This window comes from Bos indicus, chromosome 3, assembly GCF_029378745.1.
Source record: "Bos indicus isolate NIAB-ARS_2022 breed Sahiwal x Tharparkar chromosome 3, NIAB-ARS_B.indTharparkar_mat_pri_1.0, whole genome shotgun sequence".
NCBI lineage: Eukaryota > Metazoa > Chordata > Mammalia > Artiodactyla > Bovidae > Bos > Bos indicus.
The window spans coordinates 1,166,405-1,288,300 of NC_091762.1; the positions used below are offsets into that span (position 1 = coordinate 1,166,405).

The 121,896-nt window shown below is 45.0% G+C and overlaps 2 protein-coding genes across 12 annotated transcripts; both read left to right on the forward strand.

Annotated features, from left to right (window-relative positions):
* The first annotated feature begins 3,608 nt into the window (after positions 1–3,608).
* Positions 3,609–15,075, forward strand: CREG1 (cellular repressor of E1A stimulated genes 1). 3 transcript variants are annotated; one of them, XM_019986420.2, is made up of 4 exons: positions 3,617–4,026; positions 7,096–7,215; positions 10,470–10,654; positions 13,770–15,075. In XM_019986420.2, the coding sequence occupies exons 1-4, from the start codon at positions 3,670–3,672 to the stop codon at positions 13,771–13,773; spliced, it is 666 nt and encodes a 221-aa protein (XP_019841979.2). In that variant the 5' UTR covers positions 3,617–3,669; the 3' UTR covers positions 13,774–15,075. The 3 variants fall into 3 exon arrangements, with proteins under 3 accessions (XP_019841983.2, XP_070638463.1, XP_019841979.2); XM_019986424.2 differs by lacking the exon at positions 10,470–10,654 and having other exon boundaries at positions 3,609–4,026; XM_070782362.1 differs by lacking the exon at positions 13,770–15,075 and having other exon boundaries at positions 3,613–4,026; positions 10,470–10,658.
* Positions 15,076–37,598: 22,523 nt separating this feature from the next.
* CD247 (CD247 molecule) lies at positions 37,599–121,508 on the forward strand. 9 transcript variants are annotated; one of them, XM_019986434.2, is made up of 8 exons: positions 37,599–37,834; positions 114,723–114,826; positions 115,994–116,050; positions 116,616–116,696; positions 117,241–117,276; positions 118,013–118,069; positions 119,609–119,650; positions 120,346–121,508. In XM_019986434.2, exons 1-8 carry the CDS (start codon positions 37,777–37,779, stop codon positions 120,409–120,411), a joined length of 501 nt encoding a protein of 166 aa, XP_019841993.1. In that variant the 5' UTR covers positions 37,599–37,776; the 3' UTR covers positions 120,412–121,508. The 9 variants fall into 9 exon arrangements, 7 of the variants coding, with proteins under 7 accessions (XP_019841993.1, XP_070638537.1, XP_070638516.1 ...); XR_011564799.1 differs by lacking the exon at positions 37,599–37,834 and adding an exon at positions 95,745–106,982 and having other exon boundaries at positions 117,244–117,289; XR_011564798.1 differs by lacking the exon at positions 37,599–37,834 and adding an exon at positions 95,747–106,982 and having other exon boundaries at positions 117,241–117,289.
* Positions 121,509–121,896: the final 388 nt, after the last annotated feature.

Genomic DNA, 121,896 nt, shown 5'->3' on the forward strand with positions numbered 1-121,896 from the left:
GCTGACTCGTTGGAAAAGACCCTGATGCTGGGAAAGATTGAAGGCAGGAGGTGAAGGGGATGACAGAGGATGAGATGGCTGGATGGTATCACCGACTCGATGGACATGAGTTTGAGCAAGCTCCAGGAGTTGGTGATGAACAGGGAAGCCTGGTGTTTTGCAGTCCATGGGGTCGCAAAGAGTCAGACATGACTGAGCGACTGAACTGCACTGATGTCATCCCAAACTAAAAAGAAAGGGGTAGGAGTCTGGGACTTCAAAGGAAAATAATACAATTCACAGGAAAAGGAAAAAAAAAATCAAACATTTGGTAAACAAATGTTTTCTGGGCCATAAACAACAGGACACAGACAGGAATTTAACAAACAGACTTTGTTGGATTCTGTGAAAGGAAAGTAAAAATGGAGTCGGTATTGCCAAGAGAGCGCTCTAAAATGGAACCAGGAAGGTATTAAGGAAGTGTGACTTATGCACACTTATGTAACTTATGTCTCAGCCTGTTTCAGCCAGGAAGGACTCTGACCTTTTGACCTGATGAAGTCATCCAAACACCTGCCAGAAACTCAAGATACTAATTGGACCCTTCCCCTAAAATAACTTGTGACAGTATCTGTTTGTTGCACATTTACCCTAAAATGACTGATTCCTTAGGGACAAATATTTTCTGACTCTAAAGTCATCATAATTCTCACTAGGCCACTATGAGGTTGTTACCTCATAGCCTTTTTTTGGCTTTAACAATCCCTGACTCTTTTCCTTAGAACACTCTTTCAGGGTAACCTAAATCTGTGTCTCCTGAATTGCAATTCTTAAAACTCCAAATAAAGTCTTTCCTTATTTGCAGCTTCCTGTATTACTTTCTGGCTGACAGCACTTCTCTGTCTACAACAACTGGTTCACCATACACTACAATTATCTATGTTGATAGCTCCTTCCTGGAACAAGTCTTCTAATTCTTGTAGGCAGTGAGGGGGAAGCTCAAAGTTTCTTCCTGAGTCTTTTGGGGCTTGACTGTTTCCAGCTCAAAATAATTCATAAGATTAGTCCATATACTTATGGATTCTTATGGATATGCTTATTCTCTGCAGCTGTCACCACTGCAGAGAATAGAATAATAGGACAGAAATAAGACATCCTCCAGAATATTCAGAGAGCTCTTAACCAATTTTCTCTCAAAAAAGGATAACAGCTTCATCTTCTCAACAAAGGCTCTAATTACTAATTATGTTTATCACTGCAAATCAGTCTTGGCATTGTAATTCCTTTGAATTATCTCACGTTGTTCTATAGATATGAAGTTAAAAGGCATTAAAAAAAATCTTAGATCGAATGATGTAATCATATCAGAGCTTCTTGAATGGACCAAAGAAGTACCAACATTGTTTATTAGGGGAAAAAATGCCTCATGAATAAAATGATATTCTTCAAAAAAAAAGAAAAAAAATTCACATGCCAAAGTGGCACATTTTGGGGTGACTTGTTCTGAACTACTACACTATAGAAATAAACAGGGTTGTCCAGTAGAGAGTAACCCAGGGAAGCATCTTAGGAAGAGTGGTCAAGGAGACACATTTAAGAAGTGACATTTGAATGGAGATCTAGATGTGAGTAGGTAGCAATTCTGGTGACCCAGGGAGGAGAATTTTGAGCAGAGCAGCCAGTGCAGAGACAGACACAGAGGGGAGGTGTTTCAGACTAGAGGGTTTCTTGACCATATTATCATGCTCAGGTGCATGAAACCAAGTTCTAGGTATCTGTTTTGTAATGGGGGCAGTAATAGGGTTTACTGTTATTCCATCTACAACAATAATGGTATAGCAATAAACAAAAAAAAAACTTGTGACCTTCTTGCAAAAAAATTATTCATATTCTGAAAGTTACAAAAGGCCTCTGTTTCACATGTTAGCAGAAAAACAGAATTTAGAGCCAGAAGATGTATCAGATATCATCTAATCCAACTCTTCCTTTTAGAAATGAAAACAGGTCCAAAAAGATAAAAGTTTCAGGGTCACATGACTTGACAGCAGCAGAGCTGAGATTAGAACTCCAAATTTGAGACCCACGTGTTTTCCTTAAGAGTAACAGATGAAATATTTGTAATTGGAAGGCACTCAATCGACTTGCATTAAATATTTGTCTTGAAAACGATAAACCTGATCTTCCTCCTCTTAAATTCCTCCCATTTCGTTTTCTATTTAGCTTGAAGTTCTCCCAAATTCGGCTATTAAAAAACTTGACTAAACTGTTCACCCCTTGATTTGAACGTGCAAGCAGACTGTGAAACACCTTTTGGCCACCAGAGGGAACTGAAGGCTGCTGCTCGGAGTAAATCTCGTTTCTGCACCCAAGTTCTGAGTAGCCTAAAATCTCTGCGGCTGAATATGGGGAGGCAGAGTTGGAAGCAGGAAGCGGACGCAGGGCTTTGGCTCACATACCTGTAGCTCCCACCTGCTCACTTGACCAGCCCAGGGCAGCTGAGGGAAGTTACCTTACCTTTGTTGAACATCTCAGCCTCAGAGACCAGATTTACAAGGCTTACGGAGTTGACAGGGCCAGGCTTACTAGTGACAAACGCCTGCAGCAGCACTACCACGCAGCATATATAACAACGATGAAAATTTGGGTTTGAGGCCACGCCAAGGAGATGTGGACTCACTCCGGGGATATGTGACTTTAGTTTACAATTATAAAGAACGCAGATCAGGTGTTATGAGGTTACTTATTAATTCCCAAGAGTATCAGAAAGAGGAATCACTCTAGAATAGACTGTAGGAGGAGAAAAAGGAAATGCCACTTACATGGGAGGAGGGCCAGCAAGGGGAAGACATTTATGAAACCACTGCCCCCGAGCCTGATGAGTTAGGTCCACAGCTGGCTCCTATGCTAAGTTGCTTCAGTTGTGTCCGACTCTTTGCGACCCTGTGGGCGGTAGCTCACCAGGCTCCTCTGTCCATGGGATTCACCAGGCGCGAATACTGGAGTAGGTTGCCATTTCCTTCTCCAGGGTATCCTTCCAACCAGGGAGGAACCAGCGTCTCTTATGTTTCATGCATTGGCAGGTGTGTCTTTACCACTAGCGCCGTCTGGGAAGCCATAACTGGCTTCGATGAATTCAAATAAGTGCATGGAACCCTGACAATACCAAAGTGTCTCTATCTGAGAGTCTCCAACGCCAGGATTAGTTTACAAAAACAGTCTAAATTGGGGGCTTCTGTTCTTCTCTCTGGGACCTTTTGCTGCCCTTCAGAGCCTACAGAGAAGTAAACGGAAAGGAGGAGCGTAAGTAGGAAGCGCAGCAATCCCTCTCCGATATCAGGTAGTCATAACCAAAGGTATTAAAAGAAGGCGTACATATGAAAAGGCTGGTCCTTTCCTAGTAGTATGACTTAGGCAAGTTGCTTAATTTCTCTCAGTCTCCGTTTTATCAGGCATCGAAGAAACCCCTATTCAGGACCATTTCCCAATCCTCACGGCGGCGGGGGCGGAGTGACAGGGAAGTGGATAACCCGTCAGTTCCAGCAAGCGGAGGAGCCCGCCGAGGGACACGCCCCCTCCGCCCTCCACCCGCGGGCTCCGATTGGTCCCCTTCGAAGGGGGCGGGGCCCGACTCTGGGCTATGCTTGGGTCGGGCAGGCAGCCGCGCTCCCAACTCTCGTTGGGGTCAGCGTCATGGCGGGTTGTGCCTGCGGATTCGTGCGCGCAGTGCTCGCCTTTCTGCTGGCGCCCGCGCTGGTGACTCTACTGGTGGCACCGGCGCGAGGCCGGGGCGGCCGGGGCCACGGGGACTGGGACGCCGCCGAGCTGCTGCTGCCGCCGCTGCCGCCCCGGGAGAATGCGGCGCTCGTGGCTCGCTTCGTGACGAACCTCTGTGACTGGGGCGCACTGGCCACCATCTCAACGCAGGAGGGGGTGCGCGGCCGGCCCTTTGCCGACGTCTTATCGCTCAGCGATGGGCCCCCGGGCAAGGGCAGCGGCGTGCCCTACTTCTACCTGAGCCCGCTGCAGCAGTCGGTGGGCGACCTGCAGGTGAGCCGGAGGGGCAGTGTGGCTTCGCGGGGCTGGAGCGCGAGCCTTTCGACTACCGCTTAAATTCTGCCTGGAAAGGAGAGCCGGCCTCGTAGAGATGAGTTTGAACTCAGCCCAAACCTCTGGATCTTCTCTCCTGCGCTGGCTAGGCGTGCATTGCAGCTTTCCAATTGTTGGGCAACTACATACCAAGAATTGCCCACACGTCCTTGTCACCGTGCCACGCACTTGGGGTGTATTCTTTACCAGCACCTGGAGGACTTCTCACCTGAGTCGTCTTGGGGCACGGTGTCTCATTAACTGGGTTTTTATTATTAAAAGTTCTAGGCCTCAGGTGCACATCAGCCTCCCACGTAGGGAGCAGACCGGACTGGAGAACTAGGTCCTCACCCTTTGTCCACCTTTTGGGGCAGAGCCAAGTTAACACGTCTCCGGTGGATTTCCTCACCCTTTGTCCACCTTTTGGGGCAGAGCCAAGTTAACACGTCTCCGGTGGATTTCTGATGCGTCGAGTGGTATCACAACCTGGAAACTAGAGCTATGCTGAGTCCAGGGATGGAGCAAGATTTGGGGAAAGTTCCTTTTGACAAAAGATACCTAGATTTGAGGTTAACATTGTTTATGGGTGGTATTGAAAGAAACCTGTATTTGATGAGGCACTTGTGTGCCAGGATGACCTTTCCCTTCATCTTCCACTCATTCTGTCTTTTAATCACTCTTTGAGGTGGCTGTTACCACCCTGGTTCTGCAGATAAAGAATTTGCCCTAAGCCCAGTGGCCACACTGGAATTTCATGCCAGATTTGTTGCCTTCAAAACTCAAGTCATGAACTGGTGGTCCATGAGCTGAGTATGTCCCACAGATGGGTTTTCTTTGGCTCACGCAGAGTTCTGTTTTGTTTTTAATAAATTTGTATTAGTTACCAACATTCAAAAATGGAGCTTGCAGTTAGAAGCCTAAATTCCTAACTTGTTGAAAAATGGGAAGATCTATGACACTGGGAGCCTGCATACTCTGAGCTAACCCTCCTTTAGTTAGGGTATATACATCCCTGTTCCTCCATTTTCTTATTCCCAGTCACCCACTCCACTCCCTTAGACATTTGCTCAGAGCAAGTTCATTTCAGTTTCATCAGTGATGGTCCATCTTGGCTTCAAATACAGTCACCTGGAAAGACTTTAAAAGTGCAATTCCAAAGCATTTTACTAAAAACATTTTATTATAAAACAACCCCCCAAATCCCTCCTGATGCTTCTAATGTTGGGATACACTATTATATTTAAACTTTTGCTGATATTATCTTCCTCATTTCAGGAAATGAGTAAACTCACACTCAGGTGCAGAGACTCAATTGTGACTAGTCAGCTAATGGCTGTCAGGTGGAACTCAAGTCTAGTCTTTGACATCTCTAGAAAATGACAGTGATGAGGCACTTACCCAGGATTTCAGATCTGTGATGGCAGTGAAAAGGCATGGCCACCTCAGCATCAGTCTGACTCTGATTCTGTCGATTAACCAGTCAAAGTTGGTTTCTGCTTTCCATTTTTTCTCCTCCTCCTAACCCATCTTCTTCTGACTATTTCTATCCACCCTACCCACCCGAATAACATGAACAAAATACCACTCAGCATTGCCCTCTGCCCAGAAACCTCTAACAACATCTGGCAACTTAGACCTGCATAAGATTAACCTGGGTGTTTGTTAAAAATGCAAATACCTGGGATGGGAATGGAACCAAGAAATCCGCATTTTAACACGCTCTCCAGAAAGGTGGTTCTTGGAAAGCCCTGACAGATGCCAGCCTATAAAATACAGTTTTGACTCCTTGGCTTGGAATTGAGGCCCTTACTACCCACAGCCCTCTACCTCTCACTACTGTGTCCCTAACCCCTTCCCCTCAGAAAGCTTGCTTTCATGCAAATTGGGTTTTCACTACTCACAGTCTTGTTGTATACTTTCCCCATTCTGTGTTTTTGCAGTTGCAATGCCCTTTGCCTTTAATACATGTTTTCACTTTTGTGCTGATTTTGACTATCTTACAAGGCTCCCTGGAGTTTCCATATCACTCCAGGTTGCTGATATCTCCTTACACTGAACTTCAAATATGCTTACCTGTATCATTTGCTTGGCAGTGAGTTATGTGCTGCCTTTTGACCTCTTCTATGTCTTTGTTTTGCATTTTTAAACTTTGTTTATGTTTGACTTTTCAACCAGATTATAAACTCACAGAGAAGGGAAAGACCTTGTCTGAGTCTCCCTGTTCCCTATTTTTGGTCTCCCTAGAGCCTTGCCTAATAGGTTTTGCTGACAGCAGATTTTTGGCCTAATAATTCCAAAGAGATCTCTTTATTGCTCACTGTTTTGATGGGTCACTCTGAGATGGCAAAATCCCCCACACAAGACATTTGAGGTTTAAAACACTAAATGTAGCATGTGAATTTTGCTGTAATCTGTCAACAAGCCTTTTATGAAGCTGATTTCTGAATAAGAAAGAATTAGGAATTTTGCTTATATCACATTTTTAATTTACGAATTCTCTTACTGGTAGAACAGGAGTGAACAACTCCTCCAATTTTGAAATCACATGACAGTTTCTGCTAGCATAAGATAACCAAGAAGCATGATTCAGCAACTTTCTTGCTTAAATTGTTCAGTTAGCTAGTTGAACCACTGTGGTATTTTTATGCATTAGTTTCACATTAGTCTAATCCTTTACCTCTTTCAGTGAAGGTTGGAGATCAGCCTTGTATTTGGGTGGTAATGTAGTTATAATTCCTCTGGTAAGTATGGGACAAATTAGGAGTCTAAGAAAAAGAAAAGTGTTTAACATAATTCTTACCGAGTTAGTTACTTAAAATATGAAACAACGTCCAACACACTTTTTTGGAGAGAGGATAAAGATCAATCTCTATCCAAGTAGTATTTTCCCAAGTGGAAGGTGGTATTTTCCAATTCATTGTTTCATGAAAGAATGGTCAAGTTCTGGGGACAATGTGTATGCAACTTGTGAAATTTATTACCTCTCAGAGACAATATTTCACATGAGAGGTCTTCATTTTCTCTCTACAGGAGAATCCATATGCTACATTGACCATGTCTTTGGCAGAGACTAATTTCTGCAGGAAATATGGATTTGATCCCCAGAGTCCCCTCTGTGCTCACATAATACTATCAGGAACTGTTATCAAGGTAAATATCATGTAAGAACAGATACTGGTTTTGGAAGATCATTATGTTATTAACAGTGAAGGAAGACATATTTTGAGAATAAAATAAAATTTGTGATTGAGGTACAGAGTTAGAATATATTCTAATATGTAAAGTAATTTCATAAAAACTAAAGGTTTTAATTGGTTACTTTCATGTAGGTGTTCAATAAGATATTGAACTATTCAATTGAGCAGATAGATGTTCAATAAGAAAAAGGAACTATTTTTAAAAGCTGAGCAGATGTAACAGCTATTAGGCTCCTATATAAGGAACATCTGCTCAAAGTTCATACTCCTGACCATGTTGTACACTGTACAGTATTTCCCATGTTTGGATTCCTTGTCTCCATATTTAACAGTGGCTTAGAGCAGAAAGCAGATTAAGTATATTAAAAGGGGAGTATGCACAAATCAGTACACACAAATCCCTTCATTCCTATACACTAAAAATGAAAAATCAGAAAGAGAAATTAAGGAATCAATCCCATTCACCATTGCAACAATACAGAATAAAATACCTAGAAATAAACCTACTTGAGAGAAAAGAACCATATACAGAAAACTATAAGACATTGATGAAAGAAATCAAAGATGACATAAACAGATAGAGAGATATGTCAAGTTCTTGGATCAAAAGAATCAATATTGTGAAAATGACTAAGCAATCTATAGATTTAGTGTAATCCCAATCAAATTACCAGTGGCATTTTTCATAGAACTAGAATAAAAAAATTTCACAATTTGTATGGAAATGCAAAAGACCATAAATAGCCAAAGCAACCTTGAGAAATAAAAATAGAGCTGGAGGAATCAATCGTCTTGATTTCAGACTATACTGCAAATCTACAGTCATCAAGACAGTATGGTACTGCCACAAAAACAGAAATATAGACCAATGGAACAAGATAGCCCAGAGATAAGCCTACACGTCTATGGGCACCTTATCTTTGGCAAAGGAGGCAGAATTATACGATGGAAAAAAGATAGTCTTCTCAAGAAGTGGTGCTGGAAAAACTGGACAGCTACATGAAAAAGAATGAAATTAGAACACTTCCTAACACCATACTCAAAGATAAACTCAAAATGGATTAAAGATGACCAGAAACTATAAAACTCTTAGAGGAAGACATAGGCAGAACATTCTTTGATATAAATCACAGTAAGATCTTCTATGATTATCTCCTAGAATAATGGAAATAGCAAAAATGGACAAATGAAATCTAATTAAACTTAAAAGCTTTTGCATAGCAAAAGAAACCATAAACAAGATGAAAAGACAACCATCAGAATGGGAGAAAACAATTGCAAATGAAGCAACTGACAAAGGATTACTCTCCAGAATACACAAGCAGTTCATGCAGCTCAACAACAGAAAAACAAAAACCCAATAAAACAATGGGCAGAAGACCTAAACAGACATTTCTCCAAAGAAGACATCCAGATGGCTAATAAACACAGGAAAACATGCTCAACGTTGCTTATTATTAGAGAAATGCAAGTCAAAATTAAATGAGGTATGACCTCACACCAATTAGAATGACCACCATCAAAAAATCTACAAACAATAAATGCTAAAGAGGATGTGGAAAAAAGGGAACCCTCTTGCATTGTTGGTGGGAATGTAGATTGACAACAGCCACTGTGGAGAACAGTATGGTGATTTCTTTAAAAACTAGGAATAAAACTACCGTATGACCTAACAATCCCACTACTGGGCATATACCCTAAGAAAACCATAATTGGAAAAGACACGTACCCCAGTGTTCATTGTAGCACTATTTACAATAGCCAGGACATGGAAGCAACCTAGATGTCCACTGATAGATGAAAGGATAAAGAAGATGTACGTATATACAATGGAGTATTAGTCATAAAAAGGAATGAGTTTGAGTCAGTTCTAGTGAGGTATATGAACCTAGAGCCTGTTATACAAAATGAAGTAAGTCAGAGGAAAATGTTGTACATTAATGCATATATATGGAATCTAGAAAAATGGTACTGGTGAACCTATTTGCAGGGCAGCAAAAGAGACTCAGACATAGAGCACAGGCTTATGGACGCAGAGGGGGAAGTAGAGGGTGGGATAAATTGAGAGAGTAGCATCGGCATATATATGACCATGTGTAAAACAGAGAGCCAATAGGAACTCGCTGTATAGCACAGGGAGCTCAGCCTGATGCTCTGTGACACCTGGAGGGGTGGGGTGGAGGTTCATGAGGGAGGGGACATACGTGTACCTATGGCTGATTCATGTTCATGTATGGCAGAAAGCAACACAACACTGTAAAGCAACTAATCCTCTAATTAAAAATAAATTTTAAAAATCGAAGACGACAGTATCTATATTAAAAACTAGAAGTAAATTTAGATAGTGGGGGGTGAGTGCTAGAGAGAAGAGGTTAAATAAAACAGTGGGAAGGGCAAAGGGCAAGGTGTCATGAGGACTGATCTGATTGCTAAGCCAGTAGGCAGACGTCTTGACCTTGTCAGTCATGAATACCTCAGATGGGTTTTAATCATGGTCTCAAAATTCTGTGTGGCTGCATTTCTGGAGCTGAGTGTTCTTCAGTGGTCAGAGAGAGGAGGAGGGCAGCAGATGCACTTGAGTTCCACTGTGCTTCTTCTAAAGACTTCCATCCTTTATGTGCGCCCGTCTACGTGTTTAACATACGCCTGCTGTGGGATGAAAGTGCTAATGTCACACAGCATAAGCACCAGCAGTATTTTATTATAGTACTTTGTGCCAACTACTCTGATAGCTCAAAATTGCTATTTCACAGTGAAAACTGGTACTCATGATGTTCTCCCACTTCATTATAGTACATGTTATCACCAACATTTGAAATCTCCATTGTTCTCTGCATTTCTTCAAGCTTCTTTTACTGCTTAAGGTCAAACTTTGTAGTAGATGTTAAAAGTGCTCAGCACAAAGGGAAAAAAAGGCGAGAAAAAATGACTACTATGTGTAGTGATGAACGTTTTAACTAAACTTGTGATTATTTTGCAGGGTATGCATATATCAAATCTTTATATGGTATACACCTAAAACTAATACAGAGTTATAAGTCAATTATTGATCAATAATTAATTTTAGAAATAAAAATTTTAAAAATCAGGATTTATAACTAAATAAACTCTTTAGGGTTTGTGGAATGCTAGAATCACACATTCTTAACAGCCAAGAAAACAAAATGTTATTGCTATGAGTAGGTTTATTTTATATATGTCTTTTAGGTGAGTGAAACAGAAATGGATGTTGCAAAGAATTCGTTATTCATTCGACACCCTGAGATGAAAACCTGGCCATCCAGCCATAATTGGTTCTTCGCTAAGTTGAATATAACCAATATCTGGGTCCTGGACTACTTTGGTGGACCGAAAATAGTGACACCTGCAGAATATTATAACGCCACATCTCAGTAAGCATTTACACACCTTCCATCTTTCTAATATTGCAGCCCTTATCAGTGGTCCTCAATCTTCTAAAGCAAAGGGGTCTTAACCATTTCCTGTACCATGGATCATTTTGGCAAGCTGGTAAGGCCTACGACTCCCCTAGGAATAGTATTTTTAATACGTAAAGTACATAAGATTACAAAAGAAACCAACTATATGGAAATACATTTATAAAAATATTTTATAAAATGTGGGGTATATAAAATATAGGATATATAGTAATATGTTGGCTTTTTAATGAATACATTAAATAGTAAGTTCCAGTAGAGAGTCCATAACCTTTCTGTACTTTCAGAGTAGTAAGAACTGAATATTTTAAGACATCAGCAGCAACAGTGCCGTGATATGAAAGTATCTGTAATTTCTATATTTCTGTTAGTGGCCATCACAGGTACACTGTCACCACTTAGTTTATTGCCTACATTCATCATTAAAGAGAATAATACGTTTCAGTTAGAACTTAATGAGAATGAAAACCTCTTTCCATCCCAGTTTTTCCCCATCACAGACACCCTGAACTCTATCTACAAGCTAGGACATCAGGTGGAGACTATATATTTTTTTTTTTGCCTGCGCCCCATGGCTTGCAGTATCTTAGTTCCCTTATCAGGGTTTGAACCTGGGCCACAACAGAGAAAGAGCTGAGTCCTAACCACTGGGAAACCAAGAATTCCCAAGACCCTATCTTAGGTCTGTGCTTGTGGAGCCTAGTTCTGACCCATGATGGCATTTTCTCATGAGAGTCAGACCCGGGTAATTTACCCAACATGAAGGATTCACATGCAGTCTGAGCATGTGACCCAGATCCTCAGGCCCTGGTCCTGTTGTGCCTGTGGGAGTGTGTGGTATATCCTGCCAGGAAATGGACATTTGGAGGGAAGGAGCAATCAGAGAGAATGAAAGAGAAGAACATAACCTGAAGATGGGAAAGGGTGGGAAAGAAGGGTGTGATCAAGTTTTTTGAAATTAGGTTAGGGTTCAAATGAAGGAATAGAAGGGACTGGTACTTTTCCCAGGCAGCACGGGTCACGCTGGCCTGTCGGGCAGCCTCAAGGCCTCGCGGATGGTGATGACAGTAACAGCAGCAATAACAGCGGTAGCAGTGGCGTCTGGTGGGCATTGTTGGCTGGTGCTAACTGGCGGCTTCCCGTGTCTGAACTCACTCAACTCTCACCGCAGTCCTTTGAGTTAGGTAGTCATTTTTTCTTTTCTTTTCTTTTTTTTTCTGGATGAAGAGCTGATGCACAGAAAAGTCAGAAACTTGCTTAAAGTTTTAGGAGGCAATAGTTCTGGGATTCAAAGCCCAGCATTCTAGCTCCAGAACCTTCACCTTGTTTCTAAAGGAGGTTTTGCTGCCCCCCTGGTCACATCGCGGGCAGCTGGCCAGGCTCCAATTCCAGTGTAATTTAAACACTTTCTGCTTGTGACAGACTGGCTGCTATTTGTGGAGGTGAGCGTGTCCATGCTAAGCTAGACTTTGTAGTTTGCAGCTCAGGTTTGGGCTTAAATTCTCAGCATTCATTTATTCTGCCTTATTATATTGTATAACAGATCTGTTGGTGAACCATTGCCTTTCCATCGTGACTGTAAATCTCTTCACAGCAAAACTCAAGTTTTAGTTTTGGTTTTTCATTCCAAACAGAACCTAGTGCATGGCACAGAGTAGGTGTGTAATAAACACTGGCTACTTGTCAGGCTGATCTTTTGAGACAGATTCTTGACTGTTGTTTGAATAAAGAATCTAACAACAACAAAAACGAATCAAACAGTCATGGCATTTATTCTGCTGTTGTGCCTGCAGGAGAAGAGGTCCAGGCCAGTGATTGTGCTCTGGACCTGAAAGCCATCTTTTCAGGAAGGAGGACAGAGGCAGCAATTATAACATTATGGCTGGGCAACAAATTATCAAGGAGGATGGTCAGTAAGATGACAGGCCCACTCTTCAAGGTTAAAGTTCATTTTTATAGGACATAAAAGTCTCTGAAGTACAGTTATCTTTGTCTAAATTACATGCCTGAGGGCAATGTTTGCTTTAATAACAAAGTAAAATTGGAAAAGAAAACCCATAAGTCTGCACATTGAATAAGTCAATGAAAAAGATAAATTTGAGGTTTCTACTTTATTAACATGGATGAGTGGGCCTTTTCTGCAGCTTGGAGATAAGAGGGAGCATTTTTCCCTGTCCTTGTGAGAGGAGGGCAGAAGAGTAGCCCAGGGTGTGACCCCTCCTGAGACAGGATGCGAGAATCCTAGGAATGGGCACTGCCTTGAATGTGACCTGGAACAGATGCTTCTGACTTCCACCCATTTCAGAGTCCCGGACTGGGTCCCCCACGTTTCCACCCACCAGGTCTGCCAGCAGGACTGTTTAGTAGCCCAAGAGAGTGTACAATAGTCCTTGTCTTGCTAGACTTGTATTGAATGGAAGGTGGTAATGTTTACCAGAAGTATTTGTAGATGTGGTTGGGTAAGCAATTCTCATAAGTATCAGCAATTGCCTCCTCTCAGTTAAGGCTGAGCAGCAGGCCTCTGGGGAAAGACGGAGGTAATGAGAGGTCAATGGATTGCAAACGTGCCCGCCCTTACCTGGAGATGGATTTCCTGATGGAAATCCGTGGTCAGGGCTACAACGGGAAAATGGATCACGGTCACCTCCCTGGCTGAGTGCTGGAAAACTGCTGCTCTTTTGCTCTAATGTTTGGGACCCCCTTCTGTCTCATCTGTCTTTTAACTCTTCCGATAATCTTGAATGAGATGGTCACAGTAGCCACAGCTGCTGATCAGCGTTTTGTCCTGGCAGTGCTTGCTAAAGTGCGTCAGCATCATACTTGGAGAGGTGGGATGAGAGCTGAGATGAAGACCCTAGGCCTGACCCTAAACCAGGACTCATTTTAGTAGTGAATTTTTTGCATTTTAGGAATCTCAGATTTTTCTTTACTACACTAAGTGGCCTAAATTAACTTGAGATCTTAAAAACTTTTAGATCAGAAGTGTTTCTAGCCCTTCCCAAGAATGAGTTAACTTCTGATTTGTCAGTTTAATGAAATAATTTTTCTTCCTCTCTCTTCCCCTCTCTAGGTGAAGCAGCATATGGCGAATTTAACCTCATGTGTGAAATTTCTGAGGAAGTTTCACGTAGATCTGAAGCACTTATTGTTTTTCTATGGAAAGTTTGCCAGAAGATTAGCCAGTTTTCTTTCTTTGCTTGCTTGCTTACAGGGTTGAGTTGGATTATTACTGGATTTCTTGGAGGATGAGATTGTTGGATATATTATATATTTTTTCATATTTTGAAGCCATTTTCAGAGAGACATGTCTTTATGATCAGCATTTTATTCCATTAATTCCAAATAGTTTGCCAACAGTGCTCCTTGAAGAGGAAGAGTTACCAGTTTTAGATTGACCATTGGCATTCGGAAGTACTCAAGTATGTGTTCTTAATTCCTGAAAACCCGCTGTGCTGGGGAGAGGGCCACGCCCCCACAGCTGCTGCCTGCGTCTGTATTAAGGGCTCCTATTACAGTGCACCTGGATAAATCTTGCCAAGACAAACAAACAATGATGAAACACAAGTGGAGCGTCCCACTCGTGGTCCACTTACGTTTGACAGTCCTGGGTGTTGTTAATCCAACACAAGGCAAAACTATCTCTTATACAGAACATAAAAAAAAAAATACTCTTCAAGTCTAAAGTGATAAATATCTAGAACAAAGGATGATAAAACTTCCTTAATTTGACTTAATAAAGGAAGTTCATAAAATTTTCTGAATTTGATTTCCCCAGCTAAGTGGACACTGTGTAATTAGTTTCTTCTACTCAAAATACTTACACACAAGCACATTTTTTTTTTTCATCCCAAAAGGGGATTATGAAATAAAAAGATGGGGGGGGCATTTTATGTGTAAGTTATTTCTGGTGTTCTTTTATAACATTTTTTAACATCAACCTGGACATGGACTAGGTTCAACCAGATCCAAAATCCATCTTCCAACTCTCTCAATAATGGCCCAAGCCTTTTTCAACTTCTTCAGATCTCTAAGGGGCTTCTAATGCTGTTACTGCCTAAGTCAGGTCATCAGAGGGGGGACAACATGGTTTAAAAAATCACATCTCTTCAGAAGGGGAGAAACTTTGCTTTTATTACCTATAGACAGGATTTTAGAAGACTCTACGAGATCCTTTATAAGAGGTGTGTCAGGAATCAAGCAACTGAATCCTTAAATGGCTAAGAGAAAGGAAGTTGAATATGAGTTTGAAACTACAAAATGAACTTACCTGCAATCCAGCAAACAGCTTCTCTTTAAGAAAAATGATGTGTCTTAAACTTGGTGGAGAAGGTTTCTTACTCAAAGCATTAATAATAAAAAGCATTATTTTCATGAAATGTGTCATATTTATTTTCTTACACAGAGATGGTAATATTTATTGCACTTTTTTTCATTGTCCACTGCCGAAATCCCTTTGTGTTTTTATTTTAGCAGGTTGGTAAATTAACTTCTGGCTGATTTAAAGCTTAAAGTGAATAACGTGACCCTTTCCTATTGGTAAACGATTCATTGTGTCTTAAAATTTGGAGGTCTGCCAGACTGCAGTCTTTGTCAAGGGTCTTTCCTCAGGGCCTTGGGTGGCAAGGTAACTTGTGATAGAATTAAATTGAGAGTATCTATCTGTATTTTCCCTTTACTCAGTTATTGTGAAATTTCTCTTCATCATTTGGTACCATGTAAAAATACCTGTTTCAAGTAAGATCCAATTATCACAGAGGAGAGTCAAGCACTTTTTCACTGAAGGTTCTGTGGCTTCCTTTTTAATTGAATGTGCACATTAAGTCCCCATTATGTTCTGATGGGGCTTCCCTTATAGCTCAGTTGGTAAAGAATCTGTCTGCACTGCAGGAGACCCGGGTTCGATCCCTGGGTTGGGAAGATCCCCTGGAGGATGAAATGGCAACCCACTCCAGTATCCTTGCCTGGAAAATCATGGACAGAAGAACCTGAAGGGCTGCAGTCCATGGGATTGCAAAGAGTAGGCACGACTGAGTGACTAACACTTAACATGTTCTGATTGATCACGAGGGGGCAGTGTGGACCACTTTTTGTGCAGATGCTGGTTTCTTGTACAGTAATCTTCCACATGCTTACACAAGTGGCTCAGTGGCAAAAAAATCTGCCTATAATGCAGGAGACACAGGTTCCATCCCTGGGTCAGAAAGATACCCTGGAGAAGGAAATGGCAACCCACTCTCCCACTCTAGTATTCTTCCCTGGGAAATCCCATAGACAGAAGAGCCTGGCAGACTATACAGTCCGTGGGGGTCACAAAAGTCAGACATGACTTAGCAACCAAACAACAATAATTGCCCGCTTGTACATGGGGATCTTTTCCAAGGCTGTCCCCAGCCCTTGCAGGTGCCTGAAACCCAGGGTCGTACCAAACCTATATGTACTATGTTCTTTTCCTATACATACACATGGTAGTTTATAAAGTATGGGGTCGCAAAGAGTCAGACACGACTGAGCGACTGAACTGAACTGAGAGACCATATGAGTTGTCAACATTACCCTTGTACTTGGGACCATTATTAAGTAAAATAAGGGTAACTTGAACACAAGCACCGTGATATCAAGACTACTACTACTAACTGACAGGTACTGCTGCTGCTGCTGCTGCTAAGTCGCTTCAGTCGTGTCCGACTCTGTGCAACCCCATAGACGGCAGCCCAGCAGGCTCCCCCGTCCCTGGGATTCTCCAGGCAAGAACACTGGAGTGGGTTGCCATTTCCTTCTCCAATGCATGAAAGTGAAAAGTGAAAGTGAAGTTGCTGAGTCTTGTCCGACTCCTAGCCACCGCATGGACTGCAGCCCACCAGGCTCCTCCATCCATGGGGTTTTCCAGGCAAGAGTACTGGAGTGGGGTGCCATCTCCTTCTCCGAACTGACAGGTAACATACAGCGTCAATTCGCTGGGCAAAGGGATGATTCATGGTGAGATTTCATCATGCTACTCAGAGCAGCACACACAAAATGTACAAATTGTTTATTGCTGGAATTTTTCATTTAATATTTTTGGGCTGAGGTTGGCCACTGGTAACAAACTGCAGAAAGCAAAACTGTAGATAAGAGTAGACTGTGGTACACAGAGCTGATCAGGTCCAATGGGCTGGGATGGGATGGGTGACCTCGATAAGATGACCCTGGAGTAAAAGTAGCCCAGCAGAGCAAAGGAGAGAAGCTGAGGCTGGTCTGTGCTGCTGCTGGCGACTCTCGTGGACTTACCCCTCTCTGTCATGTGCTTCATTACCTGCTGCAGAACTGGGGCAGAACCCTGACCCGAAAGAGAGAGGGGATGAGTGTTTTGGACTCGGACTAGCTTTGGCCCAGAAAGCAAGGCAGGCCCTGATCAAAAAAAGAAAATCAGAAGTAGGGAGAGGGAGTGGCTTAAGAACCCTGAGTTTCTAAGCCCAGGGGGCTGTACCTGGTGGATGTTGTCTTCACCCTGGATTTGTGCTTCGCTGGTCAAGGCCATTTATCTTTACTAGACTGTGGCCAATAGTCATGGTTCATTCTGTCTTTTAGTCCAGCTTTTTCCTTTCAAGTATGAGGTGGAGTGGGGACCTTTATGACTTGAGGTTCAGCTCCGTGAGATCAGTGCATACATATTCTGACTGGAGGTTGTTCATATCACATTTTCCTTCTTAGTAACAGTCAGACTGAAGATCACAAAATCGTTGAAGAGGAGACTCTACTTTCCTGTAGTGGGGCATGTTTTCAGATTTAGAACTGGGGGGAAAAAAAAGTTCTACTTGATGCAAAACTGTTAGGTCAATATTGTAAGGGAAATTCCAAACTGTCACTTCAAAAAGAGGTGCTCTGTATATTTTCATCTGAGAAGACAAGGGTAACTTAGATTCTTTTGGAAATTAAGGAAGGTATAAATTAACCAGTAACATTGTATCTTTTTCTTAATTTTTCCTTATACTTATTGTAAGATATATATCTTTGTGGGGGCTTCCCTGTGGCTCAAATGAATCTGCCTGCAATGCAGGAGACCTGAGTTTGATCCTTGGGTTGAAAAGATCCCCTGGATAAGGGAGTGGCTACCCACTCCAGTATTCTTGCCTGGAGAATTCCATGGGCAGAGAAGCCTGGTTGGTTACAGTCCATGGGGTCACAAAGAATCAGGCATGACTGAAGCAACTTAGCTTGCATGCATGTATCTTTGTACGGAAAATACACAAAATAAAAGTTTAAAAATTAATAATCTCACCAGCCAGCATGACTGCTAGTATTCTGATGTGTTTTCTTAGAAGAAACATCTTTGCTCCCAGGAAATGTTTAACTAAAAAGATCATGTTATATGTTGATTGGGTATCACACTTCCTTCACTTTCTCATAAGCTTATATTACTAGAAACCATTCATAAAGATGGTTTAGAATGGCTGCAAATATTTCATCAGATTGATCTCTTTCAGCTACCAAATAATGATCTGTGTTAGTACTCTGTTGCTAGTGACAGAAACCTGAGTCAAAGTAGTTAAGCCAAAAGAAGAGTTCATTGATCTTAAAACATTCCTTCAGAATTAACTCTTCATCTCCTGGCTCCTCTTTCCACTGTGTTAGTTTTAACTGAAGTCAGCAATCTTAGGGCAAAAAGGATGTCTCTTTCCCAGCCACGGGAGCCTTCCTGGATAATCTCTGTCTGAGAATGCATTCATTGGCCAGGTTTCCATCCTGTGTCTTTCCCTGCAGTTGACAGTTCAGCTCAGCACTGGTCAGAACCACATGGATCAGACAAATTTTGAAGTGGAGCTCCTGAAAGGAAAAAAAGAACCTATGTTAACTGAAGGGAGACTGGATAGGCCAAAGTTAAGGGCTGTTACCGCTTTCTCCAGTATTTGCCCATTTAAATTACTTCCAATTTTTCCTTGTTATAAGAAAGAAATCTTTATGCGTGAAGTATTTTCCACATCTCTGTTTGTTTCCTTGGAGAGATTCCCAGCAGTGGAATTCCCAAGCCAAAAGCTGGTGGGATCTATTACACATTGCCCTTAAGACTTTGTGTCAATGAACAGCCCTGCAACAGTCTATGGAAGTGTTCACTCTACACTGAACTTACAGGTAAAAACAGTCTGTGATTTTAATCAGCAGCTCTTATGTAGAGGTGTATGTGTGTGTTTAGTGCTCAGTCGTGTCCGACTCTTTGTGACTCCATGCACTGTACCCCGACAAGCTCCTCTGTCCAAGCTCCTCTGGGATTTTCCAGGCAAGAATGCTTGAGTGGGTTGCCGTTTCCTCCTTCAGGGGAATCTTCTCAACTCAGTGATCGAACCTGCATTTCGATCTGCGTTGGCAGGCAGATTCTTTACCAGGGAACCACCTGGGAAGCCCCTAGGTAATGCTGACACTACCTGTGTGTGCTCAGCGGCTCAGTCACATCCGACTCTTTGCGACCTTTGGGTTTTAACTCACCAGGCTACACTGTCCGCGTGATTTTTCAGGCAAGAATACTGGAGTGGGTTGCTGTTTCCTCCTCCAGGGGATCTTTCTGACCCAGGGATTGAGCCCGAGTCTTCTGTGTCTCCTGCTTTGCAGGCAGATTCTTTACCTCCTGAATCAAACTCAGTAAACACTCGTTGCTTTTCTTTTCTTTATTCAAATATCAGTTGGTAACTATAGGTTGAGTTTTCTCAAAAATAAATGTTATGTTTGTCATAGGACTTAATTTTATAAAATAGGTTCACTCACAGCATTTTTATTTAATCCTTGCAACAAGTCCAAGAAGTAGGTGGAACACACATTATTTTTCTTACTTTGGGGAGAAGGTTGGGGTTCGCAGATAGGTTGCGGGAGTTCACACAGTTGCCTATCAGCGCCTGTCCTTAAATCTAGCTCTTTCCCCAAGTATCCAATGACCCTTCATCTGCTGGTGATATCTGGGTCTTTTGAAGAAATGTCTTGCCATTTGTATTAAAGATGTGTAGTAAAAAAAATAATTGGCAAGAAATTATTTTTCTTTGTAAGAAAACCTCATGTTTTCACATCTCTCAGGGCCAGCAGCACACAGGAAAGAGTGTGAGCTCAGTTCAGTTCAGTTCAGTTCAGTCGCTCAGTCGTGTTCGACTCTTTGCGACCCCATGAATCACAGCACACCAGGCCTCCCTGTCCATCACCAACTCCTGGAGTTCACCCAGACTCACATCCATCGAGTCAGTGATGCCATCCAGCCATCTCATCCTCTGTTGTCCCCTTCTCCTCTTGCCCCCAATCCCTCCCAGCATCAGAGTCTTTTCCAATGAGTCAACTCTTCGCATGAGGTGGCCAAAGTACTGGAGTTTCAGCTTTAGCATCATTCCTTCCAAAGAAATCCCAGGGCTGATCTCCTTCAGAATGGACTGGTTGGATCTCCTTGCAGTCCAAGGAACTCTCAAGAGTCTTCTCCAACACCACAGTTCAAAAGCATCAATTCTTCGGTGCTCAACCTTCTTCACAATCCAACTCTCACATCCATACATGACCACAGGAAAAACCATAGCCTTGACTAGACGGACCTTTGTTGGCAAAGTAATGTCTCTGCTTTTCAATATGCTATCTAGGTTGGTCATAACTTTCCTTCCAAGGACTAAGCGTCTTTTAATTTCATGGCTGCAGTCACCATCTGCAGTGATTTTGGAGCCCCCCCCCCCAAAAAAAAAAGTCTGACACTGTTTCCACTGTTTCCCCACCTATTTCCCATGAAGTGATGGGACCGGATGCCATGATCTTCGTTTTCTGAATGTTGAGCTTTAAGCCAACTTTTTAATTCTCCTCTTTCACTTTCCTCAAGAGGCTTTTGAGTTCCTCTTCACTTTCTGCCATAAGGGTGGTGTCATCTGCATATCTGAGGTTATTGAGATTTCCCCTGGCAATCTTGATTCCAGCTTGTGCTTCTTCCAGTCCAGCGTTTCTCATGATGTACTCTGCATAGAAGTTAAATAAGCAGGGTGACAATATACAGCCTTGACGTACTCCTTTTCCTATTTGGAACCCGTCTGTTGTTCCATGTCCAGTTCTAACTGTTGCTTCCTGACCTGCATACGGATTTCTCAAGAGGCAGATCAGGTGGTCTGTTATTCCCATCTCTTTCAGAATTTTCCACAGTTGATTGTGATCCACACAGTCAAAGGCTTTGGCATAGTCAATAAAGCAGAAATAGATGCTTTTCTGGAACTCTCTTGCTTTTTCCATGATCCAGCGGATGTTGGCAATTTGATCTCTGGTTCCTCTGCCTTTTCTAAAACCAGCTTGAACATCAGGAAGTTCACGGTTCACATATTGCTGAAGCCTGGCTTGGAGAATTTTGAGCATTACTTTACTAGCATGTGAGATGAGTGCAATTGTGCGGTAGTTTGAGCATTCTTTGGCATTGCCTTTCTTTGGGATTGGAATGAAAACTGACCTTTTCCAGTCCTGTGGCCACTGCTGAGTTTTCCAAATGTGCTGGCATATTGAGTGCAGCACTTTCACAGCATCATCTTTCAGGATTGGAAATAACTGGAATTCCATCACCTCCACTAGCTTTGTTCATAGTGATGCTTTCTAAGGCCCACTTGACTTCACATTCCAGGATGTCTGGCTCTAGGTCAGTGATCACACCATCGTGATTATCTGGGTCGTGAAGATCTTTTTTGTACAGTTCTTCTGTGTATTCTTGCCATCTCTTCTTAATATCTTCTGCTTCTGTTAGGTCCATACCATTTCTGTCCTTTATAGAGCCCATCTTTGCATGAAATGTTCCCTTGCTATCTCTAATTTTCTTGAAGAGATCTCTAGTCTTTCCCATTCTGTTGTTTTCCTCTATTTCTTTGCATTGATCGCTGAAGAAGGCTTTCCTATCTCTTCTTGCTATTCTTTGGAACTCTGCATTCAGATGCTTATATCTTTCCTTTTCTCCTTTGCTTTTCGCTTCTCTTCTTTTCAGTTATTTGTAAGGCCTCCCCAGACAGCCATTTTGCTTTTTTGCATTTCTTTTCCATGGGAATGGTCTTGATCCCTGTCTGCTGTACAATGTCACAAACCTCAGTCCATAGTTCATCAGGCACTCTATCAGATCTAGCCCCTTAAATATATTTCTCACTTCCACTGTATAATCATAAGGGATTTGATTTAGGTCATACCTGAATGGTCTAGTGGTTTTCCCTACTTTCTTCAATTTAAGTCTGAATTTGGCAATAAGGAGTTCATGATCTGAGCCACAGTCAGCTCCTGGTCTTGTTTTTGCTGACTGTATAGAGCTTCTCCATCTTTGGCTGCAAAGAATATAATCAATCTGATTTCAGTGTTGATCATCTGGTGATGTCCATGTATTGAGTCTTCTCTTGTGTTGTTGGAAGAAGGTGTTTGTTACGACCAGTGTTTGTTATGACCAGAGTGTGAGCTCTGAAGCCTTCAAATCCCAGCTCAAACACTGTGCTGGTGCCCTATGCAAATGCTCTGTGGGAGGGTCCCCTTGGTAGTTAGTTGGGGGTGATGCCTAGGATGGGAGGGGTGGCTATGAGCATTATTTAGTCTCCATCACCATGTGGGATGGCCCACAGCCGCTCATGACATGGATACACTGGTCAGGCTGTAGAGGAGCAGAGAGCCAACCATTTTCTCAGTAATAACACTGCAGGAAGGTCTCCCCTGGCATGTGTCAGTCACTGGTCTTCGCTGGGCCTTGGGGGAAGCCCTCTCCCATCATGCCTCGGTGTGTGCCATGGAGGAGCAGGGCTAAACCTGCTCAGAGGTCAGCCCAGGCACCCAGCTGTGGAAGAGCCAGGGAAACTGTAATTTGACGAGACAGCCGCTAGAGGTCCTCGTGGAACTCCATTGAATTGCCCAGGGAGGGTTGGCCCAGAGCAGGAAAATCCTCTTTACTCCTCCCGTCATGTGTCATGTAGCGAGGCCAGCTGCACCGTGGAATTACAGGCCCCTCTGTCTTTTAACCACTCTGTCTTCCCCATAAGCTGGTGAGTGTTCTAAGGGACAGTAAAGGTCTAATGTGGGGACCCACAATCCCTCTCCAGCAGTCCCTAGAGGTAGGCCCCCTTCAGGCTAATTTCTGGGGCAAGAGGACATATGGCTATTTTTGTGGGGGGGGGGGGGCGCGGATTCCCAAAGTCCAGGAGAAATATCAACCACCTCAGATGTGTAGATGATACCACTCTAATGGCAGAAAGTTGGGAGGAAATAAAGAGCCTCTTGATGAGGGTGAAAGAGGAGAGTGAAAAACTTGGCTTAAAACTCAACAGTCAAAAAATTAAGACCATGGCATCATGGTCCCATCACTTCATGGCAAATAGAAGGGGAAGAAGTGAAAGCAGTGACAAATTTTGTATTCTTGGGCTCCAAAATCACTGCCGATGGTGATCACAGCCATGAAATTAAAAAACACTTGCTCCTTGGAAGAAAAGTCGTGACAAATCTAAACAGGATATTCACAGCAAAGACATCACTTTGCTAACAGAGATCTATATAGTCAAAGCTATGGGTTTTTTCCAGTAGTCATGTATGGATGTGAGGGATGGACCATAAAGAAGGCTGAGCATCAAAGAATTGATGCTTTTGTATTGTGCTGCTGGAGAAGACTCCTGAGAACCCCTTGGACTGCAAGGAAATCAAATCAGTCAGTCCTAAAGGAAGTCAACCCTGAATATTCATTAGACGGACTGATGCTGGAGCTGAAGCTCCAACACTTTGGCCACCTGATGTGAAGAGTTGACTCCATAGAAAAGACCCTGATGCTGGGAAAGATTGAAAGCAGAGGATGAGATGGTTACATAGCATCATGGACACAATGGACATGAATCTGAGCAAACTCCAGGAAATAGTGAAGGACAGGGAAGCCTGGTGTGCTGCAGTCCATGGGATGGCAAACAGTCAGACCTGACTGAGCGACTAAACAACAACAAAAGGCAGCCTGGGCTTAAAGAGGACTTCCGAGCCAGCCAACTGTCTCTGCCCCTGGCAAGTTCAGTCATTCCTTCCCCTTTGCAGATGACAGAAATGTGACCTGCATGAAGTCAGAGCATCGCCAGCACAGTCAGGCCTGGCAGACCCCTGAAAACCAACATCCAGAACCTTGAATGGAATCCTGGTCCCCCTGCCTGCCCTTGGGTCAGTGTGGACGACCGGCAAGGAGCAGCAGGATCACAGCACCCAAGATGTACTTGTGGCAGGGCAGATGACAGTGGGCAGGGCTGAAAGGGGGAGGGCGGCACTGGAGAGGCAGGAATAACTAAACCTAAATATAAGTTCTGAATAGAGGACAACTAGAGGAGCATCTAGTTCAGTCCTTGCATCTCTTTTTAAGAAGAAAGGTGCTTTATTTTTTTTTTTTAATGTTTAAATTACAAATACAAATCAAGACCACTTTTTATGTAACAAGCACATACTGAGCTTCAAGTATATGCAAGGCACTGCACCAGGTCTCGTGGTATTAGATAGCCCTCCAAGTGCTGCTTTTCTGACACAGGAACCCAAATATCTTTGTTTATTTCTCAGGATATTTTTCAGTATCAAGTAATGGAAAATTCACCTGAAAATTCAGCCCCTTCATCTTATGACTGAAGACACCAAGACCCAGAGAGAGAAAGTGATTTGAGGTCACATGGCAAATTAAAGACAAAGCTGGGAGAAGATCCCTATCCGTGCATTCCCATAGTAGCAGCTCTCCGCGGCGCCATGCTGAGGGAAGGCCATTTGGTAGAGTCAGAAGTGAGTCTAAGCCCTGGCTGAGGCAGGGAACATGAAAACATTCACTGATGCTAATACAGTTATGAACTGGGTTCTCAGATGTACTGGCGTCTCATAGTTTGAAGCTTGCTCATTTCAGAGGACGATTTTGTGTTTGCTCAGATATCTAGGAGCAGACTTTTTAAAAATTTTAATTTTTATTTTATTTTGGAGTGCAGTTGATTTGCAGTGCTGAGTTAGTTTCAGCTGTACAGCAAAGTGATTCAGTTATACATCTACATACAGCCATTCTCTTTCAGATTATTTCCCCATATAGTTTATTACTGAATATTGAATAGAGTTCCCTGTGCTCTATAGTGGATCCTTGTTGATTATCTATTTCATATATAGCAGCGGGTACGTGTCAGTCTCTAACTCCTAATTTATCCCTCCCCCCACCTTTTGTCCTTTGGTAACGATAAGTTTGTTCTCTTACGTCTGTGAGAGTTTCTGTTTTGTTAATAAGTTCATTTGCATCATCTTTTTAGATTCCACATATAGGTGATATCATGTATTTGTCTTTGTTCGACTTCACTTAGTATGATAATCTCTAGGTCCATCCATGTTGTGGCAAATGGCATTATTTCATTCCTCTTTTATGGCTGAGTAATATTCCATTATATATATGTACCATATCTTCTTTATCCATTCATCTGTTGATGGACATTTAGGTTGCTTCCAAGAGTGGACTTTATGAGACTTCTAAAGCTAAACTTATTACCCAAACCAGTCCAGGAACTGGAATCATGTGTTCATAACAAACATGAGCACTAAGTTCTGAGCTGGTGTTCAAGAGCTGCAGGATGCAAAAGAGGGCGCATACCATGGGGCCTTGCCTCCCCTTCTGAGGACTTGCCTACCTCATCCCTCATCTGCTCCTCTCTGTCTCCCACCCTCTCCACAGATGCTGGGACCACCCCCTTACCATTCCTAGAAAGATTTTAAATCCCCCATAATCTGCCCCAAACATTTAACAACTCTCTGGGGTCCTTTTCCCAGGCAACTATGGTGATCTCACCTCCTTTGAAAGACATCAAAAGGAATAACTCTTTCCAACACCTTCTATATCATGGACATAAAAATATCATTGTATTCGTTCCTCCAACAGTCCAATGAGGAGGGCATTGTTAGCCCATTTAGAAGAAGGGGTTTCAAACATTATCAATGTAGTCAATAATCAGGCAGGTATTTAATGGTAGGACTGGAATTTGAACTGAGGTCCAGCTGTTTTAAAGATCATGTTCTCCCACTGCCAATAACCAGGACCCAGAAAAGCTAAGTTCCAATCCTTATTTGGCCACTACCAGCTTTATGACCTTGGGCAAGTTACTTAATTTTTCTGAATCTTAGTTTCCTTAACTATCAGGTGGAAACCATATACCAGTATTGACTACCTTACTGAGTCATCATGAAGATTAAGCGTGACGATATATGTGAGAGTGACACGCAAATGTAAAGGCATCCCCAAAGCAGAAAAGGTTCTTTTTCAGGTGGAAGGTCTTTGACCATCAACAGTGATATTCAGTAGGTTATATCATCCCTTGATGGTATCTTTTTAATTTACCTACACCCTAGCTTATTTTTACCATCTCTTGTCATTTTTAAAATCTTTTATATCCTTGTGCAGTCTTTTCATTTATGTTTTTCTTGTGTTTGGACATTAGGTATGCATTTCCTCCTTAATGTCTCCTTAAAGAAAATTGTCACTTAATTTTCTTAAAGACAAATAATCTTTTGAAGGGAAGGGCTGCTTAAGTAAAACTCCCACAAATTAGACACAAGTACAATTATGAAATTTACAAATATGTTTTTAATGGTTCTGCATTTTCAGCATCTGTAATATTCAAGGCTGCTTCAAATGCAAGGTACAGAATATAAAGCAAATAGCATAAGAGAAGTTATTGGTGGCTCCTGGTTCAAGATGACGGAGTAGAAGGACGTGCGCTCATCTCCTCCTGTGAGAGCACCAAAATCGCAACTAACTGTTGAACAACCATCGACAGGAGGATGCTGGAACCCACCAAAGAAAGATGCCCCACATCCAAAGACAAAGAAGAAACTGCAGCAATAACGTAGGAGGGGCACAATCATGATAAATTCAAATCCCGTATCTGCCGGGTGGGGGACCCACAGACTGGAGAACAATACCAAAGAAGTTCTCCCACTGTGGTGAAGGTCCTGAACCCCACGTCAGGCTTCCCAGCCTGGGGATCCAACAAAGAGACTAGGAATCCCTGGGGAATCTGACCTTGAAGGCCAAAGGAGTTTGATTATAGGACTTCCACAGGACTGGGGGAAACAGACTCCAGTCTTGGAGGGCACAGACAAAATCTTGCGTGTACCAAGATCCAGAGGAAAGGAGCAGTGACCACACGGGAGACTGAGCCCTAACTACCTGTTAGTGTTGGAGGGCCTCCTGTGGGGGGCGTGAGTTAGCAGGGGCCCAGCACAGGGATGAGGGCACTGGCAGCAGCAGACCCAGAAAGTCCTCCATGGCATAAGCCCTCTTGGACGTCACCATTAACCCTACCAGAGAGCCTGTAGACCCCAGGGCTGGGTTGCCTCAGGCCAAACAAATACCAAGGAGGGAGTGCAACCCCAGCCATCAGAGATAATTGGATTAAAGCTTTACTGAGCAGGGCCTTGCCCACCAGAGCAAGACTCAGTTTTTCCCACAGCCAGTTTCTCGCATCAGGAAGCTTACACAAGCTTCTTAGCCTCTTCCATCAGAGGGCAGACAAAAGATGCAAGAAGAACCACAGTCCCACAGCCGCCAAAACAAAAATCGCATTACAGAAACTTAATCAGGATGAAAAAGCAGAAAGTTATGTCCCTAATGAAGGGGCAAGATAAAACCCCAGAAAAGCTACTAAATGAAATGGAGATAAGTAACCTTCCAGGAAAAGAATTCAGAATAATGATAGTGAAGACGGTTCAGGATCTTGGGAAAACAATGGAGAAGATGCAAGAAATGTTTGTCAAAGACCTAGAAGAACTAAAGAACAAGCCAGCAGAGATGAATAATACACTAGAAGGAATCAATAGCAGAATAACTGAGGCAAAAGAATGGATAAATGACCTGGAGGACAGAATGGTGGAAATCACTGCCACAGAACAGCATATAGAAAAGAGAATGAAAAGAAATGAAGACAGCCTAAGAGACCTCTGGGACAACGTTCAGCACACCAACATTCGCATTATATGGGTCCCAGAAGGAAACGAGAGAGAGAAAGGACCTGAGAAAATATTTGAAGAGACAATAGATGAAAACTTCCCTAACACGGGAATGGAAACAGTCAACCAGTCCAGGAAACAGAGAGTCCCAGGCAGGATAAACCCAAGGAGGAACACACCAAGACACATGGTAATCAAACTGACATTTAATGACAAAGATAAAATATTAAAAGCAGCAAGGGAAAAATGACAAATAGCAAAAAAGGGAACTCCCATCAGGCTATCTATCAGCTGATTTCTCAACAGAAACTCTACAAGCCAGAAGGGAATGACACAATATATTTAAAGTGATGAAAGGGAAAAAGCTACAATCAAGAGCACTCTACCCAGCAAGACTCTACTTCAGATTTTATAGAGAAATCAAAAACTTTCCAGACAAGCAAAAGTTAAACAAATTCAGCACCACCAAACCACCTTTACAATAAATACTAAAGGAACCACTCTAGGCAGGAAACACAAGAGAAGGAAAGTGTGTGTTAGTTGCTCAGTCATGTCTGACTCTTTGCGACCCCATGGACTGTAGCCCACCAGGCCCCTCTGTCCATGGAATTCTCCAAGCAAGAATACTGGAGTGGGTTGCCATTCCCTTCTCCAGGGGATCTTCCTGATGAAAGGATCTAACCCAGGTCTTCTTCACTGCAGGCAGATTTTTTACCATCTAAACCACCAGGGAAGCCCACAGAAGGAAAAGACCTACAGAAAATAAACTCAACACAATTAAGAAAATGGTAATAGGATCAAATGCACCAACCCAAAGACAAAGACTGGCTGGGTGGATGAGAACATGTGCATGGATGCACTTCCACTTACCACATCACTCTGCTTGACCCCACCGAATTGTGTGTGATTATTTTATATTGTTAGGTTAATCATGTTCCCGTTATGGCTTGCAATTGTAATTATCTTTAATTTTTTTCTTCCTATTGATTGTGAAAACTGATAAACATAGTTTACTATTGTGATTATGTAACAGTTACTTAATACCATTTTATCATGATTGGTCAACAGAAAAATAATAAAACTCTATCACCCAAACTACCATTTAATAGAAAAACCTGTAATCATTTTTTAAATCCAGATGCATTTCAGAATTATCTTGGAGTATTTTGAAAAATACAAATGCCCAGGTATTGCTTTTTCTCTCCAGAGCTCCAGATATGTTTCTAATGAGCAGCCATGTTTAAAAACAAATGGACTATATGATGATCTTTTACTTTTACCTAGGTTTTTTCAATTTTTCTGTTTCACATTCAGGGCTCCTATTTTATTTAGTTTATGTTTTCCAATTTCTCCATCTCTTTTTAAAAATGTTCTTTCTCAAGCCTTTAAATCAAATGTAGTAGAAAAGCTTTTGTGCTGAAGCTCCAATATTTTGGTCATCTGATGCAAATAGAGGACCCATTGGAAAAGTCCCTGATGCTGGGAAACATTGAGGGCAGAAGGAGAAGAGGGCATCAGAAGATGAGATGACTGGACGGCATCACTAATGCAACGAACATGAAGTTGGGCAAACTCTGGGAGATGGTGAGGGACAGGGAGGCCTGACATGCTGCAGTCCATGGGTTGCAAAGAGTCAGACATGACTGGGCGACTGAACAACAGCAACAAACATATAAATAACATATATGACATATGTATTTTAGAAAACTTATGAATTTTTGTTTAACTAAAAAATTTATGGCATTTTGATTCCACTTGTTTGACTTAGTATGAATGTGCTTAGTCGCTCAGTTGTGTCTGACTCTTTGTGACCCCATGGACTGTAGCCTGCCAGGCTCCTCTGTCCATGGGATTCTCCAGGCAAGAATACTGGAGTGGGTTGCCATGCCCTCATTCAGGGGATCTTCCCAACCCAAGGATCTAACCTAGGTCTCCCGCATTGCAGGCAGATTCTTTACCATCAGCCACCAGGAAGGTTCTTATATGAATAGAATGCTAGATTTCTAATTGAAGAAATAGAGATGCAACAAGTAACAAAAACTTACTGTATAGCACAAGGAACTGTAGTCAATATTTTGTAATAACCTATAATGGAAAATAATTTCAAAAATAATATACGTGCATATGTGTAACAGAAGCACCTTGCTGTGCACCTAGTCAGCTATACTTCAGTAAAAATATATATGAAGAAAAGATAAAGTTAGAGATAAGCAAGTAAAAAAAAGAGAGGTTATTGGCTTATGAAATGGAAAAGCCCACGGGCAGGCCTTTAGGTGTGGCATCATCCAGGTTCTCAATGGATGCAGTAAGTGTAAGTTTTCAACTTGTCATTACACATTTCTTGTTCTGCCCACCTCTGGGTTAGATTCATTCCCCAGCAAGTTTCCTCCAATTTGGGAGAAAGATGGATTGGATATCAGACATACCTGATCGTCACAAAGAAACATCTTTTCCCATAGCTCTTCTGTGGGAGACAAAAATCATAAGTTGGCCTCCAAGATCTCCATACTTTGGTGTATATGCCTCTCATTAGCTCCTTGATGATGTAAAGGACATGTGACTATGATGAGATAGCACTCCTGTGATTATATTATTTTATCCTGGGTGGCCCAGATTCAATCAGGTGAACCCTTTGAAAGCAGAGTTTTCTTGGACTTCCCTGGTGGTCAGTGGTTAAGAATCGACCTGCCACTGCAGGGGACATGGGTTCAATCCCTGGTCCCAGAAGGTCCCGTATGCTATGGGACAACTAAGCCCACGCACCACAACCCCGTGCTGCGTCTCCTGAACCTGTGAACCCTAGAGCCTGTGCTCCGCAACAGGAGAAGCCACCACAGCGAGAAGCCAGGCACCCCAACTACAGAACACCCCCCACTCACCACAACTAGAGAAAGCCTGAGCACAGCAACAAAGACCCAGCACAGCCAACAAATAGATGAATAAAATTATACAAAAAAGCAGAATTTTCTCAAGGTGATTGCAGAGTAAGTCAAAGAGATGTGCTCTGGTTGGGCTAGGAGGAAGCAGACATCTATGCAGTGAACTGCCTACAAGGGCCATAAGGGAATGCAGATATTCTCTAGGGTCTGAGACAGTCCCTAGATAATCATTAGCAGGAAAATAGAGATCTAGCTCTATATTTGTTTGGAAATAAATTTTGTCAATAACCAGTGACCTTTGAAGAACACCTTGAGCTTCAGATGAGAACTGCAGCCCCAGCCAACACCTTGATTTCATCCTCGTAAGCACCTAAGCAGAGAACCCTCTCCCACTGTGCTTGGACTGACCTACATTACTATGAGATAATAAATTTGTGTTGATTTAAGTCACTTCATTTGGGATACTCTGTCATCCAGCAGTAGAAAGCTAACACAACTTCTGAACATTCCAATGTATGAGTTAGGATCTTTTGGTTGTAAGCAATAAAAACCAACTGTAGGTAACCTGAGCAAAAACAGAAATTTACTGGAACAGTGTTCATAGAGCCACAGAACGTGAACATTTCCTGGGATGGATGAGTCCAAGCAGAAAAAATGAATGAAGAATGTTTCTAGGTCTTCTTTCTCTTTCTTGAGATTTAAATTCCACGGAGAAAGAAGGTGACTGGCTTTACATGACAGCCTCATCAACATTGTAACCAGAGGGGAATAGTTGGCTTTTTAAACCGAAATTGACAGAGTGACATCAACAACATGGCTGAGTAAGACATACCTCATGTATAATCCACTCTCTATAACAACAATTTGACATCCGTCAATGGACAGAAGTGCCTTTGTGGGAGCTGTGGGATCCAGCACCATATACCAAAGGGTTCAGAAAGAACCTTGCCTTGCTGACTTGTTGGGTAATGTGCATACAGACCTTATCCTGGCTGCGGATCTTACAGTGGCCCATGAACTGGCTCCAGCCGCTCTCATCCATGGTATGGGAGCCCCTGGAGAACACTATCTCAGACAGTCATCCACAGACAAGAGACCCTTTGTGGAAGTCCAGGTTCCAGAGAAGAAATTCTAGCACTCTGTTGGAACAAAAAGTATATGCTTTTGGATGTATTGGCATGGGTAAGAGGAACAGCTTTGACTTGCATCATCCCTTCCCTGAGGTGGCATAGCTAAGGAATAAACAACATCTTCTCAGGCCTGTGATTTCTTCTACAGGGCAAAGTGAGAGCATGTGAGTGATGCTCCTTAGCTGTGTGAGGTGCTCCTCAAAGGGCTAATTTCTCTCTCATTACATCCAGAGTACTGAATCATGATCTATATGAGTAGGGGGCAGGAAGAGATAGGACTCCTAGGGGCACTAAAGGGATGCAGATTCTACTAAGTGCATCGTGGGCTCCATCAAGAAGCTAGTCCACTAACTCTGGGGCTGTCTTGCCTGCACATCCCCCGTCAGAATGGCTATCATCAATGAGTCTACAAATAACAAATGAAGAAGGGGTGGAGAAAAAGAAACCTTTCTACACTGTTGGTGGAAATAGAAACTGATGCAGCCACTATGGAAGACAGTATGGAGGTCCCTCAAAGAGCAAAAATAGAGCTACCATCTAATTCAGCAATCACAGTTCTGGTTATACATCTGAAAGAAATGAACTCAGGATCTTGAAGAAATATCTGCACTCCCGTGTTCATTGAAGCATTATTCACAATAGCCAAGACATAGAAAAAAAACCCCAAGCATCTGCCAACAGGTGAACAGATAAAGACAATGTGGTGTGTATATATACACACACACACACACAATGGAATATTATTTAACCACGAAAAACAAGGAAATATGCCATTTGTTATAACATGGATGGAACTTGAGGGCATTATGCCAAGTGAAATAAGTCACATAGAGAAAGACAAATGTTATCTGATATCACTTATATATAGAATCTAAAAAAGATGAACTTATAGAAACAGAGCAGAATGGCAGTTACCAGGGGGTAGGGGGTGGGAGGAATAGGGAGATTTTGGTCAAAGGGTACAAACGCACAGTTATGAGGTAAATAAATTTTGGGCACAGCAAGGTGAGGTGGCAAAGATGAGGCCCCATGGAGGTGTCTGGGTGAGGTTCTGCAGGGATTGGCAGCTGTTTCTGTTCCAAAGGAGACCTCTCAGGAAACAGCAAGCAGTGGCCTCCCATTTCTTTTCAGTCTAGGGCGTTCTCTCAGCTCCTGACCCTGCCTGTACCCTCTGGTAGGTCCCCATCCTATCCCACTGCACTCACCAGAACAAGGCTGTCACTACTGGACAGCTATTGTTTCATACAATACCTTTCCATTTCTGCCTTTCATGATGAATGATTCTGGTAGGGTTGTTAATCATAATGTCTCATCTCTAGGCTTGTCTTGTTCCCACTGGAAACAATGGTTGATCCAAGAGGTGGGTCGATTAGATCGTTTGCTGAGATTGATATGAGGATTTTGAGTGTTTCTGTTATCTAGCAGTATAGTAACAGCTATCCCAAATTTAGTAATTTAAAACAAAACCTGTTTTAGGTATTTATGATTCTGTGGGTCAGCAGCTTAGGCTGGGCTCAGCTAGGCAGTACTCTGGTATCAGCGGGCATCACTCATGTGACTGCGGTTCCCTGGTGACTCTGCTGTGGCTGGATGATCTAAGATGACTTTACTCACTTCCCTGGAAGTCAGTGTCGGCAGGCAGTTGAGTTGTGTCCCCAGCAGACTAATCCAGCCTACTTCCTATGGAGAAGCCCGGATTCACCTTTTGGATTCCCATGGCACCAAGAGTTATGGCAAGTTCCAATGTGCAAAGGTTTCTCAAATATTTGAGGGATTTTTTAAAGATGGGAGGAAAAACATGCTTTATATTGATAAGAAGAGATAAGGAGAAAGAAGAGAAAATTTCTGGAATAAGGTCCTTGAGAGGCAAGGAAAAATGGAACCCAGCAGAGAGGGTGGTACCAATATAATAGGTAAGAATGTGTATTCACTGTAGTTATAATTTTGGTTTATTTCATTTTGAATGATATTGAGGATTTTTCATTCATTTAAAAGCCAGGACTTCCCTGGCACTCCAGTGGCGTTCCATCTGCCTGCCAATGCAGGGGACATGCTGGCACCTAAGCCCGTGTGCCACAGTTACTGAAGTCTGCACACCTGGAGCCCATGCTCTGCAGCAAGAGAAGACACTGCAGCGACCGTGCACAGCCGTGAAGATCCAGCACAGCCATAAATAAATAAACATACAAACAGACATTTTAAAAAGCCATCTGCTACTTCCTTTTCTATGAATTTTCTGTTACTCGTTTTCTAATATGTTTTTAGACCCTTACAAGCCTGAAAATTTCATGAGGGTGAAGATTCTTTGTTTTACTCAGTCATATCTTCAGCATTATAGTACAGTGCTTGGCACACTGTAGGCATTCAAAAAGTATTTGTTGTGGACTTCCCTGGGGGTCCAGTGGTTGGGAGTCTGCCTGCCAATGCAGAGGTTTGATCCCCAGTCCGGGAAGATTCCACATGTTGCAGCACAAGTACTGAAGCCTCCTGTGCACCCTTGAGCCTATGCTCTGCAAGAGAAGCCACCACATTAAGAAGCCTGAGTACAACAGCTGGGGAGTAGCCCCTGCGTGCAGCAATGAAGACCCAGTGCAGCCAAAAATAAATAAATAATCATTTAAAAATAGTGTTTGTTGTAATTGAACAACATTTGGGTACTTCTTATGTGTAAAGGTACTAAGCCCTTATGACAGTGCTAGAATTGTATATGGAATCACTCAATATTTACTTACTCTTTGCCTGGCTTCTTTCACTCAGTATGATTTTGAGGTTCACATATGTTTGTCTGTTACTAACAGCTTATTCCTTTTTATTATTGAGTATTATTTCATTATGGATATATCATAATTCATCCATATATTTGGTGATGGATATCTGGGTGGTTTCCAGTTTTTGGCTATTATAAACATAAAGTTGCTATGAATATTCACATATAAGTCTTTGTATGTAAATATATTTCCTTTACTGTTGGGTAGATACCTAAGAGTGAATTGGCTGAATCTTATATTAGACGTATGTTTAACTTTTTCATAAACTGCCAAACTTTTTCCAAAATTGTATCATGTTACATTCTTATCATCAAATGTATGAAAGTTCCAGTTCCTCCATATCCTTGTCAACACTTGATATGGTCAATTATTTAATTTTAGCTATATTAGTAGGTTTGTAGTGGTATCTCATTGTATTTTAATTTGTGTTTCCTTAATTATTAGTGATGTTCAGCATCTTTTTCATGTGCTTACTGACCATTTATCTTCTTTGAGGAATTTTCTATTCAAATATTTTATCCATTTTCTTGTTGATTTAATTATCTTAATATTAATATGAAGGAGTTTTTTTATATATTCTGGATATAAGTCCTCTGTCTGATACATGTATTTGCAAATAATTTCTCTGAGTCAATGGCTTGCTTTTCCAGTTTCTTAATGGTGTTTTCTAATGAACAAAGGTTTTAATTTTGATGAAGTCAAATTTACCAATTATTTTTCTCTTGTAGTTTGTGCTTCAAATGTGTTAACATAAAGATTTTTCTATTTTTTTCCAGAAGTTTTATGGATATTATGTTCTACATCTAGGCCTATGGACTATTTCAGTTAATTTTTGTGTGTAGTATAAAATAAGGGCCTTTTTTTTTTTCACCATAGAGATACCATTGGTTGGTTGGTTGGTTCTCCACTGAATTTTCCTAGTCCTGTTTTAAAAAACCAATTGACCGTGTATGTTTGAGTCTATACCATCACAACTATTATACGGTAATCATGTCTCTCTGTATGCTTAATGTTTTGCACGGTTATTTCACACTCATTGCTCCTCTTTTACAGAGTTTTCCTGGCTGTTCTTTTGCTTGTTTGGCATTATTTTTGTCCTGAGATGTAATTCCCTGAGTCTACCATTTTGAAGTGTACAACTCAGTGGTTTTCAGTATATTCACTGTGTCAGACATCATCACAACAATCTACTTCTAGAACATTTTGATCATTCAAAAGAAACTTCATACCTATTAAGAATTAGTCCCAAGTTTCCCCTTTCCTTGTCCTCTGAAAGCTACTGATCTACTTTCTGTCTCTATGGCTTATTATAGGCATTTTGTATTAATGCGATCATATAATATTTGGTCTTTTTGTGTTTGGCTTGTTTCATTTAGCATACTGTTTTCAAGTTTTGACCATGTTGCAAGTATAATATTTTATTGTTTAGATGTACGATTTGTTTATCTATTCCTCAGTTCCTGGACATCTGGGTTGCTTCCAGTTTGGGGCTAGTTTGAACGATGCTGCTATAAACATTCATGTACAAGTTTTAATGTGCACATGTTTCAGTTCTCCTGAGTATATGCCTGTGAGTAGAACTGCTGGGTTGTGTGATAATTCTATTCAAATTTTTGAAGGAAATGTCACACATTTTCCATAGGGAAATTTCCCACATTTCCACCAGTAATGTATAAGAGTTCCAATTTCTTAACATCCTTACCAACACTTTGTGTTTTACAATTTTAGCCATCCTAGTGTGTGCGAAGTAATAGTTCACTGTAGTTTTGATTTTCATTTCCCTAGTGACCAAAGATATTGATCATCTTTTCAGGTGCTTGTTGCAGAAATATCTATTTAGATCTTTTGGCCGATTTTCACTTTTTTTTTCTAGTTGAGTTACATTCTGAATACTATACCCTTATCAATATTTGATTTACAACTATTTTTTCTATGGATTATCTCTACCTTCTTGATTGTGTCCTTTCTACACAAAAGTTTTAAATTTTGGTGAAGTCCAATTTACCTGTTTTTTTTTTTTTTTTTTTGATTGCTTGGGTTTTTTTTTGAGTCCTCACTATTTTTTGTACATTAATTTTTCATGCAAACTTTCAACCAAGATTATCTTGTGCTAAAACTTTTGTTGGTATTTGTAGAAGTATGGGTTGATTAATTTAGAGAGAATTGTGGGCTTCTTAAAAAGAAGTTTCCTATCAAAGACCAAGATACATCTTTCCATTTACCCAAGTCCTTTCTGTATTCTTCAGTAATGTTTGAAAGTTTGTTTCACACAGATCTTACACTTTATTATACTGTATAAATAATACAGTTTATTTATGAGTGTTAATCTTTTTCATCATTGTAAGTTGGTTCAATGTTTAAATGCTGTCAAATAACAAGTGTTTGAAGTATTATGTGGGCTCTTCTGTTTTCTATGGTCCAAATTGAAGCCAAGTTCAGATCTGCATCCTCAGCAATTTGCTTTATCGGTAGGGACACTGAGGTCTAGAGATGTTGAGTGACTTACTCAAGGCCGCCCAGCAAGCGGATAAGAGAGATGGCACTAAGACCCAAGTGTTCTATCTCCACATTTTACCTGACTCTGAGTCTAGAGCTCTGTCGTCTCACCAACCACCATAAAATACACGAATCTAGGAGAGCAGCGAACATTCTTAAATGCACTGGGAACTTGTATTTGCTTAAGGTGAACTCGCTCAGTTGTGTCCAACTCTTTGAGACCCTACGGACTGTAGCCTACCAGGCTCTTCCATCCGTGGGATTTTCCAGGCAAGAGTACTGGAGTGGGTTGCCATTTCCTTCTCCAGGGGATCTTCCCGACCCAGGAACTGAACCCAGGTCTCCTGCGTTGTAGGCGGACGCTTTACTGTCTGAGCCACCAGGGAAGTCATGTATTTGCTTAGGGGCTGACTACACCAATCAAGATAGGAATTAGATAAAAATTAGACAAAAAGAAGGAAATGGCAACCCACCCCATTAATCTTGCCTGGAGAATTCCATGGACAGAGGAGCCTGGCAGGCTACAGTCCATGGGGTTGCGAAGAGTCAGGCATGACTGAGCAACTATCACTCAGACAAAAATTAGAAAGAAGGAAAATAAAACAATGGTTAAAGGAGACGACAAAAAAAAAAAAAAAGCAAAAATTCAGACAGACACATACACACACCCCAAACCCTCAAACCTCCAGAGCTTCCTGCCTGTGAACCGAAAGGGGGAGTGTGAGTTTCTTGGCCCGGTTGGCAGGTGCCTTCTCAAAGGCCCATCGTCCTCCACTTCCTGAGGAGGCAGCAGCAGAACAAAGCCAGCAGAGACTCCTTTCCTCTTCTTCATCCAGTCACAGCTGCCTCAGCCTCTGCCTCCGGGCACCATCCTGGGGAAGGACAAGATGAAGTGGACAGCACTTGTTATTGTGGCCATCTTGCAGGCACAGTTCCCAATTACAGGTAAGCCTGGATGTTTCGATGGAAATGAACTTTTAGAAACTCTTTGTACATATGTGTGGGATGGAGGGAGAGAGCAGAGGTGTGGAGAAGAGCCAATGTCTCCTTTAAATCTTGCCCTCCCCAAAGCAATGGGCAGCTGAACAGGGAAGGGTCTGTTTCTATAGAGACATCTGCTTCAATATGGCCAAGTTGGAAATTAGCTTAGAGTCAGCTGCTTGAAAACAGACCCGTGTGAAGTATGGATTTTTCCAGTGATTAAAGGACAGAGGGGGAAGGATGAGGAGGAACTGAGGCAGGGCCTGTGTGGACAAGAGGAGAGGGAGAACTTAACAGAAGCTGGGAGGGACCAGAAAATATCACCCGGGCCACGTTTTGTGCTGAAGCATTTTCCGAGTCTTTGTGTATTCTTCTTTTACTACCTTGCTGGCTCCGTCACTCAGCTGCCTTCCTGCTTCGCCAACAAAGAATGTTTCATGTGCTGTTGGGCAGAGAGGGTCATGGCTGGGGTCACGGCTGTGGCTTACGTGAAGCATCTCCATAAGCCAGGCGCTGACTGGGTTAACGAAGGAGGGACGCGGCCTTCTTCAAGGCCCACATCTAGGCTCAGCTCTGACATGGCTGCCCCTGCGCCCCACAGCCAAGGGCTGCTTGCTGACACACCCACCCCGGGCTCCGTGACTCACCCACTGCCCCTTGCTTTAGGCAGCTGTCTGTCTCAGGCCAAAAAGCCAGAGATGCTGACAGCATGTAGGGGACAGATGAGAGGATGTGACTTGTTAGGTCACCACCACGAGGAACAACCAACCAACGAGAGAACTTACTCCTCACTTCATTTCAGTCCCCAGAGACTAGCTTTTCTACAATCCTTTCATTCCCACTGTGTTTTCCAGCTCAGATAATAAGAAGAAGAATTGAAAAGAAGACAAAATGGATTCTGTCTGGGGTTTGGCATCTTGGCATTTTTACAAGAAATGGGACAGGCTGTATTTGAATCTAAAAAAGTGGGAGAGTGGTCAAAAACCAACGCCTTTTCTCCACTTTACAGCTCACCTCAGCGTGGGAGGGCGTTTGGCAACAATGGTGGTAGAGCCGGAGAGGCCACGGGCGCTTTTGCTCCTACCAGAGAATACGGCACAGCCCTGGCCTAGGGCCTTGGGGGTTTCGAGGACTAAGTAATCATGGGGTTTTCTGTAACATCACAGCTCTCTTCTCAGAAAAGGGCTTGCTGGGTATGAGTCACGTGGTACTGTGGGGTAAGGACACCAGGGCGAGCCCAGAGCAGCCCATCCTTGTGTGCAGGGCAGGGTGGGGGGACCTGTGACGCCATAAGAGCCTATGAATTCAATGACTTCAGAGGGAACAGATGACAGCAATAGATTCAGACCCTGGGCTTCAAGTGGGGGACTGTACTCAGGAGATAATTTCACCATCTGAAGTTTTTTCAGGGGTCTATTTGTTTTGAGCCTTGAGGCTAAGGCAGGGACAATAGAATTAGAAAAGAAAAGCTGCTTGAGTGGTAGTGACTGCCAGGAGTGGTAAACAAAACCCCACCCAGAAGACAAGATGGGGGCCATACCCATTTCCACAAGCAGTGTACAGGAAGAAAAGCTTTACATTCATCTTTCAAAGCCACTTGCTTTGCCAGTTTGGAGATTGAAATTTCAGCTATTTTTAGATGACGCTCCTAGCCTCATTGAGGGAGGGCAAGGGAGGCTTAGAGGGGCCTTTAACACCAAGGGCCACAAAAGGCACCCATGTAGGCTGAGAAGACACGCTTTATGATTTCCTTTGGAGGAAAGGCTGCTGATGAAATTTGAGTTGCGGTCTTCCTTCTTTTCTCGCTCAATTAAGTTACTTACTCCCCAAACCCGTTTAAGATTTCTTCTTTTTACTTAAGACTTTTCCATTTGTTTTCTTGCAATTGCCCAGATCATTAAGATCACAGCAAATAATGCCCCAGTCTGTCTACCTGAGGAAGTCTTCTTGGGTGAGTCTGCTAAGATAGTCACTTGAAGCTGAAAGAGATTAAGATGGAGTGCCTAATGGTATGGGCAGAGTTCTGTCTGCAGAGCCCTCAACTTGTCAGTGCCTTTAACACCAAGGTGGCCACTACCTCACAGAGGTCAATGTGGCCTTGGTCCTTCCTTTGCAAGGAAATGCAGCTTTGACACACAGGCTCAGGAAAAGGTGATGTGGGAAGGGTCAGGCCAATTACAGTGCTGCCGATTTCTCAGCTGTGCAACCTTAGGCAAGTCACTGAACCTCTCTGGGCCTTAGTTTTCTCACCTTTAAAGTAAGAATAGCCTTCATTGCAGAGCTGTGAAAATGAGAAGTAAATGTTGCATGTCTGATACATACTAAACCGTCCATACGTAAAAGTTGTATTAATTTTTATTACTATTACACCCTGGACTGTTTTCTTGTTTTCATTACCCAGTGACAGGAAATGGAAACCCACGGTTAAGATTCTTAACCTGCTTTTGATTGTGTTGTAGAGCAGCACTGGACATTTTCTCCATCTGTTGAGATCCAGTCCACCCTCCTTTTGGGTTTTTGAGCATGCCCGTAACAGCTCGGGAACACAGTGGTGATCCCTGCCAATGGGAGGCCCAATTGTGAACAAGTGTCAAACCTTTGCTGGGTCATAGGATGAGCGTTACAGCAACCATTTTTATTTTTCCGAGATACTTATTTTCTAGGGGATATTCCCTCAACGTGAAAATATGACGAATAGATATAAGTAGTTAGGGGGAGCAAATTAGAACACAGTTTGCCTGGTCATCACTGGTCAGGGTGGCCAACCAGAATTTTAGCCAAATGGTTGGCGTGGCTGCGCAGTGACCAGGGTATTTAACGGATTTAACTGAACACTCTTTGCAATCAGACCTTTGCTTAAACTGCTTGGGGCCGTGCTTGAGGGAAGCTTTTGAGTGACGCCAGGACGCCAGGAAGTTTTTCATGGATGGCACGTTCACCAGTGGTTTATTTTGATTTCTGGTCATCTGGCTCTACTTATCCACATGATCTGCTTCATTTTATACCACGGCCTTTCTCAGATTTGCTAGCCTATTTACACATCTGCTGCTGCAAAACATTCCCCAGAAAAACAGCTGCGAAATTGTTGCTTAGGTGAATAACCACTGCTGAATTTTTTTAAAAATTCATTTTATTTTTGCCTTTGTCTTAAAAAAATTTTTTTAATTGGATATGCACTTTTATTTTCAAGAATCCCTGAATATGGTATTTTCTGTTTTATTTCAAAGAATTCAGGCACCACTAGGGAACTGTCTTGCTTTAGAGTTGTCCAAACATACTCTAATCCTTTTTCTCCTGAGCCTTATTTACCTATGGGGGCTTCCCTGGTGGCTCAGCTGGTAAAGAATCCTCCTGCAATATGGGAGACCTGAGTTTGATCCCTGGGTTGGGAAGATCCCCTGGAGAAGGGAAAGGCTACCCACTCCAGTATTCTGGCCTGGAGAATTCCATGGACTGTATATCGCAAAGAATTGGACACGACTGAGTGACTTTCACTCATAGCTAACTGATTAAATAAATAGCAGCAATTGTTCGAAATAAATTTCTTCAATGTTTGGGCCAAGGTTAGTTCTTATCAGTACTAAAGTGACTGTAGATTTAACCAATTTGAGAAAACATAAAGTCCATTTGGTTAAAAATAATCAAACTAGTCATTTGATCTGTTAATTGAAACAAAATGATCTATTTAGTCACTGCACATACACAACTACTCCTTCCAGTCTAAAACACAGTCTGTTTTCTGAGGGAAAAGATGCTTTAATCTTGCTCAGAGATACCCCAGCACTTAGCACAGTGTTTGAAGCAGAGCTCAGACACAGTAAATATTTGTTGGGTGAATTAAAAGGGTGGGTGAATGAATGAAGTCTAGACCTTTCTGTGTGATTAAATTCACTGTAATGGTTTATGGAGGGGCATTATTTAGACCTTTCTTCTAGAGAACTTAGCGTAAAACAAAGTACTTTAAAAATTAAACAGGTGGAGTTTGATGGTTTATGGAGGGGCATTATTTAGACCTTTCTTCTAGAGAACTTAGCGTAAAACAAAGTACTTTAAAAATTAAACAGGTGGAGTTTGAGTAAATAGACTGATTAAAATTATTTATAAGGACGGTCTAAGATAAAATCCTACCACTGTTAAAATTTTATGATTGGACCGTAAGAAATTTTCGATATTCATTTATTTGAGACCTACAAAAATGACAATTTCATATGATTCAACTAATACTATATCTTGAAAAGTAGACAAGGAAAAATATTCACTTTTCTGGTTTGGCTTTAACATTAAGGAAAAGCAGAAAATAAAGAAGGCTACCACTGTTGGAGATTAACTAATGGACTAATAAATTATTGAAAGGCAAGAAAGAGAAAAATAAAAATTTGTGGATTAAAGCATAAATCAAATTATTCAATTGTCTAACTGTTTCAAAATATAGAAAGAAAAAAAAAGCAGGATATCTAATCATTATAGTCCAATATGGTCTCAGTTACTATGTAAATATCTCAACTAGCTATCATTTTTTTCTGTCTTCATTTGAAATATTTTACAAAAAATATCATAAAATCAGAGGAAGTTATAAATTTGAAAAGAATTCCATTCCAAAATTTTCCCAAGTGTCTACATATCTTTATATAGCTATTATTTGTTGTTTAGTTGCTTAGTCATGTCCGACTCTCTGCAACCCCATGGACTGCAGCACACCAAGCTTCCCTGTCCTTCACCATCTCCTGGAACTTGCTCAAACTCATGTCCATTGAGTTGGTGATGCCATCCAACCATCTCATCCTCTGTCGTCCCCTTCTCCTCCTGCTGTCAGTCTTTTCCAGCATCAGGGTCTCTTCTGACCCTGAAGTCGGCTCTTCGCATCAGGTGGCCAAAGTATTGGCGCTTATTACAGTTTTATTACAAAAACAATTTCATGTGCTTTTTTCCTTAATATTTTATTCTGAGTATCTTTTTTATGCTTAGCTTTCATAATTATTTTTAATTGTTATGTTAATTCCATAGTTTATGCATCGTATTTTCTTACTTATTGTTGGATATTTGGGCTATTTCTAATTTTTGTTATTATAGCTAATCCTGCAAGAAAATATTAACATATATAGCTTAAAATTTTTTTTTTCTGACTTACTTCCTTGGGCTAATTTCTCTAGGGTTGATAATTAAAATAATAGGTTAAAGTAAAAAAACATTTCCTAGGATACTTTAGACTTCTATTGAAGTCTAAACAGTTTTTCCATCAAGGAAAGAGAATTGTTTCCCTAACTGACCATCTGCAAGTGTTTCTTATCTTTTCTGGAGCAGGCAATAGGGTGGAGGGACAGAGGAGGCCATTGAACCAAAAAGATCTGGATGGAAGTCCTGATCCCTCACCATCCTTTCACTGTGGCCTGTTGCTTACCTTCAGAGCCCCGTTCTTCTACGAGATGGCGGTAGCGATGTCTTGCCTCATAGAGAGCAGTGTGGGCTGGAAATGCTACTTAGAAGTGCCTGTACACAGAAGTGCTGCAAAAGCAGTAATCATTATGATATGTGCCTCAGTTTCCCAACCTACAAAACAGAAAGGATATAATGTTTCTGGTAGAAGAAAGTAGAAAACTTGGTACTAACATGCTTTCTTTTTCTTCCTCTGTCACTAAATTGCAGTGTAAACTTGGGCAGAAATCTCTTTAGTTTTTGCATCTGTAAGATGAGAAGAGAGCTGAACACCCCTTTCAGCTACAAAATGAATTGCATGGTCTTGTAAAATTACCAGACTTTTAAGAACATTTAAGTTGCCTACCGTCTCACTGGTATTGGCTCATAGAATTAGGAACCTAAATCTTAGTCTTCCCTGAAGCTCCAATAAACAAATAAAACAAACACTTAAAAAAAAAATCCAGACTTCTACCTTATCACATATTTTTAACTCTCTAAGTGGAAGCTCCCACTGTGAAAAATCCAAGGACAGAGTCCAGCATTTTCTGGCTTGTCCCTTACGCTTGTGCATCGACCGTAGATTTATGGCCGCACAAGGACTTTGTTGGTGAGAATTGACTTGAAGAGAAAGCAAACTGCTGTCTGAAGCAGTCAAATTGCAGTGGTGGAAATGTTAGGAGCTTCCACCGTCTGCTTTGCTTGCCGGTTATGATTTGTGATACTCAGCAACTAATTTTCAGGCTCAAGGGGAAAAAAATAAATAGAAAGCATTTGAACAAAGACAGGCAGGACCCTTGCTGGTCCAGACCAACGTTCTATTAGTGCAGTTACCCCTTTATATTTACAAAACGCTTTCCAATACCTTCACTCATAACTCTCCTATGGCAAGTCGGCCGAAAAAGTAGTAAGATTCTCTTTTTATAGAAAGAGAAATGAGGATCAGAGGTTTGGTGACTTGCCTGAATAGAACCAGGCCCCAAACACAATTTTTCTGACCCCTTGTTCAAGGTGTGTGCTCTCGAATGTTCTATGCAGCCTCTCCACCAGGCTTTTTGTCAACTTGCAATATTATACGTGCGATGACTGAATTCTGAAGCAGACTTTTGAAGGTATTCCCCTTAGTTAGCATGCATTGTGATTTTCCTTTCAATTTCTGAAGTAAGAAATAACTGTTTTGATACTGAGTATCCTCATTATATATTTTTTCCTTAGTATAAAATATTTGGTTGTTAATATAGGATTGTGTTTTCCTCTGGCATATTACTATAATTCTGAACTCATGTTCACCCCAAATGGTAAAATCCATCTTTCCTGTTTTTCTCTTAATAAAAACACATATTTGGGAGCATTTCTTGAGAGGGACCAACCTCAGTTTGCAATTCAACCAGCTTCTGTGTGTGTAGGGACCCCTCCTTGCCCCTACCACATTATGCATAGGTGGAGATCAAAATATAAATTAAATTGTATTTGAGAAGATTTGATCCTAAATAATAGCCTTTAATCGATCTGTTTGGTAACAATGTATCTTCATTGAGTGTGTAAGATTTTGTGGGGTGAGTTTTTCTAAAAGAATAGTGTACTATTAATATTACACACAGAACTTGAGTCGAGATTTGGTTTCTTGTATAAATCCTAAAGGAGTGGGAGAATTGTCTTTAAATAACAAATGTCTACAATCAATTATTAATTATTTATGTCAGATTTTAGCCTTGAGCCCACTTACATCTGCCTGGGCTGAGCTCTGAGAGTGCAAAGCCTTTTGCTGTTGGCTGGGGCAAAGCAAACAGAAAAGAAATCTGATGTTCAGAGCAGAAGCTTTAAATTGCCAGATTCTGAATATCAGTGAATCTTAGTGGGGCTGCTCCCCAAGATGCCCGGCAAGAGGACTGGGAAAAGAGAAGTCCCCCGGAGATTCTCCAGGTGTCTGTAGGGCTGCTGGCTCTAGGTGCGTGGCTTTCAGCAAACCCCAGAGCTGGGGAGAATGGCTTAAAACCAATATCACCATGTAAGATTAAACAAATCCCCACTTTTCTGTATTGCTGTAGGTACTAGAAAGTCAGCTGTGTGTTCCTACATTTCACCAGTTCTGCATCATGCGATGTTGTTCTGATTCTAAACTGTAATGTGAACGTCAGCCCTGAGTTAGAACTGCTTTTTCTTCTTATGGGCTGGGAGACTTGGAGTGAGTAGCTATTATAGGAGAAGAGTAGAAAAGATAGACTGGAGGGGTGGAGGTGGAGATTGCCATCTGTGGCCCTGGGAGGCAGACTGGCCAGAGAAGCCAGGAGAAGGCAAGTGAACCGGGAGACTCCAGCATGGGGCCGGCTCAGTGTGGGTGCAGCACACGCGTGTGCTGGTGTGTGTTTGCCTGTGTGCTCTGCTGGGGGTAAAAGTGTCTGTGCCCCAGTGTACGTGTGAAGGTGTGTGTGAGGCTGTGTGTTTGTGCATATGTTCTGGCGTGTCCGTGGTATGTGTGTGTGCTAGTCTGCATGCAAATGAACGTGTCTTGCGTCTGCTGGCATGTCTCTCCATGTGCACCAGTGAGTGGTTTTCTGCGCATTTAAGAGGAAGCTGGTGGCAGCAGGACAGCTCTGTAGAAAGAAGGGCAAACATTGCTTGAGCTTAGAGCTGGCAATCTAGGCAGGAGAATGGCGGAGCTGAGACGTCGCTGAACCCATTCCAGGCATTCATTGCAGAAGGGAGTGAAGACAACTTCTGTCCAAACTAGAATCTCTAGGATTATGGAGAGGTGTGAGCAACTCCTTCATAGAGACCCTTTTCTTTCTCTCTCTTTCAAACTTTTTATTTGGAGTAAGCTGATTATCAATGTTGTGACAGTTTCAGGTGAACAGTGAAGGGACTCAGCCACACATATACACGTATCCATTCTCCCCCAGTCTGCCCTCCCATCCAGGCTGCCGCAAAACATTGAGCAGAGTTTCTTGTATTGTACAGTAGGTCTTTGTTGATTATCCATCTTAAACACAGCAGTGTGCACATGTCCATCCCAAACTCCCAAACTATCCCCTCCCCACATCCTCCTTCTCCTGCCCCTGCAACCATAAGTTTGTTCTCTAAGTCTGTGAATCTGTTTCTGCCTTGTAAATAAATTTATTTATATAATTTCTTTTTAGATTCCATATATAAGGGATGTCGTACAATGTATCTCCTCTGTCTGACTTACTTCACTCAGTAGGACAATCTCTAAGTCTGTCCATGTTGATACAGAGACTTCTCAGGTCACTCAACTGCCCTAAGTACTCCCCTCCTAACTCTCCCTTTTCCCAAGCCTGCTCTCTTTCTTTCCACCTTCCTCTCGGTTCCCTCTGCCTAGAATGCTGACCCTGCCTTGCCCCCCGCTGTGGAAACCCTGTCTTCCTCTTATAATCAAGTCCAGATACGTGAGGACCTCCTGGACTCACTGTTGACATTATTAGCAGCATTAAGGGGATAAAGGAAGGTGGAAAATTGTTGTTCTCATAACTCATAGTTAAAAATCCAACGCAAATGTTCCCTATGGTGAGCCCTGCTCAGAGTGGAGGCCCAGCACACAGAGTTTCAGGAACACTTACCAGTGAGCAGAAAACGCCACGAGTTCCCCAGTTCTCACCAGTTCTTCCCACAGTGGTCATCCTATAAGTTTTGACTAAAATAGTCGAAATACATTTGATGCTTTTCTTTCTTTCTGCCCTCAAAACAGATTGCTAAGCAATTCGATAAAGTGGCTCTTAGTAACCTATTTTGGCTGTCGAGAGTTGGTATTGCCAGACTGATAGTTTTTTGCTGTAGTTGTTTTTATGTGTGATAGTTATTTTCAATATCTGGTTATTCAAACCATCTGGGTAGCACAATGCCCTTCAGTGGCCTCCTCAATCCACAGCTGGGAAAGAGAACACGGGGTGGGAAGGGAGAGGGAGGAGGTGCCCAGCAGAAAATGCTACAAATGGCCTCATTTTTGCTGAAACTTCTGCCGGCACGTTTTTAGGCCTTACAGACCTTTCTAAGGTGACAAGAATTTAATTCTCTGCCCTGTGTTTTCTTTGAAGCACTCAGCTGAAAACATGATTTTTTTATTTTAAATTTGCTGCTTTAAAGCAAAATCTGCCATTCTTGCTAAAATACTCAGAATTTTATGTGTCTTTGTGCTACTGCTTTGATCCAAAGGAACCAGAGCAGTTTGAGAAAACTGTTTTTTGGTGCTCTGAGGGTTGAAACTGCAGATGACAGTTTAATAGCACAGTTTAAGAAATGGGGCACACGCATAGACTGTGTGGTCATGAGAAACCTCCAAGCAAAATGTCCCAGGGTCTTTAGGTTTGTGACTTATTTTTGCAGTCACAGGAGGTGGATGGGGAATGTATGTTGCACCACAAAAGGCTGATGGGTGTGTAGTGAAGTCAAAGAGAGCTCTTCCTAAAGAAAGTGAAGGAGAGTGTTAGTCACTCAGTCATGTCCGACTCTTTGCGACCCCATGGACTGTAGCCCGCCAGGCTCCTCTGTCCATGAAATTCTCTAGGCAGGGATACTGGAATGGGTTGCCGTTCTCTTCTCTAGGGTATCTTCCCGACCCAGTGATAGAACCCAGGTCTCCCTCGTTGCAGGCAGATTCTTTACCATCTGAGCCACCAGGGAAGCTTTCATTTAACAGCGAAGAAAATATCTGTTGGTGGCATTAGAGACTCAGAAGAATATAATTTGAAAGACTAGTTTTGTGGCAATGTTATAGGCTATGAGGAAACTTTGATGGAAGAGGTGTCATAGAGGTCATAGAGTCATAGAGTTGGTGGCAGCAGGAGGTGGATGATAGGGGATATAGTAAATTTGGAGGTGATGGTGGCAACTATCACGATGGTCCTGGTTCTTGCATTAGAGAAGGCTATTGTGGTGGTGGGCCAGAATATGGAAACCACGGTAACAGAAATGCTGATGGTAGCAGAGGATATAATGGTTACAATGAAAGATGACATTTTCGCAGTAGTAACTATGGTAGTGGGGGATACTATAATGATTTGGAAATTATAGTGAATAACAGCAATCAAATTATGGGCCTATGAAGTGGGACGGTTTTGGTGGAAGAAGCTCAAGTCCCTATGTTGATGGTCATAGATCTGGTAGTGGAGGGGTGGATATGGTATCAGAAGGTTCCAACAACTCAGCAGAAAAGGGCTAAAGTTCTTAGCAGGAGAGAGCGAGGAGTCATCAGGAAAGCTGCAGATTACTTTGAGGCAGTCCTCCAAAATGCACTGAAGGGGCTGTAAAAATGTGCTACAGAAGGAACGATGACCATAGTCAGAAAAGGTATTGCAGCTTAAACAGAGAACCTTCTTGTTCGGGACTGTCATAGCCACAGTTTGCAAAAAGTGTAGCTATTGATTAATGCAATGCAGTATCAGTTAGATATACATTCCTGAGGTCTTTTATCACTTGAAGCTTTGTCTTTTTCCTTTCAGTATATCAGGTATATTGTCCTGTAAATTGTGGTATTGATACCAGGAATAAAAAATTAAGAAATTTTTAACTTAAAATGAAAACAAAAATTTTCACTTAAAACAAATTGTTTGGTAAACCAATTGACTTATCATTGAGTGAGTATTTACCAAGCACTTCTCATATACCCCAAGGCAAACAAACAATCCTCTACATGGTTGGCCCAACCAGCCCATTAACCAGACCAGTCTTTGAGAGATGGATGCTGAAAAGAAAGAGAAGCTTTCTTTCTTTAAGAGAAAGCTTCCCTAGTTCTATAGGTCATGTTCTCTGGTTTTACGAAAAAGTCTTAATTTCCCTACAGGCTTGCTTCTTTATGGTCTAGTCTGATTTCCATCATTTTGTGAGCCTGTGCTAATTTCCATGCTGAGTTTAATAGCAAAAGAGGCATATATCAGGAGATACCACCCAGGACTTCTAAGTTAGGCTTGAGAGCTTCAGAAATTTTCCCTTTGATTTCTTCAGATTAGAGAGGAAACTTTGTCTTTTCTTCTACTTCTCTATCAACACTTCAAAACCCAGACCTATATAAAATACACAAATGCTTTATGGACAAAATGAATCTTGCCTGTTTTCTTTGGATTTCAGTGGGAACAATAAAGATTGAGCTACAAAAGGTTGGCAAAGAGGATTTTTCTATTTCTTTCTATTAAATGTAGAGGCTTCAAAAGAACAGCTCAGAAAGGCAAATAATTGTATCTACCACAGCTCACCCATCCATCTCCCTGCTGACCTGGCCTGTGAAATCCCCTTTAAAAACTTGGTCAGCTCTCACCTGCCCATTGCAAATGCCGTATTGTTAAACGTTCCTATCCAGAATTCCACAAGGGAGGCTGCTGTAAAGCAAATTCCTTCCATTTCAACAGAGCATCTCATCAGGAATAGTTCTTTAGGGTGAGCAGAAGGGTACCTCTAATTTTCAAAGCTTTGTAATTTCATCTTGGAGAGGGAGCTACTTGGATACCAAAAACGGCTTGTGAATAAAGTTATAATCACGAGCTCTTGCAATCCAAAGTCGCCTGGGGGGAGGATGTGAAAGGGAAGGTTTGGAGAGCAGTTTTTGATCTTCATGACAATTCCTTGATTTTTTTCATTAGGAAAAAAACACATCAGTTTCTAGCTATGGCTCTAAACTCAAAGCCTCATATTTGAAGCCAATCTAATTTCTGGTTTGGTTTCTGACCATAGCTTCCTCAGAAAATTCCTGTCAGCCATTTTTAAGAGCACAAAATGGCTCCTCTGTGCCAAAGGATAAAGAGAAGATTTGGCTGTTTAGGGATTTTTAAATTTCGGGTTGAATATTTCATAGCAGCATGCAAGCCTGGAGTAACTTCAATTAAAAAGAAAAAAGGCATCTAACCTCCAAATTGACTAATCATCTCAGACTAGTGCAGAATGATTACCCAAGGAAGACGGTACTGTGCTGCTTGGTCCTCTCTAGGGAGTCCTCTCAATGGGCCTAGGTGCTGTCCCTGTAATGAGTCCTCTCTAGGGAGTCCTCTCTATTTTCCTGGATGCTTTCCCCATAGAATTCCTTCAAACCCACAGTCTTTCTCCATCAGATATGATCATGGGACTTTACCTTTCTCTCCCATCACCTTCATTCCTTTTCTCTGAAGGTTTTTAAAAAATCCTTTCCAAGGGAATATAAAGACTCACATTTAATGGGATTTTGAATTATGCAAATGAAAAATAATACAATACAAAAAATTATTAATTTTTGTCTCGATTTATGTGCACTATTTACAATAATGTGGCTCTAATTTTGCATTTATTCCTGTGAGAAATTAACTAGAATTTTGGAAAATCATCAGGAATGAACCTTTCATATAGTGTAACTACTTTGGAATCAAAAGTGGCTTTGGTAACATCATGATTAGCTGGTGTGGATATGGGGAATGCTGTCAGTGAATTTTACTTTCAGTGATAAGAATGGAGCCTCTCTGGAAAGATTTTCTGTGACCTAAGTGGGGCTTTCTTGATATGACAGAATCACAGAATATTTGAACTGAAAGAGATAGATACCTTTGGGTTCTACTTCTGGATCTTACCAGAGAAGAAATGGCGGTCCAAGAGACAAAAAGCACTCTGGCTCTATCTACTTGTGTGCGTTTAGCTTTCTTTCTGCCTGTCCTCTGTCTGTCTTGCTCCTGACAGGATTCTGGGAGGAGTGCTGATTTGATCTTCTCTCAGGGGCTACGCAATGGCACCCCACTCCAGTACTCTTGCCTGGAAAATCCCATGGACGGAGAAGCCTGGTGGGCTGCAGTCCATGGGGTCCCTAAGAGTCAGATACGACTTATCGATTTCACTTTCACTTTTCACTTTCCTGTATTGGAGAAGGAAATGGCAACCCACTCCAATGTTCTTGCCTGGAGAATCCCAGGGGACAGGGGAGCCTGGTGGTCTGCCGTCTATAGGGTGGCACAGAGTCGGACACGACTGAAGTGACTTAGCAGCAGCAGCAGCAGCAGGGGCTACAGGAGAGCAGGTGCTGTAAAGCAAGGCCCTCCTGCAGCCTGTTGCCCTGTAGGTCAGGGCCTGCAGCATTAATGGACAAAAATCTTAAGAACAGTGGGAACTTGATGTGTAGAAGCTTGAGTGGAGGGAGAGTACTTTTTGTCTATATAAAATAAAAGTTTAATGAACAAACAAGTGATCCAAATTCCTTATATTATTACTATATCTAGGTTCAGAAAATGCCTAATATATGTAAATGACAACTCAAAAAAACTGCTTTTTAAAACAAAAAAAATATTAGCCACATACAAAAGGACCTTCCCCCTGCTAGATGAGGCTCTTTGAAACTTTGGTGGAAGAGAATATTATAACAACACTTACTTGGGCGAATGCTATCAAATTATTATTAATGGAAGAATTCACGTTCTAATTCAACTGTTTTCATGAGTGTGAGTTTTCACTTAGTGGATTTTCGTAGCATACATGTGTGCATGCTAAGTAGCTTCAGTTATGTCTGACTCTCTGCAACCCAGTGGACTGTAGACTGCCAGGCTCCTTTGTCCGTGGGATTCTCCAGGCAAGAGTACTGTAGTGGGTGGCCATGCCCTCATCCAGGGGATCTTCCTGACCCAGGGATCCAACCTGCATCTCCTGCATTGCCGGCAGATTCTATACTGCTGAGCCACTGGGGAAGCCCTTTCATAGCGTAGACAGACACATTCAACTTTCTTAAAGGAGAGATGTGTCCAGATTTTCTCATCAGTTGTTTACCAATGGATGACCTTCCTAGGATTAGCAAGATTGACCCTTTGGACTTGGAAGAATTTCCTTTTAAGAGCTTTCTGTGATGTGGTTCTACCTGGGTATAGAACCTCCCTGCTTGGCACCCCATTGATGACTAAGACAGACAGATAAATCAATGGCATCTTAAACATCTCTGCTGTGACTGCCCGGGGCCGTGGAGACCACAAGGACAGTGACCCACTGATCAAAGGCCCTGGCAGCCATCTAGTCATGACAGGTCCTCTCTAGCTGGAGAGAAAAGACTACAATGAGAGAAAATCGAGTTATCTTCCTATTAGTGAAGAGGGTATGTTATAACAAAACATTTCATTGTTGGAAATAATATCAGAGGTAGAAATAAAATACAGAGCATAGCCATCCTTTAAAGCATCCTGAATATATTTTCTGAGGAAGCACTATTACATGTCAGCTACTGCACCGTGATAAGTCCCAGTTGCTATGCTCAGAGAACTCACAGTTGCGAGACACGACAGAGGTCTCTGACTGGTCTGGTGAAGTGATATGAGCTGCGGTAACAGTCAACACTTGTTGAGAGGAGTTTGTTTTCCGCGTCGTTTACATGCATTAGGTCAGATAGTCCTCTGGCACTTTTGCTGGTGTCCCCATGATGCAGGCAGGGGGCTGAGGCCCAGTGGCATATGGCTAGCATGAGTTAGAGCTGGGCTTTGACCCCAGGCAGCCTGGCCCCCACTATGAACTATATTGCCCCTGGGAGATAACAGCTTACATTTGTTATGAACTTTGCGGTAAGACTTGAAGTTTGCTTGCCACAAAAAGTTGGGAAAGGGCAGATCTGGTGTTAGGAACAGAATGTCTTACCTCAGGAAGGGCTCTTAGTAGCCCCCTGCCCGTCCCTGGAAACTCATTCCCCACCCTCAGAATGGTTCTGGGATGAAGAGCCTGGGGACCTCACATCATGGCCCTTGGGACTGCGGTGTGTAGCTCACTGCCACTCAAGGCCCAGCACTGACTTCCCTCCATGGGGCCAGCTGCTCACATGAACCAGCTCTCCTCATCCAAAGGAGCTGACTCCTGAAGGTCTTGTTCACTGAAGTCTATAACAAAGGCATTGTTTCCCAAACTGTATTCTGCAAGATAGGAATGCTGTGCCACAGCAAGAAGGGATAGACGTACTGGAAACACTAGTTTGAGCAAACTTAAGGAAGGTTTCTTTTGTTGTCATTTCACTGCAGGACTTGTCAGAACCTTCTCTCTGCAAATGTGCCTTACACATCCCCAGAGGAAGAGAGGGAGAAACAATATCTAATAGTGTATGAATTGATTTGACCCAATTTGGCATTTATTTTTTTAGAGAACTGCTATTAAATGGTCTGCAGAATCGTTCGAAAAAAGTTCAATGGAGAACAGGATCAAGTAGTTCAAATGTAAGGGCTTTCAGAAAGCTACGCTGGAGGAGCAAAGGGATACACATTGGGGTCGCAGGATTTGAATGGGTAGGACTCAATGCAAAGAGGGGAGAGGAAGACACCCAAAGAATGGGAGGAATGTATCCAAGGCAGGACAGGAGTATGAATGTAAATCCCCAGGTAAGGACTTAGACGCTCCATTCCTTTTGAGCAGCTCTCATTTCCTACTCATATCCCCATGGCAATCAGGACAGGCGAATGATTAGGGGGACATAATTTAGGGACACCGATTGGGAGGATTGTTCCAGTGAAAAGAGAGGTCAGTAATATTTTACCCTTCTTAAATAACCTAGGTGCTAAACTCTGCAACGGAAACTCCCAACAGCCTGGGGAAGGTTTAGCATGTCCTCTGTAGCGGATGATGCATGCTCATACCACACTGGCCTCCCCCTCAGTGCCTGGCCTGCCTTCCAGCTGCCTCCAGCTGCACCCCTCAGCCTGCGGCCTCGCTCTGGCGTTTTGTGCACCTGGCCGTGCAGGAGGCGGTGCAGGAGGCGCTGGTGGTGCAGCAGGTCCAAGGCCCTGCAGCGGCAGCTCTGGGCCAGGGACTGAATTCAGACCCAAATAGCCTTGCCGTCACATATGCTAACCCTGCACCACCTATTTCCACAAACTTGCCGGTATCATGAAGCCCTGTTGTTAATAGTGGTGACTAGCTGAAATGGCAACCCACTCCAGTACTCTTGCCTGGAAAATCCCATGGACAGAGGAACCTGGTAGGCTACAGTCCATGGGGTCACAAAGAGTCGGACACGACGGAGCGACTTCACTTCACTTCACTTTCTGCTCCTGCCAGACTCCCCCACATATGTACTATATCTGTTTCCTAGGGCTGCTGTAATGAAGTACCATAGCTTGAAAACCAGTTAATGGTTTTCTCACAGTTCTGGAGGTTAGAAGTCCAAAATCAAGGAATTAGTGGAGTGTTGTTTCCTTCTCTGAGAGAATCTGTTTTATGCTCTCTCCTAGCTTCTGGTGGTTTGCTGGCAATTTTTGGCATTCCTTGGCTTGTAGATACAACACCCTGAATTCTGCCCCCAACTCCATGTGGCATTCACCCTATGTGGAAGTCTGTCTCTGTATTTAAACTTTCCCTTTTTGTAAGGACACAGACCTATTGGGTTAGAGCCCACTCCATTGACCTGATCTTAACTTGAGCATCTGCCAATACATTATTTCCAAATAAGGTCACATTCATAGGTACTGGGTGGGGAGAGGTTAGGACTTCAACAATCTTTAACAGGGTATGATTCAATCCATAACACCCACCAGTGCTTCCTGGGAATATCTCCCAAATAAAGTACTGGTACTCCAAACTTCATCTCAGAGTCTGCTTCTGGAAGAACCTGAACTAAGATACCCTTTTTAAAATTGGTACCTCAGAGGGGATACAGAGAGATTGTGAAACTTTCCAAGTACCATGTTCTTTGCTGAAATTATGGTTTGAGTCAGCATTTTAGTTTCTTACCTAAACACTAGAATATGTTTCTCAACCTTTCCTAAGACTATCTAGAAGGGCGGTTTCTATGATGGCCCAGTTTATTTGTTTTGAACGTTGGTTGTTGTTCACCATGATGTGGTTCAGTGAGGAAAGAAAAGAGGCATGTCAAAGGCACAGGGGTCTTTGCCATCAGGCATCGCTAAGGGAAAGACACTTCCAGCCCAAGGCATAAGTGTTTATTTCCAGCCTGGCTGACTGTCAAGCTCCCACTGAAGTAACCGGCATGGAAGCAGACTGCGGGGTTGCCGAGCCAGCTCTGTCCCCTCCCTTCCTCCGGAGGATGGAATAAACATGTCAGAGGGGAGGGTGCTTCCCATCTCGGGAGCACCGGGGTTGCCCTTTAGAAAAACATCGCCAGCACATTCTGCAATCTCGAAATGAATCTGAATGGTAATTCAAGCGGCAGGGCTTGTTCTGGATTTTAGACAGTTCCAGACCCTGCTCCAGGCCCTCTTTTTCCAATCTCCATCCAGATTCCACATAACAGTGGTCTGGATGGCAAAGGGACTCTGACAGGAGGAAGGGCCAGGGTGGCAGTTGCGGCTGCCCCCTCCTGCCTTCTGTGTGGTCTCCTTCCTTGGCTGGTGAAAGAACAAAGTGTTTCCAGTGCTGGGGCCCCAGCTGTGAGGCAGGGTGGTTCCAGTTCAGTTTTGAGTTAAGAAATGCTTTAAACAAGTTCTTGCAAAGAGTCACCAGGAATTGGCCATTTCTCTCTAGAGCTTTCAACAGTCCATGAGCATTTTAGAAACAGGATTAGGGCCCTGATTACAGGGAATGGCTGTGTGAGTGTGTTTTAATTATGAATAGATTCTGATTCTAGTGAGACACTCTTGTTTCCAAATACAGATGCTTAGACCAGGACCAAGAGTGACTTGACTTTCTCTAGTATTACAAGTGGAGAAGGCAATGGCACCCCACTCCTGTACTCTTGCCTGGAAAATCCCATGAGCGGGGGAGCCTGGTAGGCTGCAGTCCATGGGGTCGCTAAGAGTTGGACACGACTGAGTGACTTCACTTTCACTTTTCACTTTCATGCATTGGAGAAGGAAATGACAACCCACTCCAGTGGTCTAGTGGTCTTGCCTGGAGAACCCCAGGGATGGCGGAGCCTAGTGAGCTGCTATCTATGGGGTCGCACAGAGTCGGACACGACTGAAGTGACTTAGCAGCAGCAGCAGCAGTATTACAAGAAGGTTGTGTGTGTGTGTGTGTGTGTGTGTGTGTGTGTGTGTGTGACAGAGACAGACAGAGATCAAGAGAGACAAGAGAGAGACAGAGAATTAGGAGGCAGGAAAGGGACAGGAAAATGTATTAAAAAGATACTCGTGGCAAATAGTATAATTTTTAGGATTTCTTTCTCTTCTTGTTAGCAACCAGCACCTCAAGAGAGCTCTGGGATGTGGGTGTGGGAGGAGAGTGTGTTCACTAGGAGTAACTGACGAGAATAGAAAGAGCACTACTTTTATTCTGCTGCTGGAAGACGGCCCCCTCCTCTGCTAGAGAACGCCACTCTGGGAGGTTCAAATCCTCAGGAAGGAATCCCTCCTGCTCAGCTCATTTGACAGAAAGGAAGGTCCTACCTTCTGAAGTAGGACCGTCTTCATTTATTTCAGATTCCTTCCCTCGTTGCCAGCTTGCCATTCACCTCTAACTCCACCTCTAATGACGTTTGTCGAGTGCCTCCGCACACCTGGTGTTTCCCCGCAGGGTCCCATCTCACAGCCCTTCAATCTTATGACAACCCCTTGAAGTTGGCAGCAGTTCTCCATTTTATGGATGAGAACACCAAAGCTGTAAGTGACTTAAGAGGTTCGTCTCAGGACTTGTCATTAGCAAGTGGTGCAGCCTAGGTTGCACGCCTGCCATTGCTGGGCTCCTCGCTGTGCTGAGCTCCACCATGAATACAGCTGCAGGAAGAGGGGCATCAGAGGAGGGGCTGTGGTGTGGGATGCTGAGAGCAGACCTGAATCTCTCTTTGGGTGACTTGGGTGCCGCTGACCACACTTCTATCCATGGCTCTGAGACAGACCTGTCTCAGGCACTCTCCCAGGGGCACAGGGACAACCGCCAGACACCCGCGCACACACCTCTTGCCAGCACCATTTGCTCACCCACTGATGCGTGGCAACAGGGCTGGCTGCAATTGACCGAGAGCTGCTAGTAAACACTTACTGGATGCTCAGAATGGGTCCGGGAGCAGTTAGTCCTAGGAAAGACCCGTCCTCTGGCCAAGTCCCCTCCCTAGGGGTAGCTGGTCTTGACTAATGTAAAATGTGGTCTTCCCTTACGTGAGGAGAATTGTTTCTCAAACTCATCTCCCTCCTTCTTGGCATTGCTCAGACCCCATCTCTGGTTTGAAGACTTTGCAGCCCACGCAGCCAGCAATAACCCCTCCCTTCACTGAACGCCTCAGGTTTTCACCATCTGTCCCTCTCAATGGATGATGAAGAACGTGGGTTCTGGAGTCACACTGACTGGGTTCAAAGCCTACCTTCAGTACTTTTCAGCTGTGTGTCCTTAGGAGAAAATAAAGGCTTTCTGGATCTGGGGCTCTTCATCTGTTTAATGTGGATGATACCTATCTCAGAGGGGTTTTGTGAGAAGCAAACTCTTTAATGCTGAAAAGCATTGGGCTTGGTGCCCAGCCCATGAGCCCTTGATATACACCGGTTCATAAGATCAGTGCCCTGGGCTGTCATTGACTTCTGACTCACGTCATCATCCAACTCTTGTATTATGAATGAACTTTCTATGTGGTTACACTTCATTTTTCCAGTGGAAAGATTCTGGAGGCAAGGTCCCTGACACTGTTGTTTTTTTCATGCCTAAAGCATTTACCATTGGACTGTCTTGAATGAAACCCAGTGGTTAAACAGAGCTCAGCAAACTTTTTCTCCAAAGGACCAGGTAGTAAACATTTTAGGTTTATGGGCCATAGGTCTTTTTCACAACTACTCAACTCTGCTGAAAGTCCCTCAGTCGTGTCCGACTCTTTATAACTCTGTGACTATACAGTCCACGGAATTCTCCAGGCCAGAATACTGGAGTGGGTAGCCTTTCACTTCTCCAGGGCATCTTCCCAACCCAGGGATAAAATCCAGGTCTCCCGCATTGCAGGCAAATTCTTTACCAGCTGAGCCATAAGGGAAGCCCAGGAACACTGGAGTGGGTAGCCTATCCCTTCTCCAGTGGATCTTTCCGACCCAGGAATCAACCTGGGGTCTCCTGCATTGCAGGCAGATTCTTTAGCAACTGAGCTATCAGGGAGTAACACAAAAACAGCCACAGACAGTATGCAAGCCAGTAAGCATGGCAATGTTCCAAAAAACTTTGTTTACAAGCAGGTAACTGCCCAGATGTGGGCTGTAGGCCCTACTTTGCCACACCTGGTTAACAGCAATGGAAACAGAAGTCAGATACTTGGGTCCAAATTTACATCCACCACTTAATACGCCCACTTTTCCAGGTTTGTGTTTGAAAGAAGGCCCCATCAGTAAGTGTCTGCCTGTCTCTGCCCGATCCCAGTCCATGGCACCAGGGAGATACCCAAGGTGTCCTCCTTAGGCAGCTGCACAGCTGAAGTGGGCGGTTGACTGCAGTGAGCAGAGAGCACAGGTGTGGAACTTAAAACAAAAATGGTATACATTTGCTGGGGGAGCATCTTCAAGGTCAATAACTTTCTCACTGAAGTGAAATGGAAACACGAAGTGATTTGGCTGGGCTGAGGGATAAAAGCATTTGTTATTTTCTCTAATTTGCTGTGTTCATGGGGAGTTTAGTCATAGGAGTTTCTATTCTTAGGAACTCACAGCACGTCGTGACACACATCTTATTCACCCACAAAATAATTCTGTTCTACATAACAAGCCTTTACAGGCAAGGGGTGGAAGGCAATTATGAGAAATCATGTGTGTTAGGATTGTTACCAGTGCTTCAAGAGCATCAAAGTTAATTAACAAAGCATGTGTACAGACCCCCTCTCTAATCTTACCAGAAGCTCAGGTTATAATGAAAGGATGACATTCTATTTTCAACTTTCTTATAATCCTTGAAATTGTGTTGATTTTGAAAGTAAAAATACAATATCGTGTTAAGGAAAGTCAAGCACAGGTGAGAATTATAGAGCATTTAGAGTCTGGCTCAAAGTGGTAAGTGTTATTGTAAGACAAGAATGTATTGGGTGATGTCAAGATCTCATCATTGGGAAAATGGGAAGCTACATCATAAATGTCTGCCTGATCATCCTAAGCTTTCTCATTGTAACAGGACGAGTTGTTTTCTAATAATAATAAATCTTATTAAGGAGAAGTAATAATCTCCTTTGGGACAAGAGTAAAATAAGTTGAATTCGGTTTGTCTTCAAAATATAATGAGTATTTCTCCAGTGCAGCATAAGAAATAGAATATCACCTAGGAGAAACTTATGTAGGCAGTGATAAAATGGGAAAATATAATAAAAGAAAACCCACATGCCCCGTGGAGGAGAAGCCCACTGTACGTGTGATTGTCATCTTGTGAGTGGTTCGATCACACTTCATGGTTTTGCCAAGTGCTTTACTGTAAATTACTGTATGAAAAATTTATATCACTTTGAAATGTATAGGTTAGCCCCCTTTTATTGGCGGAGAAGCTAAAGTTTAAAGAGGATAGGTGATTTGCTCAAGATTATTCATTGGTAGAGGTGGAAATTGAATTTTATTCTTTTGGATCCAAATCCAAGCTTTTCTCCCACACCGTTACATGTGCACAGGGTATGTGTGTGTCTGTGGCCTGGAAGGGTGGCATGCAAAGAGGTGTACAACCTTACAAAAAAGAATGCACTCAACTAAAATTTGCACATGAACTTCATTGTTACAATACTTTTCATTTTCTGTTTCCTCTTAGAGGTTAAATTTTCCATTTCTGATTTTAACCCAAAGAAGAGCTAATTACATTTTATGGGCCACTCTTGAAGAAGGCAAACTGGAAAAAATATACAATGCCAACTAACTAGCCTAACAGGATGTGGACTCTTTTTTTTTTTATGTTTAGCTTTTTATTCTCTTTTCCTTGGAAAGATCCATTTTGCCATATTTTATTTTTTTAATTAATTTTTATTAGCGTGTAGTTGCTTTACAATACTGTGTTATTTCTGCTGTACAGCAAAGTGAATCAGTTATATGTATATATATCCCCTCTTTTTAAGATTTCCTTCCCGTTTAGTTCACCACAGAACCTTGAATTCCCTATGCTATACAGCAGATTCTCATCAGTTATTTATTTCATACACAGCAGCATATATATGTCCATCTCAGTCTCCTGTTTCATCCCACCCACCTTCCCCCTTCTTGATGTCCACATGTTTGTTCTTTACATCTGTGTCTCTATTTCTGCTTTGCAAATAGGTTCATCTGTACCATTCTTCCAACATGTACCATATTCTTTCACATATACGTGCTAATATATGATATTTATTTTTCTCTTTCTGTCTTAGTTCACTGTATATGACAGTCTATAGGTCCAACTGTGTCTCTGCAAGTGGCAGTATCTTGTTCTGTTTTACGGCTGAGTAATACTGCATTGTATATATGTACCACATCTTTTTATCCATTCCTCTGTTGATGAACATTCAGGTTGTTTCTGTGTCCTGGCTATTGTAAATAGTGCTGCAGTGAACACTGGTGTGCATGAGCTTTTGAATTATGGTTTTCTGCAGGTAGATGCCCAAGAGAGAGATTGCTGGACCATAAGGTAATTGTATTTTTAGTTTTTTAAGGAAAATTGGCTCTACCAATTTACATTCCCCCATAGCGTAGGAGGGTTCCCTTTTCTCTACATTCTCTCCAACACTTACTGTTTGTAGATTTTTTTAAGTTATTTATTTTTGACTGTGCTGGGTCCTCGTTGCTGTGCATGGGCTTTTCTCTGGTTGCGGCGAATGGAGGGCTACTCTGTTGCAGTGCTCGGGCTTCTCACTGTGGTGTCTTCTCTTGTGGAGCAGGGGCTCTCGGTGCGCGGGCTCAGGAGTTGTGGTGCAGGGCTTCGTTGCTCTGCAGCATGTGGAATCTTCCCAGACCAGAGATCCAACCTGTGTCTCCTGCGTTGGTAGGCAGATTCTCATCCACTGTGCCACCAGGGAAGTCCTGGTTTTAGATTTTTTGATAGTGGCCATTCTGACCAGTGTGAGGTGATATCTCATTGTAGTTTTAATTTGCATTTCTCTAATAATTAGTGATCTTGAGCTTCTTTTCATGTGCTTCTTGGCCATCTGTATGTCTTCTTTGGGGAAGTGTCTACTTAGGTCTTCTGCTCATTTTTTCACTTTTTTAAAAAAATAATGAGCTACATGAGCTGTTTGTATATTTTGGAGATTAATCCCTTGTCACTTGCTTCATTTGCAAATATTTTCTTCCGTTTCAAGGGTTGTCTTTTTGTTTTGTTTATGGTTTCCTTTGCTGTGCAAAAGCTTTTAAGTTTAATTAGGTCCCACTTTTGTTTATTTTTGTTTGTATTTTCATTACTGTAGGGTGGGTCAAAAAGGGTCTTGCTGTGATTTATGTTAAGAAGTGTTCTACCTATGTTTTCCTCTACAAGGTTTAAGTGGCCATCCATAATTTAGGTCTTTAATCTGTTTTGAGTTTATTTTTACTACTAACTCTTGTACAATTTAACTCTAGCGACAATTGTACAGGAAACAAAATATCTACTTTTTTTGATATTTGGTCTCCGGTTGCATCAAATAGCTTTTGACTGAGTCCTCAGAGCAGGGCTTTTCAGCCTCTACACAGTAACATTTGGGGCTGGATAACTCTTTGCTGTGGGAGACTGTCCTGTGCTTTGTAGGATGTTTAGCATCATCCCTGCCCTCCCCCACTAGATGCATTGGCAGGTGGGTTCTTATCCACAACATCTCCAAGTTGTGATAATCCGAAAAGTCTTTGCTGCTGCATTGCTTCAGTTGTGTCTGACTCTGTGCGACCCCACAGACGGCAGCCCACCAGGCTCCTCCATCCCTGGGATTCTCCAGGCAAGAACACTGGAGTGGGTTGCCATTTCCTTCTCCAATGCATTCATGCATGCTAAGTCGCTTCAGTTGTATCCGACTCTGCGTGACCCTATGGACAGCAGCCCTTCAGGCTCCACTGTCCACAGGATTTTCCAGGCAAGAATATTGGAGTAGGTTGCCATTTCCTATTGCCCAAATCCTAGGGGGAAAGGTCTGCCCCTGGTTGAGAACTAGTGCATTAAAGCCATCATTTTCATTGGTCAGTCACTCAGTGATGTATTAGGCCTGATGGACAATCTAGTCTGACTTCATTTTGGTCATTAAGTTGCCCAGTACAGGCGGCTAAGCACTTTCCCAACATCAGTTGAAGTGAGGCAGCCTCAGGGCTGCCCTGTGAGACTGGCTTTTGGATGGCTCTTCCGAACAGTGGCAGCTATAACTCATGGAAGGCAGCCACTTGGCACTGTGTCTTCAAGTTGGCAAATTCCTTCTTCTGTTTTCTTATTTCCATCTAGATGGTGGGATTGAGGGAGGTCGGTTTCAACAGGAAGTGGAGAGAGCATAGATTTATGAGGCAGCCAGACTTTAATTGAAACTCTGGCTTTACCTAGCTATGTGACGTTGGGCAAGTGACTAGACCTCTCTGAAACTGCTCCTTTTTAAAATTTTAATGAATTAACTATTGGTTGCACTGGGTCTTGGTGGCTGCGCGCGGGCTTTCTCTAGTGGTGGTGAGAGGGCTACTCTTTGTTGCGGTGTGCGGGCTGCTTCTCGTGGAGCACAGGCTCTAGGCGCGCAGGCGTCAGTAGCTGCAGCACGCAGGCGCAGTAGTTGTGGCACATGGGCTCTAGTTGCTCTGTGGCATGTGGAATCTTTCCAGATCGGAGATTGAATCTGCATCCCCTGCATTGTCAGGTGGATTCTTATCCACTGTACCACAAGGAAAGTCCTAAAACTGTCTGCTCCTTTATAAAATGAAGATTGCCTACCTTAAAGAACTTGAGAATTAAAGATAATGTGTGTCAAGGGCCTGGATGGAGCAAGGCACGTGGTAAGCCTGTGATAAATGTTTTCTATATCTATGCTGCTGCTGCTGCTGCTAAGTCGCTTCAGTCGTGTCCGACTCCGTGCGACCCCATAGACGGCAGCCCACCAGGCTCCCCCGTCCCTGGGATTCTCTAGGCAAGAACACTGGAGTGGGTTGCCATTTCCTTCTCCAATGCATGAGAGTGAAAAGTGAAAGTGAAGTTGCTCAGTCGTGTCCGACTCCCAGCGACCCCACAGACTGCAGCCTACCAGGCTTCTCCGTCCATGGGATTTTCCAGGCAAGAGTACTAGAGTGGGGTGCCATTGCCTTCTCCATTCTATATCTATAAATATTAATAAAAAAAGAATGAACAGCTGAATGGATAAAGTAGAAACGTCAAAAGGAGTGTCAGGCAGTGACCAGGTCCCTCTGGGCTGGTATCTAGGATTTTCTGACGATCCCTGAAGCGTATGCCTATCTTCAGCTCCCTGGAGGCCCTCTCAACCTGTTCTCACTTCAGTGTCCCTGCTTCTCTGACTCTTGAAGGACCTGCATGTTCCAGAAGAAAAGGTTGGAAAGGTGTCAGTTCACGTAGAAATATGCCAAAGCATTGTTGATCTGGGGTTTGAAAAACAACCAAAGTCACTAAGCCACAGAGGGATAGAAATGTGAACAGATGGGTGGATGGGAAGGCAGTTCTTGATAAAGCAGCACAGGAGCCGCTGCCTTGGCCAGAGCTGGAGGAGAGGCTGAAGGGTGGGAAGGGTGGCAGAGAGCTGCCACAGGCCTGGATCCCAAGGCTCAGCCGCTGGCATCCATCACATTTGCAGCAGGGTCTATACTAGGCGCCAAGGAGAAAGGTTCACTGGCCCCGAGAAAGGAGATGGCAGAATTGAAAAGCTGGAGGCTGAGCCAGAAAGATGTTGGAGGTGGAATTTAGGTCACAAATGGGATTCGGGAGTTCTAAGTTTGTTCCAGTTAACAGTTTGTGATTCCAGATCTACAGCCCAAGATGGACTCCCAGACAAGTACTCTTTCTGCACTACCAGGTTCCTTCCTCTTAATCCCATGTCTTATTTTAACTCTAAATTCTAGGATAATAGGTATTCAAGGAAATCAGTACTGTTTCCAAATCAAACAACCTTTACAATCTTTATGTCTTAATTTACTTGATGCTGCCCCTAAAAGTGCAAAGGTTCTCCTGCCCTAGAATACTAAAGAAAATGAGAGATAAACAAACATGATCTGGAAGTCAGTAACTCTACTGCATCTTATTTAAAATTGGGTGGATTTTGTTACCTGTTTTTAGAACCGACAATGCACACATTAAACACAACATTTTTCATATTTTAATGATTACAAGGTCAAAGCACACTGATTATGGAAAAGAACAAAGAGAAAACAAAAAAATCATTTAAAAACTTTTGCTACAAAAACTCATTAGGATGTTGGTGATCATCCTTCGAGGTTTGAATATGGGCATTTAGTTTTGTGACTGTTTTTCTCATTTAATGATAAATCATGGCCATTTTTCCTTCTTGTTAAATATTTCTTTATATCAGTTTTAGTGCCCATAGAGTGCCATAATTTATTCTACCACTGCTTATTGTCAGAAATTTAAATGGCTTCACACATAATTTGGCGCATTATGAACAGAGCTGCTGTAGACATTTCTATGCATATATCAGATCGACATTTGGGGTTATTTCCTTGGAATAAGTTCATGGCAGTAGACTTTCTAGGTTTCCCCTCCCTTCAGGGTCTCTACTTTCTGGGGCCTGTTTCTGGTGCCTTCCTGGGCCCAAACTTTGCATCACCCACCTTTCTCATGAAGCTGCCTAAACTCCAGGCCTATCTCCATCTGTTGGCGATCTCACGTGAGACAGGGTGCACAGCACACCTCTCCTGGCCTGCTCTTCAAGGGGCAGAGCTGACAGCCATTGTAACCATGGTGATCAAGACCAAGAAGGGTTTCTTCTATCATTCCCTTCAGACATTTATGATGGTAACAGAGGACCACAGAGGACATATCCATCCAAAGAAATCTCTCAGGGAATGGAGGGAGGCAGGTAGGGAGAGTCCCCAAATCTCAAACTTCTAACCAACTCGGTCCCTGGTTAGACTCTTGTCTTGCCTTACTGTCTCCCTGGTTGTGGTCTTTCTTCCTCCTACCCTATGTCCACCTCTCAGCTCCACCTATGAGCCCCTGCTCATCAGCTGGTATTGCTAATTTCTCTCTCTGCCTAGCACCTCTGACATCCAACTGCTTCTTCCTTGAGTTTCTTCTTCCTACTGCCTGCTCTACTCTGTGCAGAGAGTCAGATCCTCCACAGGATGGGGTTTAGGATATTTATGGAATAAACAGAGTGGTCGCAGGCATGGGTAAAGGTGACTGGAGGTAGGGAAAAGGTGCGGCCATCAGGGTTCTGCACAGGTGCGTCTCATTTACATGTTTCTGGATGCATGTTGAACATGGGGACGCTTAGCACAATCTGAGGCTAGAGTTTTCCAAACTTTGACAGTTGTAAGAAAAGCCTCTGTCAGCTCTCTGACACCAAAATGCTATTCATTAGACACCCATGCAGGCCCAGTTTTAGGATCAGGAACCCCAACCAGCCCCAGTTGGTTCACACTGGGCAAGAGCTGACTCCAGATTCCTGTAAAACAGCTGCAATGCATGAGTCTGGAAAGGTACGCAATTAAAGAGAGGGAAAAAAAAAAACACCTAAAGCAGATTTAATCAATGAAGGCAGTTTAAAAAGCAAAGGGGTTTTAATAAGCTGTTCTGTAATCTATTGTTTTGTAAGACAAGTCCAGGAATTTCTACTAGTATCAGCTTCTGTTAACTCTTTGTGGTATGACTGCCCCCCACCTCCAGCATTTAATGTGCACTTACCAGTACCAAGCTAGGGGCTGAGCACACACCATCCGTTACTGCAATTATTCCTCTCAAGCATTTGTAACAACCCCATGATATCCAGATTTTACAGATCTTTATACAAGAAACAGGCTCAGAGAGGTTATATAAGATATCCCAGACCACATAGCTAATACGTAGCTAGTTCAGTTCAGTTCAGTTGCTCAGTTGTGTCTGACTCTTTGTGACCCCATGGACTGCAGCACACCAGGATTCCCTGTCCATCACCAACTCCTGGAGCTTGCTCAAACTGTGTCCATTGAGTCGGTGATGCCATCTAACCATCTCATCCTCTGTCATCCCCTTCTCCTCCTGCCTTCAATCTTTCCCAGCATCAGGGTCTTTTCCAATGAGTCAGTTCTTCGCATCAGGTGGCCAAAGTATTGAAGTTTCAGCTTCAGCATCAGTCCTTCCAATGGATAGTCAGGATTGATTTCCTTTAGGATTGACTGGTTGGATCTCCTTGCAGTCCAACTGGCTCTCAAAGAGTCTTTTCCAACACCACAATTTAAAAGAAAAATTTCTTTGGTGCTCAGCTTTTTTATAGTCCAACTCTCACATCCATACATGACTACTGGAAAAACCACAGCTTTGACTAGATGGACCTTTGTCGGCAACCTGGATTTAAAACCCAGGACTGTCTCATACAAAAGCCATGATCCTAATTGCTATATCATTGTTGAAAACTTTTTCCCATACTGGATTTTGAAAGTACTCCTAAGATAGCATGAGTACTCCACTGAAATCTTTCAGGTGGCCATCGGGGCCACCAGGCCTCCTCTCCTCCAGATCTGTCCTCCTTGCTGTGTCTGAATGGAGGTCCCTGAATTGCCTGGAAAATCCCATGGACGGAGGAGCCTGGTGGGCTGCAGTCCATAGGGTCACTAAGAGTCAGACACGACTGAGCAACTTCGCTTTCACTTTTTACTTCCATGCATTGGAGAAGGAAATGATAACCCACTCCAGTGTTCTTTTCTGGAGAATCCCAGGGACGGGGGATCCTGGTGGGCTGCTGTCTATGGGGTCACACAGAGTCGGACACGACTGAAGTGACTTAGCAGCAGCAGCAGCAGAACTGCTCTGGGGGCAAGAACCAAATGGAGAAGGAACTTAGTTTTGTAGGATAAGGCCCTGCAACAGGTCTCTAGCCCTCATTTCAATTATGAAATCCAATTAGTACATTGGATTTTAAAGTCTGATGTAATCATTGCCTTCTCCCACACTGGTGGTTTTCGACGCAATGTCACACTCAACATTGCACTAAACTCAATTGCATTAATAAAGATTTCTCTGTATCCAGGCCCTAGAGGGGTACAGAATACGAGGCAAAGCTCATCCTCTCTGAGGAACACATCATTCATGCTCTTAGCTGATCCTTAAAACAATCCAGTGATGCAGATTGCGGGAAGCCACAGTGCAAAAGAAAAGTCCGGCAACACAACCACGAGACCACCCTTGCCTCAGTGCTAGTTACTACCCCGGTGACGACGTTCACACCTCTTTCCTCATCTGACCCTAACAGCAGACCCGAGAGGTTGACGGTGAGGAACTTATTTCCGTGTCACGGAAGGGCAAACTGCAACAAAGTCCTGCTCTCACTAGTGTGAGGGGCCACCATGTTGATTAAACTCTGAATCCTCAAGTCAACACAATACAGTCTCCGGAATACCCCAAGTACCTGGCCATGTCCCATGTGAAAGGAGATTACCTGAGACTTTCAGACAGGGTTGAAGCTTGTCTCTAATCCTTGGGCAGAGGCTTTGCTGAACTGGCCCTAGACCTCAGCTGTACACGATTAACACAGAGAGCAAAGGGCTCCCAGGAAGCAGGCTTTATCTATCAGCTGTCTCCACCTCCCACCTTTTCCACCCCCACAAGTCACCCTGGACCAGTTGTATTCCCATACTCGTCCTGCCCCACTAACAACTTTGGAAAGACTCAGCCTAGATCACCCTGTGAGAGCACCCTGTCAGATCATGTACTTATTTCACAATCCCTAGAGCCCCAGGAAGATGGTCCAGGACCCCCCCGGCTGCACCTGTAGACACACAGATTCAGCAAAAGTAAGAGCATACCAGGTGTCCGAGGTCTCTGGTGGGGTTTAATGCCGTGCCTGACCAGGGTACGTTTTTGCCAAATGCTTCCTGAACAAATGAATGATTCTAGATAAGTAAACCTAGTAGCATCCACCTATAGAGAAGGCCTACAGAACAGAAAGATCGTGGAATTAGGTGGCCGGTTTTTGGGTCTGAGCTCTGCCATTAGCTAGCGATGTGGCCTTAGGAACATCACTTGATGTATCCAATCCTATTCTTTTGTACGTTGTGGGAGATTTGGACATTGGTGATTAGCAAGTTTCCTCCTAGCACTGGAACTCAGACATTTTGGAAAAGACAGGCAGAAAATAAATCTACGTTAACATCATGAGTGGAGCTTGAGCCTGGCTCCCTCCTTCCTCTTCTCATCAGTCAGATTTCTCCTCCATTCCCTGCTGACACCATTATCAACAGATCTACTGTGTTAGGAAAAGTAAGGGTAAGAGAAAGACGTGGAAGAGGAATGGGAGAAAGAGGAGGGAAGAGAATTTGCAAATTCCCTGTCCATCCTTCTTCGTCCCTTTATCCCCTTGGCAACCACACGTCTGATCTCTGTGTTGCAACAGCTGTCTCTTGATGCTTCCTCTGTGAAACAGAAAGGGGAAAATTAGAGAAGGAAAGGGGAAGATGGAAAGAAAAGAGGAGGAAAATTAAGTAAATGGCAGTGGTGGATGGTGGGCAGGAAAGTTTTGAGGTGGCAGTGAAATAATTTCTGCCTGCCTAAAAGTGGACTATGTATGAAATCCAAAACCCTCCCCCCACCTCCCACTCCCCATCGCCTTCCTCTCTGCCCCCAGCGGACCCCATGGTATCCTGGGAATGACGCTTTCTGTAGCTGCGGGGCCTGTTCCTCCAGGCTGACACCACACTGGGTGTCCCGTCTGTGGACAAGACTGCCATTTCAGCCTCCTTCTCTCTACCCACCCACAGAGGGGTCGCTTTGAGATGGAGTCGAGTGGTTCCCCACCCCCACTTGGGGCTAACTGAACTGTCAGTTCAGGAAGGAGGTTTTAGGGGATGGGGTGTCCCCTACCTGGGGCTAACCCTAGCCGGGGAGTTTGTTGATGACTTGAAGCTGAAGAGAGCAGCCTATGAGAAGGGAGAGGAAAATTCCCCTCCCTACTAGAAAGCGGCTTCACAGAGCTCACCAGCCCGTTGTTCTCTTGGGGTTTTTGTTTTGTTTTTTTCCCTTCGTGCACATTGGCTTTTAAATTGTACAAGCTGTTGCCTACCTTCATCTCTAGAAGCACTGAAACATGTTGGACTCAGAAAAGTAAGTGATGGTGAACCGGGGAATAATGGACGGAACGACAGAGGCAAGGTCTCCTGCTTTCCTTGGCGCTTGGAGGCCACGCCTCTCTGTGGACAAGCAGTGTGCCCACCACCGTCCAGCCTGCTCGCCTCTTCTTCCTCCTCCTCTCCCACACATGTGGAATGCGACAGTCTAACGCCTAAGACAATTTTAACAGTACGCGCTTCGAGATCCTGCACACCCCGCCCCCCCCCCCACGTTTTTCATTGTGGTAAAATACACATAACATTTACCACCGTAACCATTCTTAAGTGTGCACTTAATGGGATTGAGTATATTTATATTGTTGTGAAACCGCCACCACCATCCATCTACAGAAGTCTTTTCATCTTGCAAAACTGAAACTCTATAGCCAGTAAACAATAATTCTTCCTGCACGCCTCCCCCCAGCTCCAGCCGCCACCATTCTACTCTGTCTCTGTGATTTTGATTGCTCCAGGTACTTTGTATAAAGGGAATCATATTGTAGTTTTCCTATTGTATTTGGCTTATTTTACTTAAAATAACATCCTCAAAAGTTGCCCATGTTGTAGCCTGTATCTGTTCCTGCCTTTTTAGAGACTGAGCTCTTTTCCATTGTGTGTATACGTATGTTGTTTATCCATTTATCTGTTCATAAACATTTATGTTGTTTCCACCTTTTGGCTAGCGTGAATAATGCTGTTAGAACACAGGTGTAGAAATGACTTCTTCAAGGCTCTGCTTTGAGTTCTTTTGGATACATGCTCAGGAGTGGCGCTGCTGGGTTCTGTGGTGGTTCTATTTTTCATTTTCTAAGGAAGGGACTTCTAGACTGTTCTCCTCAGTGGCTGCATTCCCACTGGTAGTGCAGTGTTCCGATTTCCCCACATTCTCCTTGCTGCTGCTGCTAAGTCGCTTCAGTCGGGTCCGACTCTGTGCGACCCCATAGACGGCAACCCACCAGGCTCTGCCATCCCTGGGATCCTCCAGGCAAGAACACTGGAGTGGGTTGCCAGGTCCTTCTCCAGTGCATGAAAGTGAAAAGTCAAAATGAAGTCGCTCAGTCGTGTCCGACTCTTAGCGACCCCATGGACTGCAGCCCACCAGGCTCTTCCGTCCATGGGATTTTCCAGGCAAGAGTACTGGAGTGGGGTGCCATTGCCTTCTGCACATTCCCCTTAGTACTCGCTATTTTCTATTTTTGATAGTAGTCATCTTATTTTTAAAAAAAATTTTGGTCATGCCACATGGCATGTGGGATCTTAGTTCCCTGACCAGCAATTCAACCCATGCCCCCCGCAGTGGAAGTGTGGAGCCTTAACCGCTGGACTACCTGGGAAGTCCGATAATCGCCATTTTAATAATATGAGGTGGTGTTTTTAAAAGAGATGTCAAAACTAGGATTTCAGAATTCATAAATATAGAATAAAATATACCAAAAAGTGACTATTTAATTTAACAAATAATGAGTTTAACACACATACAAATAAAATAGCTGCTTATGTAGGTTCCTTCTGAGATGTCAAAGGAGAAAAGAGAGAAGGAGAGGTGGAAATAGAAAGAACGGGAGAAGAAAAATTAAGTAAAATGGGGGCAAGATGAGGTGAAAAGGTGGAAGGGCTTGAGGGCAGTCTGGAATGATGTTTTGGAATCAGAAGTCCATGGGCCCTCTGAATGTACATCAGCCCTCCCGCCTGTATGTCTTTGTTTCAGGGACATGGATTGCTTTCTGCTGTGGTTCTGTGTTGGGAGGGACACGAAGGTGAGCCAGCCACTGTTCCTTACTCTGGCCAGAAGGTCAGAAAAAGGGGGTGGAGATGAGGAGCATTCCTGGGCAGAAAGGCCAGCTTCCTCCAAGGCCAGCCGCTCCAGCACCTCAGTGCGGACACAGGTCAGAAGTAGGGCTGGGTGGGATTCAGCCTTGTGTTTCATGTACTTTTAAAGCCGCTTTTGAAGGGATGAAGTCATCTCGGTTCTTTCATTTCGGGGAAAGTGCCTGTGAGAAAGGGGGAGGAGGAGAGAACTCCAGGAGGGGTTGCCCTGGTTCAACAGAGCTGCTGCCGCCCAGCAGCTGGGCTGTTGCTCTTTGCAAACCGATCAGCCAGGAACCCCTCCACCTCGTTCCCACAGGCCAGTCACCTCACAGTTTACGGATCTCAGGAGAGAGGACCCAAGTCCCTGTCCTCAGTCGCAGTCTCCAAGGTGCTGGTTTTCTGGGCAAACCCAGCCTTTCAGGGAACAGCAGCATTTTGCTTCTTTGGTCCCTGAACTGGGTCACACTTCCATGGAGTTCCATGACCCAGCCAGATGAATAGGAAGAAAATGAACAGAGCCGACTAACAGACACAGCATTGCTGGCGTCTCAATGGGAGTGTCACCTATTCGTAAAGCAGGCAGGAAGTCTTTAATTAACCCTTTTTCCAGACACAAAATCCTGTGATAACATTTTATAATATTTGAATACATATTTTCAAAGAAAGTGATGAGGGAGCCCTGTTGTCTTTGTTATTAGAGTGCTAATTTCACACCACGTATATTTTAAACACACATGGGTATGTGTGTGCTCAGTCGCTCAGTTGTGTCTGACTCTTTGCAACCCCATGGACCATAGCCCGCTAGGCTCCTCTGTCCATGGAATTCTCCAGGCAAGAACACTGGAGTGGGTTGCCATTCCCTTCTCCAGGGGATCTTCCCAACCCAGGGAAAAAACCTGCGTCTCCTGTATTGCAGGTGGGTTCCTTACCACTGTGCTACCTGGAAAGCCCTAATTGTCATACAAGAACACAAACCCTGTACCTATAGAACAGAGGGCGGGGGAAATCCTTCTAGGAACTCTTCTTTCTCTTGTCCACTTTTATTCCGCAGTGACACATCCCTTTTGGGAAAATCCTGCCCTGGATTTTATTAGTCTCGAGTAGGCCTCACAAAATCCATTATGTGTCTCTCAACCCTGCTTTTCGAGTTGCCTCTCCATAAGGTGTGGACTAACGAGATGGCGGGGAAGCAGCTACCTTCACACTCGTAGAGGAGACTGCGCCCAAAGCCAGCCCCGTTCTTCGGAGACTCTTGGGACAGGCCTCCTCCCTCTGCTTGCCATGTACTCGCTGCCCTGAGCTTATCTTATAACTGTTTCAACTACAAGAATATGCTCCCATAACTGGCATTAAAAGCGTGTGTGCACATATAGAAAGGGGAATATTGGTTTTGCTCCATCCGAGAAAGTCTGTTTTCTGCTTTTAAAAAAAGTCTCAAGATAACCATTATGTCATCTTAACAATAAAATTATTTAAAAATTTTTGTTAGAACATGTGCTAGTAACATCTTAGAACCGTATCCTGATTTTCACTTTACAAGGTACTGTCAGTATCATCTGGGTTGAGCCTCATTACAAACACTTTGAGAGAGGAATTGGCGTTCCCATTTGGCAGATGGGGGACTGCGGTTCTGGGTGGCTGACTGAGTTCCTCCAGGGACGACAGCTAGAAGCAATGATGTGGGACAAGGACTGCGTCTTCTCGTGCCCTCGGGTGCTCTTTCCCTTTGGCTCTGTTGTCTGTCACACACACACACACACACACAAACCACTGGACAAAGCGCTGCTGGAAAGACAGTGGGTCCGGCTCTCACAGTGTGAGAATAGTGGCCCCTCTGATTGGTACTGTCAAGTGTGATCAGTTTGGGCACTGGGCTGAGGCTGCCGGTGGGTCCTGGAGTATGCCTGAGCCTCCTCACAGCGGGGGCCCAGGAGCGCCTGCCTGGAGGACGGGTGTCGATTGTCTAACCCAGCCTCCACAAAGACGCCTCTTCCTAACTCATGCAAAGGTGTATGAACAGCTGGCCATGGCCCAGTGTCAGTGGTCAGAGCTCTCTCACAGGGTGGGAGGGGGTGTTTGTGTGCTGAGCCCTCCTAGCAGGCAGCAGATCCCACAAGCCAGAGAGAAGGATGTGGTAGCAGAGACTGGCCTCTGCAGCGTGAGAAACAGACATGCCTGCCCATGCCAGTGTGCCCGCCAGATTGCATGCTCTGCCCTGGGCTGAAGTGAGGCGCTGCGGGGGGAGCCTGGGCCTGAGGAGACCAGAGTTCTGGTCCCAGTTCTGCCACTGATCCCTTTCTGTTTTATGTTTATGTTTCAGTTGACACAGTATTTTCACATAAGCAATCTCTGCTGAGCCCCACTGCAACCCTGTAGAGTTGGCCCCTGATGCTCACAGAGGTTCCGTGACTTGCTCGTTGTCCATAGCACTTGGGTCCCCAAGGCTAGGGCACTTGCCACCTCCCTGAATTGTCTCTCAAGAGCTGTGGTAATTCAGGCAAGTCCTGTGTCCCTTCTGAATTTGATTTCTCATAAGAAAAATGAGGGGGTTGAGGCAAGAATCAAACCAGTTTCTTGATCTTGCTGTGATCAAAACATGTTTTCTTTCCACTGACTTTTCCATGTTGCTCATTTCTTTGGCCGACAAATGCTTCTTCTCTTGTTATCTCTCGGGAGCAGCTGAGCTGAGGTTATCTGCCCCTCAGAGCATGGTGGTGTGTTCTTGAAGGGGTCCGGGGGTCAGCGTGGACAGGGAGGCAAGGGGAAGGAGGCTCTTGGAAGGTGGCCAACTGCAAATCCTGTCCCTCCCCCGACTCCAGCACCCCCATCATTTTCTTTTTGGCTAAAGTCCTGGTGTTCAACCTCCTTGTCAGCATGCGGCTTCTTTCCCCCATGCCCACCCTACAGCCATACTGGTCTCCTCTGGGGCTCAGCCAGAGGGATGAAGAGAGCAAAGCTCATGTTGTTCTTGGTGGGAAATAGTTAAACCCTACCCAGAGTGTATGTGGGGATTTAGGGCTGGAGGCAGGACAGAAAGGAGATCTGTCCTTTCTTGAGGACAGACAGAAAGAAGGTCTGTCCTGAGCTCTGGCCCTCACACTCCCCACGCCTGCTGGGGTTTCAACTGCTGAGGATAACGTGCTAGGCCGAGAATATTCCCCAACAAGAACCTGGCACTCAGACCCCTCTGCCTGCCAGTGCTTCAAGAGTAAGATGGGGGCCCTGATTTGGAGGTGCTCACAGGAGATCATTTTCTTGAGTCTCCAACAATCTAAGGCCGGGGCTGAGCTGTTAATCAGTCTACTAGCTGTGGGGCTTCTACTCTGAAACGTCTGGTGAGGAGTGGCAGGCGGGAAGGGGCAGGGCCACGAATACCCTCCTGGGCTCCTGACCTCCGCTGTCCTGTGCCCCAGGCCATCTGCAGATCTGCTCAGGCAGGGATGTCCTCTCCTCTGTTTTCCTAAAGTGGCAATGGTAGGAATTATATGTAGGACATGCCTTCAGTTGCTCTGGCCAGAGGGCTCCAGCTGGCACCTCCTCCTCCAGGACCTCCACCGCTGGGATTCCTGAGGGGGAGGGACAAGGATGGGGCTGCTGAGAGCCAGGAGCCCTGCCCACCCCTGAGACTGAAGTGGAGCCGTAAGGAATCCCCATGCCCATAGGCAGCACTTGGGAAAGGGAGAAGTCAGTGGGAGGAGAAGGGGAGGGTTGGGCAGGTGGTGTCTGAATGATGATCAGAGGTAAAAGAATGAGACTCCTGAAGACTGAGTTAATCTCAGAGAAACAGGAAAAAAATTAAAGTGGGTCACTGGCTTCTGTGCCAGAGCCTGAGGAATGGTGGCAGGGAGGGCTGTGGCTGCATCACGCTGACCGGTGCGTCCCTGCCTCTGCCCCACTCCCCCTTGCAGTCCTGACCTCCCTGCCCCTCAGGCAGAGCTGGGCCTGTGGTCCTCCGCCCCCAGCCCTGCCTCACCCTGGGTGTGGGCGATCTAGGGCGGAGGGACACTTGCTGCCTCTGTTTGAGAGACCTCTGATTGTTGCTTCAACCCGTCCAGTGGGCAAACCATTTCTCACATCCCTCAAGAAGTGGCTGAGGTCCCCTCTGGGCTGGAGGAGGAAAGGGGATTGGCACCTCTTCTCGGACAGTTCATGCCCCAAAGTCTTAGCCAAGGGGCACTGCTGAAAAGTGCTGGGCAGATGCAAAATACTTTCAGTGTCATTATCATCGCCAAGACGGGGTACCTGGTGCGCCGCGCCCCCGGCTGGCCTCCAGAAGCAGGTGCCACACTGCAGGTAAAGTGGGCCTCACCCCTCACAGAATAACACGTTCCTCCACCTATCGCTGTGTGACTTCGGGCAGATAACATAATGGCCCTGAGCATCTGCCTCCTCTCTGTAAGATGGGGAGAGTATGCTCCCTCTCCCTGGGCAGGCTCTGAGGATTAAATGAGATACACTTTCTAACCAGTGTGGGGAAAAACATAGGAAATAGTAATAGACACCCTGGTGGGGAAAAACTAGCGTGAATGCTGTAAAGGGCATGCAGACATCAAAGGTTGGTGGGAAAGCAGGGTAGGAGGCAGAGGGTAACGATTCATAGGGTCTGGACAGCAAATCCCAGAGCAGGGCTGGATCTTCTTCACTGGATACTGTAATGGATAAGCTAAAGGTGTTAGAGTGTTGGTTAGCTGCTCTGTGAGCACAGCCATCAGCATGGGGAGTGGGCTGGGGGGTGGATGTTAGATCAGATCGTGCAGCTCAGAAAGGGCCCAGACCAGGGCCCACCCCAGGCCCCTCCCTCCTGCCACCACCCCTCTCCCCTCCCAGGGTCCTTCCCCGTACAAGAGGCACAAGGCATTTTGGACTTGAGTCCAGAAGGATCCCTTAAAGTCGCTCCAGTCCTCCGCGGTGCTGGGAGGCCTGAGGCCCAGGCCTCCTTGCTTCTTCCGTAGCAGCTGGGTTTCCTCTGTCGTCTGTCAGCCCTCCGTGCTCTTAAAGGTCAGCACCTGGCCCCAGTCTGCAGGGGCTTTGCTTCTGGGGAGGGCAAGAGATTGGAGAGGGATGTGGGCAGAGGAGGGCAGGAAGGGAACGCCAACCCACTGTTTGGGTGCCAGCCCATTGCACACTCACAGAGAAAAGATGCTCACTCCACCTGGCCCACAGCAGTGAGGAGAGCTTCAAAACAAAATCTAGGTAAAACTGGAAAGTCAGTGTCTGGATGGGGTCAGGTGTTGGTAGGGTAGACCCACCTGCCTTCTTTCTTTATCACCAGTACCTGCAGGAGCTCAGCATTTCATGAGCAGTGGGGAGACCATATGAGCTTGGGGCTTTGGATTCTGAAAGGTCAAAAGAGAGAGGAGATGTCATTTTGACTCCTTCATCCCAGAATGGTGGGGAACAGAGCTGTCCCTAGTGGGGCGGGGATGGGGGTTTGAGACCATCCTCAGGTCGGAGGACTTTTCAGGGGACGGCCTCTTCAGGGCCTAAGCCGCCTTCCAAGAGTTGTCCAGAGGGTGAATAGAGCAGGACCCCAGAGCAGGGGTGGTGTAGGGCAGGTTGCTTAGTCAAGATTCACACCCAGTGATTTTTGCCAAAGGCCGAAATCAATTTCAGTGCAGGCCTCGGGCCCTTCTCAGCACCCGGCACAGGCTTTTTCTCTACCTGCCCTGTGCCTCAGTGTCCCCTGTGAAATGGGCAAGCAAGATTTCTTTATGAGTTTCTTGGGGCTAAATGGAGTGATGATTTTATGATTCCCCTCTGCTTTCCCTGGAGACACTTGGGACAATGGTGCAATTTACAATGTGTCTCCATCTGGAGTACTAAGTATTAGTCAATTCAATAAGCTACTTCTTAAGCCCCTGATGGTTCAGAGGGTAAAGCGTCTGTCTGCAATGCAGGAGACCTGGGTTCAATCCCTGGGTCAGGAAGATCCCCTGGAGAAGGAAATGGCAACCCACTCCAGTACTATTGCCTGGAAAATCCCATGGACGGAGAAGCCTAGTAGGCTACAGTCCATGGGGTCACAAAGAGTCGGACACAACTGAGTGACTTCACTTCACTTTCACTTAAGCCCCTAATGCACAGGACTGGATTGCATCATGAACTTCCTGCATCTGTTCTCAGGAAATTTGGGACTTATTTGGTGGTCCAGTGGTTAAGACCCTGCACTTCCAAGGCAGGGATGCAGGTTTGAATCCTGGTTAGGGAACTAAGATCCTACATGCCTCAATGTGTGGCCAAAAGGAAAGTAAGTGTTTCAAAAATAAATAAGACTTTCCACACAAAATAATCAGAGCAGGAATTCTAATTTTTTCTTTCAATTTCAACCTGTATTTGATGGCACTAAATTGTGCGTTCCCCATGGGCTCTCAAAAATCCTACCCTCACCCTACTCCCAACTTTCTCCCCTGAGAGAAAGAGAAAGCTTAGTGTGTGTGTGTTGGTCACTCAGTCGTGTCCAACTCTTTGGCTCCTCTGTCCATGGAATTCTCCAGGCAAGAATCCTGGAGTGGGTTGCCATTCCCTTCTCCAGGGGATCTTCCTGTCCCACGGATCAAACCTGGGTCTCCTGCATTGCAGGCAGATTCTTTACTGTCTAAGCCACAAGTTCATCATAGCAGGGAATCTGTTTGGGCCAAAAACCAGAAAGGGCCACTGAACCTACCAAGGGCATCCATAAACCAATCTGAGATCAGAGTGGAAGCTGAACCCAAGACCAGCAGAGTCCCTGTCCCCCAACCCCTAACCTCAGCACGTCTCACACAGGCAAAGAGAAGCTGGTGGCCAAGGCAGAGGATGGCCTGAGTGGATCTGAAAGACAGAAAGCAACCAGGAGAGGGCTTTTCACCATTTTAGACCCAAAGGAGGCGAAGTCAGAGCACCAAGATGTCCTGTTCTTTTTTTATAGAACCACTTTAAGAGAAAACTTTAGGAGAGCAGACAAATGAAAATAATTTTAACAAAGGTATAGCTTTGACTACACTTAAAATTTTGTAATGCTGCTGCTAAGTCGTTTCAGTTGTGTCCGACTCTGTGCGACCAGATGGACAGCAGCCCACCAGGCTCCCCCGTCCCTGGTATTTTCCAGGCAAGAACACCAGAGTGGGTTGCCATTTTCCTCTCCAATGCATGAAAGTGAAAAGTGAAAGTGAAGTCGCTCAGTCGTGTCCGACCCTCAGCGACCCCATGGACTGCAGCCCTCCAGGCTCCTCCGTCCATGGGAAAATTTTGTAATAGATGTAAGTTATTTCCAAGGTTTTGTATTCTATTATACATAACAAGGGAGAAGGCAATGGCACCCCACTCTAGTATTCCTGCCTGGAAGATCCCATGGATGGAGGAGCCTGGTGGGCTGCAGTCCACGGGGTTGCTAAGAGTCGAACACGACTGAGTGACTTTACTTTCACTTTTCACTTTCATGCATTGGAGAAGGAAATGGCAACCCACTCCAGTGGTCTTGCCTGGAGAATCCCAGGGACAGGGGAGCCTTGTGGGCTGCCATCTATGGGGTCACACAGAGTTGGACACGACTGAAGTGACTTAGCAGCAGCAGCAGTAGTCACCATCTGCGGTGATTTTGGAGCCCAAAAAAATACAGTCTCTCTGTTTCCATTGTTGCCCCATCTATTTCCCATAAAGTGATGGGACCGGATGCCATGATCTTTGTTTTCTGAATGTTGACCTTTAAGCCAACTTTTTCACTCTCCTCTTTCACTTTCATCAAGAGGCTCTTTAGTTCTTCTTCACTTTCTGCCATAAGTGTGGTGTCATCTGTGTAACTGGGATTATTGATATTTCTCCTGGCAATCTTGATTCCAGCTTGTGCTTCATCCAGCCCAGCATTTCTCATGATGTACTCTGCATATAAGTTAAGTAAGCAGGGTGACAATATACAGCCTTAATGTACTTCTTCCCCGATTTGGAACCAGTCTGTTGTTCAATGTCCAGTTCTAACTGTTGCTTCTTGACCTGCATACAGATTTCTCAGGAAATAGGTCAGGTGGTCTGGTATTCCCATCTCGTGAAGAATTTTCCACAGTTTGTTGTGATCCACACAGTCAAAGTCTTTGGTGTAATCAGTAAAGCAGAAGTAGATGTTTTTCTGGAACTCTTGCTTTTTCAATGATCCAGTGGATATTGGGAATTTAATCTCTGGTTCCTCTGCCTTTTCTAAATCCAACTTGAACATCTGGAGGTTCATGGTTCATGTACTGTTGAAGACTGGCTTGGAGAATTTTAAGCATTACTTTGCTAGGGTGTGAGATGAGTGCAATTGTGTGGTCGTTTGAACATTCTTTGGCATTGCCTTTCTTTGGGATTGGAATGAAAACTGACCTTTTCCAGTCCTGTGGCCATTGCTGAGTTTTCCAGATTTGCTGGCATATTGAGTGCAGCACTTTCACAGCATCATCTTTTAGAATTTGAAATAGCTCAACTAGAATTCCATCACCTCCAGTAGCTTTGTTTGTAGTGATGCTTCCTAAGACCCACTAGACTTTGCATTCCAGGATGTCTGGCTCTACGTGAGTGATCACACCATCATGCTTATCTGGGTCATGAAGATCTTTTTGTATAGTTCTTCTGTGTATTTTTGCCACTTCTTCTTAACATTTTCTGCTTCTGTTAGGTCCATACAATTTCTGTCCTTTATTGTGCTCATCTCTGCATGAAATATTCCCTTGGTATCTCTAATTTTCTTGCAGAGATCTCTAGTCTTTCCCATTTTATTGTTTTCCTCTATTTCTTTGCATTGATCGCTGAGGAAGGCTTTCTTATCTCTCCTTGCCATTCTTTGGAACTCTGCATTCAAATGGGAATATCTTTCCTTTTCTCCTTTGCCTTTAGATTCTCTTCTTTTCTCAGCTATTTGTAAGGCCTCCTCAGACAACCATTTTGCTTTTTTGAATTTCTTTTCTTGGGGATGGTCTTGATCACTGCCTCTTGTACAGTGTCATGAACCTCCCTCCAAAGTTCTTCAAGCACTGTCTATCAGAGCTAATCCTTGAATCTATTTCTCACTTCTACTGTATAATCGTAAGGGATTTGATTTAGGTCATACCTGAATGGTCTAGTGGTTTTCCCTCCTTCCTTCATTTTAAGTCTGAATTTGGCAATAAGCATGGGGCCATGTCAACTCTTTCTCCAGCCGAATTAACCCTATTTTCTTTACTTTTTATTCCACTTTCCAAGCTGTTTCTCAGTGTCCTGACCCTACCAAAGCTTCTCCAGTTCTTCTCCATTTGGCACATGTTGAGAAGTTCTAAACCAAATACCGAATGTTCAGAGAAAAGTGAGAACTGTGTTTCTTTTACTCCAGGGCAGGATTGTGTCTTAACCACAGGACTACTCTGACAAGTCATCTTTACCTGGCCCAGGTGTATTCTCTTTTCAGATCCATTGGATGTCTGCCTATTTGGATCTCAGCCTGGGGTGGGACTGGGGTAGCAGACCATGGGGCATAGGCCACTGAGAAAATGGTTCAGCCAGTTTAGTTTTTGGACTCTGAGTAACCCTAGCTCAGCATGGAGCTAGGTGTTTTAGTTTGGGGCATGGGAGACAACAGAGGAGTAGAAAATGTGGCTCCATAGTCAAGAAGCTCACACCCAAATGGGTAATCAAGACACAGGGTCGAGAGCAATAAAGAATGTAGTCATGAGAAACTGGTTGGTGTAGGGAAAAATGGGCATTTGCAGGAGGAACTCAGGCAACCTTGACTGATGGGTAGAACCTGGATGCTTGCATTGACAGGAGGAGGGCTCCCAGGTGAGGGATCAGCTGTGGTCCAGACACAGAGAGGGCTGGGGTCAGTGAGGCCCCAGAAAGGCAGAACTTAGGTGGGAGTGATATGGGCAGGGGACACAGGCGGAAAGTTAAGTGACCAAAGTATGAGACACTGAAGCCACACGGTGGGAGGGGAGGTTTGCAACGTGATGCAAAAGCAAACCGGAACTTCTAGGCGGTTTTCAAAGGAGGGGGGAGGGGGGCATGACCACCACTGGGCTGCAGCCTGCGGATCAAGGCGGATGTGTCATGTCATGTAATTGCCACCGTCTTGTGGTCACAGAATCATGGTCATGGAAACTAGATCGGCAGGTCTAGCAGAGCCTTTGAGTTTATCGAGACTGACCACCTTTTCTTTTGATTTCTTTCTGGTTTGGTTTTCATTCCAGTTACTGTCCCTCCCCCACCATTTTCAAAGTCATACACATTTTATTTAGAAAATGTTTAAAGTACAGAGAAGAGTAAAGAAACAGCCAAACCCTAGTTATCCCCCATCTCTGTAGGGGAACCACTGTTACTTGGGTCACTGATTTCCCCCCAATCTTTGTTTTTACGCACTGGCTTTCTTCCATGCTTGATATTGAATAGTATAAATACCACAATTGTCCATTAGTCCTGTGGGTTTGAATATTTTTAGTGACAGTGTATTTTAAACCCTTTTAATGACCAGGACCTCATTACATCTTTAAGCACACTGGATCTTTTGAAAATACAGATGGCTTTAAAATTTTTTTTTTTATTTATGAAGTATTACATGCTTACCTGGATAATCTGCAAAACATAGAAGTGTAAAAACTTACACCATTCATAATCCTATTGTCCAGAAATCACCTAATCCGTTGTTGATATTTTGTGAGTTTTTTTTCTAGTTTTCTTTCAAAATAATGTGCATCTTAAAAACAAAATTGGAATTACATCACATACAATTTTAATCCCGCTGTACCATATCATACAAGTTTCCATTTTTGCCAGTTGTTAACATCATGTTAACCTAACACTTACTGAGTACTAAGCAGGCAACAGACCATCCCGAGCATTTTATGTATACTCACTCATTTTAATCTTCACAACAGCTCTTGAAGATAAGTACTATTTTTCGTTCCCATTTCACAGAGAAGACAACTGAGGCATGGAAGGTGGGATTTGAAGCTGGACGTTTTGACTCCAGAGCCAGCATTCCTACCCACCCTATGGCCTCTCCCACCAGTTCTCAGTGAAGTTTTTTTCACTGATCTGAAGTACACACACACACGCTTGCACGCTGAAGCTCTTTTCCATGAGACAAACCTTCAAATATTGAAAACATCTCTGAGGTCCCCACTGAGGTCTTGCCTTTGCCAGGCTTAACAGCTCCATCTCAGCCATTCTTCATGGCTCCAAGGCCCTTCACCGGGCTGCCTTTCACTCGGGCAGGGCCAAGTTTCTCTGTGTCCCTTTGGACAGATGGAAACCAAAGCACGGTGTGGGGCGACCTGCTCAGGGCCAGTTGCAGCAGCCTCTCTGCCCGTGTGTGCTGAACCCAGGATGCCCGCCAGTGTAGCCAGAAACTCAGCGGCTTTTACATATAACACCTGAACTTCAGCAAGCCCCTCACAACGCCATGGCCTGGCTGGTCAAACCTTCTGATTCTTTGCCTGGTCCTGCAGAGCACAGCCCGGAAAAAAGGTGTTTAGGAATTTCCAGGGGCCTTCATGCGGCTGGACTGAGAACTTCCAGGACGGCCTGGATCAGGGTCTGGCTGGCCTGGCTCTGTGAGGTGGGAGGGGAGGCCAGCTGTGTGGCCGCAGGGCTGGTGGCTGTCCCCGTGGCATCTGTGGTGTCTAGCTGGCTTCCCAGTTTTACACTGTGATTTCCCAAGAAGGCACCAGCAGTCACAAGAGCCAGTCTGCACGAGTCTGCATGGGTGCCAGGGGCAGCATGGAAGGGTCATTCTGGCTGAGCACTGCCACGGCACAGCTGGCACGTGTAGGAGCCCCCGCACCCACTCCCTGGGTCTGTCTGAGAACGAGCAAGGCAGCTTTGTTTGCCCATCAGCTGGCACTGACAACTTGAGGTTGGGGTCAGAACAGGTTCCACGTAAAACTGCCCAAGATCATGGACTTTGTCCTTAACACCTTAGTCCTTGTCCTTAACGCCCTCTGGGAGGCCCCTGATTTGATTTCGCTCAGGGTCCTGCAAGAGGAGGGAGAGTAACGCAATGAGCCGTTCATAGTAAGGCATCCTTAGCGCGCGGAAGCTCACTGCGTTACTCCTCTCAGGGTCACTTCCACCGAACAGAGACCTTTCGGAGACCCACATGCCTTCATCTGAAGACACTTTCCAAGAGGGGACTTACTGCTGTCCCTCAAGTTATAACTGGGTGGCCGACGGCCTCTTCATCTTTGCACATTAAGAACAAACACAGAAATCTGGCACTGATCCTTCATATCCTTGTGCTTTGATTTCCCCATCTGTGAGATGAAGATAGTAACAGTACACCCCTGACAGGCCTTGATGAGTATTAAATGAGATGATGCATGCAAAGCTCTTAGAATTAAAGCTGGACCATAGTTAGCCTTCAATATATTTCGTTCTTATACTACTGTGAGTTAATTTGATTATACAGCAGCTTCACATGTATTATGCCATTTTATCCTTATGACAACCCTCTGAATTTAGTTATTTTGCTCTGATTTTATAGGTAGAGGAAGGAAATTGAGGGATTAGGTATGCAGTTAAGTAGAGTGGAGCAGAGCCAAATACTCCCTGAAAGGGTTGCTTTTTTCCCCTGCTTGGCAGGGGTTCAGGGTGTTCAAAGGCCTAGCCCTGGGCCTGGAACCCTGGAGGCACAGAGAAGCTCCAGAATCAGAGCCCACCTTGGAAAGCTCACCAGAATCTCAAAGTCCAGCAGCCTGGGAGGCATGCCATTTCAACCCATTATGTTATATTCACCTCTGAAGCTTCACTTCTAACCAGATCCCTGACTTCTGAAGGGGGAAACCAGGGTAGCTCTTTCTGTTCCAAACACATGTAAACACAGAGAAAATAATATACTAGACTGTATGTACATATTTCAGTATGTATCTCTAAAAGTTAGGGACTTTCTAAAAAGGTAACTACAATACCATTATCCCACCTACACAATTTACTATCAATCCCTTAAGACTGTCAAATATATGGTCAGGGTTTACATTTCTCCAATCTGCTTTTTTTCCTTTTTCAACATAACAGTGTGTTTGAATGAGAACCTAACTGGCTTACATGCTGCTTCATCTCTTGTATATCTATACTTTCCTTCCCCACACCCCACCCTCCTCCCAACCCTCTTTATTTCCTTGAATTTTCTTGTTGAGGAAGCTGGCTGTCTATCCCATAGTTTTCCACAGTATGGATTTCGCTGACTGCATCCCTGTGGTGTTGTGTTCTTGCCTCACGTACTATTTAAACTGGCAGCTGGATTTGGAGGCTTGATGGGATTCAGGTTTGGTGTTGTAGCATGTATACTTCAAGGTGCTTTGGTGTATTTCATCAGGAGACTCATGATGTCCCTTTTGGTGACACGAGAAGACATTGGTGATCACTGCTTAGTTTTAGAGCTGCTATTTCACTAGAAGTTAGCTCTTCTTTCATCTATTTAGTGGAACATTTCTATAAAGTCCTCACTAACTATTTGGTTACCCTTATAAATACACAGAATGAATGCTTATTTTCACTGATTTGTTATCTTTGCATAAAATGATAGATACAAAGTTTTATGATCGAATTCAAAATAACCCCAGGAGGGGAGAATAGGTAAGCATATAGAAGAGCCATGGGCTGAGCATTTTTGGTCAAATGATAGGTGTACAGAGGCTCATTCCACTACTCTATTTTCCTGTATGTTTGAGACATTTTGTAAGCAAAAGTATGGGGTTTTTAAGTAAAAAATATTAAGTAAAGCCTTGGTGCCCAAGCACCCTGCAAAGGAAAGTGATGGATGTGTTGGTTTTTCTAGCGTCGTGATGAGTGCATGGACTTAAACATATTTACAAGTTCTAATCCATTGCAGTCATTTTGTTATGGATGTTTAAGTGGTTCTGTTGTTGGCCAGGGGAACCTCTTCAGGTTGGCCTCAGAGTTCTTCTTGACTCAAGTCCAGTACTCTGACATCATCCACAATATTGACGTTGTGAGTCCTGTTTGAGTTGTGAGTCCAGACCTGGGACGTATTTCCACGGTTGGGCTCTGTCTTTCCCTAAGAGTCTTTTTTGTGCCTGGCCACTGTATCCAAAAGAGATGTCTCTTTTGGACTCTGTAGCCAGGAACAGAATTTTCCTCTATACAACAAGCAAGTGTCACTTTGCCACCCTCTACCCCCATTGCCGCTGCACCCCCACCCCCACCCAAGCAGGTGTCTCAGCGATGCGTTGATCGTGCTGGCGGGTGGGTGGAGGGGAAAGAGATTAAAATCTGACTTTAAAGGCCCAGGCAGTAACTTGCTTGAGGCTGGCTCCCCCTCCCCAGCATTTGCCCCACCCCCAGACTCAGAACCAGAGAGAAGGAAAGGAGGGCAATGAGAGTGTTTGGTATCTCTATTTATCTATCTATATTTAGGCAGATTTATCTTGAAAGTAAATCAGAGAGGAACATTTAGGGAGGAGGTAGTGGGGTACCTCCGGTTTACATAGCTTTATCTAATCTGCCAAGGGTCGGGGGCAGGGCCTGTGTAGAGCAGGCAGAGCCCTCCAGAGACCAGCGTAAAATGAAAAGGGCACAGAACACTAAAGGGGAATTGACCGAGGTAGGCTTTCGGATACGCAAAGTGCCACCAAGTAGAAGACAGTACGCACAGGTGAACCTCCAAGGGCAGAACCAGACCTTGAGGGTCGGTGTCACAAGGAGGCTGGTGACCAACAGAACCACCCAGTAATAGAATGCCACATGAAGCAGGGAGAGTTCCCAGGGAGAGTTCCAAAAGGTCTAGACAATCTCCAGTCAGGAATGTTTTGGGGGTTCTTGTCTGATGGCTGAGTCCACACCCAAAGGGAGAACATGGAGTCGCTTGTGGCAGAGGAAAGAAAGACCCAGGGCTCACAGTGGACACACCAACTGTATGAAGTCGGACAGTTCCCCACCCCCACTTTTTACACGGTGGGGATAACAGTCATTCCTCATCCTCAAGGGGGGTTAAAGGAGAAGTAAGCTGAGAAACTCTGGGGATTCCTGGAGGTATGACAGAATGACCCTCACATCTGCTGGGAAGCCGAAACTAGACAAGAAGCAACTGCATTTGTTTTCAAAACAATATCCAGGTTGAAACTGCTCTCAGACAGAAGTTGCATGATAGAAAGACCCAGAGTGACTAGCCTAGGGAGGAAGAAGCCAGGCTTCTCCTGGGGGTAGTGGGTGGAGGCTCCCGGGGAGGCTGGTCATTTCAGAGGGCAGAACTACCCGGAGACTCTATTAGCGAGTCTGATATGGAAATATTGTGTTTCAAGTAGAGGTCTCAGAATAGATTTCTCTGTAAGACTATGGGTGTGTGTGTATGTGTGTGCAACTTAAAAAAACAACAGCCTGTGGCAGATTCATTTTGATATTTGGAAAAACTAATACAATTATGTAAAGTTTAAAAATAAAATAAAATTTAAAAGAAAAAAAAAAAAAGAAAACAACTTAAGAAAACACCTGAGGAATCCAACTTTGCAAGCTTGATCTATAGAGTATTTGGACTGTAGGCTAAAGGCCTCATAGGCAGACTTGCCAGGGAGGCCAGACAGCAGGGTCCAGAGATGAGGGTTTGTAAGTATCAATATGTGTCCACAACCCTGTGTGCCAGGCTGCACAGGGTGTGAACCAGGCCAGTAGGACAGGGAAGTTTTAGCCTAGGGGGCCACCCGAGCCTGCCTAGCAGCTGTAGTATATGGGAGTGGCATGATGAGACACGAGATGGGCAGCAGTCTCATTTACAAATATGTATTTAAAACATTTCCTACACACACCTCTGCCTCCTTTGATTTTTAATTTAAAAAATGACGAATTAAATATAAAAGTTAATTTGGAGTGAATAAGAGTAAAATTGTGAGGACCCAATTTTAATGGCAGCAAAATCCTAGTAGAAGTACAGTTGCATCTTTTCTAATCCGGATGTAAAACAGTGATCTTGGCTATATTGTTACTGCCTCCTTTATATAAACCCACAATTTTTCCTTAATTTTGCTGCATCTCAACAGATGCAAGTCAGTTTTGTTAGACTTGCTTTTCGCCTTGTATACACACTGAGTGTATAATGAGTACAGCCACACTTAGTAAGAGGTATAATTCTGCCAACCTGAGCTGCTGCGTAGAACACTTCCTAAGTTTTTTATTGTGAGTGTTTCTCAGAATAGCATTGAAAATAGTACTTTCAGGAAAATATAAGTGAAAATATATTTGATCTCAAAATGAAGAAATCTTTTCTAAGCATATGACTAAAAGCAAAAAAATTGGTGATTTAAATTGCAATTTATATGTGTGAAAGACACAAGATGAAAAGTAGATGACAAAGTGGAAAAATATTTGTAATGAGTATCATGGGAAAACTGTGACTATCCCCAGTATGTGACATACTTTTTGAAACAAATCAAGAAACCCCAGCAGCTAAGATGGTAAAGAATCTGCCTGCAATGTGGGAGACCTGGATTCAGTCCCTTGGTTGGGAAGACCCCCCTGGAGAAGGGAATGGCAACCCATTCTAGTATTCTTGCCTGGAGAATTCCATGGACAGAGAAGCCTGGCGGGCCACAGTCCATGGGGTTGCAGAGTCGGACACGACTGAGCGGCTAACACGAAAGAAAGCACATCGGAAAAAAACAAAAAACAAAAGCAAGCAAGCAAAAGTCATCATCTCACAAGTCATAAAATGAGAGGCACACACAAAGAAAATGCATGAAAAGATATTCAACACTACTAATAATCAAAGAAATGCAGAATGTAAAATTAGAGTTGGTTTTTTCCTTACGGGTAGGCTGTTTCGGTTTTTGTTTGCTTAATGATAATACCCAGGGTCGGTGAGACTACAGTAAATTGGAGCCTTTCAAAAACTGCTCAGGGTAAACTCTCACCATCTTTCTGAAAAGTAATTCAATCCTAAGTTTAAAGAGCTCCAAAAAATGTATTCTTGTTGGCTGCATTTTCCTGTGTCTTAATTTATTTCTTAAGATGTAATCAGAGGAATTTTTATTTATTTATTTATCATCTACAACACTATTTATAATACATATCAACAATAACCTAATTTCTAATAATAGGCAGAGTGGCTAAATAATTGTATATAGCAAAAATAGTAAAAAAAAAAAAAAAACAAACTAAAAACATAATCCTAAGTAGAATCAAACAAAACCCCTAAGGTTTTGAAAAAATACCTTAGAATAAGCCTTTAAAAATATTGCAATATGTTAACAGTGATTATGTTTGAGTGATAGAGTGATGGGTAATTTTTATTTTCTTTTTCATCCTATTCTATATTTTCTAATTTTCCTATACTTAACATTTCTACTCCTGTTACCAGAAAAGTTATAAAGAATATAAAAATAAATATTTCACTTTTGAATTGAAAAATCAAATTCATCCTAACACTTACTCAATTACCAGAGAAAGAGCAGGTTTGGGGCACAAGGTCCTATTAGAGCTGAACTAACTGTTCATTAGATCTCCAAATGGATGTTCAAGTCTGGATTTCAGGGGAGAGTCAGTGTTACAGATACAAATGCTCGAGTCAACAGCACATGGGTGGGATTTTAATGCCCTGAGAATGAATGATAAGATCACAAAAGGAGTGAGTTTAAGCAGATTAGAGAAGACCCTTATTCTCTCCAAGACATCTGGGAGGCATCAGCAAAAGCAGCAGTGCCCGGGTGACCACCACGGTGCCCACAGCAGGCTCTTAGAAACGTTTCTGCAATGACTAGGAACAAGCAAATGAACTCCAGGGACTGATTTATTCTAAAACCTCAGATCATTTGCCTGTACCCTTTCCTTCACCTCCCTCGTTTTTCAGGCCCAGTTCTCCAGTAATGGCATCATTCTTGAGAATAAAATTATGTTTGGCTAACAAAAAAACGCCAGATTAAAAAACGCTGATACAATGCTGAGGACCATCTTAATTGTGTCATCATCAACAGTAGCCACTTCAGCACTCTGGGAAGTCAGCCAGTACTGGAGGCCAGACTGAGAGTCGATCCCCTTCTTCAGTGAATCCTCTTGAGTAAATGTGCAACTGAATTGTACAACTGAAAATCGTATGTCTCCATTTTCCAATTAAACAGATTAGTCTGATGGGCCTTTGTTTAGAGCCAGCACATTTGGATTATTCAAGTGGATTCAACTCTGCAAATGAATAAATCCTGCTTGCCAATTTAAAAAGAGATTTATTTTAAAAGCAGATCACTTATTTCTAGTTTTAGAAACTTCCGTTTTTGAGTGCAGTTTACTTCCTTTATGTGCTTGAGAGAGCGGCTTCCTTCCACTGCTTGGAAGAAAGAGAATATTTTATTTTTAATCCCCGTCATTCACAGTGGATCAGTGAAGTGAAGGAGCTCTGTCTAGGAGAGACCAGTTGACCAGGAATGGGGGTATTAGCTGTTACAGATTTGTTGGTTACAATAAGCAGAACGCAGGGCTTCCTAGGTGGTGCAATGGTGAAGAATCTGCCTGCTAATGCAGGAGATGCACGATACGTGGGTTTGATCTTTAAACTGGGAAGATCCCCTGAAGTAGGAAATGGCAACCCACTCCAGTATTCTTGCCTGGAAAATTCCATGAACAGAGGAACCTGGCGGACTACGGTCGACAGGGTTGCAAAAGGTGGACACAACTGTCATGTCAGGGCTGGCAGGGGAGGTGGGAGGTGAGAAGAGGTTGGAAGTGAAGTGACGGTTGCTCCTTGTGACCCCACAGACTGCAGCCTACGAAGCTCCTCTGTCCATAGAATTCTCCAGGCAAGAATACTGGAGTGAGTGGCCATTCCCTTCTTCCCGACCTAGGGAGTGAACCCAGATTTCCTGTATTGCAGGCAAATGCTTTACCATTGTGCCAAATGGGTTGCCCTGGGAAGAGAGGAGGGCTCCGTAACCTCGGTTTTTCCTGCTTGGGAGCAGGGTAGTGAGGGTGGAAAGATCACCCATTTCCCTCGTGTGAGCCCAGCGACGTGTGTTCACTGTGTAATTCGCTTGACTTAATTGAAGGAAAGCAGATCTGAGACAGCCCTGCTGGGTTTCTAAGAGGCTGACTTGGAGGAATCTTTACATTAAACTGATTGATAGTCTCTCTGTGTCTGTGAGAGGTGTTTTGGCTTCATGTCAGAGCTCCCATCAGATGGGCTTGTACTGTGAGAGGTTTGAAAAATGGTTCAGATGAAAAAGTTGATTCTGTTCAATAATAAATGATATAAACATATATTATTTATTAATAAAAAATAATAATGATGTTTTGTATTTATAGAGCATCTTTCAAGTGTGGAAACTCTAAGTTCTTGGTGGATATTAACTTACCTTTCACACAATAGAGAAAAAATAATTTTGTCAATTCAGCATTTTTGAATTTTCTTTTTTCTTTTACTGGGAGAGGAGGACAGATATTACAGGGATATTTTCTTATAATTATTTCAAGGTAACAAATCTTCCTCCTGCTGGAAATCTTTCCTTATTGGATATCACCTAAGAAGTTAAAAATGAATAGTGATGTCTAAAACGTGTATGTGCTTTTATATGTCTATGCGGGTGTGATATCTATATAAATATTTAATGTTTATGGTCTAAGCCTTCTCCCTCAGTTTTCATGAGTTAGAATTTATTAGCCACTGAACAGTGGGGATATTATTATTTGCTTTTGCACCTCAGTGATTTAAAAGTCAATTATGAATTGATTAAGGGGATTGGAGAACTGTGTCATGTAATACGGCCCCTGCAATTTCGACTGGTTACCAAATGTCTGGAATGAGCAAGTGTACAGGGTGGGAAATAGCCCACAGAGGTACCATATGGATATTAAACCGAGCAGGCAGAGGCCTTAGGTCACTGGGATGTAGCGACTCTGCTGGGTTTCATCTAGTTGGGTTAGGAGGTGGGAACAGAGGGTGCTGAGGAGGTGTACAGGCAGACACTTGTCCAATCACTAAGTCATGTCTGACTCTCTGCAACCCCATGGGGTGTAGCCCGCTAGGCTCCACTGTCCATGGGTTTCTCCTGGCAAGAATACTGGAGTGGGTTGCCATTTCCTTCTCCACAGGCAGACCCTTAAATATAAGAATAAAGCAGAACCTCAAGGCAGGCCCAAACTGTGACTGAAAACCAGGCAAGCCCATAGAGAGGCTAGTCACAACAGCCAGCCCCCAACACTTAGGTCTGGGTTCTTTACTCCTTGTGACATTTAGAGCAAGTGCCAACCAGCTCCAGGATCCCTGGGGAAGGAATGTAAACATTTATTGCATTCCTATTTATCCGCAAAGTGCCGTCTTCTGAGTCACTAAGGCAGAGAAGCAGGCGGGAAGGCACTAATAACCCAATGCAACAGAATTATTTGAAAGGAAAATTCTCCTATAGAATTCCTGTCCTTTGACCATTCCAAATGGGATGTGGGAGTTTTCAGGTGGTAAACAGAGGTGGAAAATAGGTGATCTGTGGTTGAGGCCCTCCACTGGGGACTTTATGACTTTGTGTTTGCATGAAGGGATGCCGAAAATCAGATAATGTTCACCTCAGAATTGGCCAGGAGCAAATGGCAAAACTTTGTTAGCAAGGTTGGAGCCCACAGTAAATTTTAAAAAGCGAGCATGCACCACAATGATGAGCATTCATCACAAACCTTCAGTCACCTCTGGGTTCTGGCCTGGATGCTATCCTTTTGCAGAAAGTAATTTTGGAATTTTGGAACAAGAGTCAGGTCTTATGATGCCTTTGTATTCATATGCTAACCAGCTAATCAAAGTGTTCCAGCCTGTCAGGCTCACGCTACCCAATGACTACTCACTTGACTTAACAGTCCCCACCCTTAAAACTGCTGCTCAGCGTACGTGGATGTACCTATGTGTGTATATATATATGTATGTATAAATATACATACACATATGTTTTCTCTTATAAATGAAACTGAATTACACTTTATTTTCAGTATTTAGGTGACTCTTGGGCTTCCCTGGTGGCTCACACGGTAAAGAATCTGCCTGCAATAGCTTTGATCCCTGGGTTGGGAAGATCTCCTGGAGGAGGGCATGGCACACTCTGGTATTCTTGCCTGGAGAATCCCCATGGACAGAGGAGCCTAACAGGCTTCAGTCCATGGGGTCACAATGAGTCAGACATGACTGAGTGACTAAGCACAGCACACAGGTGACCCTTAAAACTCAGGGGGAAAGTTGGGATTGAAAATTCAGGGAAAAAGCAGAGCAGAGGAATAATTATTTTGCAGGTCATCACTAAATGAAAAATTTCCCCAAACCATTAGTTCCAAATTCTAACATTAAAACAAGTCTAAAGTAGTACAACATAAAGATGAACTTTAATGCACAAAATCACGTAGCACTTTGTATCAGTCCGAAGACAAACTGATTTTTTTTCCCTAAAGGAGGTCAAAGTGAACCTGGCAAATGGTCAGAAAAGTGTGAAGAAGGCGGGTTTTTTTCTTTGTGAATTTGTTTGATTTGAGGTTCTCTAAATGCCATGATTGGTACCAATCGTGAGATCTGTGCTGAGCCACAAACCCCAAAGCTGCAACCTGAGCCCCCAGTGAAGTTAATTAAGTTTGAGTCTTGGGCCGGCTGATGCCAGAATAAATCTAATGTGTTGTCAGCAGGCTAAGCCAGAAGAGTTGGGCTCCAAAGAGGAATTTCTATGCAGTAAATATCACTTAAATTCCACTCAGAGTTGGAGCTGGTGTCAAAGTCCAGAAAAGCAATATTCCCTGGCGACTGCTGTCAGGAGTGTGTTTGTGCCTGGCTATGTATCATCTGAACTCAAATTAGCAGAGAAGAAGAAAAGGGAGTTAATATTACCCAGCTGACTGCTCAAAGAACTGCTTCAACTGTAGCCAGAGAAATATGGATGGGGCATGACCAATCATCAATGACCTCCAAATGACTAGATGCTCAGAATTTTCTGGCAGTCTGGGCTAGATAAATAATTCCCGCTATGAAATAAAATGCTCCCTGAAATATTTCAGGGAAACCAATGCTATCACTTCCCTGTTGCTCACCTATAATGAGCTGGAGAAATACTACAGGAAGAGGAAAGGAAGAGTAGAGGACTCTGCCTGCTGGTAGATTTCGACCTCACCACCTGCCGGGTTAGGAGGGGCTGGTCAGCCCAAGGAGGTTGGTGTGGTAGATGGGAGTGGGGAGTCTTACAGGAACTCTGTATATGAGGCTTGTAAACATATTCCACCTCGCGACAGGTCTTTGGAAGGGAAGGGAGGAAGGAAGGACAGGAGGAAGGGAGGGATGGATGGAGGGAGGGAGGAGGGGGAATATATGGAAAGGGAGACTGAAAATGGGAGGTAGAAGAGGAGAAAAGAGAAAAGCAGGAGACAGTGATATTAATTTAAAAAGGAAATAAAAGATAGAAAGAGAGAGAGCAGGAGGGAGAGAAGGACAGAGGGAGAGAGAGAAAAGAAAAATGAATTATCACGGGCTCTAAGTCGCTTCCGTCCTGTCTGACTCTTTGTGATCCTATGGACTGCAGCCAGCCAGGCTCCTCTGTCCATGGGATTCTTCAGGCCAGAATACAGGAGTGGGTTGCCATTTCCTTCTCCAGAAATTAATACAATGTAGCTCTAAAGTAATAGGCATCGTTTTTTTAAAACAGAACACACACTGCAGATAAATATTGCAATCTTTGAACTTTTCCAGGAACTGTATTTCTCTTAATCTTTCTATTTGCTTTATCCTTACATTGATTTTAAAATGTTTGCTTTTAAAACAAAGATAATGAAAGTTTTGGGTCAGCAGTGTCATCTTCCATCTCCAGTGATTTACAGGTAGAAAACTGCAAGCAAAATTCTTCCCTTTCTTCTCCATCTTCTTCACTCACCCAGCTTCCTGCTTGCCCAGCTTTCTGCTTTCAGAAAAGGGATGAGGGGCTGAGAAATCAGCTTTGGGGAGTTCAAGGTATTTGGGCCCTGCTTCAGGAGACAGCACCCTTGTCCGTAGCAAGAGGCAGCTGGTCCTAACAGGCACTTCTCCCAGGGAGTTTACTAACAGGATTATTTCTGAGCTGTTCTCAAGGAAAGCCGCCCCTAGAGTTAAGATCTGGAGCTAAATTCCTCCTCAGCTGAAGAAGAACAGGGGTACTTAGGAATCCCTTACACCCCATGCAGCAGGGAGACAGCTTCTGTATTTGGTGCTGTTTGTGAAAAGCCCAAGTACATGCTGGGGAAATAAATTAGCTGCCTTCTGAGAATGCATAAACTGGGAATTCAGAAAAACTGACATAAATTGGGAATTCAGAAAAACTGACTTCATCCTGTGTGGTTGCAGTCTTGGGGTGGTTTTGTCCAAGGAGACTGGCTCCTGCTGGGGGGAATAACTATAAACTTATTATTATTTCCATTTATAAATTAAACTTCTCAAAGGAAGAGAATGTAAAAGCAGTTTTATCATTGCCCAGTGAAAAGACAATTGCTATCAGCTACAATTGATACGCTCTGGAGAAAGTGCATAACCAAACATACAACGTAGTCAGCTACAGGGGATTCTTTTGAAGGCAGTTATAAAAGGAATGTGCCTTATTAGCAGTATCAGGATTTCTGGGGGTGTTTTGTTGTTCTAGGGGTGATGGAATGATAAGGTCATCTCCAGGGTGGTTTTCTTCTTAAGTTAGGAAGCAAAATATTACAAACAAACAAATAGGCGAACAAACCTTTTCTTCTTCACCATTTCTCTGACCATCCCCCTTTAATTTGTAGGACATAGCATTCCTGGAAAAAGAAACTTCTTTAGCTGCAATGAATCACTGGTTTAAACTCAGGCAATAGGGTGACATTCTCCTTAATTTAATAATTTTAGGAAATAAATTGATGCAGATTCAGATCAAATTTCAAGCACTCACTTCAATGGGGTCAATAATTTTAAGTTTAAATGTCTGATGTTCCAAAAAATAATGACTCTTTGAACTTAATGTTCAACAATGATTAGTGCAATTTCAAGATCCCACTGAATTGGAGGCTAAAATGCAGGATCAAGAGAAAAGAGATGCCAAGTTACAATCCTAGATTCTAAATATCCCAGCAGACTATCTCCATGAAAGATCTTTTTTTTTTTTTTTTTGGTGAATAAGTGAATGTGTGCTACCCTCCCTTCCCCCTTCTCCTTACAAAAAAAAAAAAAAAAAAAAAAATGATGACTTTTTCTGGTCTCTGCTTCCAGGGTTTTAGACATGTGAAGTCAGATGGGAGGCAGGGATGAGTAGTACTAATTGGGCGCATCCTGGTGTGCTAATACAAAGGATAGCCGATAGGACTGTGGGTTTCTGAGTTTGCTGTCTGTACCTGGCCTGTCTGGAGATTAAGAAGGATTTGCTGCCCCTGGTCATAGGATACACTGCAGTCTTGACTGCAATTCCCTGGATGATTCCTGAACCAGAGTGGACAGTGTGACTTCTATGCTAACCAGCCCAGAGCAGTTAATGCTCAGTGGTCACACAGGAAAGCCACATACAGATGTGAGGAAGGGTCGCCAGGATGGCCGGGTGACTGTCCATCCTCCAGAAAGTTGGATCAACCCAAAGGAGCGTCCCCAAGTTCTTAGGGCCAGGGCTGCTAGCAGCATGTCAGCCAAGTCTGTGTGAGGTGACAGGGACTGACGCCACCTCAGGAAGGGGCCATCTGGTGACAGACGAGAGGTGGGGTAGAGGTGGGCGACAGAAAACTCAAAGGGGGGAACTGAGGGGAGTGGGGGGAGGAGACCCTTGAGAGAAAACGCAGAGGGAGGAGCCGCACGAGCCTGAAGACAGGCTGACGCGGGAGGGGAGACAGGAGCGAGGCTGGAGGGGCTGCAGCCCCTCAACCAAGGAGGGCCCTTTCCAGGAGTGACAGGCTTGGTCTGGCTTCTCCTTGCTGTCGCACTCTTCTCACAGAGAGAAGCCATGCTGGGGAACAGCCCGGGTGCCTCTTCTCTGTAAATGAGCCTAGAGTGTTCTGTCAAACCTCTCCTGCCAGGGATTGCCTCCAGCCCAAAGGAATACTTAACCACCTTTCCTGCTTTAGACACTTCTGAGACACAGGGCGTGCCCTCTCTCATGGGTTCTTACGTGTGTAGACACAGTCATTCATACCTGCAGACACACCTAGGTCCTGATCCAGGTCGAACCATCTGCCTGTTGGGATACCCAAGGGACATCATTTTTTCTAGCTTCCCGCCCCATGGCTCAGGTTTTGTTCCCTAAACCACACCGGTCCAGCTTCAGGGCCAGACTCAGGGCCTCCCCTGTGAGCTGTGTTTTGAGAGGGATTCCAGGAAAGTTGACCTGTGACCCAAGAGCAACCCCAAGCCCCAGCCTGGTCCTTGTCCTGGGCTGCGAGAGGGGAATGCCAGTCCCTGAATAGCACTGGCGGGCAGTTTCCATCTGCCTCTTGGGCTTGAAGAGAGCCAGGCGGGGAGAGGACAGGTCAGCACTGACGGGTCTGTGATGGCGGCAAGTCCTGTGTGACTTACACCATGTTAAATGTCCCACGGCTTCTACTGCGGGCTTCTACTGCTCTGTGAATTGACTGGAACCAGCCTTTCACTCCAGCGTCCCATCAGCTACCTACCTCCTGTCTACATATGTATGTGAAGAATGCGGAGTAATTTAGCTATTCATTGATCTAAAGCACATCTAAGGAGTGGAGAAGGCTAACAAAAGGCATTAAAAATATATTTTACTATCGTCTCTTATTGGCTCAGATGGTAAAGCATCTGTCTACAATGTGACAGACCTGGGTTCAATCCCTGGGTTGGGAAGATTCCCTGGAGAAGGAAATGGCAACCCACTCCAGTACTCCTGCTTTGAAAATCCCATGGATGGAGGAGCTTGGGGCAGGCTACTATCCATGGGGTCGCAAAGAGTCGGGCACGACTGAGCGACTTCACTTTCACTTTCTTTCTTATTTAAAAACTCTATATTCTTATATAATATACTGTAGATTGGAAAAGGCATAAAAAATACTGAAATCATCTGTAATTTCAAAAACCAGAAGTGAAAGCACTGTGAATACTTTTACGAATTTTCTTCCTGTACTTCTCTATAGTGATATCTGCACCTCTGTGTACATGCTTATGAATCTAGTGTCAGTCGCTCAGTCGTGTCTGATTCTTGCAACCCCAGGCTCCTCTCTCCATGGGATTCTCCATGCAAGATACAGGAGTGGGTAGCCATTTCTCTCTCCAGGGAATTTTCCTGATTCAGGGAATGAACCCTGATCTTCCACATTGCAAGCAGATTCTTTACCATCTGAGTCATTCAGGAAGCCTGCTTATAAATCTAGACTGAGAATTAAATATGAGTGGTCACAGGGTGCTGCAAGTGTCCCGGGCTCTGGTAGAAGACCTCATTGATTTCTGGTTGTCCTGGTGAGACATCCTGAGAACCCAAATTATGGGGTAATTGAGATAGCAAGAGAGGAGGTGACATGCCAGGCTCCCCCCTGTCCCACGTTGCCTCCACCAGAGAAAAGGGAGGGTGGAGGCTGGTTTGGAAGCTGTGGGGTGAATTCCCTCTCATGGGAGACAGCCGTGATCAGAGGTGGCAGGCCGGCAGGCTGACTCTCAGCCCACAATCGCCCACGTCCCCAGCAGCTGCAGGGGCATCAGGCTTTGCAGGGCCTTTGATCCATGAGAATGAAGTACGTCACAGGCGAGTGCTCACGGGGCGTGGGCTCGGCGCACAAGGGTTGCCAAACTGACAAACACACCTCCAGGAAAGCCTTCCAGCTCTGGCTGGGCTTCAGTCAGTCAGCTCCCCGCTCCACCACTCCCCACACAGAGCCTGCATGAAAGGCTTGGGAATGCACCTGCCCTTCCCTCGGGTGACCCTAGCGCCCACCCAGCTCCCAACCTCAGGAACTCAGAAATAACTCTCCCCGAGCTAAGAAGCTGGGCTTTTCTTGCACACTGCTACACACACCCACTCACATTTCTTTTGAACATCTGAGACATAAAGACATAAAATAATCTTATTTCTTCTTGTCAAGCTTTCGGAGATTTAGGACAGAGAGTTGAAAACACAGAATTGAGAGAGGCAGCCCACTCTGGGCTCAGCTTGAGAGCAAGGGTAGGGGTGAATCCAGGCGGAATTTATCATTTATTTCTTCATCACACACTTCGGATCGCTTACTTTGTGCAGGCATTAGCTAGGAACTGCAGAGAAAGAAATATAAAGAAGAATAAAATATATTCTTGTGCAGTTTAATTTTTAAGACAGACCTGTCATCAAATCTTTAATGCTGCTGCTGCTAAGTCGCTTCAGTTGTGTCCAACTCTGTGCGACCCCATAGACGGCAGCCCACCAGGCTCTCCTGTCCCTGGGATTCTCCAGGCAAGAACACTGGAGTGGGTTGCCATTTCCTCCTCCAGTGCATGAAAGTGAAAAGTAAAAGGTCGTGTCTGACTCTTAGTGACCCCATGGACTGTAGCCTACCAGGCTCCTCCGTCCATGGGATTTCCCAGGCAAGAGTACTGGAGTGGGGTGCCATTGCCTTCTCCACAAATCTTTAGTGAATATGTATCAAAAGCTACAATGTCTGATAAGTCAGAAATATTATCATAAACTTATTTTTAAACAAAATGGTAATGACATTTTCAAACAATGTGCTCAATATGATTTACTTCAACCTCCCGACAACTTATCAGGAAATCCTTCTAAGTTTAAAGCAATGAGCGCAGTTGTCAATGTTGAAAAAAAAAGCACAAGAAATATACTACAGAGTGTCCAAAAGGCTTGGAAACACGGAGAAAGTACTGTATTTCTTGTATCTTTTTGAAAAACAAGGTTAACAATTGGATACATTTCTTCAATTTAGAAGTACTTTACCTGAACAGGTATCTGAAAGTTGAAGGAAAACATATTAAATCTATCTTTTTGAAAAATGTAACTAAAATTCTGTTTAACAATAAGTTTAACTCATGATTCCTGATTTTTCCGGCACCCCGTAGAATAGAAACAGGTGACCACTGAAGGGAGATTAGTTCTGCTTGAAGGAAGCACAGTTTTCCCAGGGGAGGTAACATTTGATCTGAATCTGGAAAAGTGAGTAAAAGTTTTCAGCTGGACAGTTTAATGGAAGGATGAGCTGAGTAGTCTTCTTGGAAGCCACTGACTGGTCCTCACAGAAGTCTCGTCCTTTCTGGGTGAGACTCAGCCTGCTCTTTGCTCAGCTGCCAGTAGGATGCCGAGGACGCTGACCCTGGGTGGCAGTCCCACATGGCAGGGCCTGGGGCTGTCCACAGCCTGGAAGCCGTTCATGAAGAAAGGCCTGCCAGTCTCTCTCCTTTGCGGGCTCAGGGGCACTCCATCCTACTTACTCATGCTCCTGCCAGGACATCAGAGAAGGGGGAGGGCACTTTGGAAATCTGACACTTCGTGACATCTGCTCATTAAGAAATCTTGAGTAGTTTTTTCCCTAATGACTAGCTTGAACACGGATCACAGCTGGAGGGAACCATAGTGATTGTTATATGAACAGCCTTATTTTGGAGGCGAAGAAAGCAAGGGTGAAATAGTTTCCCTAAGGTCACCCACCTTAGGTAATGGTGTTAGCCCAGACTCCCATAAAGACAGTCTCTCAGGCTTCTTCCAACCCTAGGTTCTTTGAAACGTAGGGGCAAAATTCATGTGTCTTATGCATCATTGTTGTTGTTCAGTTGCTCAGTTGGGTCCAACTGTTTGCGACGGCATGGACTGCAGCATGCAAGGCTACCCTGTCCTTCACTATCTCCTGGAATTTGCTCAAACTCATGTCCATTGAATTGCTGATGTTATCCAACCATCTCATCCTTATGCATTAATAGTTATCAATCAATCAGCCTCTTAATCATCCAAGCAATTATGGAACGACTGAGTCCTGGTGATGCCTACCACTGGGCTTTCTACATGGTAGAATCAAAAGAAATAGAAGCCAGGCTCTTTCTTTACCCCTGAGTAACATGCATTAGCTGAGTAGAAAAGAATCCTTTAGACACAGTGAGAGTAACAAAGTGCTCTTTGTACTAAAAAAATAATGACTGCAGTGGGAGCTGGTGTGGGCTGCAGCTTTTTGGAAAGGGAGCCTGAGAGGAACAAGGGAGCTGAGAAAGGCATGAAAAGGATTACTAGAGGGAAGGGGAAAGGCAGGATCTGGGTGGAGAGCTATGGGCAGCATTCTGGAAAACTCTTGAGGGCCTGTTTATATACAAGATCACACTTGCTCCTACATTCCCAGGCTCCCCGCTTCAACTCACAGCACTTCTCATCTTCCAGGGTTGGTAGGTGATTTTCGCCCTTTGTCCGTACAGGATAAATCAGTGGCAATATTCAAGGGTGAGACGCCAGCTCCGTTTTGGCTGCCACATTATTTTTCCTTTGAGGATTGTCCTGGTCTGTCCTGGAAAATTGGACTTCTTCTCTCTCATCAACTAATCCTGCAACAGGGATGAAAGCAGGCTTCAAGGTGCCCAGGCTCCCCATCCTATTTCCACACAGCCCTGAGCAAACCAGCAGGGCCCCTAAACTGCTCAGAGGAGCTGTGACTCTGGTGCCCAGAGCAGAGGCCCGCACTAAGAGTGCTGGGCAGTGTGAGCGGCCCACCCCAGCTCCTGGCGCCACCCAGGATGGCATCTCATGCCAGCTGTTCAAAATCTCCCAAGACACAGGTGGATATAAGAGCTACCCAGGCAGGTCCCAGCAGCCAGCAAGCTGGTCCTCAGCAAATGACTGGATGTGGAAAAACTGGAACTAAAAGGATAAAGGGAGAAGGAAATGGCAACCCACTCCAGTATTCTTGCCTAGAGAATCCCATGGACAGAGGAGCCTGGTGGGCTGCTGTCCCTAGGGTCGCACAGAGTCAAGACACGACTGAAGCGACTTAGCCGCAGCAGCAGCAGAAGGATAAAAAGATATTTCAGGACTGTCCTTGTTAGCAGAACTCCAGGCAGCCATGTCAGGGACAGCATGATGTGCATGTAAGATCACACACCGGCACAATGGAATGTGAGGTAACCTGAGATGGGTTTCTCTGATAACAGCAACAGAGTGTGGGGGTACTGGTCCCGGTGGGGTTGCTCTGTGTCTACGACAGAGAGCCCTGGGGTTGCCTTCCTTTAAGGAGCAGCCTGTCCACAAATGCTCAGATGGGGCTGGATGCATTCCTAGATCTTCCAGACCCAATCAACCCAGAAGGCAACAGGGCCTGAAGTGAAGCACAGAAGAGAACACAGGGCATCATGTTACAATGTAGATCCCTGGATCTTCCTTTAGAGACTAATTCAGCCACTCTGGAGTGATTCTGACACAGGCCCCAGACCAAACAGGCAAGCACTGCTGAGAGCTTTGGCTCCGCTGCCAGTCAAGAGGAGTAAAACAACCCCTCTTCACCTAGGAGCTAGCTCAATTATTTTTTCTGTCCTCCGTCAGAATAATACCCTGTCCTGCAACCAGGTTAGCTCATGTGGGAAAAAACCAGGAGAAGCTGACAAGGGCAGCCTCCTGGGGCCCTCCCCTCCCCACATGGCCCCTCACTCCTTGGCTGGGTGGGAGAGAACATACCCCAACAGGGGCAGTCCACCTGTGGATTCCCAGAGCTCCACACAGTGCTGCCCCAGCAGAGGGGCGCGTAAAATCCAGCCCTGGCTGCTTACCCTGTGTCAGGGCTCCAAAGGGAAAGCAGCTATGGAATCTGCCAGCGGCATCTTTTGACATTTGGAGTACCCCTCACTGTGAGAACCGAGAGACCTCTGAGCTTCCTCCTGGATCTCTGAGAAGGGCGGGCAGAGCTTGTAGGCTGGAGGCTCTTCGTGGGGGAGGCTTCTGTCTCCAGAGGGCCTTTCTGTCTTCTGGGCCTTCCGGAAGGCCCCGGCCGGTCCTCAGTGCCTTAGGACTGTGGACACGCGCTCAACGCTCTCGGAGACCAGAGCCAGGTCTCCTGATCTGTGCGTGCTCTCCCCACCTCCTCACCCCGCAGGGCCTGGCGGGTCCCTGCCTCTCAGGGACTGAGAACTGACCCTCGGCCAGTTCTCCCTGGCGACCGGGACACAGCCCCTGCGGCCCCGGCCCCCAGGTCCAGAGCGGATCCAGCTGTCCCCCACCCCCACCCCGAGCGTTCCCAGCCCAGCCGACTTCCCCGCAGAGGCCGGGGGCGGTGCGGTTCAGGGGCAAGGGACCGCAAGTGGGGGCGGGTGCCTGAGAGTGTGTGAGCAGTTCAAGTTCAGAAGGGAGATCTCCGGTGATAACCCAGGCCCTGGATGGCTGAGCTCGACAGGAAACCTCGAGCTAGGAGACAGCTGTGGGCCCAGGGGTGGAGCTGCTGCTCCCAGTAACCGCACGGAGAGGCGTGAGCGCCCAGAGCCCACCCTGGCCTCGGGGGAAAGGACCTTAAGATCCCCTACACACACACACACACACACACACACACACACACACACACACGTGCGCGCGCTTACAGTCCAAAGCTCCTCTTCCTCTGGGGCAGGGCTATTCTTCATGAATTCTGTTGGTAACCTTAGGCTGGGGTCCTGCACACCTGGGCTTTGGGTGTGTGTGGTTGGAGGGAAGAGCCCAGCCTCTGAATGCACTTGGTGGGTTGTGACAGCGGAGGGTAGGGCCCACCCCTGGCACAGCTGGGTGGCCAGGGCCCAGGGGTAAGTGAGCACGACCACCTCAGGAGAAGTTCCAGAAGCCTGCCACTGCTTTTTTCCATCTCCTTTCCAGGAGGGACCCCAAATAGGGGACAGTGAACTTGGCCTCATGAAGGCTCAGGTTTGCCTCTAAAATCGCAGAGAATTTACCCTGCCCCGTAAAGTATGTATAATTTCAAATCAAAATAGCATTTCCTCTGACCAGTCTGGGAGAAGCTAAGCTTGGTAGGCAGACCTCATCCTGCCACTTGCCCCCAACCTACCACCGTGTAGCCAAAGGAGCCTAGCACAGGGCCTATAGCAGCGGACCAAGCATGGCCCCAGGCTCAGGGAGCTCCTTGGCTGGAGGGGCTATCAGTCAAGCAGATAGATATATAGGTTTTTGCTACGGATGGTGTGCAAGCCGGGAAAAGTTAGCCTCAATTGCCTGGAGTCAGTAGGAGCCTTCCCAGAGGGCAGATGAAGGCTTCAAAGATGGCCTCTCTGGCTCCCTTCGGTCTGATGGTCTCCCTGGGGTTATTCTGGTAGCGTAGCTCCTGATGCCTCGAAATCTGCTTGGCTTCTTAGGTGCCTGATTCCCGGGGGCAGTGGCTTGAGTGGAGCGGGGCAGTGGGTCAGAGCTGCTTTCACCTGCTGGCCTGGTGCTTGTGTCAAGGATAGGGCAAAGAGGAACTTGAGTATGAAGGTATCTCTTTTCTGCAGCACTGATAATAATAACAGCAACTATAATTGTGCTGTGGACTTTCCTGGTAGTTTAGAGGGTAAAGTGTCTGCCTGCAATGTGGGAGACCCGGGTTTGATTCCTGGGTCAGGAAGATCCCCTGGAGAAGGAAATGACATTCCACTCCAGTACTCTTGCCTGGAAAATCCCATGGACAGAGGAGCCTGGTAGGCTACAGTCTATGGGGTCGCAAAGAGTTGGACACGACTGAGTGACTTCACTTTCACTTATGACTGTGCTATCCATCAGGAGTAATTGTTTTTATGTTTATGCATAAAGGTATTAAAATTTCCTAAAATACCATTAGAGTGAACGTTTCTGTATATTTGAATTACTTCCAAACCCCAGTAAGTCATCACCAGAAATGTATTGAGCCACAGTCAAGTTCAAGGTGCTTTGCTAGATGGACAAGTCTGTATCCCTCCCTCCACTTTCTGCTTGCCTAGAACTGTGCTGCACAAACATGGACTTATTTAAGGGTTCATGTCATTTGTTTTTGTTGGGTTAATATTATAAATGTAATATATTATCACAAAGTTTCAAAGAACCTAAAAGGGTGCAAAGTAGAAAATAAGTAAGATTTTCCCAAACTCTCCCTCAACTCCTTCCTCTCCAGAGTTACTGTGAATAATGTATTTTGTGTATCCAGCAATCCAAATATATAGGAAGGTAGGTAGGTAGGTAGATAGATAGATATAGATACTTTTTTATTGTGGTAAATTATAAGTCATATAAAGTTACCATTTAACCATTTTTTAAGAGTATGATTCAGTGGTATGAAGTACATTCATAATGTTGTCTACCATCACCACTATCTGTTTCTAGAATTTTTTTTTTACTGTCATAAATTTTTAATTTTTTAAAATTGCAGACTTAACAGTAAAATAATTAACAATACACTATTTTTGGTGGGTAGTTCTATGAGCTGTAAGATTTGGATAGATTCACATAACCATGATCACAAACACGATACAGAGCAATTTCCCTCCCCATCTCCCATATGGATATTAGAGTTTTATATATTCAGGACTCAATCCTCTTTCATACGTGTGATTCAAAAATATTTTCTCCTGGTCAGTGGTTTCTTCTCAAACAAAGAGAGTATACTTAACAAATTGTGTACAAAACTTGTACACCAAAAAGGATAAGCCGTGTTTACAGAAGCTAAAGAGTCCTAAAAGGAGAGATTTATCATAATCACGAATGTTTCCAGAACTTGTTCATCATCCTAAACATAAACCATCCAGATACGTTTTTATGTATAAGTATACATGTGCAGAAGGCAATGGCACCCCACTCCAGTACTTTCGCCTGGAAAACCCCATGGACGGAGGAGCCTGGTGGGCTGCAATCCATGGGGTCACACAGAGTCAGACACAACTGAGCGACTTCACTTTCACTTTTCACTTTCATGCATTGGAGGAGGAAATGGCAATCCACTCCAGTGTTCTTGCCTGGAGAATCCCAGGGACGGGGGAGTCTGGCGGGCTGCCGTCTATGGGGTCGCACAGAGTCAGACACGACTGAAGCGACTTAGCAGTAGCAGCATATATGTGTATCTGGGCTTCCAAGGTGGCTCACTGATAAGAATCTGCTTGCCAATGCAGGAGACGCAGGGGCAGAGGGTTAGATCCCTGGGTCGGGAAGATCCCCTAGAGGTGGAAATGACAACCCCCTCCAGTATTCTTGCCCGGAGAATCCCTTGGACAGAGAAGTCTGGCGGGCCACAGTGCAGGGGTTTGCAAAGAGTCGGACGTGACTGAGTGACTGATCATGCGCACACATATGCAGGCTATGTAATATGCCTTTTCTTGTTCATACATAAATATCGTATACATCATTCCAGAGCTTGCTTTTTAATCTAAGTATCTTGAAGATCTTTCCATAGCAGCACATACAGAACTGTCTGTTGTGTTTGTTTATTTGAACTGCTTTACATAAATATACCGAGATTTATTTATCTGGTTTCCAGCTGGTGGACATTTACATTGTTTGTCTTCTTCTATGTCTTTTTGTTTTGCTCCTGCAGATAATGATGTAATAAATATCAATAAATGTAAAAATGTGCTAATATCTCTGCATACTGTGAGGGTTTATCTGCAGACTAACAGAATAAATGAAAGTCTCAAAGAAATGGCAAAATCCCACCCGGAATTTTTACATGAGGGTTTTGTTCTAGAGCAGATTTCTTTTAAATGGTGCTAATGTTTAAGAGCATACTGTGAGGGCTGTGGGCTATGTGTGAAAGAACAAAGGCCTGGCAAGACCTGGCCTCTCCTCCAGGCTTCCTCCTGGCCCTGCGACATGCACCACGGTACCTCAGGAGTCACTTCACCTCCCTGACCTTCAGACTCTATCTGCAAAGTGGAGCAAGTAAGATCTGTCCAGCTTACAGTTCATGGGGTTGCAAAAGGGTCGGATATGACTTAGCGACTAAACAATAGCAGTAAAACATGTAGATATATATACACATATACACAGATACTGCACTTTCTGTGTGTGTGTATATATATATATATATATACATGTGCATATATAACTTGTTTATAACTGCCTGGCGCAGAGTAAGTGCTGTCCACTAAAATGAGATACTTGTCTGCTGGCCTTGAGGGGCCACTGGGAAGGTGTAATAAATGGAGAGAGCTGAAATGTGGATTCTGCTTACCAAGGGCGGTCACGATCTGTCATTGCTTTCCTCCCAGAGCGCTGATGAGCACGGGCGCCATCTCCCTTGGCTGTCCTCAGCGTCCCGTGCGTCTCTCTTGGTGGGAAGATCTGTTTACTTTCTCGCCTCCCTGCATGACGGTGAAGCCATTTATTTGTGTTTTTGCTTGCTCCTCACTGCCTAGCACCATGCCTGCATCTCCTAATAACAATGGCCTATCGTGGTGTTTTGAGTACCTACTATGTGTCAGGCACTGTGCTAGGTTCTTGCTTACATGCAATATGCTCCTTCCTTACAGTTTCTCAGAAGTCAGAAATTATGCTGGCTGCCTACCTCCAATACACTCACATTCTGAGGTACTGGGAGTTAGGACATATGAATTTTGAGGGTGTTCATTGGAAGGTCTGATGTTGAAGCTGAAGCTCCAATACTTTGGCCACCTGATGAGAAGAGCTGACTCATTTGAAAAGACCCCGATTCTGGGAAAGATTGGGGGCAGGAGGAGAAGGGGACGACAGAGGATGAGATGGTTGGATGGCATCACCAACTCGATGGACATGGGTTTGGGTGGACTCTGGGAGTTGGTGATGGACAGGGAGGCCTGGCGTGCTGCGATTCATGGGGTCGCAAAGAGTCGGACACGACTTAGTGACTGAACTGAACTGAATTCAGCCCTTAACGGAAACAAAGTTGGTCTGACGGTTAAGAATCCACCTGCCAATGCAGGGGACATTTTTTCAATCTCTGGTTCCGGAAGATTTCATGTACCGCAGGACAACTAAGCCCGAGCACCACCACCGCTGAGCCCATGTGCCACATCTGCTGGAGCCTGTGCTCTGCAGCAAGAGAAGCCACTGCAACGAGAAGCCTGCATGCCGCAATTAGCCCCCGCTCACCACCAGAGAAAGCCCACAGAGCGACGGACACCCAGCACAGCCAACAACACAAAAGTAAATACAATTTAAACTAGAGCTGGATTACTGATCAACTATACTCCAATAGAAAAGAAAATTTTTAAAAATTATCTGGTACTAATAAATGATGTACGTCAAGTTGGTTAGGATGTTCCCAAATGGATCAGCCTCTCTAGGCGCTGGCCAGCGTGGGCGCTGGTCTCACATTTCATAGTAGGCCAGCTATAGCTGTTAATCCCGTAGGCCTTTCAGCCCTCTGCCTTCTCAAAGAAAGAAGGCCATTTGTGAAGTTAGGATGTCACCTACTGGATCCTCTGAAAAAGAAGGTCTCCAAAGCCTGGTGAGGATCCTTTCTCCCCATCCCTGAAGACCAGTAAGTCGTCCAACGGTAATACCAACTGGTGGTTAGGACTCTGGACCACATGGTGTCTGGATTATGGATTCAGATAGATCTAGGTTTAACCCTGGCTCTAGACCGCAGGCAAGTTATTAAACATCTCTGAGTCTCAGTTTCCCCAGCTGTAAAGTCATCAAATGGGAAAACTCACACGTGCTTCCTAGCACAAAAGTGGTTATAGCTATCATCCTGTGAGTCTAGCCTAGGTTTTCCCTGCTGCAGTGAAAGTTAGTTGCTCAATGAAAGAGCCACTCCCCGGAGGGGGAGGTCTGGATGCCTGAGGTGCTGCGGTGGACGGGCTGGGCATCACACCCAGCACAGGCACCCCATGACTGCTGCCACTGCCTTCCTGAACACACATGACTTCCTGTTTTCTAAATTCTTAGCCTGCAATGTCATCCCCAGTTGCATCTGAGTCTGGAGGTGCAGCTGGGCAGCAGCCAGACCCTGAGCTCAAGGTTGGAGTGGCAAAAGGAGTTCAGGAGGCTTGGGAGCTGTCTGCTCCTACCTGAACTGTAGGCTAGTAGAATCAATACCATTAGGTCCTACGTACCGAGAGCTCACCAGCCCATCGCACTTACCCCACACACCCTGGGAGGTAGCTATGATTATCCCATATTCATACAGCTAGTTAAACAGCAGAGCCAGGATTCAGACTCAAGTTGTCTGCCTTCAGAGGCTTTGTTCTTGCTGTGATGTTAAAGTGCTTCTTATTAAGGGGGAGACAAGCTGGACATGGGCGGGATTTTACAGTCCCTCTAGATGTGGGAGAATTTGTGTTCTTTGTGCTTTTGGAAGCAGATCTAGGACCAAAGCTAATTTTTAAAAGCTCTGAAAATTTGAGCTCTCCACAAGTAATTGATGGGTGGTGAGCTTTCTGTCACCTGAGATATTCAAGCAGAGGCTGGGGGTATCAGAGAAGAAATTCTTATAAAAGGTGGGAAGCTCTCTAGAAGAGAAAACTCCAGAAGCATCCAGATACAGTGGAGAGACTTTGCATCAGATAAAACTTGGGAACTCTTTAGCTGAGTGATCTTTCTGAGACTCAATTTCCTCGTCTGAATAGAAGTGGCATCATTCCTCCTGTATCATACAGAGTTGTTCTGAGGATTAAACCAGATAACTCAAGGGCTAAGCTGAACATAGTGCACATGTAAGTTAGCTTGTCACCATCTGGTGAAGCCAGGAGTTCTCAGGCTGTCCACCCACTATTGAGCTCCTGCTGTACACCAGGCATTTTCCATATATGCATTGTCTGGTTTTATCCTCATATACACTGAAAGAGGGGTTGCTCCATCTTGAGGTGGGGAAACTGCCCAGGTTTTTTTTGGCATGAAGGAGTGGGGAGCCCTGGTCTACTCCTGCTGCTGCTTGTACCTTCAGAGCCTTTATCATGGTGGAGAAGTTCACCTGAGACCCTGGATCCAGCACGCGCCACCAGACAGGGCACTTCCCCACACACTGGTATCTCATTTCATTTGCATAACTCCCCTGTGAAGTCAGACTTAATAAACCCCTTTTGCAGATAGAGGAATTGAAGCTCAGCGTGGTTAAGAAAGCTGTCCCAAACCACAAAGCTAGTAAGAAGCAGATTCAGAATTTAAATCTTAAGCTTTCTGGCTCTAAGGCTCATGTTCTTTCCTCTTAAGTGGCCTCATATGTGCTAGGTGAGGAGGGGAAATAAGCAAGTGAAATCAAAAGGCATTATCTGTGCTTTCCAGGCCTTGTTGGGGAGGGAGACACAATGTGAAAAGTTCACAAGCTGCTGTGACTAAGTGTCAAAAGACAGCAAACAGTAACAGCTGTGAATTCAGAGCTTAGTGAAAGTTCTATGTCCTGCAGCCAAAGGTGAGGTGCATCTAAGGCAGAGAGGTTAGACGAGTACCTGGAATCGGGGACTCAGTATCCCATCCAGCTCGGCTCTAACCTGCAGGTGTCCTCAGGAAAAGTACTCTACTCCTCTGGTCTCAGTCTATCGATGAGTGAATTGCATCTAGCAATAGCCTCTTGCTCACCTTCTGGGCTCTCATGAGAATCAAACTTGATCAGGTACAGGAAGTCATTTTAAAAGTGCATGTTGGGATTCAAATGGGAAGTATCCTTGCCAATTGGATGCGATGGAGTTTGACAGATGCCCTGCTTCTAAAAAGGATTTGCTGGAGGGGGGAGATGGGCATCAGTGTGTGTCTGTAGATTTGGGCTACAGAAGGACCAGGTTAATAAATCCTGTTCAGTCTGTTTAGGAAAGCTCATAGTCTGCCTGGGAGACAGACAAACAACACAATTCAAATACATCTTGTCCAGAAAAACCAGACTCTAGTGCCTCCAGGCTGCCTTTGGGGACCCAGAATCTTTCTGTTAATGGTCAGTGCCATGAAACTTCCACACTCTGGGCCTTTATGAAGATGACCAAAGGGTGTATAGAGATGGCCGAGCTCACTTTCACTAATAAGACTCATACCATTTTTAGATGAAACATGTGGAGAGACACACCTCTCTGCTGTAGGTGCACCTCACCTTTGGTTGCAGGACACAGAGCTTTTGCCTAGCTCTGAATTCACAGCTCTTACTGTTTGCTGGCTTTTGAAACTTAGTCACAGCAGCTTGTGAACATTTCACATTGTGTCTCCCTCCCCAACAAGGCCTGGTTCGCCTGGAGCCTCCTCTGGACCTCTGGAGGTCCCACGGGGCCTGTTCCAGGCATCCGATCATGCAGGAGCCTACAAATAGGCAAAGAGTTTATCTGGAATCTTTATTTTGTTGTCATTGTTGGTTGGGGTCTTGAGTACTGCAGTTCAGGAGACGCAGATTCAGGTAACCCTGAAAGAGTGTTCCAAGGAAGAGAAAGCATCTGGGGTTTATGAAGACAAAAAGCCACGAAGCTGTTAAGAGTTGCCTGCTGAGAACTGTGGTTGGCTCTAACATGAGGTGGAAAATATTTGTCCTTAAGGAATCACAAGTTGTTTTGGAGTGTGGGTTCCATAAGTAGATAGATCGTCATGAGTTATTTTAAGGTAAGGGTCTAGTAAGTATCTTGAATTTCTGGCAGGTATTCTGGGTGACATCACTGGGTCAAAAGATCAGATTCCACACAGGCTGAGATGTTCACAAGTCATGCTTTCTTAATGGTTTCCTGGCTCAGTTTTAGAGAGCTCTTTTAGCAAAGCTCATGCAATTTTTATTTTCATTTCACGCGTGCTACCTGGCAGGAAGACTCCAGTTTATCATGCTGTGGCCCACTTCTCCAGTGCCTACCGGATGGACGACAAAGGGAGGCTGGGCAACACCTAGAATCCAGGCTCCCAGTTCAGGCTGACCCTGAGCATCTGGACCCGCACCAAGTTTGTGATGAGGGTTGGAGTGAGCCTGCGGGCAGGCAATCTCATGGTGGTGAACAACCGCAGGTCACAGACTGGGTCCCCCTTGCTCCCTGTGTTCTAATCCCGGATCCACTGCAGGAAGTACTTGAAGGTTCAGGGTCAGCTCTTCTGAAGCTCCAGGCTTCCTTTTTGCCAGGTTGTGTTTTGCCCTGGAGCAACTGGAATGACCTAAATAACTGCTCTGTCTCAGCCTGACCACTTTGGGTGAGGCCTGATTCTGGAGCGCCTATAGGGTAACAGCAGCCTAGCAGCACTCAGACGGGTCCTAGCCCAGCTGGGCTTCTGTCCCCTGCTTGTCATGTGTCCATCCAGAAGTGGGGGTCCAGAGAGGCTGGCCCTGTGCCCTGGGACCTGGATACAGTGGATTGGGGTTGGGGAACTGGGAAGAATCCTCCTGACTTCCCAGATTTGCTGAGTCTGCCTTGTGCAGGGGATCAGAGTGGTTTGCGGAGGCCCAGATTGGAGGGGAAAGGATCACGGGGTCAGATTCTACCCCCAGCTTTCACTTTGCAGCTCAGCTGGGAGCATTGCTCTTTTGCTCTGCAAATAGGGTGAGATTCTTTTTCACCAGGTCACTATCATGTCTTGGCCTGTGCTAAGAGGATACTGGGTTCTAGGAGGTTCTGTCTTCATTTTCCTCAGCACCACTTTTCTGATATGAAGGTAGCACCTTCTGAATGGGAAATCACATGACTGCTCAGAATGCATCCTCCCATCAAGTGCTCTTTGGTTTAATTGGTGTCGCCTCAACATGCTCTGGTTACCTGTGCAGTTGTGAACACCCAGAAGTTAGGCAGATCAGCGTCCCTAATCCTATCTGGTTTAAAAGTTATTGACATGATTTGACCCTTTCTCCCTCAAATAAATATATTGGTGGTGATTTAGGAAAAAACAAATCATGGTGATAACAATAGCTGATATATGGAGCACTTATTATTAATACATGCCAGGCATTAATTATTTTATTGAGATAATTAAGCCTCACCATTACCTAATGAGACAGTTAATATTATTATCCTGTGTTATGGATGAGGAAACTGAGGCTTAGAGAAGTTCAATAATACACTGTTGAGAAGTACACAAAAATTGCAGTGCACATAAAAGACTGAGGCTTTGCTTTTGTTTTTTGTCTCTTTTTGGCAGTGAAATTTATACTTGTGGTAGGGCATAGCTGTATTGCTGAGAAAGGCTGTGCCTGAGGGACACTGCAGCTCTGAATCTCGGCTCTGCTGTGCGCTGGCCCATGCTCACGCCTAGTCCCTACCCCAGACAATTAAATGAGAACCTGGGGTCAGAGTGGACCCCAGGCTGATTCTAACATGCAACCGGGATTGAGAATGAGAACCCTTAATCAGTATCTGGGTACTTGTGTAAATTCTGGGGTTCTCTTGGGTGCTGTGGATCTGGGGCAGAGGATGGGAAGCGTGAAATAACACAGGTTCTCCTGTTGTTTAGGAAAACAGCCACCAAATAACCCCACTGAATACCTCTCTTAGGGACTGAATGTGGTGGGGACAGAAACAAGATGCTCAGGGAAGGAGGAAAACGGGTCTCTCCCTTGGGGATGGGGAGGCAGGGAAGGAGCCAGAACCTAGGACTGTCTATGGCTCCTGTCTTTGAGTTGTCAACTTGGAAAGCTGCCTGCTGTTCAAGGGAAGCCCCTCCAACCTGGGTGTGGCCTCAAGAGCTAAGACATAAGCCCTAAAAGAGCAGGGACTCAGAAGACCCTACTCAAATGCTAGACATGTTATCCTTATGGAGGAAATTTACAAAAACACCTACCAGTACATTCTCTCATTTGAGTCTCACCACACCCTTAAGGTAGACAGGATGACCCACCATTTTACAGATGGAGAAACTGAGGCCCAGAGAGGTGAGGTGACTTGCCCAAAAACACATAGGTACTTAGTGGCAGAGGAAGGGCTATTGATAGAACCCACCTGATACCCAATCCAGGGTTCTTTCTATTTCAATATCCCCTGACATCAAGCAGATGCCCAATAAACATTTAATTAACCACACAACTGAATTAGGCCCTGGGTCCCTTCAAGGAACTTTCTGGATTATCACTGCCTTTCTCAGTCCCATTCTCCTAGCATGGTCACAGTTGGACTTGGCGGAGGGAAGTTTTCTACCCCGGGGTGTGTGCGGCGATTAATATCCTTTTTTTGACCAAACTACACACAGCACATTTGTCTTTGGTCATAAAATCATGCTGCTGATCAAAAAGAAAGAAAAAAAAGAAATGTGGTCCTATTACTTATCTCTGGGGAGGGGCCAAATCCTCTCCCCCACTGCACTGGCTCTGCACAACACCAAGAAATATTTCTCCTTATTTGTTCTAAATTTACTGTCCAGTAATTTTTCTGTTCTCATTTTATGTGACAGGCAACTAAGCGATTTTCTCCCAACCCTTTTTCTGAATCTCAACCACCCAAATAAATCTCCGCTGACACCCCTCCAGTCCTAAAAGGAAAAACAAATTACCCCAGCTAGGGTGGAGTGGCCACCAAACGTGGCCTTTGCTGGGGGCTGGCTTGTCTCCTTACAGGCCTTCAGTGTGTGTGGTGTGTGTGTGTGATCAGTCCTGTCTGAATCTGTGTGACCCCATGGACTGCAGCTGGCCAGGTTCCTCTGTCCATGGGATTTTCCAGGCAAGAACACTGGAGTGGCCTTCAGATCCCCTACTTCAGACTTGACTCAGACAGACAAAACGGTTTCTGAGCAAGGACTATGGGACGTTTACAAAGAAATCAGTGCCTGGGTGGGGGTGGAGCGTCCCGAGTTAGGGAAGGAGTCAAAGGGTTGAGAACAGAAGGATTCAAGAGGGCTGGGGGTGGGGACTAGGGTGCAGCCCTGACTCACCTGCTCCCAGGGCTTGTGGCAGAAGCCAAAACGTTGCTCCTGCAAGAGGGAGGGCAGGGCTGGGCCCAGGAGGTCGGGGACGGAGGGGGGGAGGAGGGGGGATATGCCACCTGGGCTCTCCTGGCCTGCCTCTTACTTGCTGAATGCTCCTGGCTAAATCCGAAGTTCTCCCTGCCTGTGTGCACCTGGCGCTGTTGGGAGGGACTGACAAGTTATTACATCAAATGGGTGTTTAGCACGAAGTAAACACTAAAGAAATGTTATAGTTTTCACCCTGGGCAACAGAAGAGGCAGCTGAAATAGGGTAAATAACTTGCCCCAAATCACAGAACTAATGAGGAGGAGGCCTTCAAGTCCATGTTATCCGCTCCCTTACGGGGAGCCTGGTGGGCTGCCGTCTGTGGGGTCGCACAGAGTCTGACACGACTGAAGCGACTTAGCGGCAGCAGCAGCAGCAGCAGTCCCGAGGTAGTCCTGCAGGCGTCCATTAGAGGGCGCCCTCGGCCCGGGAGAGATTGCGGCCGCGGGACTGCGGCTTCCGTGATACCAGGCAGGGGGTGGAGTTAGACGCCTACTACACTCCGTTTTACACTTGAGTTGCTGCATACATATCTGGCAGAAGAACAGTCTAGGCTAAATCCGTGTCTCCTCTCTCACAGTGCAGTGAGCTTTCAAAAAATGCTTTTCTTGTTTAACCAGAATGTTTACTGTACCTCCTTCCCCGACCCCATTGTACTTTAGTTTGCGTGGTACATACTGTGAGGGGCCCCTTGGCAATTTGGGGTGGCTTCCAGATTACGAGATTCACACGGGCTCGCACCTATCTGGGCTCCCATGCTGGGAGGCAACAGCACAGGGTGTTTTCCTGCACGATATGCACAATGGACAATTTCCCCTCCCCCACTTAGTTTTTGCCTCCTTCCTGTCTTCCAGGCTTTGTGGCCCTGCCAGGTGCCAGGTCCACTGCTGGGGCAGGCTAGGTTTCCCCGGAGGTTGGTCCAAGGTGGGAGAGAGGTTGTGGTCAAATGGGGTCAAATCATCATGATTTCCTTGACCTGTCATGGTACTTGCCTCGAGCAAGCAGACATGTTCCTTCACCTGGACCTGGCTAATCAATTTCATCTCTTGACACAGCGGCACAGAGCTTCGGCCTGCTCGATCCTAAACTCTGCTACCTGTTGGATGGGATCCTCTTCATCTACGGCGTTATTGTCACTGCCCTGTTTCTGAGAGCAAAGGTTGGTGCCCCTGGCCTCTGCGGGGAGGGCATGGACTCCCCAACTCGGTGGATGTTCAGAGGGCCTTGGTCTTAGAAAGTCTCAAGCATGAGTGGTTGGTATCCACGGGTAAAGCAGAGACCAACCAAGTGTGCACACTGGGTGGGCTGGAGAGGTGGGGGGTGATGTTTTGCTTAGCCGGACAAGAGTGGGAGGCTGAGTGTACAATTGATTGTACGCTGGTGCTGGAGTTTTAGTGAGGAGTCATACAGATGTGTGAACATTTAGGCGTCTCAAGGGAGAGGTTCTGCTAGGAAAGGGGGTTATGCTTCAGTGAAGAGCAGGGAGGTGGGGGCCTGCAGCCTCTTTCCAGACCCTGCTGTCCAACTGCAGACCCAGGCTTGGCCAGCCTTTTCTCTTCAAACCCGTTTTTCATCCGTACGTGGGAAGGTTAACCCAGAGCATCGGTTTTCACCTAGGGCCCTGCAGGTCCTGCAGTACTTGGAGGCGCTGGGGCTGGGGCTGGGGGTGGCCGTGGCGTGGGCAAAGGGAGAGGAAACCTCGGTCGTTAGGACTTTTGTGCCTTAACCTATATATATATATATTTGGATTTTGGACTTTAGCAAAACATTTTATTATAAGAAACAGTGTCTTACTTTCTTAAGTTTGAGAAACGCTGCCCTAGATCATCTGCCAGGTGGTTCCCAATGTTCTGAATCTGCAAGAGCCTGCAGTTTCAGCTGAGGGGCATGAACTGGAAACAGAGCGAGGCCAGGTGCCTGGGCCAGGCCCTCAGAACACAGTGCCACACGGACACAGTGTACCCGGATGCCGGGGTCAAGATGGAGGTGGGACCTCTCAACTAGTCCTCCGACTCCCTGGGAGGAAGCGGCCGGGAGAAAAGCCCAAAACGCAGTGGGCGCGGCCCGGGAGGCCGGCGCTTCTGCGCATGCGCGAGGGCCCGGGCCGGGGAGCGGAAACCCGGGTGGGTGCTGGGGCACCTGCGGTGACTGCGCTTGACCCCTGCGAGGAGGAAAGACAGTTGGGCTCAGAAATGAAGCTTTCACGCCCCGGGGTCCCGCAGGGGCCCAGCCCCAGCAGACAGGGCGCACGCCGTTTGCAGTGGAGAAGCGGAGCGAGGCTGCTCGCGCAGAAAGTAAAGCGCTTTCTCTCTTCTTCCCCATCCAGTTCAGCAGGAGTGCCAACGCCCCCGCCTACCAGCAGGGCCAGAACCCGGTCTACAACGTAAGTCCGCCTCTCCCGGAGAGCCTAGCCTAGAAGTGCACGCCTCTCCTGGGGCGTGGGGGAAACAGCGGCCAGGGGCTCGGCTGTGGGCCTGGTCCGCGGCTATCAGCTTTGCAGGGTTAAAAACCTCTCTGGGACTCAGTTTCCTAACTCGTAAAACGGGGATAGTCACCTTGCCTGCTTCGTGGAGGTGCTGGGAGGATGCCGCTCCCTGGCGGTGTGCTGCGCGACAAGCGCCCACTTAGGTCAGTGCCTGCTCCAAGCGAGCCCCCGCCCGGCAGCAGTTTCACGGACCAGAGGGATGGGGGGTGGAGAAGGAAAGTGCAGATCTTCCCTGCGGTGGAGAAGCGATTTCACTCCCTCCGTGCAATGGGACTTTGATCGAATAGATCATGCATGCCTCCCCCAGCCCCCCTCCCAGTAATATGTTCTCTGAGAGGCTTTCTGAGATGATTGTGTGCTCCCTGCTGCTTTGTGAGCTATCACTCGTAAAGAACTCCCTGGCCTACCTGCCCCATCCTCCTGAGCTTTCCTTTCTCATCTGACTCATTTCTGCCTCTTCTAGGAGCTGAATGTCGGCCGAAGAGAGGAGTATGCGGTCCTGGATAGGAGAGGGGGCTTCGACCCTGAGAAGGGGGGGAAACCGGTAGGGCCTTTTTGTGTTTGCATGTGTGTGTGTGAGTGCGAGTGTGTGTGCGGGCTCAGCCAGGCAGTTGCAAGAGGGCTCCTTGGGGCCAGCGCGCTCTTCACAATGCTGGACCTTGAGGTGCGAGGCCTGGCCAGGCGGACCGTTGGCCACCACCCCGTCCTCCGCCGCCGCCCGGGGCTCCTTTCTGCCTCACACGGGCCTTCACAGCATGAATGTGGCAACGCTAATACCAGACTCTCAGCAGCTCTGCCTTTTCAGCTGTAGACTCCACACCCTGTGGGAAAGGGAGCAGCTGGAGGAGGCCCGAGGTGGGGTCGTAAGAGCAGAGCTCAGCTTGGGTGTGAGAGCACATCTGTATGCATCAGGGAGCAGGAGGCCATGAAGGCCCCGGGGCGGCTAAGCTGACTGTAGGAGCGCGGGGAGGACGCGGGCAGAGGAGGCGCCCACAGCTGTGTGGAAGGGGCAGAGGGAGTGTGTCTCAGCTCTCCTGGCCTGGATTCCTGTTTCTCCCTTGCTAACTTCTTCCCCTTCTCTCTCCCAGCAGAGGAAGAAGAACCCCAACGAAGTCGTGTATAATGTGAGTAGAGGAGGTGGCATATTTTTCTTTGGAAATTTGGGGGGTAGGGCTGGAGAAGGGCTCTAGACAAAGGTTTGGCTCCTCGCTCTGCGGTCTTTGCCTGACTTGACTCTCACTTCCCCGGGCCGAATGACGCCTCACCGGCTTGCTGGCTGCAGTGGCTGCTTGTAGGAAGCCCCCTCGGCCTGCCTTCCCTCTTGGCCCCTGTGCCTGCTGCTGGAGTTCCCGTATCAGCCTGGTGGGACCTAGCAGGGACAGTGAGGTCAAGCTGGGCAAGCCCCTGGGAGGGACTCCTGTTCCTAGGAGCCAGAGTAGTCCCGAAGTTTCGCCTCTTGTTGAAAACCTCACCATCCTGGGTGTTGATCAGTGTGTGGGGGACCACTGCAGGGGGTAACCTACTGTAAAGAGAGCTACTTCTTCCTATGGTGTTGGCTATGTAAAGAGACAACTAATCTTGGGGCCTTCGCGTGAGCTCTTGCATTGTCCAACATGTGTGTCCTTTGGCTAGGATTCCACGTCTTATCTCAGGCTCTAAGCTGAGCTCAGCTCAATGCAAAGGGCTGGCAGCTCAGAGGTTTCCAAAGGGCTGGGGAAGAGGGTGGGGTTGGAGCTGATTGTTGGAGCCTTGAATATAGAACCCCGCCCAACTTGGGAATCTAGAGGTTTCCTTTTGCAGGGGAGTCCACAGCTTTCTATGTTGGTTGGTAAAACCAGTGTCTCGTGTCCTCTTCTTCAGGAGCTAAGAAAAGACAAGATGGCGGAGGCCTACAGTGAGATCGGCATGAAGAGTGACGTGAGTGTTGTGCTCTCTTGGTTCCCCAGGCTTGGGAGGTGTGGGGGGTGTTCCCAGAGCCCATCCCTTCCTCCTGGCACCTGCAAAAGCCCATGGGATGGCCACCAGAGGCAAAGGCTAATCCAGCTGTGTCATCTCTTGATAGTATGTAAGGTACTCAGACGGGACTGATGCTCTTTAGGATTAAAAATCAAGTTAAATTCTAAATGGCCTATGCTTTTCAAAAAAGGGTAAAATCTGTCAGCATAGTCAAGTGATTAATGTGTATCAAAGTATGTTTAGCACTTGGGATGGTGGGGCCCTTGTTCATAAACGATTAAGAATTTCCAGATGGTGAGCGCAGAGCACTGACCCTTCTAAGTTTGATCCCTCTGTAACTGCATATGTAGCATGCCTACGAAGCTGGCCTGGCTTGTGCTTTACCAGGCAGATGGTCTCATTTAACGCCCACAATAACCTGATGAGACATGTGTGCCCTTCCAGGCACAAGAGGTTCAGTAACTTACCCAGGGTCACGTCGCTGGTGATGGGGAGCCAGAATTTGAACAGACTCTACAGCTGGAGCTTGTACCCATGACATAGTTGAGTATAAATGACTAGATGAGAATTTTTAAAAAATTTATTTCATTGACATATAGTTGATTTAGTGTTGTGTTAAAGTGATTTGGTGATTATATACATCCTTTTTCATATTCTTTTCCATTACGGTTTATCACCAGGATACTGAATATATTTCCCTGTACTATATAGTGGGATCTTATAATTTATCCATTTTATCAATAATAGTTTGCATCTGCTAATCCCACACTCCCAGTCTATTCTTCCCCCTACCCTCTTGGCAACCATAAGTCTGCTCTATAAGTCTGTGAGTCTGTTTTGAAAATAAATTCATTTGTATAATCTTTTTAGATTCCATATGTAAGTAATATCATATGGTTTTTGTCTTTGTCTGGCTTAGTTTGATAATCTCTGGGTCCATCCATTTGCTGCAAACGGCATTATATATACAGTAATATTCTGTCATATATATGTACCACATCTTCTTTATCCATTCATCTTTTGATGAACATTTAGGTTGCTCCCCTGTTTGGCCTGTTGTAAATATTGCCGCAGTGAACACTGGGGTGCATGTATCCTTTTGAATTGTAGTTTTCCAAGATCATATGGTAATCCTACTTCTAGTTTTTTGAGGAACCTCCATAGTGATTTTGTTAGTTAGCCAAGAATTTTGAGAGCTGCAGGGAGGCCTGATTATTCTAAGCAGTGGGCACTGTGGCCAGCATCCATGCAGCCCAGATCCAAGAATATGATGAGGTTCTGCGCCAGGCAGAGCAAACCTGGGCCTCACAGAGCCTGGCTTCACCTTACTCTGCGGAGGCCAAGGTCTAACCAGTGACCTGAGGGCCTTTCTCTCCCTGGGCAGGGCTGCTGGCCAGGAGATGGTCAGCTCTGTCTGGGGCCCTCCAAGTTGGACCCTTGAGCAGGAAGGCTGCTGCCAACTGTCTGACTTTTTAGCCTTTTCTTGTCTCATTCCCACAGAACCAGCGGCGAAGAGGCAAGGGGCATGATGGTCTTTACCAGGTAAGTGCAGCTGGTGGTGCCTCTGGTCTACACTGCCGGTCCTGCTTCCCAGGATGGCATCATCTAACCAGGACCATGGTCAGGCTCCCTTGTGTTTCTTGTTGGCAGTGCCAGCCCTTCAACAGCTGAACTTGGCAAGCCAAGGGCACCTATTCAGGCCTGTAGTGACTACTCTGCCAGTCAGTCCCTGAGGCAGGGTTGGGATTCAGCCTTTCAAGCACATCACTTGACTCTAAGGAAGAGGCAGTGGGAGCCCTGGGGGAACAGGGCAGGGCAGACAAGTGGCAGTCGCCCAGAGGCTGTGTGGTCTTGAGTTAAGGACACCGAACAAGCCATTTCCTGCCTCTTTCTCCACTGCTCTGGGCCCTTGCAGAAGCCTTGCTCTGCCTCATCCTCACACCTAATAGGGTGGGTGAGAAGACTGAAGTAAACAAATCAAGAAAAATAACTTTAAATAGAAAGTGTTGTTGTAGTCGGGCGCTTAGTTTTTGCAAATCAGTGTGAACTGTGCACACTGAGCACAGCTAGCTTTCTCTAAACACGGAGCCCCCAGCTGTGGCAGCGGGGCAGCTCTTGGGCTGCCGAGCTGGCGGGGGGCGCAGGCCAGGTTGCAGCAGACGCCTGCTGGCCTCCGGCCGGCCCACGCGCACACAGGGCTTCTGACCTCCTCCTCTTTTCTCATTTGTTTTTCCCAGGGACTCAGCACAGCCACCAAGGACACCTATGACGCCCTCCACATGCAAGCCTTGCCCCCTCGCTAACAGCTCCTGGAGTTTCAGCACTCACAGGCCAGACCTGTAGACGCCCAGATTGTTAAAGATACAGGATAAAGCATTTACAACCTAGTTCACTCACATTTCTCCACCACCCACGTATTTCTCTTTATGAATGGGATGCTTCAAGTTGGTCATACATTTGGTCATACCCAGTTCCAAACTCACACAGAATTTTGTCCTTGGACGCCGTGAGAGTGTGCATCCCCATGCGCTTCCTGAAGAGTCCACTGTGAACGCGGCATGTTCTGAGGTTTTCTGGTTTCCTGGGGACTGGGCAGGCCCTACTCCCTGCAGCTCCAGGCTCTTACCTGGGAGTCGGGCCTCCTCCTTCTCAAACACAACTGAATTCAGGGTGTTTTGTAAAGTCCCCAGAGAAACCACAAATGTTAGTGCGTGTCCTAACAGCCTGTACTGTTCTGTCCGTTTTTGAGTAGCTTTGCTCCTGCTGTAAATTTGGCTTCAGTTGTTACCCTACCCCCTAATTTCAAGGTAACTGGTGATTGGGCCCAGAAGCGGGCAGAGGGGAAGGTGGGGTAGGTAGCGGTTGGTACTGGTAGGTCAGGGAAGGGAGCAGGGGAGCCAGAAGCCTGGGGAGGGGCATGAAGGAGCCCTCCTGCAATCAAGTGTACATTCCCCATGGTAGAACTTGTATGCCAGGGCCTCTTTTGGGACCGAGAGATGAGTAAGCCTAGCCTTGCCCTCGAGCAGCCCATACTCTCACAGGGAAGCGAGCTGTGAAGAGTCTGGGATGGAAGAACATAGCAGTGTCATTGCAGATGGTGAACGAGGTGAGCCGGCAGCGAGAGAAGCAAGACTACATTCTTTGCAGCCACTTGCTCACCTCATGGAATGAGACAAACCCATCATGGGGAAGGCCTTGAAGGACGACTTGGTATAGCTTGAACCTAGAAAGATCCCAAAGGACAGTGGCATCACAAAAAGAGCCTCAGCTGACTTGTTGGAACAGGGCTGTGTAATACAAGGGCACATGGCCATGGATGGAAACCCACTCTGCTCGGTCTTAATTTATACTGGTTTGCTAGAGCCTTACTCTTTTGCATAATAAATACCTTTAGTGAAAATGCTTTACTGTGAGCTTCATTTAGACAGTCAAGCCTATAATGGTCATCTAGTCATCAAGGAATCACCTGCTGCCCCTGCAGTGGGGGCAGGACTGCTGATTCTTGGGAGAGAACAGGATGGTTCCCCGGAACATGCAGGACAGCAGGATGCATCCAGTGGCCTAGCCCGGGGCTGTGCCTGGGGCAACACGGTGTCAGGATGGGCACGGCCTTCTGTGGGAGGTGATAGGAGAGCCCTGGGTGCAGGGCTCACAGCATGGAGTAGCGGGGTGCAGGCGGGAGAACCAGAGAGAGGCCAGCCGAGGATCCAGGTGTCAGGAAGAGAGAGGGTGTTGGGGGTCATGAACAGCCACCAGTGCCACAGCACAGAACCTGTCTATAAGGTATG

What these genes read in the sequence shown, in the direction of transcription:
- CREG1 (XM_070782362.1), top strand. Translation starts at nt 3,670, where the DNA reads ATGGCGGGTTGTGCCTGCGGATTCGTGCGCGCAGTGCTCGCCTTTCTG. An exon ending in AGTCGGTGGGCGACCTGCAG is followed by an intron (nt 4,027 to 7,095) that starts GTGAGCCGGAGG and finishes TTCTCTCTACAG; the next exon opens with GAGAATCCATATGCTACATT. An exon ending in TATCAGGAACTGTTATCAAG is followed by an intron (nt 7,216 to 10,469) that starts GTAAATATCATG and finishes TATGTCTTTTAG; the next exon opens with GTGAGTGAAACAGAAATGGA.
- CD247 (XM_070782406.1), top strand. Translation starts at nt 106,841, where the DNA reads ATGTGCCACATCTGCTGGAGCCTGTGCTCTGCAGCAAGAGAAGCCACT. An exon ending in GCACAGCCAACAACACAAAA is followed by an intron (nt 106,983 to 114,722) that starts GTAAATACAATT and finishes CTCTTGACACAG; the next exon opens with CGGCACAGAGCTTCGGCCTG. An exon ending in AGATCGGCATGAAGAGTGAC is followed by an intron (nt 118,070 to 119,608) that starts GTGAGTGTTGTG and finishes TCATTCCCACAG; the next exon opens with AACCAGCGGCGAAGAGGCAA.